The following is a 144,179-nucleotide window of genomic DNA, read 5'->3' as shown; positions in this document are numbered from 1 at the left end:
ATAGGGATATCCCTCCTTGCAGAGCAGACTGGGTTAATGACCAGTAAAAGCAGTAGAATGCATGGACTCCGTGTTATGGATTGATTGAGCAAGCAGCAGGGAGCATTACCCGGGAGCTCGTATGGGAGAATGTGTTATGTGAAGTGAGTTAAGCTACAGCTTATGCCACAGCAACACAGGGATTCTACATTGTGACATGTCCTCAGAAAGTAGATATTCTATGCAGTCTGTGATGTTCATGCGTATCCCATCTCACACAGTCCTCATTTTCCACATGAGGAACTAGGGGAAATTGACTTAGAATTGCTCCATGCAAAGTGGTTGCAATTTACATTTATATGGTTGGGAGCTGGTGTCGTCAGAGTGTGGCACAGGTATGATTTTCAACAACGTTCCAACCAATAATGTAGCCTTTAAAACAGGAGATTGCTGATGCTATGCATTGGCCAATGAGGAGCTTTGAAGCCCCCGGTCGGCCATATTGGTACTCCTCAGAAGAAGCCCTCCTCCATACCCTGGGGCGCAGGGTTGCCTAGTGGTTAGAGCGTTGAACTAGTGACCGGAAGGTTGCAAGTTCTAATCCCAGAGCTGACAAGGTACAAATCTGTCATTCTGCCCCTGACTGACAGTTAACCCACTGTGCCTAGAATTTGTTCTTAACTGACTTGCAGAGTTAAATAAATAAATCAACAGGTTGGTTGTTTAGCAACAGAAGCATGTGCAACAATATGGCAAAACAGACAAGGCTGACTTAGATTGCTGATAACATGTAAACTATATTTAGTCTCCAAATGTTTGATGAAAAGATAAATAAATGTGCACAACGAGCACTTCTTGTCTCAAATACATAATTACAGTTGACATCAGCTAGCTATCTGCCCAATCCAGAATCACAACAGCACACACACCATTGAAGAGTGCACATCTTTTTAGTGACATTGTTAGCTAACCCGTCTATAGGAATGAATGGAATTCTACAGTATTTCAATCACATTTTTCACATAATTACATATATTTAACTAAGGTATGTTTTGCTGTAGTGGGGACAGTAACATCAGTTCTCTCAAAAAAATGTACATGAAGGAACATTTTTATTTATCTATTTTTGTGTTTGTGTGTGTGTTTAGCTCATATAATGTAATGTTAAAGTTTGCATTAGGGTGTCTGCAATAGAATACATGTGGCAAAAACGAATTGTATTAATAAATCTAAAAATGGTGGGGGAGTACTAAAATGGGGGTGCAGTAGCTTCAGTCATCTAGTCGATATACAGTATACACAAAACATTAGGAACACCTGCTCTTTCCATGACATAAATCCTTAGATCCAACTCACAGCACAGGAGTCCCTGCAAATACCAACTACAAAGTCATTAATGGACTGTGCAAATGTCAAAAATTGAAGAGTTGAACAAGGATTTGTTAGGTAGAATACTTTGTGTTTTATGACATCCGTGTTAAGGTAGACCTGTGCCAATATACAGAATCTAGTAAATTCTTACAAGGGAACGAGGCCATAATTTCAAACAAAATAAACATTACATATGGGAATATTTTCACATAGATTACCCATGTACAGTACCTTACATCATAAGAGCGAGCGAGAGAGAGAGTTAGTAGGAGAGAGAGAGAGTTAGTAGGAGAGAGAGAGAGTTAGTAGGAGATAGAGAGAGTTAGTAGGAGAGAGAGAGTTAGTAGGAGAGAGAGAGTTAGTAGGAGAGAGAGAGAGTTAATAGGAGAGGGAGAGAGAGTTAGTAGGAGAGAGAGAGAGTTAATAGGAGAGAGAGAGAGAGAGAGAGAGTTGGTAGGAGAGAGAATTCCAGGAAGAGGAATCACAATCACAATGGATCACAATACCATTTACATATCTTACTGTATATCTGTTTCAAGGACTTGTCATTTGTTGTTTTTTTGTTACCTGCAGAGCATTCTTTAAATGGTAATTCAGAAAAGGTATTTATATAGGTGTAGTCCGAACAGCTCCTAATGAATTATTAATTGGTGGCAGCACAGGTTTGGTGTCATTTACCCCAGCATTTCACCCTGATTCTATTAAACACTCAGGCTGCTGCTGACTGACCAGTCAAGTTGCAGCTCCATACAATATTCATCAGCAGAGATGAATGGTTATACCCTCCAGGATTTAGATGGAACGAACAACACAATAACAACAAATCCTCCCCACTTGTAAAAACACAGCATGCCTCCCCAGGAGGTCAAATGGTTTGAGAGGAGCTGCTCTCATAATGCCCTCCAGAGGATGAAGGGATGAGAGAGCGGAGGAAGATGAGGTGGGGTGGGGGAGAAGGAATGTTGAAATTAAACTACACAGGGGCAATGGGAGAGCTCCTAAACACTTGAAGTCAGAGTAACTCCAGTGGGTGGGTAACTCCAGTGAGTGGGTAACTCCAGTGGGTGGGTAACTCCAGTGGGTGGGTGTCTCCAGTGGGTGGGTGTCTCCAGTGAGTGGGTAACTCCAGTGAGTGGGTATCTCCAGTGGGTGGGTATCTCCAGTGGGTGGGTAACTCCAGTGGGTGGGTAACTCCGGTGGGTGGGTATATCCGGTGGGTGGGTATCTCCAGTGGTGGGTAACTCCAGTGGGTGGGTAACTCCAGTGAGTGGGTATCTCCAGTGGGTGGGTAACTCCAGTGGGTGGGTAACTCCAGTGAGTGGGTAACTCCAATGAGTGGGTATCTCCAGTGGGTGGGTATCTCCAGTGTTTGGGTAACTCCAGTGAGTGGGTGGCTCCAGTGAGTGGGTAACTCCAGTGGGTGGGTAACTCCAGTGGGTGGGTAACTCCAGTGAGTGGGTAACTCCAGTGTTTGGGTAACTCCAGTGAATGGATAACTCTAGTGAGTGGGTAACTCCAGTGCTTGGGTAACTCCAGTGGGTGGGTATCTCCAGTGGGTGGGTAACTCCAGTGAGTGGGTAACTCCAGTGTTTGGGTAACTCCAGTGAGTTGGTAACTCCAGTGAGTGGGTAATTCCAGTGGGTGGGTATCTCCAGTGGGTGGGTATCTCCAGTGGGTGGGTATCTCCAGTGGGTGGGTAACTCCAGTGAGTGGGTAACTCCAGTGTTTGGGTATCTCCAGTGGGTGGGTATCTCCAGTGGGTGGGTAACTCCAGTGAGTGGGTAACTCCAGTGTTTCGGTAACTCCAGTGAGTGGGTAACTCAAGTAAGAGGGTAACTCCAGTGGGTGGGTAACTCCAGTGGGTGGGTAGCTCCAGTGAGTGGGTATCTCCAGTGAGTGGGTAACTCAAGTGGGTGGGTGTCTCCAGTGGGTGGGTGGCTCCAGTGGGAGGGTAACTCCAGTGAGTGGGTAACTCCAGTGGGTGGGTAACTCCAGTGAGTGGGTATCTCCAGTGAGTGGGTAACTCCAGTGAGTGGGTAACTCCAGTGGGTGGGTGGCTCCAGTGGGTGGGTAACTCCAGTGGGTGGGTGGCTCCAGTGAGTGGGTAACTCCAGTGGTTGGGTATCTCCAGTGAGTGGGTAACTCCAGTGAGTGGGTATCTCCAGTGAATGGGTAACTCCAGTGGGTGGGTATCTCCAGTGGGTGGGTAACTCCAGTGAGTGGGTAACTCCAGTGTTTGGGTAACTCCAGTGAGTGGGTAACTCCAGTGTTTGGGTAACTCCAGTGAGTGGGTAACTCTAGTGAGTGGGTAACTCCAGTGTTTGGGTAACTCCAGTGTTTGGGTAACTCCAGTGAGGGGGTAACTCCAGTGAGTGGGTAACTCCAGTGAGTGGGTAACTCCAGTGTTTGGGTAACTCCAGTGAGTGGGTAACTCCAGTGGGTGGGTGGCTCCAGTGGGTGGGTAACTCCAGTGGGTGGGTAACTCCAGTGAGTGGGTAACTCCAGTGAGAGGGTATCTCCAGTGAGTGGGTAACTCCAGTGAGTGGGTAACTCCAGTGGGTGGGTGGCTCCAGTGGGTGGGTAACTCCAGTGGGTGGGTGGCTCCAGTGAGTGGGTAACTCCAGTGGGTGGGTATCTCCAGTGAGTGGGTAACTCCAGTGAGTGGGTATCTCCAGTGAGTGGGTATCTCCAGTGGGTGGGTAACTCCAGTTGGTGGGTAACTCCTGTGAGTGGGTAACTCCAGTGAGTGGGTAACTCCAGTGTTTGGGTAACTCCAGTGAGTGGGTAACTCTAGTGAGTGGGTAACTCCAGTGTTTGGGTAACTCCAGTGTTTGGGTAACTCCAGTGAGGGGGTAACTCCAGTGAGTGGGTAACTCCAGTGAGTGGGTAACTCCAGTGTTTGGGTAACTCCAGTGAGTGGGTAACTCCAGTGGGTGGGTGGCTCCAGTGGGTGGGTAACTCCAGTGGGTGGGTAACTCCAGTGAGTGGGTAACTCCAGTGAGAGGGTATCTCCAGTGAGTGGGTAACTCCAGTGAGTGGGTAACTCCAGTGGGTGGGTGGCTCCAGTGGGTGGGTAACTCCAGTGGGTGGGTGGCTCCAGTGAGTGGGTAACTCCAGTGGGTGGGTATCTCCAGTGAGTGGGTAACTCCAGTGAGTGGGTATCTCCAGTGAGTGGGTATCTCCAGTGGGTGGGTAACTCCAGTTGGTGGGTAACTCCTGTGAGTGGGTAACTCCAGTGAGTGGGTATCTCCAGTGGGTGGGTAACTCCAGTGAGTGGGTAACTCCAGTGTTTGGGTAACTCCAGTGAGTGGGTAACTCCAGTGAATGGGTAACTCTAGTGAGTGGGTAACTCCAGTGTTTGGGTAACTCCAGTGAGCGGGTAACTCCAGTGAGTGGTTTACTCCAGTGAGTGGGTAACTCCAGTGAATGGGTAACTCCAGTAAGAGGGTAACTCCAGTGGGTGGGTAACTCCAGTGGGTGGGTAGCTCCAGTGAGTGGGTATCTCCAGTGAGTGGGTAACTCCAGTGGGTGGGTGTCTCCAGTGGGTGGGTGGCTCCAGTGGGTGGGTAACTCCAGTGGGTGGGTAACTCCAGTGAGTGGGTAACTCCAGTGAGTGGGCATCTCCAGTGAGTGGGTAACTCCAGTGAGTGGGTAACTCCAGTGGGTGGGTGGCTCCAGTGGGTGGGTAACTCCAGTGGGTGGGTGGCTCCAGTGAGTGGGTAACTCCAGTGGGTGGGTATCTCCAGTGAGTGGGTAACTCCAGTGAGTGGGTATCTCCAGTGAGTGGGTAACTCCAGTGTTTGGGTAACTCCAGTGAGTGGGTAACACCAGTGAATGGGTAACTCTAGTGAGTGGGTAACTCCAGTGTTTGGGTAACTCCAGTGAGCGGGTAACTCCAGTGAATGGGTAACTCCAGTAAGAGTGTAACTCCAGTGGGTGGGTAATTCCAGTGGGTGGGTAGCTCCAGTGAGTGGGTATCTCCAGTGAGTGGGTAACTCCAGTGGGTGGGTGTCTCCAGTGGGTGGGTGGCTCCAGTGGGTGGGTAACTCCAGTGAGTGGGTAACTCCAGTGGGTGGGTAACTCCAGTGAGTGGGTAACTCCAGTGAGAGGGTATCTCCAGTGAGTGGGTAACTCCAGTGAGTGGGTAACTCCAGTGGGTGGGTGGCTCCAGTGAGTGGGTAACTCCAGTGGGTGGGTATCTCCAGTGAGTGGGTAACTCCAGTGAGTGGGTATGTCCAGTGAGTGGGTATCTCCAGTGGGTGGGTAACTTCAGTTGGTGGGTAACTCCTGTGAGTGGGTAACTCCAGTGAGTGGGTATCTCCAGTGGGTGGGTAACTCCAGTGAGTGGGTAACTCCAGTGTTTGGGTAACTCCAGTGAACGGGTAACTCTAGTGAGTGGGTAACTCCAGTGTTTGGGTAACTCCAGTGTTTGGGTATCTCCATTGAGCGGGTAACTCCAGTGAGTGGTTTACTCCAGTGAGTGGGTAACTCCAGTGAATGGGTAACTCCAGTAAGAGGGTAACTCCAGTGTGTGGGTAACTCCAGTGGGTGGGTAGCTCCAGTGAGTGGGTATCTCCAGTGAGTGGGTAACTCCAGTGGGTGGGTGTCTCCAGTTGGTGGGTGGCTCCAGTGGGTGGGTAACTCCAGTGAGTGGGTAACTCCAGTGGGTGGGTAACTCCAGTGAGTGGGTATCTCCAGTGAGTGGGTAACTCCAGTGAGTGGGTAACTCCAGTGGGTGGGTGGCTCCAGTGGGTGGGTATCTCCAGTGGGTGGGTGGCTCCAGTGAGTGGGTAACTCCAGTGGGTGGGTATCTCCAGTGAGTGGGTAACTCCAGTGAGTGGGTATCTCCAGTGAATGGGTAACTCCAGTGGGTGGGTATCTCCAGTGGGTGGGTAACTCCAGTGAGTGGGTAACTCCAATGTTTGGGTAACTCCAGTGAGTGGGTAACTCCAGTGAGTGGGTAACTCCAGTGTTTGGGTAACTCCAGTGAGTGGGTAACTCTAGTGAGTGGGTAACTCCAGTGTTTGGGTAACTCCAGTGTTTGGGTAACTCCAGTGAGGGGGTAACTCCAGTGAGTGGGTAACTCCAGTGAGTGGGTAACTCCAGTGAATGGGTAACTCCAGTAAGAGGGTAACTCCAGTGGGTGGGTAACTCCAGTGGGTGGGTAGATCCAGTGAGTGGGTATCTCCAGTGAGTGGGTAACTCCAGTGGGTGGGTGTCTCCAGTGGGTGGGTGGCTCCAGTGGGTGGGTAACTCCAGTGAGTGGGTAACTCCAGTGGGTGGGTAACTCCAGTGAGTGGGTAACTCCAGTGAGTGGGCATCTCCAGTGAGTGGGTAACTCCAGTGAGTGGGTAACTCCAGTGGGTGGGTGGCTCCAGTGGGTGGGTAACTCCAGTGGGTGGGTAGATCCAGTGAGTGGGTATCTCCAGTGAGTGGGTAACTCCAGTGGGTGGGTGTCTCCAGTGGGTGGGTGGCTCCAGTGGGTGGGTAACTCCAGTGAGTGGGTAACTCCAGTGGGTGGGTAACTCCAGTGAGTGGGTAACTCCAGTGAGTGGGCATCTCCAGTGAGTGGGTAACTCCAGTGAGTGGGTAACTCCAGTGGGTGGGTGGCTCCAGTGGGTGGGTAACTCCAGTGGGTGGGTGGCTCCAGTGAGTGGGTAACTCCAGTGAGTGGGTATCTCCAGTGGGGGTATCTCCAGTGGTTGGGTAACTCCAGTGGGTGGGTAACTCCAGTGAGTGGGTAACTCCAGTGAGTGGGTATCTCCAGTGGGTGGGTATCTCCAGTGGGTGGGTAACTCCAGTGAGTGGGTAACTCCAGTGTTTGGGTAACTCCAGTGAGTGGGTAACACCAGTGAATGGGTAACTCTAGTGAGTGGGTAACTCCAGTGTTTGGGTAACTCCAGTGAGTGGGTAACTCCAGTGAATGGGTAACTCCAGTAAGAGGGTAACTCCAGTGGGTGGGTAACTCCAGTGGGTGGGTAGCTCCAGTGAGTGGGTATCTCCAGTGAGTGGGTAACTCCAGTGGGTGGGTGTCTCCAGTGGGTGGGTGGCTCCAGTGGGTGGGTAACTCCAGTGAGTGGGTAACTCCAGTGGCTGGGTAACTCCAGTGAGTGGGTAACTCCAGTGAGTGGGTATCTCCAGTGAGTGGGTAACTCCAGTGAGTGGGTAACTCCAGTGGGTGGGTGGCTCCAGTGGGTGGGTAACTCCAGTGGGTGGGTAACTCCAGTGGGTGGGTAGATCCAGTGAGTGGGTATCTCCAGTGAGTGGGTAACTCCAGTGGGTGGGTGTCTCCAGTGGGTGGGTGGCTCCAGTGGGTGGGTAACTCCAGTGAGTGGGTAACTCCAGTGGGTGGGTAACTCCAGTGAGTGGGTAACTCCAGTGAGTGGGCATCTCCAGTGAGTGGGTAACTCCAGTGAGTGGGTAACTCCAGTGGGTGGGTGGCTCCAGTGGGTGGGTAACTCCAGTGGGTGGGTGGCTCCAGTGAGTGGGTAACTCCAGTGAGTGGGTATCTCCAGTGAGTGGGTATCTCCAGTGGTTGGGTAACTCCAGTGGGTGGGTAACTCCAGTGAGTGGGTAACTCCAGTGAGTGGGTATCTCCAGTGGGTGGGTATCTCCAGTGGGTGGGTAACTCCAGTGAGTGGGTAACTCCAGTGTTTGGGTAACTCCAGTGAGTGGGTAACACCAGTGAATGGGTAACTCTAGTGAGTGGGTAACTCCAGTGTTTGGGTAACTCCAGTGAGTGGGTAACTCCAGTGAATGGGTAACTCCAGTAAGAGGGTAACTCCAGTGGGTGGGTAACTCCAGTGGGTGGGTAGCTCCAGTGAGTGGGTATCTCCAGTGAGTGGGTAACTCCAGTGGGTGGGTGTCTCCAGTGGGTGGGTGGCTCCAGTGGGTGGGTAACTCCAGTGAGTGGGTAACTCCAGTGGCTGGGTAACTCCAGTGAGTGGGTAACTCCAGTGAGTGGGTATCTCCAGTGAGTGGGTAACTCCAGTGAGTGGGTAACTCCAGTGGGTGGGTGGCTCCAGTGGGTGGGTAACTCCAGTGGGTGGGTAACTCCAGTGAGTGGGTAACTCCAGTGAGAGGGTATCTCCAGTGAGTGGGTAACTCCAGTGAGTGGGTAACTCCAGTGGGTGGGTGGCTCCAGTGGGTGGGTAACTCCAATGGGTGGGTGGCTCCAGTGAGTGGGTAACTCCAGTGGGTGGGTATCTCCAGTGAGTGGGTAACTCCAGTGAGTGGGTATCTCCAGTGAGTGGGTATCTCCAGTGGGTGGGTAACTCCAGTTGGTGGGTAACTCCTGTGAGTGGGTAACTCCAGTGAGTGGGTATCTCCAGTGGGTGGGTAACTCCAGTGAGTGGGTAACTCCAGTGTTTGGGTAACTCCAGTGAGCGGGTAACTCCAGTGAATGGGTAACTCTAGTGAGTGGGTAACTCCAGTGTTTGGGTAACTCCAGTGTTTGGGTAACTCCAGTGAGCGGGTAACTCCAGTGAGTGGTTTACTCCAGTGAGTGGGTAACTCCAGTGAATGGGTAACTCCAGTAAGAGGGTAACTCCAGTGGGTGGGTAACTCCAGTTGGTGGGTAGCTCCAGTGAGTGGGTATCTCCAGTGAGTGGGTAACTCCAGTGGGTGGGTGTCTCCAGTGGGTGGGTGGCTCCAGTGGGTGGGTAACTCCAGTGAGTGGGTAACTCCAGTGGGTGGGTAACTCCAGTGAGTGGGTATCTCCAGTGAGTGGGTATCTCCAGTGAGTGGGTAACTCCAGTGGGTGGGTAACTCCAGTGAGTGCGTAACTCCAGTGAGTGGGCATCTCCAGTGAGTGGGTAACTCCAGTGAGTGGGTAACTCCAGTGGGTGGGTAACTCCAGTGGTTGGGTAACTCCAGTGGGTGGGTAACTCCAGTGGGTGGGTAACTCCAGTGAGTGGGCATCTCCAGTGAGTGGGTAACTCCAGTGAGTGGGTAACTCCAGTGGGTGGGTAACTCCAGTGGTTGGGTAACTCCAGTGAGTGGGTAACTCCAGTGGGTGGGTAACTCCAGTGAGTGGGTAACTCCAGTGAGTGGGTAACTCCAGTGAGTGGGTAACTCCAGTGGGTGGGTGGCTCCAGTGGGTGGGTAACTCCAGTGGGTGGGTAACTCCAGTGGGTGGGTAACTCCAGTGAGTGGGTAACTCCAGTGAGTGGGTTTCTCCAGTGGGTGGGTAACTTCAGTTGGTGGGTAACTCCTGTGAGTGGGTAACTCCAGTGAGTGGGTATCTCCAGTGGGTGGGTAACTCCAGTGAGTGGGTAACTCCAGTGTTTGGGTAACTCCAGTGAGTGGGTAACTCCAGTGAATGGGTAACTCTAGTGAGTGTGTAACTCCAGTGTTTGGGTAACTCCAGTGTTTGGGTAACTCCAGTGAGCGGGTAACTCCAGTGAGTGGTTTACTCCAGTGAGTGGGTAACTCCAGTGAATGGGTAACTCCAGTAAGAGGGTAACTCCAGTGGGTGGGTAGCTCCAGTGAGTGGGTATCTCCAGTGAGTGGGTAACTCCAGTGGGTGGGTGTCTCCAGTGGGTGGGTGGCTCCAGTGGGTGGGTAACTCCAGTGAGTGGGTAACTCCAGTGGGTGGGTAACTCCAGTGAGTGGGTATCTCCAGTGAGTGGGTAACTCCAGTGAGCGGGTAACTCCAGTGAATGGGTAACTCCAGTAAGAGGGTAACTCCAGTGGGTGGGTAACTCCAGTGGGTGGGTAGCTCCAGTGAGTGGTTTACTCCAGTGAGTGGGTAACTCCAGTGAATGGGTAACTCTAGTGAGTGGGTAACTCCAGTGTTTGGGTAACTCCAGTGTTTGGGTAACTCCAGTGAGCGGGTAACTCCAGTGAGTGGTTTACTCCAGTGAGTGGGTAACTCCAGTGAATGGGTAACTCCAGTAAGAGGGTAACTCCAGTGGGTGGGTAACTCCAGTTGGTGGGTAGCTCCAGTGAGTGGGTATCTCCAGTGAGTGGGTAACTCCAGTGGGTGGGTGTCTCCAGTGAGTGGGTAACTCCAGTGAATGGGTAACTCCAGTAAGAGGGTAACTCCAGTGGGTGGGTAGCTCCAGTGAGTGGGTATCTCCAGTGAGTGGGTAACTCCAGTGGGTGGGTGTCTCCAGTGGGTGGGTGGCTCCAGTGGGTGGGTAACTCCAGTGAGTGGGTAACTCCAGTGGGTGGGTAACTCCAGTGAGTGGGTATCTCCAGTGAGTGGGTATCTCCAGTGAGTGGGTAACTCCAGTGAGCGGGTAACTCCAGTGAATGGGTAACTCCAGTAAGAGGGTAACTCCAGTGGGTGGGTAACTCCAGTGGGTGGGTAACTCCAGTGGGTGGGTAGCTCCAGTGAGTGGGTATCTCCAGTGAGTGGGTAACTCCAGTGGGTGGGTGTCTCCAGTGGGTGGGTGGCTCCAGTGGGTGGGTAACTCCAGTGAGTGGGTAACTCCAGTGGGTGGGTAACTCCAGTGAGTGGGTAACTCCAGTGAGTGGGTATCTCCAGTGAGTGGGTAACTCCAGTGAGTGGGTAACTCCAGTGGGTGGGTGGCTCCAGTGGGTGGGTAACTCCAGTGGGTGGGTAACTCCAGTGAGTGGGTAACTCCAGTGAGAGGGTATCTCCAGTGAGTGGGTAACTCCAGTGAGTGGGTAACTCCAGTGGGTGGGTGGCTCCAGTGGGTGGGTAACTCCAGTGGGTGGGTGGCTCCAGTGAGTGGGTAACTCCAGTGGGTGGGTATCTCCAGTGAGTGGGTAACTCCAGTGAGTGGGTATCTCCAGTGAGTGGGTATCTCCAGTGGGTGGGTAACTCCAGTTGGTGGGTAACTCCTGTGAGTGGGTAACTCCAGTGAGTGGGTATCTCCAGTGGGTGGGTAACTCCAGTGAGTGGGTAACTCCAGTGTTTGGGTAACTCCAGTGAGTGGGTAACTCCAGTGAATGGGTAACTCTAGTGAGTGGGTAACTCCAGTGTTTGGGTAACTCCAGTGTTTGGGTAACTCCAGTGAGCGGGTAACTCCAGTGAGTGGTTTACTCCAGTGAGTGGGTAACTCCAGTGAATGGGTAACTCCAGTAAGAGGGTAACTCCAGTTGGTGGGTAACTCCAGTGGGTGGGTAGCTCCAGTGAGTGGGTATCTCCAGTGAGTGGGTAACTCCAGTGGGTCGGTGTCTCCAGTGGGTGGGTGGCTCCAGTGGGTGGGTAACTCCAGTGAGTGGGTAACTCCAGTGGGTGGGTAACTCCAGTGAGTGGGTATCTCCAGTGAGTGGGTATCTCCAGTGAGTGGGTAACTCCAGTTGGTGGGTAACTCCAGTGAGTGGGTAACTCCAGTGAGTGGGTAACTCCAGTGGGTGGGTAACTCCAGTGAGTGGGTATCTCCAGTGAGTGGGTATCTCAAGTGAGTGGGTAACTCCAGTGGGTGGGTATCTCCAGTGAGTGGGTAACTCCAGTGAGTGGGTATCTCCAGTGAGTGGGTAACTCCAGTGAGTGGGTATCTCCAGTGGGTGGGTGTCTCCAGTGAGTGGGTAACTCCAGTGAGTGGGTAACTCCAGTGGGTGGGTAGCTCCAGTGAGTGGGTAACTCCAGTGGGTGGGTAGCTCCAGTGAGTGGGTAACTCCAGTGGGTGGGTAGCCCCAGTGAGTGGGTAACTCCAGTGGGTGGGTAGCTCCAGTGGGTGGGTTGCTCCAGTGAGTGGGTAACTCCAGTGGGTGGGTGTCTCCAGTGGGTGGGTAACTCCAGTGAGTGGGTAACTCCAGTGGGTGGGTAGCTCCAGTGAGTGGGTAACTCCAGTGGGTGGGTAGCTCCAGTGGGTGGGTAGCTCCAGTGAGTGGGTAACTCCAGTGGGTGGGTGTCTCCAGTGGGTGGGTAGCTCCAGTGAGTGTGTAACTCCAGTGGGTGGGTATCTCCAGTGAGTGGGTAACTCCAGTGGGTGGGTAGCTCCAGTGGGTGGGTAGCTCCAGTGAGTGGGTAACTCCAGTGGGTGGGTGTCTCCAGTGGGTGGGTAGCTCCAGTGAGTGGGTAACTCCAGTGGGTGGGTAGCTCCAGTGAGTGGGTAACTCCAGTGGGTGGGTGTCACCAGTGGGTGGGTATATTATTTTTGCGCCAGCTGGCTGCACTTGCACCAAAACTTTTCAGCACTTTTATTTCCATGACTGATCAAAACTTTTTTTCTCGTCTCTCTCTTGTCCCTCTGTAGCAGACATATGCTGAGCAATATGTTTGGAACATTGAATTGCAATAAAATCACAGTATTGAATCATAGTACATATCGACACCTAAGTATCGTAATAATATAATTTTTCATTTTACCCCCATTTTACCAGGTAAGTTGACTTAGAACACATTCTCATTTACAGCAACGACCTGGGGAACAGTTACAGGGGAGAGGACAAGTGAGCCAACTGGAAGCTGTGGATGATTAGGTGGCCATATTAGATATATGGCCAGGACACCGGGGTTAACACCCCTACTCTTACAATTAGTGCCACGGGATCTTTATTGACCAAAGAGAGTCAGGACAGCCATTTAACGTCCCATCTGAAAGACGACGTCCTACACAGCGTGACGTCCCCAATCACTGCCCTGGGATATCTCATTTTAGACCAGAGAAAAGAGTGCCTCCTACTGGCCCTCCAACAACACTTCAAACAGCATCTGGTCGCCCATTCAGTGACCGACCAGGACCAACCCTACTCAGCTTCAGAGGCAAGCCAGCAGTGGGATGCAGGGTGGTATGCTGCTGGGTTTGTTAGGTACTTGGCAATCCCAGCCCTATAAGCCATGCCCGTATTGTCATGCCAACAGCCCAAAACATTAGCCAGAACTAGCACCACAGGCACTAGCCACTGCATGAAAGACAAGGGAGGGATTATCTGAATGGACCCAAACGCATATGCTGTACAGGGCTCTGGATGGACATGCTTGCAGGGCTCTGCTCTGGATGGAGGTGATAAAGAGGGGAGAAGAGGTGATAAAACTAAGGCGCTAGAGGGTCAGTGAATGGGGCGGGGCAATAAGTTAGCAATACGTTTATTGATAACATGACTCAACAAATCCTGGGGCTCCTCGACCCTCTTAACAAGTTAATGCCAAACTTGTCTGCCAAACTTGTTACTGTCAAACTTGTCTGCAGTACATAGGGTGCGGTGAAAAACTGTGATGTGATGCTGAATTGGAAAAGCATAGGGAGGCATAGGGAGCACCCCAGCTCCAAGCAAGGAACGGAGACTCATGAGTAAAACTCTGCAAAAGTACGTAGTTAAAATCACAGGGGGTCAGCATGAGGATGGAGACAAAAGGGAGTGTAAGCGACTCTTTTTCAGCACTAGATGCCGTGCTGGGGGAAATGTCATCAATATTTAGCGAAGGATATAGTCAACTGGTGGAAACTCTGTGTACCATGGATCCCGAGAGCCGGAACTGTTTGGATGTGAACAAGGTCAAACCATTGTTGGATTGAACCAACACTGAACCGGTGGAGGTTGAGTTTATTGTGGCTGGTACATTCTTACAAAGTCAAATCACAACCACAGCCAGCAACAACAAATGGACCCCACTCAGTGTTCTTCAACGATACGGTGGGTCCATGTCAACAATACCGACTGTGCTGTTGCCACTGATACGGACTAACATTTGGGGCATCTACAGCAGTAAATTCCTTCTCCACCCTGAAGAACGTATTCGGTGACCACAGACGCATCAACTAAAAGACTAGCTTTTCCAGCTGGCATTTCAAATCAAATCAAATGTTATTTGTCACATACACATGGTTAGCAGATGTTAATGTGAGTGTAGCGAAATGCTTGTGCTTCTAGTTCCAGTTTCGCTACACTCGCATTAACATCTGACAGTGACCCGACAAGTACATTTCGCCAGGAAGGAGAATGGAATCAGAAACTTCTCATGAGGTTCAACACATCATCGAGGAGGCTTCAGCTCGTCTAAATGGTAAGCTACAACCATTATGGCCCTGGCTGCCGTGCAAGAATTATGAATGCATTGTAAACCTGGTTGTTTGGCTCATTTTTTGGGTGTAAAATATAGTTACTTTAGGCCTTTGCTTTTTACTGCAATGCATGTTAAATGTATCAACCATTCTTAATGTCATTGCTTGCATTTGTGGGTCTAATTGCTATTGATAGATATACAGCTTTGTATAATTCTATGAGTATAGGGACCAATGTAACCTATTGGTTGTGCTTTGAGGTGAGCCCTGTGGTGAGGTGTCCTGGCTGTCTTCTTCGCTGTGCTGAAATTGGCAGCTCATCTAAAGTTATCCATTTATTGTGCTGACTGGCGGTAGCCTTCTGTCCATGGTCCTGAATCGATTGTTATGGTGTATGCCGTTTTAAAGAGAGCATCTTGGGCTGCCAGTCTTTGTGGGGCTTCTCTTCAACATTGTGTGCTTTCTTGTGTGCAGAATTACAGTTGTTGTGTATTTGGCTGAGTTTCAGGTAGCCCTACATTATTGTACATTTTGTATGTCTCAGTAGTATAGGACTAATACTGTGTGTAGCCTACTAAATGAAGTAGGCTAATGTTCACTCTGTTATCATTAGTTTGCATTACATGCGGTCATTGTGTTATATTCTACTGTAAAAGTATTGTCAATACTATAAGCAAACGACACACAGACAACTTGTTTTGCACACTCCCTGCTCTCTTGTGTGTGTTGCTCTTTGAATGGACTCTTACCCGTGGCAGTTTCAAATTGGTTACTGTCATGTAGCAAATTTCTCATCAGCTATGAATATAGAATATGCAGTTAGTTTGATTCAGTTAGCTTTTTCTGAAGCTCTCCCACACGGGAAATATTGTGCACCTGGAGAAGTGATCTGCTTGGCTTACTGTAGGTTCTTACTGTAGATGCTTACTGTAGGGTCTTACTGTAGGTTCTAACTGTAGGTTACTCTTACTGTGTAGTGTCACACATTTTACATCGATGTAGCCTATAGTTGTAATGATTGAAGGCTGTAAGAATCTTTGCCAGCACAGTGGTGCTCATCCTGAACATCTGACCTGTGCGTGTTGCTAGGAGTAAATTATATGTAGGCCTACAGCAGCTACGGCTGCATTTCAGATACACTTGTATGTAGTAGTGGGGAGCATCTCTTCTTGTGTTATTCTATAAAACAACGGTTATTGATGTGTATGGCTACATTTCAGTAGTATGAGCAATCTACCTTTTATTAAGGCTCTAAAGCAATACTAGTTGTGTTCCCCATGGATTTAAAATGCCCCCTCGGGTGAGTCTTCCTGGAGCCGGGCATGATTACACATCAGGATCAGCCAGGGATGAAGTGGTATAAACCAGGTTACTGTTTTTTGTGGGATGTTGACAACACAATGACAGCAGTCCATATATATGGTGAGTAGAGTGTTGGCCCCTAGCTACTACCACTGATGCTGCAGTACACCGCACAGCCACACTAAACACCAGCTGTTGTTGTATGCATCACTTGTGCATAAAGTGTTTTCTACTTTGGTGTGTTGTGTTTACATTTAACCATTTCAACTGCTCTTGGCGATAATAGGAATGCATTTGTCAATGTTTGATAGCTTATTGTATGGTTATGCAAAAATGATTTTGTAACATTTGAATCACATGAGGTGGAGATAATAAAGTGATCTGAATGAAAAGCATCAGCTGGAGAACGGCCCCAATTCACAGGTACAGGAGGGAGTGAAGGGCTAGTGGTGTTTTAATGCAGTGAGCATCTGTATGCAGGCAGGGAGGCTCAGCAGCCGGAGGGGGATGAAATATTCATCAAATACTGTCTTTCTGACAATGAAGCAACATGACCATGGTCTCCGTTTCAAACATCCAAGGTGCCCAAAGCAAAGAGGGAACTTACCTGACATCATTTCAGTTTGTTTCATTCTGCACTCGGGTGCCAACGCGACACCAGCCTTCACAACTCAACAGCACAATTAAACAAAGGACTAGTAGTGAGTCACTGTGATAAAAATAAACACTGCCCTCACCTGAGAAACAATAGATGTAGATATAGTGAGGGAATGCATGAATCTTTAATTGTCTGGCTGTGAACCGCAGAGGATAAAAAGAATGCAGCCCTGAAGTGTAGCCCCCTGTAGAAATCCAGGGTTAAACCTAGACTGTGTTATCATATTTTCTATGAAGCACAGCATTTCTCCTGGATTACGTTATCTTCTATTTAAATGTCAGGATCTGTTGTTTGGTCTGTGGTGTGGAGTGGAGGTTCCAGATTCCCAAAGCCTGCTGTCCATGGTCGTAATACCAAGTGGACAGAGAATGGAATCTGATTGGGCTAGAGAACCTGAGAAAAAGGTCATTGCGCAATAACATTGATTTGATGTATTTTATTGTAGATGTTCATATGCCTGACTATTCATAATACTCAGTTTATATGATCCCTGTATTATATGCACATATACTCAGCAAGCCTTCGTAGCCAGTCACTGTGACTAAGGAAGCATGCCACAACAGGATATCCCCTGTTTATTGCCGATATGCACCAAATATGAATCACATGAATTCATGGCGATATCAGTTGGTGTCCTGGCTCCTTGAAAAAGCCATGTTAATCTGACTTCACCTCAGGGAGCATCTCTTACATCTTAGAGAAACAAATGACCATGACGTCTCCTTCAAAACAGTACAGTCAATAAGGTTACCCATATTCACTGATATTTAGCTACGGCATAAAGATAAGACATTTGTCATGAAAATCTGGCAATGGGAAGAAGAAATGTGATAAAGTGGCAAATTATATGTAGGCTACCATGTAATGCTACCATGTAATGCTACCCTGTAAAGCCAATGCACATATAATAATTTTAAAACTTGGACTTTCAGCACGACTTACTGGAAATGTTGTTGTACCCTAATTCATTAACTTCTTTATGTAGTCAACTAGACTTACAAAAGGGCTAATCTTTCAGCCTCAAAACCTTTAGATTAGATAACATTGATTCAGTAACAATTGAATGACAGGTGCGAGCTATTTGACCATCAATTTCTAGCCTTGCCCTACATCGATTTAAGCCTGGAGGGAAACCATCACTTTAGAGATTCCAAGGGTTTCTGCGTTTACATTTTCTGGGTATCCAATTTCTGTAAGCGGGTCAGCTGCTGTGGGTAAAACACAAGGATTGATGGCCATAAATGTGTTGACTAATCTTTGCTCTCTATGCCAAGGCATGGAGTGATTCAGGGTCGTTCTGAGCCTAGTGGAAATGAACTGGCAGTGTGAGGGATACGGGTCCCTGCTGTGAAGATACCAGGGGATGTGGGAGGGATGAGAAATAGATCAGTGGTTCCCAAATGATGGGTTTGGTCCCACTAGTGGTTTGCTGCCAATTCCTACTGGGCCAGAGCTTAAGGGATGGAGATGTATTGTTCTGCTCATCTGGGAGGATGCAGGATATTTACAAAAATGATTTTAGATTTTAAGTCACGGTATATTAAAGTTTTGGATTGTCAGAGACAGTTTGGTAGTTTAAGCAAGTTAGCACACAGCCCAGTAACAAAGACCAGTGACAACAATGATAATCTACAGAGATAGACCTCCTCCTATCTGCTTGTCTACTGTACAACAGGCAGCTTTCAAGATTTTCAAATCAGGAGGGATTAAATAGCCACATGTTCTTCAGCACCAAAAGCAGTCAATAAGTCATCAGCCGATTCAACCCTGAAGAGGATGATAAATCTACGAAGGAGATTATACTGCATTACAAAAATGCATTTCAGCCTCAGTTCTTTTCTCTCAGTGGCGACTCATAGCACACTAACATGTTCTTGTGGACTCTTACGACACACTTTAGACTGTTGACCCTAACATTTCTGTTAAAGAGCCAAGTTAATGAGCCAAAGTGTTTTTTTTTGGGATCAAGAGATAAAATATGAGGAAGGTTAATAGCCATAGTCTGTAGAACCAGAAAGTTCCACAACACAAGATTAGCGTTTGTTTTTTTAGCCCCAGCTGAGCATTATCGTCATCAGAGCAAAATAAGGGTAGCATCCCTGTTAGCATGCTCCAAATAGCTTTAGGTCATACAGCAACTTCCAACCATCTACATTAGCAAAGTAATCTGTTAACCCCCTTAGGTCGAAGTCCGCGCCCCATGGAAATCTAATCATCATAATTTAAAAAAATCTCGATACAAATCTGTCAGTTTAAACTATGTGTTGTTTTGCTTTGGATGTGTCTCAATCTACTGAATTTATGTCACACTTCTGCATCTGCTATGAAAGGTGACAGAGCTAGATGGGTATTTGTCAGAAAAATCTAAAAAATCTAAAAACTAAATGATCCTTGGTATAACCTTCTTAAAACAATTCCATATAGCTAAGCCCCCCCGGCTTAGACAGGTCTTAAACTCTGGCTTAAGAGCAAGAACCTGCATAAAACAGAGAGAATTATGTGACATTTGATTTTCAAATATTTTTACTGACGGAGGTCCTAGCAAGCGGCATGTTATTATTAAAACATTTTCATACAAGAATATTTTGGGAAATTACAATATTACGTTTCAAGGGACACCCCCTTGGGCCAGGCTCATTTGATTGGATTTGATTGAAGAGACACATAATGTTAAGTGACAGCATTATAAGACCATTTTCTAAATATAATTACTCATTTTTACAGCAGGATATCCAGACAAATTAATTTGACCCAGCTCTGTATGGCATACAGATGTAGGATCTTAATTTAAGCCAGTTTTCTACAGCAGGAAATGTAAATTATGAAGTAGATAAAAATTAATGGACCTTTCTTTGTAGGGCAAATGAAGTCTGACATTTCAGACACAATTACAAACTTTAGAAACCTTTTCAAACTTCAAATACACTACAATTTTTTATTTCCAGGAAAATTCTCAACAATTGTCACGCTCTGACCTTAGTTCCTTTGTTATTTATTTGTTTTAGTATGGTCAGGGTGTGAGTTGGCTGGGTTGTCTATGTTGTTTTTTCTATAATTTTGGATTTTCTGTGTTTGGCCTAGTATGGTTCTCAATCAGAGGCAGCTGTCAATCGTTGAGAATTATACTTTGGTAGCCTGGTTTCACTTTTGAGTTGTGCGTGTTTATTTTCCGTGTTAGTGCCACACGGGACTGTTTCCACGCAGACCCAACAAATTCTTCTTTTCAATGACGGCCTAGGAACAGTGGGTTAACTGCCTGTTTAGGGGTAGAACGACAGATTTGTACCTTGTCAGCTCGGGGATTTGAACTTGCAACCTTTCAGTTACTAGTCCAATGCTCTAACCACTAGGCTACCCTATCACCCCATTGAATGGGGCTCTGTTGTTTCATCGCCACCAACCAACGCGTTCAAAGAATCATGGCCGTTTGAGATTGAGCAGCCCTATACAGATTGACTATGCAATGCATGCTTCCAGAAGGATGCACAACCAACAACTATGGTTTACATGCCTTGCCGGAGGACCTTATCACACGGAATAGGTGATTGGGGTTTGTTGGTCCCCAGTGGTGGTGAGTATACCGGTACCTAAATCGTAGACTGCTGGTTATGTGTTTGATCACTCTCCGAGAAGCAACCCATATCTAGGGTACAAATAAATATTGGATGCAGATATGGTGGTACTAACCTACTCATGCCTGACTAAAATAGTGTCCTAAATAGCAGCAACAAACTCAAACCAACCCAGGGCCAGAGAAAAACATGTTACAGCTGTCTTAAAAAATATCTAGATATTTAACTAGGCAAGTCAGTTAAGAACAAATTCTTATTTACAATGACGTCCTACTGCGGCCAAACCATCACGATGCTGGGCCAATTGTGCACCACCCCGTGGGACTTCTGATCACAGATAGTAGTGAGACAGCCCGGGATTGAACCATTGTCTTTAATGCCACCACTAGCACTGAGATGCAGTGCCTTAGACCGCTGCACAACAGCAGTTGTATAGTGTAATGGCATCACTGGCATGAATCTAATCCAATCTGGAGCCAGTCAGTCTACAGCTGTAAAGCATAGAATTACCTTCCAAACCAGATTACATTATTTCTCCAGCTTTATTTATAATTGAGGGATGATGGAAATCGCTGTTTTTCTCTTAGACAAGGAGGAAAGTTGGGTATCATAAAATGTCTAGAAATGTGACTGTAATGTAACGACCTCCAAAAATCATGTAATTCACTGTTCACTTGCTATTTTCACAGCTTGTCAGGCAAGACCTCAGAATAAAAGTGTGTCATGCGACACAAGTACACTTCCTCCGTTGTTGCTAGTATCCCTCGACTCCTATGAAAGGACACGCCAACTTCAGGCTTCTGATAGTGACCCAAGTTACTGCCCTGATGAAACAGACAGGTTAATCAACAATGACAGGCAATGTGTGTTATGTGAAAAGTTGTATTAAAAAATACACGGCTTGATAAAATAGTAGTCTAATTGACAATGAAACATGAAAGGTGCACATTGTTATATTAGCAGAACACTGCTTCTATGGTATTATGCCAAGGGTTGTTAATTCGTTCTGTTACTACATTTGAAAGTTATCAAAACTTACTTTAGAATATCTACATAAATTCTGCATATTGCATTCTTCTGATATTACCCTGTAGGCTACCCATCCCGAAGCCTAGATACACTACCGGTCACAAGTTTTAGAACACCTATTCAAGAGTTGTTCTGTATTTTTACTATATTCAATATTGTAGACTAATAGTGAAGACATCAAAACTATGAAATAACACATATGGAATCACGTAGTAACCAAAAAAGTGTTAAATATATTTTATATTTGAGAATCTTCAAATTGCCACCCTTTGCATTGATGATAGCTTTGCACACTCTTGGCATTATCTCAACCAACTTCACCTGGACTGCTTTCCCAACAGTTTTGAAGGAGTTCCCACATATGCTGAGCACTTGTTGGCTGCTTTTCCTTTACTCTGCGGTCCGACTCACCCCAAACAATCTCAATTTGGTTGAGGTCAGGGGATTGTGGATGCCAAGTCATCTGATGCAACACTCCATCACTCTCCTTCTTGGTAAAATAACCCTCACCACCTGGAGGTGTGTTGAGTCAATGTTCTGTTGAAAAACACAGGATAGTCCCACTAAGCCCAAACCAGATGGTATGGCTTATCGCTGCAGAATGTTGTGGTAGCCATGCTGGTTAATTAAGTGAGCCTTGAATTCTAAATAAATCACAGACAGTATCACCAGCAAAGCACCTCCACACAATCACAACCTCATCCTCCATGCTTAACGGTGGGAAATACACATGCGGAGATCATCCATGCGGTTGGAACCAAAAATTTCCATTTTGGACTCCAGACCAAAGGACAAATTTCCACCGGACAATCGCCATTGCTTGTGTTTCTTGGCCCAAGCAAGTCTTCTTCTTATTGGTGTCCTTTAGTAGTGGTTTCTTTGGAGCAATTCAACCATGAAAGTCTGATTCCCACAGCCTCCTCTGAACAGTTGATCTTGAGATGTGTTACTTGAACTCTGTGTAGCAATTATATGGGATGCAATTCTGAGGCTGGTAACTCTAATGAACTTATCCTCTTCATCAGAGGTAACTCTGGGTCTTCTAGGACCAAAAGGCTCCAAAATTCTAGGACCAAAAGGCTCCTCAACAGCTTCTACCCCCAAGCCATAAGATTGTTGAACAATTAATAAAATCGCAAACGGACAATTTACATTGACCCCTCCCCCTCCCTTTTTGTACAATGCTGCTGTAACGACGTTCTTCGTTTGTCGAAAGAGAGTCGGACCGAAATGCAGCGTGTTTGTTACTCATGTTTATTAGTGAAAACAAATAACGAAACTATACATGAAATAACGAATAAATACAAAACAACAAAACGGAACGTGAAACCTATTACAGCCTGACTGGTGAAACTAACACAGAGACAGGAACAATCACCCACGAAATACAAAGCGAAACCCAGGCTACCTAAATACAGTTCCCAATCAGAGACAACGAGAATCACCTGACTCTGATTGAGAACCGCCTCAGGCAGCCAAACCTATGAAACACACACCCCTAATCAGCTACAATCCCGATAACTAAAAACCCCCACTAAATACAACAAACAATAAACCCATGTCACACCCTGGCCTGACCAACTAATGGACTAAAACACAAAATACTAAGACCAAGGCGTGACAGAACCCCCCCCTAAGGTGCGGACTCCCGAACGCACCTCAAAACCATAGGGAGGGTCCGGGTGGGCGTCTGTCCATGGTGGAGGTTCCGGCTCCGGACGTGGACCCCACTTCATAAATGTCATTGTTCCTCCCCTTCGCGTCCTGGGATGATCCACCCTCACCGCCGACCATGGCCGAATAGTCCTCACCCAGAAACCTACATAACAGAGGAGCAGCTTGGGACTGAGGGTCAGCTTGGGACTGAGGGGCAGCTTGGGACTGAGGGGCAGCTTGGGACTGAGGGGCAGCTTGGGACTGAGGGGCAGCTTGGGACTGAGGGGCAGCTCGGGACTGAGGGGCAGCCCAGCACTGAGAAGAAGCCCAGCACTGAGAAGAAGCCCAGTACCGAGAAGAAGCCCAGTACGGAGATGAAGCCCAGCCAGGCAGTTGAATCCGGCAGATCCTGGTTGACTGGTGGATCCTGGCTGACTATCAGATCTGGCAGATCCTGTCTGACTGGCGGATCCTGGCTGACCGGCTGATCCTGGCTGACCGGCTGATCCTGGCTGACCGGCTGATCCTGGCTGACCGGCGGATCCTGGCTGACTGGCAGATCCTGACCGACTGGCGGGTCCTGGCTGACTAGCAGATCTGGCAGATCCTGGCTGACTGGCGGATCCTGGCTGACTGGCAGATCCTGGCCGACTGGCGGATCCTGGCTGACTAGCAGATCTGGCAGATCCTGGCTGACTGGCGGATCTGGAAGAGTCTGGTTGACTGGCGGATCTGGAAGAGTCTGGTTGACTGGCAGATCTGGAAGAGTCTGGCTGACTGGCAGATCTGGAAGAGTCTGGTTGACTGGCAGATCTGGAAGAGTCTGGCTGACTGGCAGATCTGGAAGAGTCTGGCTGACTGGCAGATCTGGAAGAGTCTGGCTGACTGGCAGATCTGGAAGAGTCTGGCTGACTGGCAGATCTGGAAGAGTCTGGCAGATCTGGAAGAGTCTGGCAGATCTGGAAGAGTCTGGCTGTCTGGCAGATCTGGAAGAGTCTGGCTGTCTGGCAGATCTGGAAGAGTCTGGCTGTCTGGCAGATCTGGAAGAGTCTGGCTGTCTGGCGGATCTGGAAGAGTCTGGCTGTCTGGCGGATCTGGAAGAGTCTGGCTGTCTGGCGGATCTGGAAGAGTCTGGCTGTCTGGCGGATCTGGAAGAGTCTGGCTGACTGGCGGATCTGGAAGAGTCTGGCTGACTGGCAGATCCTGGCAGACTGACGGCTCTGGCTGCTTCATGCTGACAGGCGGCTCTGGCTGCTCCATGCAGACTGGCAGCTCTGGCTGCTCCATGCAGACTGGCAGCTCCTTGCAGACTGGCAGCTCTAGCTGCTCCATGTAGCCTGGCAGCTCCTTGCAGACTGGCAGCTCTAGCTGCTCCAGGCAGACTGGCAGCTCTGGCTGCTCCATGCAGACTGGCAGCTCCTTGCAGACTGGCAGCTCTAGCTGCTCCATGCAGACTGGCAGCTCCTTGCAGATTGGCAGCTCCTTGCAGACTGGCAGCTCTAGCTGCTTCATGCAGACTGGCAGCTCCATGCAGACTGGCAGCTCCATGCAGACTGGCAGCTCCATGCAGACTGGCAACTCCATGCAGACTGGCAACTCTGGCTGCTCCAAGCAGACTGACAGCTCTGGCTGCCCCATGCAGACTGGCAGCTCTAGCTGCTCCATGCAGGCTGGCAACACTGGATGCTCCATGTAGACTGACAGCTCTAGCTGCTCTAAGCAGACTGACAGCTCTGGCTGCCCCATGCAGACTGGCAGCTCTGGCTGCTCTATGCAGACTGACAGCTCTGGCTGCTCTAAGCAGACTGACAACTCTGGCTGCCCCATGCAGACTGGCAGCACTGGCTGCTCTATGCAGACTGACAGCTCTGGCTGCTCCATGCAAACTGGCAGCTCTAGCTGCTCCATACAGGCAGGGAGGCTCCGGCAGCGCTGAACAGGCGGGAGACTCCGACAGCGCAGGAGAGGGAGAAAGCGCTGGCTGCGCTGAACAGGCGAGGCGCACTGAAGGCCTGATGCGTGGTGCTGGCACTGGTGGTATTGGGCCGAGGACACGCACAGGAAGCCTAGTGCGGGGAGCTGCTACCGGAGGGCTGGGGTGTGGAGGTGGTACTGGATAGACCGGACCGTGCAGGCGCACTGGAGCTCTTGAGCACCGAGCCTGCCCAACCTTACCTGGTTGAATACTCTCGGTTGCCCTGCCAGTGCTGTGAAGAGAAATAGCCCGCACTGGGCTATGTAGGCGAACCGGAGACACCGAGCGCAAGGCTGGTGCCATGTAAGCCGGCCCAAGGAGACGCACTGGGGACCAGATGCGTAGAGCCGGCTTCATGGCATTTGGCTCGACGCTCAATTTAGCCCGGCCGATACGCGGAGCTGAAATATACCGCACTGGGCTATGCACCCGCACTGGGGACACCATGCCGCACCACTGCATAACACGGTGCCTGCCCGGTCTCTCTAGCCCCCCGGTAAGCACAGGGAGTTTGCGCAGGTCTCATACCTGACGCAGCCATACTCCCTGATAGCCCCCCCCCAAGAAATTTTTGGGGCTTCGCTCTGCGCCGCCGTGTCTTTTTTCCGACTCCATTCTCCTATAGCCCTCTTCGCACTGCTCCAGCGAATCCCAGGCGGGCTCCGGCACTCTCTCTGGGTCGGCCGCCCACCTGTCTATTTCTTCCCACGTCGTAATATCCATACTGTACTCCATTCTGGGCTGCTCCTGTTTCCATCCAGGTCGCCGTGCTGCCTCCTCATACCAGCGCCTCTCCGCTTCAGCCGCTTCTAATTCCTCCTTAGGGCGGCGATATTCACCAGGCTGAGCCCGGGGTCCTTTTCCTTCCAGCTCCTGATTCCTCTCCGCCTGCTGCACCTTTGGGCGGCTACACTCCCCTGGTTTAGCCCAGGGTCCTCTCCCGTCAAGGATTTCCTCCCATGTCCAGAAATCCTTAATACGCGGCTCCTCTTTGGGCTGCTCCTCTTTGGGCTGCTCCTGCCTGTTGACACGCTGCTCGGTCCGTGTGTGGTGGGTGATTCTGTAACGACGTTCTTCGTTTGTCGAAAGAGAGTTGGACCGAAATGCAGCGTGTTTGTTACTCATGTTTATTAGTGAAAACAAATAACGAAACTATACATGAAATAACGAATAAATACAAAACAACAAAACGGAACGTGAAACCTATTACAGCCTGACTGGTGAAACTAACACAGAGACAGGAACAATCACCCACGAAATACAAAGCGAAACCCAGGCTACCTAAATACAGTTCCCAATCAGAGACAACGAGAATCACCTGACTCTGATTGAGAACCGCCTCAGGCAGCCAAACCTATGAAACACACACCCCTAATCAGCTACAATCCCAATAACTAAAAAACCCCACTAAATACAACAAACAATAAACCCATGTCACACCCTGGCCTGACCAACTAATTAACTAAAACACAAAATACTAAGACCAAGGCATGACAGCTGCTACTCGCTGTTTATTATCTATGCATAGTCACTTCAACCCCACCTACGTGTACAAATGAACACAACTTGTACGCCCGCACACTGACTCGGTACCGGTGCCCCCTGTATATAGCCTCGTTATTGGTATTCTTATTGTGTTACTTTTTATTATTACTTTTATTTTAACCTACCAGGTAACTATTTTCTTAACTCTTCTTGAACTGCACTTTGACTAAGGGCTTGTAAGTAAGCATTTCACAGTAAAGTCTACACGTGTTGTTTGATCTGAAGTTTGATCTGATTTGATTAAGAGGGAAATAAAATTTGAAAAAGTACTTTTAAGGCGGTACACCTGTTAATTGAGATGCATTCCAGGCAACTACCTCATGAAGCTGGTAGAGAGAATGCCATCAAGGTAAAGGGTGGCTATTTAAATCTCAAATATAAAATATATGTTTTGCTTTGTTTAACACTGTTCTGGTTACTACATGATTCCATATGTGTTATTTCACAGTTTTGATGTCTTCATTATTATTCTACAATGTAGAAAATAGTCAAAATAAAGAAAAACCCTTGAATGAGTAGGTGTTCTAAATGTTTGACCGGTAGTGTACATTAAGTGTACAAAACATTAAGAACACCCATCTAATATTAAGTAGAACCCATTCCTCCCCTTCCTTTTTTTCTCTCAGAACAGCCTCACATTGTTGGGGCTGTGACTCTACAAGGTGTCGAAAGCATTCCATAGGGATGCTGGCCCATGATGACTCCAATGCTTCCCAAAGTTGAGTCAAGCTGGCTGGATGTCCTTTGGGTGGTGGACCATTCTTGATACACAAGGAAAACTATTGAGTGTGGAAAACACAGCAGAATTGCAGGTCTTGACACAAACCAGTGTGCCCTTGTTCCTACTACCATACCCCGTTCAAAGGCACTTAAATATTTTGATCTGCCCATTCAACCTCTGAATGGCAGGTTAGGTTATTAAGGTTAGGTTAAGGTTAGGAAAAGGGTTAGGGTAAGGCGTAGCTACGATTCATCTCGACCAAATCAAGTAGACTGATTTAACTGTGTTGTGACAAATGTTCATGAACATCAAATTGATGAGCAAAAAGCAGATTCCTTAAACTCCAGTGTCCATTTTCAGACTCACAAGTTGACAGTTACCCTGATAATGTAGAGACAGAGAGTCAGTGAAACAATTCCACACAAGAAGAAGAATAAATAAGAGGTTAATGTTCGGGAATTAGAAAGCTAAATGATACAAGACTAATTTACATTGTCTGGGGTCTGACCGTAGGCAGTTGAGGCTCGAGACCAGAAGAGGGGTCCTGTGTGGCTCAGTCGGTAGAGCATGGCGCTTGCAACGCCAAGCGTCGTGGGTTCGATTCCCGCTGGGGCCACCCATATGTAAAAGTAGTGGCCCCAGCCGACTTGTAAGTCGCTTTGGACAAAAGCGTCTGCTAAATGGGATATATTTTTATATATTTTTAAGATCCACTGCAGAGAAAAATGTGAATATTTTTAGCTAGGAGTAATCTAGCTAACGAGCTGTGTTAGCTAGCTCATGGTAAACTCTTGCTTGCAAGCAATTGAAGAATATATCTTCTTCCTCTGGCACCAACCAGGTAAAAACATATTCTAAAATCCACAAAAAGAGAATCTGCGCTTATTCCCTCCAGTGGTGTGTTTCCAAACTGACTTGTTGCAGAGAAAAATCAGTGCGTAATGAAGTAGTGCATACAAAATGTAATTCTTTGCTTAGGTTTTCATGTCCCCAATTAAAATGAATGTTTAATGTGTTTCCATCACATTTTCAACTCTGCCGATAGTTTTGTCACAAACTGTTGTATTAAGTTGCAAATCTGTCTACTCTTATTATGGATAAGAGCGAGAATATTTTTATTTGTCAAACGGCAGTCAAGCATCAATCATGTCACCAGAATAAGACCCTCGATATTTATTGGAAAGAGCATCAAGCTCATGGCGTGCACTTTCAACACCCTGTGAAATCCATAATAATTTGCTTAATCTGTAGTCTAATAAACTACATGGTTTCTCAAGTCGAAGTGGGAGGACCACCCACCATTTCATTGTGTGACTTCAAGTTTGCTTTGATATGATGGTTACTTGTATGAGTACTTGAGCATGAAGGCATTTCCACTGCAATTTCTCTCATAATACATTTCACAGATACAAAAGATTCCACTATGTCAAATGAACAATTGTTTATACAATTGCTCCAAAACTTCCTGTTTTCATCACAGCTGTTGTGAAAACTGTCAATGGAAATGTGGCTTGTGTTATGATTATATAATCAAATATAATGCCATTATCCATGAAAAAGATTTTTGGCCCTGACATCTGCTCTTCTCCTTCATCTGAAGAAAATTCTAAATTGCAACAGCTGCTCTGTCAGTTGGAGGCGGGACTGGGGGCGGGGCTCAGGGACATTTCAAATTGTGATTGAGAGCTTGGGAGAAATATGTTCTAGTTTCTAGTCTCTTTTCGAAATAAACACAGCTATTCTTACTGTTTCTTAAGTGGCAGGTAGCCTTAATAGCTGCATGATGTATTTGCAACTTTTACATGCAAATCTCACTTTGGGATGCTAATGCCAAAGGTACCAGAGGTCAATAGACTCAACATTATATTTCAGCATGATACATGTTGAGCAAAAATATATTTAACTAACATATATTTAAAATATACAGTATGTAGACTCATATTCTATAATGTGCTCAAGTTATATATTTTAGAAATATATTCTGGATATACACTACTGTTCAAAAGTTTGGGGTGATTTAGAAATGTCCTTGTTTTTGAAAGAAAATCACATTTTTTTGTCCATTAAAATAACATAAAATTGATCAGAAATACAGTGTAGACATTGTTAATATTGTAAATGACTATTGTAGCTGGAAACGGCAGATGTTTTTATGAAATATCTATATAGGTGTACAGAGGCCCATTATGAGCAACCATCACTCCTGTGTTCCAATGGCACACTGTGTTAGCGAATCCAAGTTTATAATTTTAAAAGGCTAATTGATAATTAGAAAACCCTTTTGCAATTATATTAGCACAGCTGAAAACGGTTGTGCTGATTAAAAAAGCAATAAAACTGGCCTTTAGACTAGTTGAGTAACTGGAGCATCAGCATTTGTGGGATTACAGGATCAAAATGAACAGAAACAAAGCACTTTCTTCTGAAACTCGTCTGTCTATTTTTGTTCTAAGAAATTAAGGCTATTCCATGTGAGAAATTACCAAGAAACTGAAGATCTCGTACAACGTTGTGTACTACTCCCTTCACAGAAAAGCACAAACTGTCTCTAACCAGAATAGAAAGAGGAGTGGGAGGCCCCGGTGCACAACTGAGCAAGAGAACAAGTACATTATAGTGTCTAGTTTGAGAAACAGACGCCTCTCAAGTCCTCAACTGGCAGCTTCATTAAATAGTACCCGCAAAACACCAGTCTCAACATCAACAGTGAAGAGGTGACTCCGGGATGCTGGCTTTCTTGGCAGAGTTGCATAGAAAAAGCGCAACAGAACATTGTACTGTCTACACTCGGTTTGTTGTCTATATTAAAACATTTTCATGAAATCGATTTTAATCCAAACTAAAGTTTTGTTGCTAAGGATTCGGAGATGAGGTTAGCCTTTACGGCTGGGGCTGCAAGTTTGTGTTACTTTTTTTGCGTGGATTCCGCGAGTGCTTGCTGGCTGTACTACAGATACCTGTCGCCATCGTGGAAAGACTCATTGTTATCTTTCCGTAAACAACTGGTTGCAGTAAAGAGCCAACCTGGATACTAAGGAGATCCTGAGGGAAATCAATGAGTACCAACAGCTTTACGCTATCGCGGAACAACATCATCCATCATGGAAAGATCCGACCACCTCACAAAATAACTTTAACCCGACAAAAAAAAAGATTAATCTACAGACATGGATTATTTACTTACTTATTGAGGTAGAGGCTAATGCTCTGGCTGTAATCCATGCAACACTGTAAAAGTTGTGTGAGGAGGTAGCAGGGCTGAGGGAGAGTTTGGAGTTCAGCCAGAGTGAAATTCTCATGCTCCAAAGAGAAAACATAAACACTCAACCATGCAAATTGGCAGAGTTATTATTTATTTGGACATCTCACATTATAATCTTACTGTAACGATATTCATAGGTGGAAGAAGGTGAAGAGGACCATGGTGCAGCGTCGTACATGTTCATTATAAATTTAATAAAGAAACTGAACACTAGAACAAAGAAACAACAAAGCGGAACCAACAAAACAGTTCTGTCTGGTGCAGACACACACAGACAGAAAACAACTACCCACAACGATAGTGGGAAAACAGGCTGCCTAAGTATGGTTCTCAATCAGAGACAACGATAACCAGCTGCATCTGATTGGGAACCATACCAGGCCTAAAAATAGAAACACAACACAGAGACATACCACATAGAATACCCACCCACATCACACCCTGACCAAACGAAAAATAGAAACATACAAAGCAATCTACGGTCAGGGCGTGACAGTAACCCCCCAAAGGTGCGGACTCCGGTCGCAAAACCTAAACCCATAGGGGAGGGTCTGGGTGGGCATCTGTCCGCCGGGGCGGCTCTGACGCGGGACGTGGACCCCACTCCACCTTAGTCTGGGCCCACTTAGGCGGCGCCTTTGGAGCGACGACCCTCGTCGCCGACCCCGGACTGGGGACCTGTTCAGCTGGCCCCGAATAGATGGGAGACTCTGGCAGCGCCGCAGTGAAGGGCGACACTGGCAGCGCTGGAGTGATGGGCAACCCTGGCAGCTCCTGACTGACGGGTGGCTCTGGCAGCTCCTGACTGACGGGCGGCTCTGGCAGCTCCGGACAGGAGGGAGATTCTGGAAGCGCTGGACAGGAGGGAGACTCCGGAAGCGCTGGACAGGAGGGAGAACCTGGAGGGAGGAGATGGAGCGACAGCGTGGTGCGTGGGGCTGCCACCGCAGGCCTGGTGCGTGGAGGAGGCCCCGGATGGACCGGACCGAGAGGTCTCAAGTACCGAGCCTGCACAACCTGTCCTGGCTGGATACTCCCCGTAGACCGGCAAGTGCGGCGGGGTGGAACAGACCGCACTGGGCTGTGCTGGTGAACCAGGGACACCGTGCGTAGGGCTGGTGCCATATAACCCGGGCCGAGGAGGCGCACTGGAGACCAGATGCGCTGAGCTGGCTTTATTGCTCCTGGCTCAATGCCCACTCTAACACGGCCGCTACGAGGAGCTGCGATGTAGCGCACCGGGCTATGGCTGCGCACTGGGGACACCGTGCGCCTCACGTTATAACACGGTGCCTGCCCGGTCCACCTCTCTTCACGGTAAGCACGGGGAGTTGGCTCAGGTCTCCTACCTGACTTAGCCACACTCCCCATGTGCCCCCCAATACATTTTTGGGGATGACTCTCGGGCTTCCTTGCCAGCCATGTTCCCTCAAAGCGCTAGCTCCCTTTACCTGCTGCCTCCGCTCTCCTGGCTGCCTCCACCTGTTCTCATGGGAGGGGATCCCTTCCAGCCAGGATCTCCTCCCATGTGTAGGAACCCTTCCCGTCCAGAATGTCCTCCCATGTCCATGAATCCATTTCACGCTGCTCCTGGTTACCACGCTGCTTGGTCCTTTTTTGGTGGGTAGTTCTATAACGACATTCATAGGTGGAAGAAGGTGAAGAGGACCAAGGTGCAGCGTGGTACGTGTTCATGGTAAATTTAATAAAGAAACTGAACACTAGAACAAAAAAAACAACAAAGCGGAACAAACTAAACAGTTCTGTCTGGTGCAGACACACAAAGACAGAAATCAACTACCCACACCCATAGTGGGAAAACAGGCTGCCTAAGTATGGTTCTCAATCAGAACAGTGAAGCTTGGTGGTGGCAGCATCATGCTGTGGGGATGTTTTTCAGCAGAGGGAAAGATGAAAGTACAGGGATATCCTTGATGAAAACCTGCTCCAGAGTGCTCTGGACCTCAGACGGGGCCTAAGGTTCACACTCCAACAGGACAATGACCCTAAGCACACAGCCAAGACAACGCATAAGTGCCTTCGGGACAAGTCTCTGACTATCCTTGATTAGCCAATCCTGAAGCCGGACTTGAACCTGGTCGAACATCTTTGGAAAGACCTGAAAATAGCTGTGCAGCGATGCTCCCCATCCAACCTGACAGATCTTGGAAGGATCTGCAGAGAAGAATGGGAGAAACTACCAAATACAGATGTGCCAAGCTTATAGCGTCATACCCAAGAAGACTCAAGGATGTAATCGCTGCCAAAGGCACTTTAACAAAGTACTGAGTGAAAGGTCTGAATACTTATGTGAATGTGATATTTCAGTTTTTTATTTTTAATACATTTGCAAACATTTCTAAAAACTTGTTTTGCTTTGTCATTATGGGGTATTGTGTGTACTGTAGATTGATGAGTGATTCTTAAAAAAAAAAAAACGTTTTAGAATAAACTGTGAAAGGAACTGAATACTTTCCGAATGCACTGTATGTGAGGATATAAAACGAACATTTATGTGACAACTTTAAACGATTTATAGTGTATGGATTTAGCATATTTAACCCATAAAGGCAAGGTCAAAAGGCTTTTGTACTTCTTCTTTTTTGTATGCTCTTACTTGTAAAGGACTTTCATCGTTCCATACACATACTGTATGTATCTAGCTATCTGTACCATTAATCACAGCTGTTTCAAACAAGAACACTTTTCACCCCGGTCCTGGAAAAAAGAAAATAATCAAAACTTGATTGATGATTCACTGAGGAGCGGAAATTGTTTGGTATTATACAGTAGTGTATGTGCTGTTTGCTTCTGCAGAACACGTCATCCAATGACTACAGGGGTAGACATGGATGAATATTAAGGGGACATGTGATAGAGCTTCTGAATCGTACCTCTACCTAATGCTTAATTTAAGCTAATGTGTGACAATTAACTCCTTACAAAATTGACTTGAACGGCTGCAGGAGTACCATACAGCAGTGATAAATCAATGTGATTAAACAGTGATTGTCAGATAAAAGCCTATAATATCTCTCTCAGATCTGGTGCAGAAGATGAACACAGCTGGTGCAACTCAAAAGATGTATTGATGTATTTGCACTCTTTCCCTGAGCTACAGTATATTAATGTTCTCCTATCACAACAATTACCAGGTGATTCCATCTGGGTTCAATCAGTCAGCCTACTGGGGTTCTCCTTATACAATTATCCCAGGCTAATTACACATCTACTTATCATCTTCAAAAGCCAATAAATGCCTGATAAAAGAAACACATTTAAATAATCCACTGATCAAATGGTAAGATAATTTAAGTGGTGTTTCTGTGCATGCAAAATGTAGGCGACTGCTCTCCTGACTCCCTGCTTGTCTAAAGTCAAGACTTGACAGTGTGTTGGCTGACAAAGTCTTTGTTAATAAATGATCATGTTGTATGATGTGTCAGAGTAAGCCCCACCTGTGTGGTGGTACAACACATTTAGCCCTGCTGGAAGTGGTTCTGGAACAGAAAACATTTCCCTGATGCAAATGTTTAACTGACATGCTTTGTACAAGCTGTTCTTTTTCTCTGTAAGATCCACTACAGTTCATTATTTATTGGATGGATGGTTGGAGATATTTGTTAAGTTCTATTTGATAGACACTTTAAAAGAATTCAATAAATCCCCTATTCAACTGGATGAGGAGGAAGTTATTACGAGGGACATGGATTTGAACATTCGAGCAGTCCCGGTGCGTTAGTGAGGGATCTCTGTAGTCTGTAGCCTGGTGATGTACATATAGCTTGTACAAATGTCGCTCTATGCATTATGTTTTAATGAGACACCTGACAGATAGGGACACCTGCAGGTTCCTCCGTTGTCTATTAGTCTCCGGCCATGTGACTTCTAGACGGTGGAGGGAGGAGCCATCATAAAGCTCCTCATTACAGAGGGTTGACACCACTGACGTATATACAGTATATACAGCTTTCAAGATGGCCGACCGTTGTTTTCAATGTAATGTACTCACGTTCACACCGTTTCGTGGTGGTTACCATCTGCTTTACAGAGCCCGTAACGCCTGCGCACTAGCACTCAGAGCACACTGGGGTGCCAGAAACATTGGATGAATGAAGAATAAAAATGGCCTCGAAGACAATTACTTGAAATATTCAATGGTTATTTTTGGCACAAAGGTGATGATGAAAGTGTCTTTTTAGGAATTTTCTAATTATATTTCTCTATTAGGCTTTCTAGGAGAATTGTCTTTTTTGCCTTCAGCTAAACTAAAGTACCAAAAGTGTCATCTGAGCTCAGTGGAAGGCGTGCTTCTAGCCCAGAACCCTGGGGCCTTGGTCGACACTGACAAAGGCTATGTGAAAGTGTAACAGATTTTAGGAGGAGTAATTCAGTGTGGATGGTGGTTATCGGGTAAAAGGAAATGCAGGCTGAATTGAATAGTCATCCTTTGAAGGTATCGCAGTGTAGCAGATAGCAGCTGTTGAACTGTGACACATCCCAGGGATGGAGACTATGACTGTAGTCTGCCCAGGTGTGTGATTGTCGCTGGATTTCGGCTTTAGCCACTCATCCCAAATTGCAAAATGTTGATGCAGGACTGAATGTTTGTATCAAACATTTGAAAATGTACATATACAGTTTATATCCAAACCACTTTATACTGTTCTTCTGTGTGACAGTTTCCTGATGCTACAAATATGTTTTTATGTACAAATATATATATATATATATATATATATATGTAACATGGCACAAGATCAACACTGTTCCACAGAATATTGAATATAACGGTGGAGTGCAGTCAATTCAGTTGCTGCACTGTCAATGGCTTGTGGTCTCGATCAAACAGGTAAACAACCACTGTGTTAACCAGGTCTGTATTCTTCATTAGAATATCCAACACCCCAGTAGTTCATGTTAATCTCTACAGCAACAAATTCTTTGCTATTTAAACCACAGCTATTTTTTAGGGCAATTGAACTGACTATCGAACACACTGGAACCATTGGTGCTGAGATAAAGTATAGAGATGCTTTTTCATGGACTGTCACACAGACACACTTTTTTTAAGGGTACCTGTCTGGGTGAGGGGCTGCTCTTATACTCCAGTACCATCCTCAAGCCCATACTGGTGGTCAGTTTATAAGATGTGCTCCCAGATATAGATTGATGATAGTATCTGATGCAATTCACGCCATGGCCACATTTCAGCTTCACAGACTGTGGTTAATGTGAAAGTACAGGGCACCCAGGAATCTCCCCCAGACCTACCGCCTGGAATGGAACTGCAGACTCAAATACACTCAGATAGGCACAAGTAGAGAATTTGATTCACAGATTGGCATTTGGCTGTACTACAGTATCAGGTAGCGAAATAATCATATTATCAGAGCCAAATAAGCCAAATAATTGAAATAGGTGGAGGGTGTCTATCAAACAGCGATACAAACAGTTCATCAGACAAAATTGCTTTACTCGTATAAAAGACAAAAACCTTTTGTTCCAATACATATGATAATGTAGCCTATGGCTCAGTTTCTCATTTCCGTTGCGTTACTCAAACCCCAAAACGGGTGAGCAGTCTGTGGCCAGGGCTTTGTGGAAGACATGGATAGTTATTAGCATGTAAACTGGAATAGGCAAGTACCCAATTTATCAAGTACTCTCTTGACAGACCATTTGAACAGAGTGATGGATTGTGTGCTGTCCCCCATGTGTAAAATGAGCTTGTAATTGATCATTGTAATTATGTAATGGTTATGTTGGGCTGTTGGGTTTTATTTCTGTATTGGTTTTATTTGTACATGTATACAGGGCTCTCTTGTAAAATAGTTTTATCTCAATGTGACTCCATGTTTAAATAAAGGTTAATAAAAATGTTCTTGTCACAGAAAGACATAAGGCAACTCGCCTCCCACATAATTATCTCTGTTGGATTTTGGTGAATTCAGTGAACCCCCCCCAGTCCCCAAACATTTTACATTGGATACTCTGGCACCAATGACTGTGTATAATCAGGTGAGGTGTATGCTTACTGTTATTGATGCTTACTGTAATGCATTTGTTTAAAAGACAGTTGTTGCCACGTCAATGTGTATCCCATACAGATGTAGGATCGTCATTTGATCACCCTGTTGCAGGACATTTAAAGCTGTATTTGTTGTGTAAAAAGGCTTCTGAAGTTTTCCACATTGAAATTTCAGACCTGATTTCCCTTATGAAAAATGCATCAACCCCTACAAAAATGTCCATTAATTATAATCCACAGAATATTTCACATTTCCTGTTGCTTTAGGATTATTAACCTGCTGTAACAAACTGGCTCAAATTAGGATCCTACATCTGTATGCCTATGCTATTTCTGAAATGTCTATTGAGACAAAACCCTGAATATTGTTGTTGTGATAAAACCAGATCTCAAGAGTTAAAATTGGATTAACTTCATTTTGACTGTTTGACAGTAATGCTTGAATATTAAAATGCAATGTCTATCATGGATTGTAAAGTAAGGCTTTGTACTGTAATCTTTGAATGACGAGAAATGAGTTGAATGCTGTTAGATCACAAATACTCTCTCATGGTAGATACACATTTGTTGACATCTGTGTCAGGGAAAGGGTGCTTTGTTTTCTGCCGGAAATATAATTCCAAAGACTGCAGAGCTGACTACAAACATCTTACCAACGATTCGAATGAAAATCTAAGATTATGAGGATGTGTGTGTGCACAGCCGCGTATGTATGTGCAAAAATGTCTTGTCAGTTCTAGTGGTTGAAAAGGTAAATGAATTGTACTGACCTATTTCTAAGTGAGTTAACATGGGTGATCGTGGATGTAATAGCATAATGACCACATCCCAGTGCCTGTACAGAAGCACTGCCAGCGGGAGTCCTACCATCTCAGATGATTAAAGAGCTGGGGGAAGCCTTCTTTTCATCCGGGTCATTCGTTTAATCCACAAACGTTGCTCTGGAATGAATGCACCCTCCTCCATTGTGCTTGAAATCAAAGACAGGTTGGTTCAGTCATGGTCAAATAGAATGTGGCAGAAATAAGGATATTGTAAACAGTTAGGTCATGCAAGTGTCAGTTTAGCTGTTAGGTTCAGACACAACTTGTGCATAATATTTCTTTGAGTAATGAGCAGTAATGATGATTGTTCCTCCCCCATTGGTTAAAAGAACAATTCAATAAACCACACACAGTGGTCTTCAAACTCCCAACACATAAAATTCTTCCGACAACACCATAATGGGAGACACAAACATTTCACTTGTTCCTTAACCTATAGTAACCCTGTTGAGAGCCAACAGCCCACACTTCAATACCACCGTTTTCATATCTCACCCCTCCATCCTTTCTGGGATTGAAATAGGTGACCACGTTTGTTTACTTAAATCAAAATCCAATACTCTATTCTGGCAGTTTTTCGACCAGTTTTGCTTCCCGCAGCACTAAGGCCTGTGACACCACTCTAACAGACGCCCTTGACTTTCCAGTAGCTTATTAACCTTTTGGGAGTGCAGCTGGGTGATTCAGGGGTGGACAGGAGCTGTGGCTGCCCCATCACATGGCTCAGGTTGGAGGGATGGGGTGGCACAGGGTCCCACAAAAAGCCAGGTGCTGCTGACAGCACCAAATGAAACATGATTGATGTTTACCGAAGTCGTCGCAGGTGTCTTTGTTTAAAGGCACAAGCCACAAGCCCATCTTTAGAACAGCCACTTACGAGACAGGAGAGGATAAAAGGCAATTAGCCTGATATACTGTGCTTGGAAGCATGTCAATCTCATGACAATGGTTCATATGGAGTGTACACCACCTCTTCTCTACAGCCTGAGATAAAGATAGATGCTTCCCTTTGGAAATGTTACAGACCCATTATGGTGATGACAAACAGGCTAGTGAAAGCTAGCAGTGACCCATGTAGGAAGGCTATTCAGGCTATATCATTTAACGTTCACACCGACTGTATAGAGTTTGCCTGGTTGTAGTCCTAAAAAGTTAGCGCCTACAAAAATACACCATTACTGTTACTCTCTATACTTGTGTTACGTGCACACAGCTCCTGCGGAGCTTCGGGGAGCAACAAAGGAGAAGTTCCAAATTCAATAAAAAATGAGTAAAGCTAGGGAACTTGCATTATTCATCTCACACCTACATGTCCATCTCTCAGGCTTCCCAAAGGGAATGCTATGAAATTTCCATTGGCATCATTCTATGTGTTGAGTTTTAATGTCAATATTGCAGACAGTCTTCAACGGCCTGGCAGCCTCCCTTCGACTCCAACAAGAAACTTCAAAGGACCACTTCTCTGAATCACTCAGTCTTGCACAAATGTTAACCTTGGAGACATGTTAACTACCTGGCTGTGTATGTTGTGGAATTCTAATGAACATTCTGATCATTCAGGAGAGAGAGAAAAGATAGTGAACAATGCCGTTTGTGCCAAGTTTTGACTAAATCTCGATCTTTCTGGCATTTTGTTGATTTCTCTTTAAATTAGGATTGGCTCAAATAGGGCCCATGGTTTTTGTAAAACATCTTCAAATCAAGGGGAAATATGTAATTGGATGTCTAACTATACTTGTTATGCAACTTAATGCGTTGATCCAATGTCGGCTACCCACAACCCCATCAGCAGAACCCTGCTATGCTTTTTACTTTATGAGATTCATCGTTCAAACTAATAACAGACAAATAAACATACTAGAATGGACTCTACAATACCCAGTGCATAGTGCATACCCAGTATTAACAACAACAACACATTTAGACTACGCTAGTCTGTCTGCTTTTGGGCCTGTGAGATAGTATTCCCTTACCCTCAGGTGTTTCAGTTCTAATGGTTGGCAGCTGGAGCTAGACCCCAGTGCCAATGTGCCATCCACAGTGCCAATGCTTCGGAGGCATTATTAGAGCTCTGGCATGTTTTAGTAGTGCAGGTGCTAGCTACCTGGAGTATGGTTCCATTCCATCTGCCAGCACTCTCCCGCAGCAACACCAAGGGCCATGACAGGACATCATGGAGAATATGGGGATTTATGCTGCTTTTATGAAAAGTATTTTAAATAATGTGCATAAACCCATAGGCTTGTAAGTTCCTAAAATTAAGTAAGTATAATTGTAAAAGGAATAGCCTAGTTTTAGATGAGGTTTAGAAACTCTGTTTACTGTGGTTGTGAACGCTCTATCAGGTTCACTTGAAGATGGGCCCGGTTGTTGTCAGTCACTGGCAGAAAACACTCTGTTTCACCCATGTCTGAGTAAAAGCTGAGCTCAGAGAGGGTATATCTTGCAACCAATGCTATTTATGATGAGAGCTGTCCATCTAATAGACTTGTAAGGAGTGAGGAATTGATGGCCATCATTCCTCCTCCATTTGGAACACTCACATAGTCTCATCTAATTTAGAGGCCATGAATGTGAAGGAAAATGTCATTAGCCAGATAGGTAATCTGTTTCTTTAAAGGAATCAAAGATCATAATTGGATTTTCTTCAAGGCTGCTCCGAGCTTTTCAGTGGCTCAGCCCACTATCATATTAATGATGGTATACCGAGCGAGCGAATGAGAGCTGCAGAAAATGGCCGCCTGCTCTACAGCTACCTGAGATTGAAGTCGGACCTCCTCAGATTGGAACTTGTGATGGATCTTCAGAGTTAGCAGTTCTCTCATGATATTTGATATAATGAGTGAGTGATAAGTAAGCTAGGAGAGGATATTAGGTCATAGACTCGATTGCATAATTTCCATTTTAACAGGGTAGGGCGACATTTCTCTGCACACTGCAGTGGAGTCACCATGAGTGAAAAATGATCTTCATGTGGAATCAGTCACTCCCCATGACAAGTTAAGGTTTCTACATTTACGCACATACAATAGCCATGTTCGCTATTTATGTATTTATAAACTGAGACAAGGAAAACACCATTAGGCACATTCATTTAAATAATAATAAAAGGTCATATGTAATACGATTTGCCAGTGATTTTTAAACACATGCAAACACAGGTCAAAGAAATGGCCGCTTTCAGGTCTGTCACTTTATACAGATGCATGTCATTAAATGTGCAGGTCTTGGAGAAGCTTGAAATAGAGCTACAGAAATAGAGCTACAGAAATAGAGCTACGGAAATAGAGCTACAGAAATAGAGCTACAGAAACAGAGCTACAGAAATAGAGCTACCAAAATAGAGCTACAGAAATAGAGCTAAATAAATAGAGCTACAGAAACAGAGCTACAGAAATAGAGCTACAGAAATAGTGCTAGAGTGGCAGTAAAAACACAGCATATGGAAAGCTGACACTTCCAAATCCCTCCCTCTCCCCAAAAGCGCCACTAATGAGCACTATTTTATTTCTCAAAGGCTTTGAACCGCTCACTGTTGGAGCATTACTCAGTAACAGCATCCCAGTTCTAACAATATCAACTTTCTGACACAGCTGCATACTGACAGTGACAGGCATTTTAAAGTGAGATGGCCTGAAGCTCGAAAAGTATGATCTTAGTAAACAAACTGTTTTTCTTCACAAGGAATGTCTCCCTGCATTGAATTAGGCTAATTGATGGTGGTGTAAGATGAAAAGCGTTGGGATGACGGGCCATTGGGCTTTGACATGCAACATGCTGAAGCCATGGCCCTGATACCATAGAGGATTAATTAAAGGGGATGATAGCTTTGTTATCTACCAGGCCTGAAGTTACCATCTTATGTAGCAATTACAGTCTCATGCAAAAGTATTCAGATTCCTTGCATTTCTCAACATTTTATTGTTACAAAGAGGGATTTAAATTGATTTAATTATCATTTTTTTGTCACCAGCTGTGAGTCTTCTTGGGTATAAGAGCTTTGCATACCTGTACTGTGCAATATTTTTTCATTATTATTTTCAAAATTCTTCTAGCTCTGTCAATATGTTGGGGATCATGGCTAGACAACAATTTTCAAGTCTTGCCATACATTTTCGAGAAGATTTAAATCAAAACTGTAACTTGGAACATTCAAAGTCGTCTTGGAAAGCAACTCCAGTGTATATTTGGCCTTGTGTTGTCGGTGATTGTCCTGCTGAAAGGTGAATTACTCTTCCAGTCTCGGGTGTAAAGTAGACTGAAGCCGATTTTCCTCTAGGATTTTGCCCGTGCTTATCTCCATCCTGTTTTTTTTTATTCTGAAAAACTCCCTAGTATTTGCCAGTGTCAAGCATACCCATAACATGATGCAGCCAAAATAAGGAGGCAGTTACTCAGTGATGTGTTGTGTTGGATTTGCCCCAAACATAAGTGTATTCCTTTGCTCTTTTTTTCCCAGTGTAACTTTAGCACCATGTTGCGTACAAGATATGTGTTTTGGAATATTTTTATTCTCTATATTTGTATTCTTCTTTCCACTCTGTCATTTAGGTCCTTATTGTGAAGTCACTACAATGGCCTCATAGTAACATACCTGAGCAGTTTCATTCCTGTCCTGCAGCTCCTTTCAGAAGGACAATTGTATCTTTGGTGTGTCTGGGTCGTTTAATATATAATCTACAACACAAATATTAACTTGACTATGCTTAAAGAGACATTCAATGTCTGATTTGTTATTGCTACCCATTTACCAATCATGGCCCTTCTTTATGAGGCTTTCAAAATCTCTCCTGTCTTTGTAGTGGAATCTGTGCTTGAAATTCAGTACTTGACTGAGGGACCTTACAGATGTGGTATACGTAACAGGGTTGGAGTCAATTCCAATTAAATTCCAGACGATTCAGGAAGTACACTGAAATTCCAATTCTCTTCAATGCTTTTCATTAAGGAACATTTTGACTGTAATTTAAATGGAATTGACTCCAACCCTGCAGTATATTACACAAATTGGAAACATGTTGGTTGACCAGGACAAGAGAAGATTTCAGTTTATTCTGTAATATAACAATCTGAGTGAAAAAAATATAGCTAGATACAGTAGCTAGCTTCCTTGATTTAATTTGCTATTTGTTTGTTCAGTCAATAGTCAGAGCAGCATCTGTTTGGTTGAGCCCAGCATCTGTTTGGTTGAGCCCAGCATCTGTTTGGTTGAGCCCAGCATCTGTTTGGTTGAGCCCAGCATCTGTTTGTTTGTGTCATTCCCTTCCCAACACTGGGAGGACTTGAGTTGAAGTGTTGTTGTCAGTGACATTACTGTGAACTGTTAATCAGCAGTTCAAATAACTCAGCAACATGTTATCTATTCCCCAACATGGCTCTCAGCGAGATATCCCCTCATCTAATTTCTCCTCTGTAAATGAATGTGCACCTCACGCCCAGTGAAAAATGTGAACCTCACCCCTGGTGAAAACTCATATCAAAGGAAGGTTGTGGAGGTGAAATTAAATAATCGAGCATAGCTTTAAGAGAACAGGTAGATGAGAACAGGGGAATGATATTCATTTCAATGTGATTTATATTTTTGACCATTGAAAGTAGGACTGCTTACTCGATGACATGAATCAAGACTTAAATGAAATCGTACTGTGCCGAGGCCAGAGGGCCTAAGGTTTCACAACACAAGAGGAGGCAGGAAGAAATACAGTGCATTCGGAAAGTATTCCGACCCCGTGACTTTTTACACATTTTGTTACTTTACAGCCTTTGTCTAAAATTGATAAATACATGTTTTCCTCATCAATCCAGACACTGTACCCCATAAAGACTGTACCCCATAAAGACTGTACCCCATAAAGTTTTATTTTAATTTAATTTCACCTTTATTTAACCAGGTGGGCAAGTTCTCATTTGCAACTGCGACCTGGCCAAGATAAAGCAAAGCAGTTTGACACATATAACAACTCAGAGTTACACATGGAATAAATAAACATACAGTCAATAATGCAACAGAAAAGTCTATATACAGTGTGTGCAAATGAGGTAAGATAAGGGAGGTAAGGCAAGATTCTCTGGTCTGATGAAACCAAGATTGAACTCTTTGGCCTGAATGCCAAGCGTCACATCTGGAGGAAACCTGGCGCCATCCCTATGGTGAAGCATGATGCATCATGCTGTGGGCATGTTTTTCAGTGGCAGGGACTGGGAGACTAGTCAGGATTGAGGGAAAGATGAATGGAGAAAAGTACAGAGAGATCCTTGATGAAAACCTGCTCCAGAGGGCTCAGGACCTCAGACTGGGGTGAAGGTTCACCTTCCAACATGACCCTAAGCACATAGCCTAGAAAATGCAGCAGTGGCTTCGGGACAAGTCTCTGAATGTCCTTGAGTGGCCCAGCCAGAGCCCAGACTTGAACCTGATCAAACGTCTCTGGAGATGTGAAAATAGCTGTGCAGCGACTGTCCCATCTAACCTGACAGAACTTGAGAGAATCTGCAGAGAAGAATGGGAGGAGAAACTCCCCAAATACAGGTCTGCCAAGCTTGTAGCATCATACCCAAGAAGACTCCAGACTTTAATCACTGCCAAAGGTGCTTCAACAAAGTACTGAGTAAAGGGTCTAAATGGGATAATTCACTTTTCAATATTTAATAAATTAGCAATAAAATTTAAAAACCTGTTTTTTCTTTGTCCTTATGGGGTATTGTGTGTAGATTGATAAGGGAAAAATACTATTTAATCGATTTTAGAAAAAGGCTGTGACATATCAAGATGTGGAAAAAGTGAAAGGGTCTGAATAATTTCCGAATGCACTGTACATCAAGAAAGACCACTACACGAATGCACTGTACATCAAGAAAGACCACTACACGAATGCACTGTACATCAAGAAAGACCACTACATGAATGCACTGTACATCAAGAAAGACCACTACACAAATGCACAGTACATCAAGAAAGATCACTACACGAATGCACTGTACATCAAGAAAGACCACTACACGAATGCACTGTACATCAAGAAAGACCACTACACGAATGCACTGTACATCAAGAAAGACCACTACACGAATGCACTGTACATCAAGAAAGACCACTACACGAATGCACTGTACATCAAGAAAGACCACTACACGAATGCACTGTACATCAAGAAAGACCACTACACGAATGCACTGTACATCAAGAAAGACCACTACACGAATGCACTGTACATCAAGAAAGACCACTACACGAATGCACTGTACATCAAGAAAGACCACTACACGAATGCACTGTACATCAAGAAAGACCACTACACGAATGCACTGTACATCAAGAAAGACCACTACACGAATGCACTGTACATCAAGAAAGACCACTACACGAATGCTCTGTTTTTCTACACTACATCAATATTAACCCTCTTTAGGAAACTTTTATTCAGAATCATTTAATTTTGCTGTATCAAATTGGTATTATTGTACTGTACTGTGTGTGCCACCCCATAATGCACTGCAATGTAATGGACTTGGATGTATCTCCATTATGAGTGTGGTACTTCAGGGGACTGGCCACAACAGCTGGCCTAAGATGGCAGTGGGGGACAGCAGGAAGACTCATACCACAGAGGGTGCTCCCTGTCAGATTGCATCTTTGTTGCATCATTTCTTCCCTCTTTCTCTCACTGACAATAGGCTTCTATTTGAGGGGACCTCTCCTCCCCCTCTTCTCCACCGACAGCATGACAACTCAATAAAAGAGGTCATTAACAATTTCAAGGCCAATGAATAATGAAGGTTCCTTGAAGATTCACTCACTCGTTTTTACCTTGGTTTGTCAAGTTAATTACCTCAGAAAGGTTGAGTTGAAGGTTTCCTTCATTTTTGTCTGACATTTGAACTGGACGACAGCTTTGGTGAATAAATAACAAATCATGAAGACTGGTAGGTAACATAACCTATGATATTGTAGCTAATATTAGCTAGCGGACAATCTCCATACTGTACACCGGTGTTCTAAAAACTGACAACTTTTAGTTAAAACATCAAAGTAAATTACATTGGATTAATTTGTTTAAATCTTCTTCATTCCACCTGCACTGAGCGACCCTGTGATTCCTCTTCTAGAATCCCTGTGAGAGCAGTGTCGACACAGCCCTTACACCAACCCCTGGGCCTTGGTAGATGGAGTCACCTGTAGCGGCTGATGTGCTTGGGCCATTTATATTCAAGGTTGAATAGTAGCAGAGTGTAATATGCATAACCAGTGTCTCAGCACTAATGAGACTCCTGGTCCTAGACCTTAATTGGATCGCTTCACCACAGTCCCTTATTGATATTTGCATGCCACAGTTCATCATGATAAGTAATGAGAAGATTATTCACTGGTGGTAGCCAATCGCAAACTCCATCTGTGAACTGAGCGAGTCCTGTCCTAGGCTATGGATCCCAAAGGCAATGGAGAGGAATGGTGTAGCTATCACAATGACGAACACACACCCCTAAAATACAATCTGCTTTTAGTGTCCTCTCTCTTTCAGGTGTGTTCACAGATTACAGTAGATTGAACACAGTCTTGAAATAACATTGTAATTCTCTACCCCCTTTCAAAAATTATTACATGGATACATGTTGAAGCAAACATCTACCGCCGCCCCACCCACCACCACCACAACCACCTATATGCACTGTCATCATATTGATGAACGATTACTGCAGGATTGATGACCTATTCATTTTCTACCTATCTAACCTGCTCAAAGCGACCTATTTACAGAACATGCACTGAAGGTGGTTGCTGAGTAAAACGTGTCTTTCAGTGTTCAAGGAGAGGTGTGGATGGAATAGAATCATTAATATACTCTTTAGACTGTTGCCTCCTAGAAAGCCTTGCCACTTGAGTTGACTCTGAATTGATAAATATTTTCCTGTCCTCCTTGCATGCTTCTTAGACTAGTTCTGGTGACTTGAATACAGTTCCATGGCTTAGACTTTTTATCCATTTATAAAGCCACGACAGTCATGCTGATGCCTCCCCTGAGGGGTGTGAACCTGAAACCTGATTCTAGTTTCCTAACTGCTGTGCCACACCACAACACCGTTTCACTAAGCCTCTGAAAGTTTGCTCTGACGACATGTCTCTGCCTAGTGGCTTGGTGTAGAATGAGTCCTAGTTCTGATGCAGCAAAACAGGCTTGATAGTCATCTCCACACACTTTCTTTTAGATTAATGATTGTTATACTCATTATTAAAGATATTAACTACTGATGTGTTTGTTTCTCATGCAGCTACGGAGATACAACGGGCGCCCAACCTGTTAGAGAGCTGCTCTCTGCTGACCTGTACAGCGAGGCGAGGCGGGAAGACGCCCAGAGCAGGATTTGACACCTCACTGAATCTCATTACCATAAAGCAGAGAAAAGAAAAAAGTCAAACACTTCCGCTGCATGAAATCTACAGTAGATCAGAAGCCTAAACAGCCAGCTGGGCTATATGTCTCACTAGAGTCCTGTTGATCTGGTCACAACACATTACATAAACACAAGGCAAACACATTCGCGTCACCAACATCAATATTGATCATATTTATACAATATGAAACACAGAAACATCAATCGTATTGACACTAGTTAGCTGTCTATCCACTCCATGTGGGTCTCCTGTGTGTGACTGAATCTTGAGTGACAACTCTGTCTTTTAAGCCCTCTCCCTGCTGGTGTGCCCTGCATGGTCTCTGGGAGTTGCATAGGGAACTCCTGCTGCCTGGCCTCCACCGTTTTATCTAATCACTCAGACATGGCCCGGCTTCAGGCTCCCTGCCCCAGCGCTACAGTAGCTAACGGCAAGGTGAGACAAGCACAGCCAGAGCCATATCCCATAGAATAGATTATCTAGCTATTGGACATCCAGCTCCTCTCATTCGCTTTCCCCCTCCAACTCTCTCTCGTTTAGTCTTTCCCCAGTTGCCCTCTTATTTATCAGATTAGATTTTGGAGATTTCGTCAACAATTTTAAAAAGGAACCAAACGTTGTGAAATCTAGTATTAGAAAGAATAAAAAATAGTTAACATAGTTTTCTAATTTTCTCACAAACATTTGTCAAAATATGTTTTATTTTATAGTCCAGAATGCATGCATTAGTCCAATTGATCTTACTGTGATTGATGGGTGGTTATCTTTTTACTGCAGTGGGCTAAATATGGGCCATGGTAGTCTTAAACAAATCTACTTTGGAACAAAAGTTTACACCTCACACACATGGTTATGGGCTTAAAATAAAGAAGACACCTGTTCCATGTCAGGTATAGAGTTGAAATGTATTACATTGCATTTGAATCCCAAAATTACACTGTATACACTTCATAGAAGACGGAAATATAACAAAACCATTTGACATAGAAACATCAGATTTTCAGCGGGTTTTTAAAGTAATGTTTATTAATTATGAAATTATGAGAAATATGAATAACATCCCACCCATAAAGGCCACTAGGTCATTTGACTGCAGGAAAGGGATTTCCAGTATGATGTGCACAGAGATCAACAGAAAGAGCACCAATGTGCAGGTTAAGAACTGCAGCAATAACTAATATACTAGCTACCTACCTAACCTACTAAGTGAGGAGAGATACAAGGTCACGGTAAAAGTTTGAGTTTTTGCTCTCAAGCCCTACAGTACATCTTCTCTTACCTCAGTGGCTAAGAGCCCTTCATCTCACTCTACTGTATAGTGTGATATGTTGCATCAGTAATCTCTTCACCTCTCTTTGTGTCTTATTGGCCCGGGGTAGGTAGGCTTCAAAGCAGGGCTCTCAGAGACGAGAGCAGGAGGAGGAGGCCTTCCTGGCATGTTTCCTTCTGATGGTCTGGCAGGCACTAGACTTTCAAAGCAAAGAGAGGTGGGCATGGATGAACGGCTGTTCAACTCTCTTTCCCTCCTCAGTAGTGCACTCGGATGGAAGTTGGAATAACGGACCACAGGTTACTACTGATAAGTTGGGAAAACTTTTCGGAGAGTGGTGATATTTTTACCTATGACATAGGAAGTGTGACTTGATCTGTGTTTATTTCTTAAGTAATTATTGTGTTTTTGTTGAAGACATAAAGTGATCTGCATTGAAGAGCAGAATCACTGAAAAACGACATGAAGCGGTTAATTAATGATGTTGTTGTTGTTCCAGGTTTAGGACCGTAGCAGAGTAAGGAGCACCAAAACTGTCCCAGATGATGGAGCACCTGATGCTCCATAAACTACAACAAAATGTTTTTTTTGGCACACTTGAATCTGAGCCATGATGCTCTTGCCTTTTAACAATCAGTACTAGGTTGAGATATGACAGTTTCTGAGAGTACCGCATAGTTGGTTGAATACAAACAGTGTAGTTATTCCCTCTGTAAGGTAATCAAACAGGCAAAAATGTCAGTACAGAGACAGTGGAGTCACAATTCAACAGCTCAGACACGAGACGTACGTGGCAGGGTCTACAGACAATCACGGATTACAAAGGGAAAACCAGCCACATTGCGGACACCGACGTCTTGCTCCCGGACAAGCTAAACACCTTCTTTGCCAGCTTTGAGGATAAAACATTGCAATCAATGCGGCCCGCTTGGGCTCTCCTTCTCCGTGGCTGATGTGAGTATGACATTTAAGTGTGTTAACCCTCGCAAGGCTGCCAGTCCAGATGCCATCCCAAGTCGCGTCCTCAAAGCGTGCACAGCAAGCTGGCTGGAGTGTTTACAGACATATTCAATTTCTCCTTATCCCAGTCTGCAGTCCCCACTTGCTTTAAGATGTCCACCACTGTTCCTGTACCCAAGAAAGCAAAGGTAACTGAACTAAATAACTATCACTGCACTCATGAATTGCTTTGAGAGGCTAGTTAAGGATCATATCACCTCTACCTTACCTGACACCCAAAAGATCCACAGACAATGCTATTGCCATTGCACTGCACACTGCTCTATCCCATCTGGATAAGAGGAATTCCTATGTAAGAATGCTGTTCATTGACTATAGCTCAGCATTCAACACCATAGTACCCCCAAGCTCATCATCAAGCTCGAGGTCCTGGGTCTGAACCCCGCCCTGAGCAACTGGGTCCTGGACTTCCTGACGGGCCGCCCCCAGATGGTCAAGGTAGGAAACAACACCTTCACTTCACTGATCCTCAACCCAGGGGCCCCACAAGGGTGCATACTCAGCCCCCTCCTGTACTCCTTGTTCACCTATGACTGCGTGGCTACACTCATCTCCAACTTAATTATCAAGTTTGCAGACGACACAACCATAGTAGGCCTGATTACCAACAATGACGAGACAGCCTACAGGGAGGAGGTGAGGGCACTGGCAGATTGGTGCCGGGAAAATAACCTCTCCCTCAACATCAACAAAACGAAGGAGCTGATTGTGGACTTCAGGAAACAGCGGAGGGAGCACGCCCCTAACCACATCACAGGGGCTGCAGTAGAGAAGGTGGAAAGCTTCAAGTTCCTCGGCGTAGACATCACTGACAATCTGAATTGGTCCACCCACACAGACAGTGTGGTGAAGAAGGTGCAACAACAACATTTTACAGATGCACAATTGAGAGCATCCAGTCGGGATGTATCAGCGCCTGGTACGGCAACTGCAAAATCCAAAACCGCAGGGCTCTCTAACACATCACCGTGGGCACACCGCCTGCCCTCCAGGACACCTACAGTACCCAATGTCACAGGAAGGCCAAAAAGATAATCAAGGACATCAACCGCCCAAGCCACGACCTGTTCACCCAGCTTTCATCTAGAAAGCGAGGTCAGTATAGATGCATCAAAGCTGGAACAGAGAGACTGAAAAACATCTTCTATCTCAAGGCCATCAGAATGTTAAATAGCCATCACTAGCCAGCTACCACCTGGTTACTAAACCCTGCACCTTAGAGGCTGCTGCCCTCTACTGTATATATAGACATGGAATCACTGGTCACTTTAATAATGGAATCACTAGTCACTTTAATAATGTTTACATACTGCTTTACTCATTTCATATCTACATACTGTATTCTATTCTACTGTATTTTAGTCAATGCCACTCCAACATTGCTCGTCCTAATATTTATAAATGTCTTAATTCCATTGTTTTACATTTAGATGTGTGTGTATTGTTGTGAACTGTTAGATATTACTGCACCGTTGGACCTAGGAACACAAGCATTTTGCCACCCCCCAGGGCGGTTTGGTAGCCTAGTGGTTAGAGTGTTGGGCAAGTAACCGAAAGGTTGCAAGTTCAAATCCCTGAGCTGACAAGATACAAATCAGTCGTTCTGCCCCTGAACGACATCAAAAATAAGAATGTGTTCTTAACTGATTTGCCTAGTTAAATAAAGATAAAATAAAAAATAAAACACCTGCAATATCCACAATTAGATTTGATTTGATCAAGTGGTCATCCCTACACCCTCAGATCTGGTGAACTCAAAAAACACAATTGCACCATTTGTAAATGATGTTGGAGTGCTATCCATATATGTAAAAAAATGGTGGCTTCTGCTTTATATGGAATTTCAAGTGATTTATACATTTACTACTTTTGTAGTTAAGTATATTTTAGCAATTACATTTACTTTTGATACTTAAGTATATTTAGAACCAAGTACTTTTAGACTTCTACTCAAGAGGAATTTACTGAGTTACTTTCACTTTTACTTGAGTCATTTTCTATTACGGTATCTTTACTTTTACTCAAGTATGACAATTGGGTACTTTTTCCACCACCGGCTGTGTTCAGTGGGACAGCCAGCCTTATCTCCTTATTGTTCTCCTTCATGAGAATAGATGAAACAGTGCAGTGATGTGCAGACAATGCTACTGAACAGAACTAGGTCTTGTCTCCTTTTCTCTCCTTTCCTGAGTGAGGAGCTGGGTCTTCAGGCCTTGTCTCCTTTTCTCTCCTTTCCTGAGTGAGGAGCTGGGTCTTCAGGCCTTGTCTCCTTTTCTCTCCTTTCCTGAGTGAGGAGCTGGGTCTTCAGGCCTTGCCAGCATGCTTGAATTTGAGCCCGTAACCATGGCCGATCTCTAAGAGCCAGTGAGAACATTTCAGCATGGCACCGCTGTGGAATGGCAATAGGATGCAGCAAGGATATGTATGAGGATTACTAATGTAGAATGTCTAACACCCATTCCAATACCCTTATGACTACTGTATAAAAGACAGACAACATATTCTGGGACTACTCTCTGGAGTAGAAAACGTTTCATATCTGTCTCGAAAGTTGACGTGTTATAAATGCAGGGTATAGAAAAGGAATTGGCGTGCTAAACTCAAATGTTTTTAGTGAAGAAAAGTATTTGCGTGCCTGGTTCAAAAGGTATATATTTTATGAAAAGAAAAACCCACACTCACTGGAATATTCTATTAAGTTTTAATGTGTTTTTTTTGCAGCAGAAGAGGTAAACGGACGTGTTTCGGCCACAGCCTTCATCAGCATTAAAAAATACATTAAATATTCCAGTGAGTGCAGGTTTTTCCTGTCTTAAAATAAATTCAAGTAATAAAATATACACTACTCTCAGCTTATCAGAGCTAATTGTGACATCTGATGAGACAAGAACACAGTAAGCTGTATTTGTGCTGTAAATCTTACTGACAGGTAAAAAAATAAATAAATATATATATATACAGTTGAAGTCAGAAGATTACATACACCATAGCCAAATACATTTAAACTGAGTTTTTCACAATTCCTGACATTTAATCCCACTAACAAAATCCCTTTTAGGTCAGTTAGGATCACCACTTTATTTTAAGAATGTGAAATGTTATTTCAACTTTTATTTCTTTCATCACATTCCCAGTGGGTCACAAGTTTACATACACTCAATTAGAACTTGGTAGCATTGCCTTTAAAAGGTTTAACTTGGGTCAAATGTTTCGGGTAGCCTTTCACAAGCTTCCCACAATCAATTGGGTGAATTTTGGCCTATTCCTCCTGACAGAGCTGGTGTAACTGAGTCAGCTCATTAGGCTTCCTTGCTCGCACAAGTTTTTTCAGTTCTACCCACAAATTTTCTATGGGATTGAGGTCAGGGCTTTGTGATGACCACTTCAATACCTTGACTTTGATGCTGCCACCCCCGTGCTTCACGGTTTGGATGGTGTTCTTTGGCTTGCAAGCCTCCCCCTTTTCCTCCAAATATAACGATGGTCATTATGGCCAAACAGTTCTATTTTTGTTTCATCAGACCAGAGGACATTTCTCCAAAAAGTATGATCTTTGTCCCCATGTGCAGTTGCAAACCATAGTCTTGCTTTTTTATGGTGGTTTTGGAGCACTTCCTTGCTGAGCGGCCTTTCAGGTTATGTCCATATAGGATTTTACTGTGGATGTAAATACTTTTGTACCTGTTTCCTCATCTTCACAAGGTCCGTTGCTGTTGTTCTAGGATTGATTTGCACTTTTTGCACCAAAGTATGTTCATCTCTAGGAGACCGAACGCGTCTCCTTCCTGAGCGATATGACGGCTGCGTGGTCCCATGGTTTTTATACCTGTGCACTATTGTTTGTACAGATGAACGTGGTACCTTCAGGCATTTGGAAATTGCTCCCAAGGATGAACCAGACTTGTTGAGGTCTACACATTTTTTTCTGCGGTCTTGGCTGATTTCATTTGATTTTCCCATGATGTCAAGCAAAGAGGCACTGAGTTTGAAGGTAGGCTTTGAAATACATCCACAGGTACACCTCCAATTGACTCAAATGATGTCAATTAGCCTATCATAAGCTTCTAAAGCCATGACATCATTTTCTGGAATTTTCCAAGGTGTTTAAAGACACAGTCAACTTAGTGTATGTAAAATTCTGACCCATTGGAATTGTGATACAGTGAATTATAAGTGAAATAATCTGTCTGTAAACAATTGTTGGAAAAATTACTTGTGTCATGCACAAAGTAGATGTAGACCGACTTACCAAAACTATAGTTTGTTAAGAAGAAATTTGTGGTGGTTGAAAAACGAGTTTTTATGACTCCAACCTAAGTGTATGTAAACTTCCGACTTCAACTCTACATATACAGTGGGGAGAACAAGTATTTTATACACTGACAATTTTGCAGGTTTTCCTACTTACAAAGCAATTTTTATCAACTGTTTATCAACTTTTTCATTTTTATCAACTGTGAGAGACGGAATCTAAAACAAAAATCCAGAAAATCACATTGTATGATTTTTAAGTAATTAATTTGCATTCAATTGCATGACGTAAGTATTTGATAACCTACCAACCAGGAAGAATTCCGGCTCTCACAGACCTGTTAGTTTTTCTTTAAGAAGCCCTCCTGTTCTCCACTCATTACCTGTATTAACTGCACCTGTTTGAACTCATTACCTGTATAAAAGACACCTGTCCACACACTCAATCAAACAGTCTCCAACCTCTCCACAATGGCCTAGACCAGAGAGCCATGTAAGGACATCAGGGATACAATTGTAGACCTGCACAAGGATGGGATGGACTACAGGACAAAAGGCAAGCAGCTTGGTGAGAAGGCAAAAACTGTTGCAAATACTAGAAAATGGAAGAAGTTCAAGATGACGGTCAATCACCCTCGGTCTGGGGCTCCATGCAAGATCTCACCTCGTGGGGCATCACTGATCATGAGGAAGGTGAGGGATCAGCCCAGAACTACACGGCAGGACCTGGTCAATGACCTGAAGAGAGCTGGGACCACAGTCTCAAAGAAAACCATTAGTAACACACTACGCCGTCATGGATTAAAATCCTGCAGCGTACGCAAGGTTCCCCTGCTCAAGCCAATGCATGTCCAGGCCAGTCTGAGTTTGCCAAAGACCATCTGGATGATTCAGAGGAGGAATGGGAGAAGGTCATGTGGTCTGATAAGACAAAAATATAGCCTTTTGGTCCAAACTCCACTCACCGTGTTTGGAGGAAGAAGAAGGATGAGTACAACCCCAAGCACACCATCCCAACCGTGAAGCATGGAGATGGAAACATCACTCAAACAAGTATCAAATACTTGTTCTCCCCACTGTAGATATAGATATATATGTAACGTAGTAAAATTCAAGTAAAACATGTACATTCTGAATGATTATGTCAAGCCACCAGGAAAATGCAATATAGAGGGAGTACCATCCAAAGATTAAACTCTAGTCAGATAACAATGAGGAGTTTGTAGGGTTGCTCTCGATTTAAATGTGAACAGCCAGTTAGCCAGAGGAGAAAGTTTCCAGGAGTTTGTGGGTGTCTTAGTTCAACCTTCTTATACTGATTTATTTGCGCAAAGGCTGGGAGTTAGAGGGCTGAGGAACCAGCCCAGGGGAGAGCAGGCGGGTCTTAGTGATGTTACGTAACTTCCCAGCCCTGCACAGCCTCTGGTGTAGCACCAGGCCCAGGTTGGGAGGATTTAGCTCTAATCCACAGATTGGAGGAGATTTGCAGGTAGACAGGATGGAATTCTTATTTGATGTCTTTCTCTTTCAGAATATCACACACCCTCACAGCGACAGCTGGCTGGGCTGGCACCCTCACAGCGACAGCTTGCTGGGCTGGCACCCTCACAGCGACAGCTTGCTGGGCTGGCACCCTCACAGCGACAGCTGGCTGGGCTGGCACCATCAGAGCGACAGCTGGCTGGGCTGGCACCATCACAGCGACAGCTGGCTGGGCTGGCACCATCAGAGCGACAGCTGGCTGGGCTGGCACCATCACAGCGACAGCTGGCTGGGCTGGCACCCTCACAGCGACAGCTGGCTGGGCTGGCACCCTCACAGCGACAGCTGGCTGGGCTGGCACCATCCCAGCGATAGCTAGCTGGGCTGACACCCTCACAGCGACAGTTGTTACACCCTGAGACCAACACTTGTTGGGTGGGGGGTGGGTGAGTGGGTTGGCAGGTGTTCTGTAAATAATGTGAAAATATTTAAGTTAACTAACACAATTGCGCAACAACAGTGAATGCTGTCCTGAAAACCCATCATAAAACACAGGCAGGATGTGTGTTTTTTTCTCCCTCAGAACAGTCTCCATTCCTCAGGGCATGGACTCTACAAGGTGCCCAAAGCATTCCACACGGATGCTGGCCCATGTTGATTCCACCAATGCTTCCCACAGTGGTGAGCTCAATGTTTTTATGTGTTGGACCATTCTTATTACACAATGGAAAACTATTGAGCATGGAATAACCCTGCACAGTTGCAGCTCTTGACACAGACCGGCAGTGGTGGAAAAAGTACCCAATAGTCATACTTGAGTAAAAGTAAAGATACTTGAAAGGAAAATTACTCAAGTAAAAGTGAAAGTTGCCTAGTAAAATACTACTTAAGTAAAAGTCTAAAAGTATTTGGTTTTAAATATACTTAAGTATCAAAAGTAAATGTAATTGCTAAAATTAACTTTTTCTTTTGAAACTTAAGTATAAGTATAAATCATTTGAAATTCCTTAGATGAAGCAAGCATGACAGAACGATTTTCTTGATTTTTTAATTTACGGATAGCCAGGGGCACACTTCAACACTCAAACATCCTTTACAAATGAAACATTTGTGTTTAGTAAGTCTGCCAGATCAGAGGCAGTAGGGATGACTGGGGATGTTTTCTTGATAAGTGCGTGAATTAGACAATTTTCCTGTCCTGCTAAGCATTCAAAATGTAACTTGTACTTTTGGGTGTCAGGGAAAATGTAATGAATAAAACGTACATTATTTTCTTTAGGAATGTGGTGGAGTAAAAGAATCAAAAAAAAAAATCAAAAATTCCCCAAAAAACGACATAAGTTGTACTTTAAAGTATTTTGTCTTGACCATTCAACCCCTTTCTCGAGGCTTAAAAATCACCTTTCAACTGCCCTTCATCTACACTGATTGAATTGGATGTAACAAATTAAAACAATAAGGGATCACACCTTCCACCTGTATTCACCTGGTCAGTCTATGTCATGGAAAGAGCAGGCGTTCCTAATGTTTTGTACACTCAGTGTATATTCAAGTAGGAAACACATGGGAAATGTCAAATTTGGAAGTAATTGCTAATTCATTTAGTAATTAAGGTGTCAGATGATATGAGTTGGGATCACCCCAATCCCAGTGGATGCAGATAAAGCTGTTGCTGAGGATACTGAAAATAAAATAGACTCCTGAACAACAGCAGGTGTGGGGATGGATAGAGTTTACACTTTGTGATTGCTTAATTCTGTGATTCTTTGTAGCTCGGTAGTTGGTTCTAGCTTGGTAGAGCATGGTGCTTCTACTGAATCAAATCAATGACATCAGCTGATATCTCAAAGTGCTCTACAGAAACCCAGACTAAAACCCCAAACAACAAGCAATGCAGGTGTAGAAGCAAGTACTGCCAGGATACTGTGTTCAATTCCCAGGACCAGCCAGATATAAAATCTATGCACGCCCGACTAAGTTGCTCTGTGTAAATGCATTGGCTGCATGGCTTACATATTATTTGTGCCCCAGTAAAAAAACAACTGTATGCATGTAATGAAATATGCAAACTATGAGTAAAGGGTGCATGAAGCTCATAACCATGTAAAGCTTTTTCAAAGTTGTTAATGTTTCAGAGTGTCAGCTCAATAACGTGGTGTAAAGTGCTTGGAATTTTTCTTTCAACCTTTGTCACTTTTACCGAAAGGTGTTTCTTTTTTCTTTTTTTCTTTATTTCCCTCACAAAGGTGTTGCATCCTCTCAGGCACAGGTATTAATAAACCAGCATCTTTGGGATTATTCATGTATTTTTATGCCTTCCCCTCTCTCTGTCGTTCTCTCCAGTGCTGACGGAGGTGACAATGAGGAAGTCATCTGAGCAGTGGCCCGCTTTGGGACGGTCAGGCCACTGTAATGGGGCATGCACTGCACGTTGGGCCTGCCATGGAAAATAAAGTGAACCAAATCACAGTTCACTCTGGCCCTGCATGCAATCAGTCAGTGGTGTCTCTCTGTCTGGACCCCTGCCTGCCTGTCTGTCTATCTGTCTGACTGACTGTCTGTCAGGCCCTGACAGCTGCCTGGGTGGTTAAATGTGCAGAGATCAGTGGTTGTCAGAGCACATTGTGTGACAGCCTTTAAACAAGCTCTTTAAATTAGTTCCATGGGTGGCAGAGCATTTGTGTTGAGTCCTTAGATGCACGCACGCACGCAAGCAAGCAAGCACACAAGCAATCACACACACGCATGCATGCGCACGCGTACACACACCGCCAACCACTATTTCCACCTTGCACTCACTGCCACCATCACCCAGACTCAGTGATTACATATCATTAGTGTCTCTCTTGAGTGACACTCAGGTCTGTCTGTCATCCAGGCTCTCCTCTATCTCACTCTGGAGGAATAGAGGACCCTAGGTCTCAGACCACTTTACATCAAACTTCAATAGAAATGGATTGACCTGGTGGTACAACATCATACATATCATATATTATCAGGAAATTGTTTTAATTTAAAGTCTAACCCTTAAAGTCTAACCCATCGTAACTTTAGTTATCTTTCTCCACAGATGATGATGAAAGACAGTGATGGCAGAGATAAAATAGAAGCAGCTGATGACCAAGCAAATCCGCTTGCATCGTAACTAGCCAACAAGGCAATCTCAGAATGAATCTGCCGTCATTAAGCCTGTTCAAATGTCCTTAAATTCTAACTCCAAGTGGTCTCCATAATCTAGGATTACAGCTGGTGGAAAAAAGGGAAGAGGCAATCAATCTTGTTTAAGGCGTTTAATCTTTTATGAAATAGACTGGATTATTTCCTTGGGTTAGGTTTTCATGGCCAGGCTTAATTCCCCAAGAGTTTCAGTGCCAGCTAGCCCTGAGCAGCACAGCACTCCTCCCTCCAGCTCCTCAACTCCTTCTTATTCTACACCAGGGGCTGCTTGATTTATAGATATCATTTGACCCGTTAAGGCAACAGTCTACCAAAAGTCCAAGATTAAGTGCCAATGTCTGGGCTGACAGGGGTTGGGTTCCTGCTGCTAATTTTACATGATCTATGGTGATAATACTGCTTCTCCATCCACTGCTGTACATAGAGGGTCAACCAAGCACTGCCTCTACCTTTACTATGAACCTTCCAACGATCATTACGGCCCTGCTTGGCACACATTTCCAACGATCATTACGGCCGTGCTTGGCACACATCTCCAACGATCATTACGGCCCTGCTTGGCACACATCTCCAACGATCATTACGGCCGTGCTTGGCACACATCTCCAACGATCATTACGGCCGTGCTTGGCACACATTTCCAGCAATCATTACGGCCCGGCTTGGCACACATCTCCAACGATCATTACGGCCGTGCTTGGCACACATTTCCAGCGATCATTACGGCCCTGCTTGGCACACATTTCCAGCGATCATTACGGCCCTGCTTGGCACACATTTCCAACGATCATTACGGCCGTGCTTGGCACACATTTCTAGCGATCATTACGGCCGTGCTTGGCACACATTTCCAGCGATCATTACGGCCGTGCTTGGCACACATTTCCAGCGATCATTACGGCCGTGCTTGGCACACATTTCCAACGATCATTACGGCCGTGCTTGGCACACATTTCCAGCGATCATTACGGCCGTGCTTGGCACACATTTCCAACGATCATTACGGCCGTGCTTGGCACACATTTCCAACGGTCATTACGGCCGTGCTTGGCACACATTTCCAATGATCATTACGGCCGTGCTTGGCACACATTTCCAACGATCATTACGGCCGTACTGGACACACTTCAAACCTGGAAGGAGAATAATAGTGTCTCATACACATGCGGTGAATCTCAAAGCAGCACCTCGCCACTAACAACTCAGTCTAAGGGCCAGTTATGGCAAGGGGATCAAATAAATCCATCAAGCTAGGACACATTTGTGACTTGAATGATGCAATTCATGTTCAACATTTAAATAATAAAACAAACATGAAATTCCAATGAGAAAATTCCCCCTGTCATTTTACAAGATATAACATTTAATTTGCGGTTTTGGGGAAGCTACTCTAAATATAGTTTACCAAGCGACCAATTCCTTCACACTAGAAGAAGTTTAGGTAGTACATGAAAGCTACCAAAATTGAAAATTAAGTTAACTTAACTAAAGTTACTTTGAAAAAGTACTACATTCGAACAATGTTTAGAAAAATAATCATATGTAAATCATCATCATATGGAAATGTCATAGACTACAATTGCAAGAACAGATCACTTTTGGGGTCATATGTTAACAGAATGTGTAATTTAGCTTATTAAACACAAAACAATGTTTAAAGTCTGATGGGGGGGGGACTGTTGCCTATTTCACCCATATTTTATTTTAGCAAATAAGTTGTGTGCAGCTCCAACAGTTAACTACATCGCATAAGTAATTATTAACTGAAAACACTACCTATATTTCAATTTAGTTCAACTGCCATCAAGCCACTGCTACATTTTTATTAAATTGCTAGTTAAACTACATGTAGTTCACTACTCCATAACACTTCATTTATATTTTACACGAGTTGTACTTTGAAATCAGACAAACAAATAAAGGATGTCAAATTGATTGCGTAAACTCACTTCTGCTGTGAAGCCTGCAGTGTAGCTGGCTTGGTCCAAGTGGCTATCGGAGGGTCTAATTAGCCCCTACATCCTCCATCATTTTCACTCCCTCAACTTTGTGACACCTGTGCATATGGCGGGGGCGCGCGTTAAGAAGAACAATTGACGACAGAGGGGAAGATTTGGGATTCAACTATGCTGTCGTAGGGATTGATTGTGGATGTCTGTCATGTCTGTGCAGAGCCTATACCTTGGCGATACCGTAGGGATTGATTGTGGATGTCTGTCATGTCTGTGCATAGCCTATACCTTGGCGATACCGTAGGGATTGATTGTGCATGTCTGTCATGTCTGTGCATAGCCTATACCTTGGCGATACCGTAGGGATTGATTGTGGATGTCTGTCATGTCTGTGCAGAGCCTATACCTTGGTGATACCGTAGGGATTGATTGTGCATGTCTGTCATGTCTGTGCAGAGCCTATACCTTGGCGATACCTTAGGGATTGATTGTGGATGTTATGGTTTTCCTGTTCATGTTGATATGCTGTGACACATCTTTCCACCTCATTTCAAAGTGCATTTAGATACAAATTTTGTACAGTAAAACATCACTTCATTTTAAAGTGCTACACATGCTCTGAAGTCCAGTGTGTGTGTGTGTGTGTGTGTGTGTGTGGGGGGGTGGGTGTGTGTGACTTGTCTGTCAGTGTGTGAACGTGCATTTGTGAGCATGCTTGAGCGCATGGCTGTCTGTATGTTTATGTGTGCCTGCGTGTGTTTACAGGGTTAAGAAATAAGTAAGAGAGAGAGAGAGAGAGAGAGAGAGAGAAGGATGGAGGAGACAGAAGTGGGGGATGGATGGAGGCAGTGCCTTGAAGTTGATGTGGCACACAAGGATGTCATTAAGATGCATGGTGTGTCAGAGACTAGAGCCTCCTCCTGGTCAAACCCATCTGTTATTGTCCACTCTCCTAACTGCTCACAATAACCATCGTGGCAGCACTACACCAAAGACACCCTCTTCATTAAACTGCTAAGCCAAATCACCTTTTACCTAATGAGACTTTTAACTCCGGTCTTATTGTCCACAGTATCTCTTTTCATTTCACTCATCCTCTTTTTTGACAAATCTTGATCCTAAATATCGTAAATGTTAATCTAAAATGATTTACAGACATTCTTACAGTTAAGGATGTGTTGAATCATTTGTTGCTGTTTGAATAGCAAAACTTAGACCTGAGATCAGTGATCAGTGAGAGAAGTCTTTCCACTGGGGAGATCTACAGTGAGACTTAATCTAACACACTGTTACCTTGCACCTTGAATGAGATTTAATCTAATACACTATTACCTTGTGCCTTGTATGAGATCCATTACTTGAGGACTATTGAGAAGTGTGATGATTAAGTATAAATACATGCATATGCAGTGGAGAACAGGAAAATATACATTGCTTTCAGTTGTTGGCCACTGGATGTTGTTAGCATGACATTCTGGAGTCTCTGTTTTGGAACTGGTACCTGACATTCTGGAGTCTCTGTTGTGGAACTGCTACCTGACATTCTGGAGTCTCTGTTGTGGAACTGGTACCTGACATTCTGGAGTCTCTGTTGTGGAACTGCTACCTGACATTCTGGAGTCTCTGTTTTGGAACTGCTACCTGACATTCTGGAGTCTCTGTTGTGGAACTGGTACCAGACATTCTGGAGTCTCTGTTGTGGAACTGGTACCTGACATTCTGGAGTCTCTGTTGTGGTACTAGTACCTGACATTCTGGAGTCTCTGTTGTGGAACTGGTACCTGACATTCTAGTGTCTCTGTTGTGGAACTGGTACCTGACATTCTGGAGTCTCTGTTGTTGTACTAGTACCTGACATTCTGGAGTCTCTGTTGTGGAACTGGTACCTGACATTCTGGAGTCTCTGTTGTGGTACTAGTACCTGACATCTGGAGTCTCTGTTGTGGAACTGGTACCTGACATTCTGGTGTCTCTGTTGTGGAACTGGTGCCTGACATTCTGGAGTCTCTGTTGTGGTACTAGTACCTGACATTCTGGAGTCTCTGTTGTGGAACTGGTACCTGACATTCTAGTGTCTCTGTTGTGGAACTGCTACCTGACATTCTGGTGTCTCTGTTGTGGAACTGGTACCTGACATTCTGGAGTCTCTGTTGTGGTACTAGTACCTGACATTCTGGAGTCTCTGTTGTGGAACTGGTACCTGACATTCTAGTGTCTCTGTTGTGGAACTGCTACCTGACATTCTGGAGTCTCTGTTGTGGAACTGGTACCTGACATTCTGGAGTCTCTGTTGTGGAACTGGTACCAGACATTCTGGAGTCTCTGTTGTGGAACTGGTACCTGACATTCTGGTGTCTCTGTTGTGGAACTAGTACCTGACATTCTGGTGTCTCTGTTGTGGAACTGCTACCTGACATTCTGGAGTCTCTGTTGTGGTACTAGTACCTGACATTCTGGAGTCTCTGTTGTGGAACTGGTACCTGACATTCTAGTGTCTCTGTTGTGGAACTGCTACCTGACATTCTGGAGTCTCTGTTGTGGAACTGGTACCTGACATTCTGGAGTCTCTGTTGTGGAACTGCTACCTGACATTCTGGAGTCTCTGTTGTGGAACTGGTACCTGACATTCTGGAGTCTCTGTTGTGGAACTGCTACCTGACATTCTGGAGTCTCTGTTGTGGTACTGGTACCTGACATTCTGGAGTCTCTGTTGTGGAACTGGTACCTGACATTCTGGAGTCTCTGTTGTGGAACCGCTACCTGACATTCTGGAGTCTATGTTGTGGAACTGCTACCTGACATTCTGGAGTCTCTGTTGTGGAACTAGTTCCTGACATTCTGGAGTCTCTGTTGTGGAACTGCTACCTGACATTCTGGAGTCTTTATTGTGGAACTAGTTCCTGACATTCTGGAGTCTCTGTTGTGGAACTGGTACCTGACAATCTGGAGTCTCTTTAGTTGAACTGCTACCTGACATTCTGGAGTCTCTGTTGTGGAACTGCTACCTGACATTCTGGAGTCTCTGTTGTGGAACTGGTACCTGACATTCTGGAGTCTCTGTTTTGGAACTGCTACCTGACATTCTGGAGTCTCTGTTGTGGAACTGCTACCTGACATTCTGGAGTCTATGTTGTGGAACTGCTACCTGACATTCTGGAGTCTCTGTTGTGGAACTGCTACCTGACATTCTGGAGTCTCTGTTGTGGAACTGGTACCTGACATTCTGGAGTCTCTGTTGTGGAACTGCTACCTGACATTCTGGAGTCTCTGTTGTGGTACTGGTACCAGACATTCTGGAGTCTCTGTTGTGGAACTGGTACCTGACATTCTGGAGTCTCTGTTGTGGTACTAGTACCTGACATTCTGGAGTCTCTGTTGTGGAACTGGTACCTGACATTCTAGTGTCTCTGTTGTGGAACTGGTACCTGACATTCTGGAGTCTCTGTTGTTGTACTAGTACCTGACATTCTGGAGTCTCTGTTGTGGAACTGGTACCTGACATTCTGGAGTCTCTGTTGTGGTACTAGTACCTGACATTCTGGAGTCTCTGTTGTGGATCTGGTACCTGACATTCTGGTGTCTCTGTTGTGGAACTGGTGCCTGACATTCTGGAGTCTCTGTTGTGGTACTAGTACCTGACATTCTGGAGTCTCTGTTGTGGAACTGGTACCTGACATTCTAGTGTCTCTGTTGTGGAACTGCTACCTGACATTCTGGTGTCTCTGTTGTGGAACTGGTACCTGACATTCTGGAGTCTCTGTTGTGGTACTAGTACCTGACATTCTGGAGTCTCTGTTGTGGAACTGGTACCTGACATTCTAGTGTCTCTGTTGTGGAACTGCTACCTGACATTCTGGAGTCTCTGTTGTGGAACTGGTACCTGACATTCTGGAGTCTCTGTTGTGGAACTGGTACCAGACATTCTGGAGTCTCTGTTGTGGAACTGCTACCTGACATTCTGGTGTCTCTGTTGTGGAACTGCTACTTGACATTCTGGAGTCTATGTTGTGTAACTGCTACCTGACATTCTGGAGTCTCTGTTGTGGAACTGCTACCTGACATTCTGGAGTCTCTGTTGTGGAACTGGTACCTGACATTCTGGAGTCTCTGTTGTGGTACTACTATCTGACATTCTGGATTCTCTGTTGTGGAACTAGTTCCTGACATTCTGGAGTCTCTGTTTTGGAACTGGTACCTGACATTCTGGAGTCTCTGTTGTGGAACTGGTACCTGACATTCTGGAGTCTCTGTTTTGGAACTGCTACCTGACATTCTGGAGTCTCTGTTGTGGAACTGGTACCTGACATTCTGGAGTCTCTGTTGAGGAACTGCTACCTGACATTCTGGAGTCTCTGTTGTGGAACTAGTTCCTGACATTCTGGAGTCTCTGTTGTGGTACTGGTACCTGACATTCTGGAGTCTCTGCTGTGGAACTGGTACCTGACATTTTGGAGTCTCTGTTGTGGAACTGGTACCTGACATTCTGGAGTCTCTGTTGTGGAACTGGTACCTGACATTCTGGAGTCTCTGTTGTGGTACTGGTACCTGACATTCTGGAGTCTCTGTTGTGGAACTGGTACCTGACATTCTGGAGTCTCTGTTATGGTACTAGTACCTGACATTCTGGAGTCTCTGTTGTGGAACTAGTTCCTGACATTCTGGAGTCTCTGTTTTGGAACTGGGACCTGACATTCTGGAGTCTCTGTTGTGGAACTGGTACCTGACATTCTGGAGTCTCTGTTTTGGAACTGCTACCTGACATTCTGGAGTCTCTGTTGTGGAACTGGTACCTGACATTCTGGAGTCTCTGTTGTGGAACTGGTACCTGACATTCTGGAGTCTCTGTTGTGGTACTAGTACCTGACATTCTGGAGTCTCTGTTGTGGAACTAGTTCCTGACATTCTGGAGTCTCTGTTTTGGAACTGGTACCTGACATTCTGGAGTCTCTGTTGTGGAACTGGTACCTGACATTCTGGAGTCTCTGTTTTGGAACTGGTACCTGACATTTTGGAGTCTCTGTTGTGTAACTGGTACCTGACATTCTGGAGTCTCTGTTGTGGAACTGGTACCTGACATTCTGGAGTCTCTGTTGTGGTACTGGTACCTGACATTCTGGAGTCTCTGCTGTGGAACTGGTACCTGACATTCTGGAGTCTCTGTTGTGGAACTGGTACCTGACATTCTGGAGTCTCTGTTGTGGAACTGGTACCTGACATTCTGGTGTCTCTGTTGTGGAACTGGTACCTGACATTCTGGTGTCTCTGTTGTGGAACTGCTACCTGACATTCTGGAGTCTCTGTTGTGGTACTAGTACCTGACATTCTGGAGTCTCTGTTGTGGAACTGGTACCTGACATTCTAGTGTCTCTGTTGTGGAACTGCTACCTGACATTCTGGAGTCTCTGTTGTGGAACTGGTACCTGACATTCTGGAGTCTCTGTTGTGGAACTGCTACCTGACATTCTGGAGTCTCTGTTGTGGAACTGGTACCTGACATTCTGGAGTCTCTGTTGTGGAACTGCTACCTGACATTCTGGAGTCTCTGTTGTGGAACTGCTACCTGACATTCTGGAGTCTCTGTTGTGGAACTGGTACCTGACATTCTAGTGTCTCTGTTGTGGAACTGGTACCTGACATTCTGGAGTCTCTGTTGTGGAACTGGTACCTGACATTCTGGAGTCTCTGTTGTGGAACTGCTACCTGACATTCTGGAGTCTCTGTTGTGGAACTGCTACCTGACATTCTGGAGTCTCTGTTGTGGAACTAGTTCCTGACATTCTGGAGTCTCTGTTGTGGAACTGCTACCTGACATTCTGGAGTCTTTGTTGTGGAACTAGTTCCTGACATTCTGGAGTCTCTGTTGTGGAACTGGTACCTGACAATCTGGAGTCTCTGTTGTGGAACTGCTACCTGACATTCTGGAGTCTCTGTTGTGGAACTGCTACCTGACATTCTGGAGTCTCTGTTGTGGAACTGCTACCTGACATTCTGGAGTCTCTGTTGTGGAACTGCTACCTGACATTCTGGAGTCTCTGTTGTGGAACTGGTACCTGACATTCTGGAGTCTCTGTTGTGGAACTGCTACCTGACATTCTGGAGTCTCTGTTGTGGAACTGCTACCTGACATTCTGGAGTCTCTGTTGTGGAACTGGTACCTGACATTCTGGAGTCTCTGTTGTGGAACTGCTACCTGACATTCTGGAGTCTCTGTTGTGGAACTGCTACCTGACATTCTGGAGTCTCTGTTGTGGAACTGGTACCTGACATTCTGGAGTCTCTGTTGTGGAACTGCTACCTGACATTCTGGAGTCTCTGTTGTGGTACTGGTACCTGACATTCTGGAGTCTCTGTTGTGGAACTGGTACCTGACATTCTGGAGTCTCTGTTGTGGAACCGCTACCTGACATTCTGGAGTCTCTGTTTTGGAACCGCTACCTGACATTCTGGAGTCTATGTTGTGGAACTGCTACCTGACATTCTGGAGTCTCTGTTGTGGAACTGCTACCTGACATTCTGGAGTCTCTGTTTTGGAACTGCTACCTGACATTATGGAGTCTCTGTTGTGGAACTGCTACCTGACACTCTGGAGTTTCTGTTGTGGAACTGCTACCTAACATTCTGGAGTCTCTGTTGTGGAACTGCTACCTGACATTCTGGAGTCTCTGTTGTGGAACTGCTACCTGACATTCTGGAGTCTGTTGTGGAACTGGTACCTGACATTCTGGAGTCTCTGTTTTGGAACTGGTACCTGACATTCTGGAGTCTCTGTTGTGGAACTGGTACCTGACATTCTGGAGTCTCTGTTGTGGAACTGGTACCAGACATTCTGGAGTCTCTGTTGTGGAACTGCTACCTGACATTCTGGTGTCTCTGTTGTGGAACTGCTACTTGACATTCTGGAGTCTATGTTGTGTAACTGCTACCTGACATTCTGGAGTCTCTGTTGTGGAACTGCTACCTGACATTCTGGAGTCTCTGTTGTGGAACTGGTACCTGACATTCTGGAGTCTCTGTTGTGGTACTACTATCTGACATTCTGGATTCTCTGTTGTGGAACTAGTTCCTGACATTCTGGAGTCTCTGTTTTGGAACTGGTACCTGACATTCTGGAGTCTCTGTTGTGGAACTGGTACCTGACATTCTGGAGTCTCTGTTTTGGAACTGCTACCTGACATTCTGGAGTCTCTGTTGTGGAACTGGTACCTGACATTCTGGAGTCTCTGTTGAGGAACTGCTACCTGACATTCTGGAGTCTCTGTTGTGGAACTGGTTCCTGACATTCTGGAGTCTCTGTTGTGGTACTGGTACCTGACATTCTGGAGTCTCTGCTGTGGAACTGGTACCTGACATTTTGGAGTCTCTGTTGTGGAACTGGTACCTGACATTCTGGAGTCTCTGTTGTGGAACTGGTACCTGACATTCTGGAGTCTCTGTTGTGGTACTGGTACCTGACATTCTGGAGTCTCTGTTGTGGAACTGGTACCTGACATTCTGGAGTCTCTGTTATGGTACTAGTACCTGACATTCTGGAGTCTCTGTTGTGGAACTAGTTCCTGACATTCTGGAGTCTCTGTTTTGGAACTGGGACCTGACATTCTGGAGTCTCTGTTGTGGAACTGGTACCTGACATTCTGGAGTCTCTGTTTTGGAACTGCTACCTGACATTCTGGAGTCTCTGTTGTGGAACTGGTACCTGACATTCTGGAGTCTCTGTTGTGGAACTGGTACCTGACATTCTGGAGTCTCTGTTGTGGTACTAGTACCTGACATTCTGGAGTCTCTGTTGTGGAACTAGTTCCTGACATTCTGGAGTCTCTGTTTTGGAACTGGTACCTGACATTCTGGAGTCTCTGTTGTGGAACTGGTACCTGACATTCTGGAGTCTCTGTTTTGGAACTGGTACCTGACATTTTGGAGTCTCTGTTGTGTAACTGGTACCTGACATTCTGGAGTCTCTGTTGTGGAACTGGTACCTGACATTCTGGAGTCTCTGTTGTGGTACTGGTACCTGACATTCTGGAGTCTCTGCTGTGGAACTGGTACCTGACATTCTGGAGTCTCTGTTGTGGAACTGGTACCTGACATTCTGGAGTCTCTGTTGTGGAACTGGTACCTGACATTCTGGAGTCTCTGTTGTGGAACTGGTACCTGACATTCTGGTGTCTCTGTTGTGGAACTGCTACCTGACATTCTGGAGTCTCTGTTGTGGTACTAGTACCTGACATTCTGGAGTCTCTGTTGTGGAACTGGTACCTGACATTCTAGTGTCTCTGTTGTGGAACTGCTACCTGACATTCTGGAGTCTCTGTTGTGGAACTGGTACCTGACATTCTGGAGTCTCTGTTGTGGAACTGCTACCTGACATTCTGGAGTCTCTGTTGTGGAACTGGTACCTGACATTCTGGAGTCTCTGTTGTGGAACTGCTACCTGACATTCTGGAGTCTCTGTTGTGGAACTGCTACCTGACATTCTGGAGTCTCTGTTGTGGAACTGCTACCTGACATTCTGGAGTCTCTGTTGTGGAACTGGTACCTGACATTCTGGAGTCTCTGTTGTGGAACTGGTACCTGACATTCTGGAGTCTCTGTTGTGGAACTGCTACCTGACATTCTGGAGTCTCTGTTGTGGAACTGCTACCTGACATTCTGGAGTCTCTGTTGTGGAACTAGTTCCTGACATTCTGGAGTCTCTGTTGTGGAACTGCTACCTGACATTCTGGAGTCTTTGTTGTGGAACTAGTTCCTGACATTCTGGAGTCTCTGTTGTGGAACTGGTACCTGACAATCTGGAGTCTCTTTAGTGGAACTGCTACCTGACATTCTGGAGTCTCTGTTGTGGAACTGCTACCTGACATTCTGGAGTCTCTGTTGTGGAACTGCTACCTGACATTCTGGAGTCTCTGTTGTGGAACTGCTACCTGACATTCTGGAGTCTCTGTTGTGGAACTGGTACCTGACATTCTGGAGTCTCTGTTGTGGAACTGCTACCTGACATTCTGGAGTCTCTGTTGTGGAACTGCTACCTGACATTCTGGAGTCTCTGTTGTGGAACTGGTACCTGACATTCTGGAGTCTCTGTTGTGGAACTGCTACCTGACATTCTGGAGTCTCTGTTGTGGTACTGGTACCTGACATTCTGGAGTCTCTGTTGTGGAACTGGTACCTGACATTCTGGAGTCTCTGTTGTGGAACCGCTACCTGACATTCTGGAGTCTCTGTTTTGGAACCGCTACCTGACATTCTGGAGTCTATGTTGTGGAACTGCTACCTGACATTCTGGAGTCTCTGTTGTGGAACTGCTACCTGACATTCTGGAGTCTCTGTTTTGGAACTGCTACCTGACATTATGGAGTCTCTGTTGTGGAACTGCTACCTGACACTCTGGAGTTTCTGTTGTGGAACTGCTACCTAACATTCTGGAGTCTCTGTTGTGGAACTGCTACCTGACATTCTGGAGTCTCTGTTGTGGAACTGCTACCTGACATTCTGGAGTCTGTTGTGGAACTGGTACCTGACATTCTGGAGTCTCTGTTTTGGAACTGGTACCTGACATTCTGGAGTCTCTGTTGTGGAACTGGTACCTGACATTCTGGAGTCTCTGTTGTGGTACTACTATCTGACATTCTGGATTCTCTGTTGTGGAACTAGTTCCTGACATTCTGGAGTCTCTGTTTTGGAACTGGTACCTGACATTCTGGAGTCTCTGTTGTGGAACTGGTACCTGACATTCTGGAGTCTCTGTTTTGGAACTGCTACCTGACATTCTGGAGTCTCTGTTGTGGAACTGGTACCTGACATTCTGGAGTCTCTGTTGTGGAACTGGTACCTGACATTCTGGAGTCTCTGTTGAGGAACTGCTACCTGACATTCTGGAGTCTCTGTTGTGGAACTAGTTCCTGACATTCTGGAGTCTCTGTTGTGGAACTGGTACCTGACATTCTGGAGTCTCTGTTGTGGTACTGGTACCTGACATTCTGGAGTCTCTGTTGTGGAACTGGTACCTGACATTCTGGAGTCTCTGTTGTGGTACTGGTACCTGACATTCTGGAGTCTCTGTTGTGGAACTGGTACCTGACATTCTGGAGTCTCTGTTGTGGTACTGGTACCTGACATTCTGGAGTCTCTGTTGTGGAACTGGTACCTGACATTCTGGAGTTTCTGTTTTGGAACTGCTACCTGACATTCTGGAGTCTCTGTTGTGGAACTGGTACCTGACATTCTGGAGTCTCTGTTGTGGAACTGGTACCTGACATTCTGGAGTCTCTGTTGAGGAACTGCTACCTGACATTCTGGAGTCTCTGTTGTGGAACTAGTTCCTGACATTCTGGAGTCTCTGTTGTGGAACTGGTACCTGACATTCTGGAGTCTCTGTTGTGGTACTGGTACCTGACATTCTGGAGTCTCTGTTGTGGAACTGGTACCTGACATTCTGGAGTCTCTGTTGTGGTACTGGTACCTGACATTCTGGAGTCTCTGCTCTGGAACTGGTACCTGACATTTTGGAGTCTCTGTTGTGGAACTGGTACCTGACATTCTGGAGTCTCTGTTGTGGAACTGGTACCTGACATTCTGGAGTCTCTGTTGTGGTACTGGTACCTGACATTCTGCAGTCTCTGTTGTGGAACTGGTACCTGACATTCTGGAGTCTCTGTTGTGGTACTAGTACCTGACATTCTGGAGTCTCTGTTGTGGAACTAGTTCCTGACATCTGGAGTCTCTGTTTTGGAACTGGTACCTGACATTCTGGAGTCTCTGTTGTGGAACTGGTACCTGACATTCTGGAGTCTCTGTTTTGGAACTGCTACCTGACATTCTGGAGTCTCTGTTGTGGAACTGGTACCTGACATTCTGGAGTCTCTGTTTTGGAACTGCTACCTGACATTCTGGAGTCTCTGTTGTGGAACTGGTACCTGACATTCTGGAGTCTCTGTTGTGGAACTGGTACCTGGCATTCTGGAGTCTCTGTTGTGGTACTAGTACCTGACATTCTGGAGTCTCTGTTGTGGTACTAGTACCTGACATTCTGGAGTCTCTGTTGTGGAACTAGTTCCTGACATTCTGGAGTCTCTGTTTTGGAACTGGTACCTGACATTCTGGAGTCTCTGTTGTGGAACTGGTACCTGACATTCTGGAGTCTCTGTTTTGGAACTGGTACCTGACATTTTGGAGTCTCTGTTGTGGAACTGGTACCTGACATTCTGGAGTCTCTGTTGTGGTACTGGTACCTGACATTCTGGAGTCTCTGTTGTGGAACTGGTACCTGACATTCTGGAGTCTCTGTTGTGGTACTGGTACCTGACATTCTGGAGTCTCTGTTGTGGAACTGGTACCTGACATTCTGGAGTTTCTGTTTTGGAACTGCTACCTGACATTCTGGAGTCTCTGTTGTGGAACTGGTACCTGACATTCTGGAGTCTCTGTTGTGGAACTGGTACCTGACATTCTGGAGTCTCTGTTGAGGAACTGCTACCTGACATTCTGGAGTCTCTGTTGTGGAACTAGTTCCTGACATTCTGGAGTCTCTGTTGTGGAACTGGTACCTGACATTCTGGAGTCTCTGTTGTGGTACTGGTACCTGACATTCTGGAGTCTCTGTTGTGGAACTGGTACCTGACATTCTGGAGTCTCTGTTGTGGTACTGGTACCTGACATTCTGGAGTCTCTGTTGTGGAACTGGTACCTGACATTCTGGAGTCTCTGTTGTGGTACTGGTACCTGACATTCTGGAGTCTCTGCTCTGGAACTGGTACCTGACATTTTGGAGTCTCTGTTGTGGAACTGGTACCTGACATTCTGGAGTCTCTGTTGTGGAACTGGTACCTGACATTCTGGAGTCTCTGTTGTGGTACTGGTACCTGACATTCTGGAGTCTCTGTTGTGGAACTGGTACCTGACATTCTGGAGTCTCTGTTGTGGTACTAGTACCTGACATTCTGGAGTCTCTGTTGTGGAACTAGTTCCTGACATTCTGGAGTCTCTGTTTTGGAACTGGTACCTGACATTCTGGAGTCTCTGTTGTGGAACTGGTACCTGACATTCTGGAGTCTCTGTTTTGGAACTGCTACCTGACATTCTGGAGTCTCTGTTGTGGAACTGGTACCTGACATTCTGGAGTCTCTGTTTTGGAACTGCTACCTGACATTCTGGAGTCTCTGTTGTGGAACTGGTACCTGACATTCTGGAGTCTCTGTTGTGGAACTGGTACCTGACATTCTGGAGTCTCTGTTGTGGTACTAGTACCTGACATTCTGGAGTCTCTGTTGTGGAACTAGTTCCTGACATTCTGGAGTCTCTGTTTTGGAACTGGTACCTGACATTCTGGAGTCTCTGTTGTGGAACTGGTACCTGACATTCTGGAGTCTCTGTTTTGGAACTGGTACCTGACATTTTGGAGTCTCTGTTGTGTAACTGGTACCTGACATTCTGGAGTCTCTGTTGTGGAACTGGTACCTGACATTCTGGAGTCTCTGTTGTGGTACTGGTACCTGACATTCTGGAGTCTCTGCTGTGGAACTGGTACCTGACATTCTGGAGTCTCTGTTGTGGAACTGCTACCTGACATTCTGGAGTCTCTGTTGTGGAAGTAGTACCTGACATTCTGGAGTCTCTGTTGTGGTACTGGCACCTGACATTCTGGAGTCTCTGTTGTGGAACTGGTACCTGACATTCTGGAGTCTCTGTTGTGGAACTGGCACCTGACATTCTGGAGTCTCTGTTTTGGAACTGCTACCTGACATTCTGGAGTCTCTGTTGTGGAACTGCTACCTGACATTCTGGAGTCTCTGTTGTGGAACTGCTACCTGACATTCTGGAGTCTCTGTTGTGGAACTGCTACCTGACATTCTGGAGTCTCTGTTGTGGAACTGCTACCTGACATTCTGGAGTCTCTGTTGTGGAACTCGTACCTGACATTCTGGAGTCTCTGTTGTGGAACTGGTACCTGACATTCTGGAGTCTCTGTTGTGGTACTGGCACCTGACATTCTGGAGTCTCTGTTTTGGAACTGGCACCTGACATTCTGGAGTCTCTGTTGTGGAACTGGCACCTGACATTCTGGAGTCTCTGTTTTGGAACTGCTACCTGACATTCTGGAGTCTCTGTTGTGGAACTGCTACCTGACATTCTGGAGTCTCTGTTGTGGAACTGCTACCTGACATTCTGGAGTCTCTGTTGTGGAACTGCTACCTGACATTCTGGAGTCTCTGTTGTGGAACTGCTACCTGACATTCTGGAGTCTCTGTTGTGGAACTGCTACCTGACATTCTGGAGTCTCTGTTGTGGAACTGCTACCTGACATTCTGGAGTCTCTGTTGTGGAACTGGCACCTGACATTCTGGAGTCTCTGTTGTGGAACTGCTACCTGACATTCTGGATTCTCTGTTGTGGAACTGGCACCTGACATTCTGGAGTCTCTGTTGTGGAACTGCTACCTGACATTCTGGAGTCTCTGTTGTGGAACTGGTACCTGACATTCTGGAGTCTCTGTTGAGGAACTGCTACCTGACATTCTGGAGTCTCTGTTGTGGAACTAGTTCCTGACATTCTGGAGTCTCTGTTGTGGAACTGGTACCTGACATTCTGGAGTCTCTGTTGTGGTACTGGTACCTGACATTCTGGAGTCTCTGTTGTGGAACTGGTACCTGACATTCTGGAGTCTCTGTTGTGGTACTGGTACCTGACATTCTGGAGTCTCTGCTGTGGAACTGGTACCTGACATTTTGGAGTCTCTGTTGTGGAACTGGTACCTGACATTCTGGAGTCTCTGTTGTGGAACTGGTACCTGACATTCTGGAGTCTCTGTTGTGGTACTGGTACCTGACATTCTGGAGTCTCTGTTGTGGAACTGGTGCCTGACATTCTGGAGTCTCTGTTGTGGAACTGCTACCTGACATTCTGGAGTCTCTGTTGTGGAACTGGCACCTGACATTCTGGAGTCTCTGTTGTGGAACTGCTACCTGACATTCTGGATTCTCTGTTGTGGAACTGGCACCTGACATTCTGGAGTCTCTGTTGTGGAACTGCTACCTGACATTCTGGAGTCTCTGTTGTGGAACTGGTACCTGACATTCTGGAGTCTCTGTTGAGGAACTGCTACCTGACATTCTGGAGTCTCTGTTGTGGAACTAGTTCCTGACATTCTGGAGTCTCTGTTGTGGAACTGGTACCTGACATTCTGGAGTCTCTGTTGTGGTACTGGTACCTGACATTCTGGAGTCTCTGTTGTGGAACTGGTACCTGACATTCTGGAGTCTCTGTTGTGGTACTGGTACCTGACATTCTGGAGTCTCTGTTGTGGAACTGGTACCTGACATTCTGGAGTCTCTGTTGTGGTACTAGTACCTGACATTCTGGAGTCTCTGTTGTGGAACTAGTTCCTGACATTCTGGAGTCTCTGTTTTGGAACTGGTACCTGACATTCTGGAGTCTCTGTTGTGGAACTGGTACCTGACATTCTGGAGTCTCTGTTTTGGAACTGGTACCTGACATTTTGGAGTCTCTGTTGTGTAACTGGTACCTGACATTCTGGAGTCTCTGTTGTGGAACTGGTACCTGACATTCTGGAGTCTCTGTTGTGGTACTGGTACCTGACATTCTGGAGTCTCTGCTGTGGAACTGGTACCTGACATTCTGGAGTCTCTGTTGTGGAACTGGTACCTGACATTCTGGAGTCTCTGTTGTGGAACTGGTACCTGACATTCTGGAGTCTCTGTTGTGGTACTGGCACCTGACATTCTGGAGTCTCTGTTGTGGAACTGGTACCTGACATTCTGGAGTCTCTGTTGTGGAACTAGTTCCTGACATTCTGGAGTCTCTGTTGTGGAACTGGCACCTGACATTCTGGAGTCTCTGTTGTGGAACTGCTACCTGACATTCTGGAGTCTCTGTTGTGGAACTGCTACCTGACATTCTGGAGTCTCTGTTGTGGAACTGCTACCTGACATTCTGGAGTCTCTGTTGTGGAACTGCTACCTGACATTCTGGAGTCTCTGTTGTGGAACTGCTACCTGACATTCTGGATTCTCTGTTGTGGAACTGGCACCTGACATTCTGGAGTCTCTGTTGTGGAACTGCTACCTGACATTCTGGAGTCTCTGTTGTGGAACTGCTAACTGATATTCTGGAGTCTCTGTTGTGGAACTGGCACCTGACATTCTGGAGTCTCTGTTTTGGAACTGCTACCTGACATTCTGGTGTCTCTGTTGTGGAACTGCTACCTGACATTCTGGAGTCTCTGTTGTGGAACTGCTACCTGACATTCTGGAGTCTCTGTTTTGGAACTGCTACCTGACATTCTGGAGTCTCTGTTGTGGAACTGCTACCTGACATTCTGGAGTCTCTGTTGTGGAACTGCTACCTGACATTCTGGAGTCTCTGTTGTGGAACTGCTACCTGACATTCTGGAGTCTCTGTTGTGGAACTGCAACCTGACATTCTGGAGTCTCTGTTGTGGAACTGCTACCTGACATTCTGGAGTCTCTGTTTTGGAACTGCTACCTGACATTCTGGAGTCTCTGTTTTGGAACTGCTACCTGACATTCTGGAGTCTCTGTTTTGGAACTGCTACCTGACATTCTGGAGTCTCTGTTGTGGAACTGCTACCTGACATTCTGGAGTCTCTGTTTTGGAACTGCTACCTGACATTCTGGAGTCTCTGTTGTGGAACTGCTACCTGACATTCTGGAGTCTCTGTTGTGGAACTGCTACCTGACATTCTGGAGTCTCTGTTGTGGAACTGCTACCTGACATTCTGGAGTCTCTGTTGTGGAACTGCTACCTGACATTCTGGAGTCTCTGTTGTGGAACTGCTACCTGACATTCTGGAGTCTCTGTTTTGGAACTGCTACCTGACATTCTGGAGTCTCTGTTGTGGAACTGCTACCTGACATTCTGGAGTCTCTGTTTTGGAACTGCTACCTGACATTCTGGAGTCTCTGTTGTGGAACTGCTACCTGACATTCTGGAGTCTCTGTTTTGGAACTGGTACCTGACATTCTGGAGTCTCTGTTGTGGAACTGGTACCTGACATTCTGGAGTCTCTGTTTTGGAACTGGTACCTGACATTCTGGAGTCTCTGTTGTGGAACTGGTACCTGACACTCTGGAGTCTCTGTTGTGGAACTGGTACCTGACATTCTGGAGTCTCTGTTGAGGAACTGCTACATGACATTCTGGAGTCTCTGTTGTGGAACTAGTTCCTGACATTCTGGAGTCTCTGTTGTGGAACTGGTACCTGACATTCTGGAGTCTCTGTTGTGGTACTGGTACCTGACATTCTGGAGTCTCTGTTGTGGAACTGGTACCTGACATTCTGGAGTCTCTGTTGTGGAACTGGCACCTGACATTCTGGAGTCTCTGTTGTGGAACTGCTACTTGACATTCTGGAGTCTCTGTTGAGGAACTGCTACCTGACATTCTGGAGTCTCTGTTGTGGAACTGCTACCTGACATTCTGGAGTCTCTGTTGTGGAACTGGTACCTGACATTCTGGAGTCTCTGTTGTGGAACTGCTACCTGACATTCTGGAGTCTCTGTTGTGGAACTGGTACCTGACATTCTGGAGTCTCTGTTTTGGAACTGGTACCTGACATTCTGGAGTCTCTGTTGTGGAACTGCTACCTGACATTCTGGAGTCTCTGTTGTGGAACTGGTACCTGACATTCTGGAGTCTCTGTTGTGGAACTGCTACCTGACATTCTGGAGTCTCTGTTTTGGAACTGGTACCTGACATTCTGGAGTCTCTGTTGTGGAACTGCTACCTGACATTCTGGAGTCTCTGTTTTGGAACTGGTACCTGACATTCTGGAGTCTCTGTTGTGGAACTGGTACCTGAAATTCTGGAGTCTCTGTTGTGGAACTGGTACCTGACATTCTGGAGTCTCTGTTGTGGAACTGGTACCTGACATTCTGGAGTCTCTGTTGTGGAACTGCTACCTGACATTCTGGAGTCTCTGTTGTGGAACTAGTTCCTGACATTCTGGAGTCTCTGTTGTGGAACTAGTTCCTGACATTCTGGAGTCTCTGTTTTGGAACTGGTACCTGACATTCTGGAGTCTCTGTTGTGGTACTGGCACCTGACATTCTGGAGTCTCTGTTTTGGAACTGGCACCTGACATTCTGGAGTCTCTGTTGTGGAACTGGCACCTGACATTCTGGAGTCTCTGTTTTGGAACTGCTACCTGACATTCTGGAGTCTCTGTTGTGGAACTGCTACCTGACATTCTGGAGTCTCTGTTGTGGAACTGCTACCTGACATTCTGGAGTCTCTGTTGTGGAACTGCTACCTGACATTCTGGAGTCTCTGTTGTGGAACTGCTACCTGACATTCTGGAGTCTCTGTTGTGGAACTGCTACCTGACATTCTGGAGTCTCTGTTGTGGAACTGCTACCTGACATTCTGGAGTCTCTGTTGTGGAACTGGCACCTGACATTCTGGAGTCTCTGTTGTGGAACTGCTACCTGACATTCTGGATTCTCTGTTGTGGAACTGGCACCTGACATTCTGGAGTCTCTGTTGTGGAACTGCTACCTGACATTCTGGAGTCTCTGTTGTGGAACTGGTACCTGACATTCTGGAGTCTCTGTTGAGGAACTGCTACCTGACATTCTGGAGTCTCTGTTGTGGAACTAGTTCCTGACATTCTGGAGTCTCTGTTGTGGAACTGGTACCTGACATTCTGGAGTCTCTGTTGTGGTACTGGTACCTGACATTCTGGAGTCTCTGTTGTGGAACTGGTACCTGACATTCTGGAGTCTCTGTTGTGGTACTGGTACCTGACATTCTGGAGTCTCTGCTGTGGAACTGGTACCTGACATTTTGGAGTCTCTGTTGTGGAACTGGTACCTGACATTCTGGAGTCTCTGTTGTGGAACTGGTACCTGACATTCTGGAGTCTCTGTTGTGGTACTGGTACCTGACATTCTGGAGTCTCTGTTGTGGAACTGGTGCCTGACATTCTGGAGTCTCTGTTGTGGAACTGCTACCTGACATTCTGGAGTCTCTGTTGTGGAACTGGCACCTGACATTCTGGAGTCTCTGTTGTGGAACTGCTACCTGACATTCTGGATTCTCTGTTGTGGAACTGGCACCTGACATTCTGGAGTCTCTGTTGTGGAACTGCTACCTGACATTCTGGAGTCTCTGTTGTGGAACTGGTACCTGACATTCTGGAGTCTCTGTTGAGGAACTGCTACCTGACATTCTGGAGTCTCTGTTTTGGAACTGCTACCTGACATTCTGGAGTCTCTGTTGTGGAACTGCTACCTGACATTCTGGAGTCTCTGTTGTGGAACTGCTACCTGACATTCTGGAGTCTCTGTTGTGGAACTGCTACCTGACATTCTGGAGTCTCTGTTGTGGAACTGCTACCTGACATTCTGGAGTCTCTGTTGTGGAACTGCTACCTGACATTCTGGAGTCTCTGTTGTGGAACTGCTACCTGACATTCTGGAGTCTCTGTTGTGGAACTGCTACCTGACATTCTGGAGTCTCTGTTGTGGAACTGCTACCTGACATTCTGGAGTCTCTGTTGTGGAACTGCAACCTGACATTCTGGAGTCTCTGTTGTGGAACTGCTACCTGACATTCTGGAGTCTCTGTTTTGGAACTGCTACCTGACATTCTGGAGTCTCTGTTGTGGAACTGCTACCTGACATTCTGGAGTCTCTGTTTTGGAACTGCTACCTGACATTCTGGAGTCTCTGTTGTGGAACTGCTACCTGACATTCTGGAGTCTCTGTTTTGGAACTGCTACCTGACATTCTGGAGTCTCTGTTGTGGAACTGCTACCTGACATTCTGGAGTCTCTGTTGTGGAACTGCTACCTGACATTCTGGAGTCTCTGTTGTGGAACTGCTACCTGACATTCTGGAGTCTCTGTTGTGGAACTGCTACCTGACATTCTGGAGTCTCTGTTGTGGAACTGCTACCTGACATTCTGGAGTCTCTGTTTTGGAACTGCTACCTGACATTCTGGAGTCTCTGTTGTGGAACTGCTACCTGACATTCTGGAGTCTCTGTTTTGGAACTGCTACCTGACATTCTGGAGTCTCTGTTGTGGAACTGCTACCTGACATTCTGGAGTCTCTGTTTTGGAACTGGTACCTGACATTCTGGAGTCTCTGTTGTGGAACTGGTACCTGACATTCTGGAGTCTCTGTTTTGGAACTGGTACCTGACATTCTGGAGTCTCTGTTGTGGAACTGGTACCTGACATTCTGGAGTCTCTGTTGTGGAACTGGTACCTGACATTCTGGAGTCTCTGTTGAGGAACTGCTACATGACATTCTGGAGTCTCTGTTGTGGAACTAGTTCCTGACATTCTGGAGTCTCTGTTGTGGAACTGGTACCTGACATTCTGGAGTCTCTGTTGTGGTACTGGTACCTGACATTCTGGAGTCTCTGTTGTGGAACTGGTACCTGACATTCTGGAGTCTCTGTTGTGGAACTGGCACCTGACATTCTGGAGTCTCTGTTGTGGAACTGCTACTTGACATTCTGGAGTCTCTGTTGAGGAACTGCTACCTGACATTCTGGAGTCTCTGTTGTGGAACTGCTACCTGACATTCTGGAGTCTCTGTTGTGGAACTGGTACCTGACATTCTGGAGTCTCTGTTGTGGAACTGCTACCTGACATTCTGGAGTCTCTGTTGTGGAACTGGTACCTGACATTCTGGAGTCTCTGTTTTGGAACTGGTACCTGACATTCTGGAGTCTCTGTTGTGGAACTGCTACCTGACATTCTGGAGTCTCTGTTGTGGAACTGGTACCTGACATTCTGGAGTCTCTGTTGTGGAACTGCTACCTGACATTCTGGAGTCTCTGTTTTGGAACTGGTACCTGACATTCTGGAGTCTCTGTTGTGGAACTGCTACCTGACATTCTGGAGTCTCTGTTTTGGAACTGGTACCTGACATTCTGGAGTCTCTGTTGTGGAACTGGTACCTGACATTCTGGAGTCTCTGTTGTGGAACTGCTACCTGAAATTCTGGAGTCTCTGTTGTGGAACTGGTACCTGACATTCTGGAGTCTCTGTTGTGGAACTGCTACCTGACATTCTGGAGTCTCTGTTGTGGAACTAGTTCCTGACATTCTGGAGTCTCTGTTGTGGAACTAGTTCCTGACATTCTGGAGTCTCTGTTGTGGAACTGGTACCTGACATTCTGGAGTCTCTGTTGTGGAACTGCTACCTGACATTCAGGAGTCTCTGTTGTGGAACTGGTACCTGACATTCTGGAGCCTCCGTTGTGGATCTGGTACCTTACACTCTGGCTCCTCTGTTGGTTCTGGTTCCTGAGATTCTGGATCCTCCGTTGTGACTGGTGCTGGCACCTGCAAGGCCTTTGATTTACTAGCTGCAGTACACGAAAACAGATCAAAAGGCCTCTATTAAAAATTATTATTTAACAAGGCAAGTCAGTTAAGAACAAATTCTTATTTACAATGACAATCTACCCCAGCCAAGCCCTAACCAAATTATGTGCCACCCTATGGGACTCCCAATCACAACCTGTTGTGATACAACCTGGAATTGAACCAGGGTCTGAAGTGACACCTCTAGCACTGAGATGCCTTAGACTGCTGCGCCACTCGGGAGCCCCCTCTTACATAGGACCAATCAGATGAGGTTCCTATAGCTAGGACCAGGAATCACATAAAGTGACAGGAAATGTGTTACCATCAGTGAGGCACAGCCACAAAGGCATTCAGGAGAGGATAACTTGGTTTGGTAATTTTGCCAAAAGAGGGTAGAGGGATATTTAACATGAGTGCTTTGAAGAACAGAGAGGATTTTCTCCTGTGAGACTTCTGAAGCATATTACTTTGTGACTTGATTAGCATCCTGTTTCATTATAAATGCATGCTAGGACCTCTTTGAAACTCCGGATAAAACATGATCACATTTATGATATTTCAAGGGGAAGAGATTAAAGGTCTGGTCACATATAAAAGAGGCGTATAGGACACGTTCTTAACATCACTTTAAAGACATCGCACACCTACGTACGTCTGGAAGAAACGAGTGCTGTTATAATCTGCAATTAGCAAATGAATGCTTACGTGGTGAAAAAGGCTTGCAAATGGGGAAAAGAAACTCTGAAAATAATTTGTGAAGTTTGCAGAGTCCTTTAAAAAACACCTCCGTTGCCATGGGTGTCTTGCGACCCTCCTGATGGCGTGTGTGGGTAGGCTCACAGAACTGATGTCACCGGATGTGCCCAATATCTCTGCCAAGCTCCACTCTCCACACAGTCTGGGGAGAGGGGGAAATGACCTCCCTTGGCTGCGACTGAATTAAAAACAAGCCTCTGTGTTATCAGACCATCTGTCATCGGCTCACTGTGCTCACACAGCAGACTGTTAACTGTAAACGTGAGATTTACTCAGAATTGCTGTGGAAGGTAATGAGAATACATCTAGACCCACTGTAGGCTACTCATGAGAATACACAGTTTGAAAATCCTGTTATCATGATTTAATAATGAATCTAGTTTGTGTTAGAAGAGAAGTATGTGGCAAGCTGTGCTACTGTTCTGTAGATACTCTCCAATGAGCTTGTGATCGATAACAGGGAATAAGACATTTATGAATGATTAAGGCCATATGCATCCTGGTGTAAAGTAAAAGTTAACGAGCTAGATGGTTAGGTGTAATACCATGTACAGCGCATTCAGAAAGAGCCCATGACTTTTGACATTTTGTTACGTTACAGCATTGCTCTAAAATGGATTTAATTGTTTTTGTCCCCATCATCTATCTTCCCACAATACCCCATAATGACAAAGCAAAAACAGGTTTTTAGACATTTTTATTCACACACTTTATTCAGACCCCTTACTCAGTACTTTGATAAAGCACCTTTGGCAGCGATTACAGCCTCGAGTCTTCTTGGGTATGACGCTACAAGCTTGGCACACCTGTATTCGGGAGTTTCTCCCCGGCAAGTCAGTTAAAAACATTTTTTTACAATGACGGACTACCCCAGTCAAACCCTAACCCAGAAGGCGATGGGACAATTGTGCGCCACCCTTTGGGGCTCCCAATCACGGTTGGTTGTGATACAGCCTGGAATCAAACCAAGGTCTATACTGATGCCTCTAGCGCTGAGAAGCACTGCCTTAGTCCGCACCGCAACTCAGGAGCCCCTTCCGCTCTGCAGATGCTCTCAAGCTCTGTCAGGTTGGATGGGGAGCGTGGCTGCACAGCTATTTTCAGGTCTCTCCAGAGATGTTTGATCGGATTCTAGTCCAGACTCTGGCTGGGCCACTCAAGGACATCCATAGACTTATTTATTTTATTTTACCTTTATTTTACTAGGCAAGTCGGTTAAGAACAAATTCTTATTTTCAATGACGGCCTAGGAACAGTGGGTTAACTGCCTGTTCAGGGGCAGAACGACAGATTTGTACCTTGTCAGCTCGGAGATTCAAACTTGCAACCTTTCAGTTACTAGTCCAACGCTCTAACCACTAGGCTACCCTGCCGCCCCTTATCTAGAAGCCACTCCTGCTTTGCCGTTGCTGTGTGCTTAGGGCCGTTGTCCTGTTGGAAGGTGAAACTTTGCCCCTGTCTGAGGTCCTTCCTGAGTGTTCTGGAGTGGGTTTTCATTAAGGATCTCTCTGTACTTTGCTCTGTTCATCTTTCCCTCAATCCTGACTAGTCTCCCAGTCCCTGCCACTGAAAAACATCCCCACAGCATGATGCTGCCACCACCATGCTTCACCGTAGGGATGGTGCCATGTTTCCTCCAGACATGACGCTTGGCATTCAGGCCAAAGACTACAATCTTGTTTTCATCAGACCAGAGAATCTTGTTTAGGTGCCTTTTGGCAAACTCGAAGCGGGCTGTCATGTGCCTTTTACTGAGATGTGGCTTCCATCTGACCACTCTACCATAAAAAACCTGGTTGCTGGAGTTCTGCAAAGATGGTTATCCTTCTGGAAGGTTATCCTATCTCCACAGAGGAACTCTGGAGCTCTGCCAGAGTGACCATCGGGTTCTTTGTCACCTCCCTGACCAAGGCCCTTCTCCTTCGATTGCTCAGTTTGGCCAGCTCTAGGAAGAGTCTTGTTGGTTCCAAACTACTTACATTTAAGAATGATAGACACCACTGTGTCCTTGGGGACCTTCAATGCTGTCAACATTTTTTGGAACCCTTCCCAAGATCTGTGCCTCTAAAAATCTTGTTTTGGAGCTCTACGGACAATTCCGTCGACCTTGGTTTTTGCTCTGACATGCACTGTCAACTTTGGGACCTTATATATACATGTGTGTGCCTTTCTAAATCATGTCCAATCAATTTAATTTACCGCAGGTGGACTCCAATCAAGTTGTGGAAACATACATCATAAATGGAAACAGTCTCATACCAAAGTGTCTGAATACTAATGTTAATTTCTGTAATATTTTGATATCAATTTGCAAAAATTTCTAAAACCTGTTTTCACATTGTCCTTATGGGATATTGTGTGTAGATTGATGAGGATTTTAATTTTATTTAATCCATTTTAGACTATAATGTAAAAAAAATGTGGAAAAACGGAAGGGGTCTGAATACATTCCTAATGCACTGTATATCCCTTAATGCCTGGGCAAAGTACAATGGACATCTTCTGATTATTCTAACTTTCTAAGAAGGCTGTCTACTGTGGGTCTCTAGAGGTGAAATGCTCTCCATACGTTGAATATGATTTATGAATGTATTGTATATGCAGTAGATGCAGGAATAGCATGAATAACAACAGGGTGTGTTGGAAGTGGAAGGTTTACGGTAATTAAATCTTGTCAGCCAGGTGATTGTCAAGCAAATAACTGTCGGTCTCACAGTAATTGACCGTTAATTAACATGAACACATTTAGCATCTCCTGGCTTCCACACATCCTACAAGCCACTGATGCAGACCTTTGGAACATCTACATTTTAAAAAGTGTAATAAATCCATATAATATAGCCTACACCATCACAATAAATTCATGTTTGATTTTAGACAGGTCCAAAGGAACATTACATGAAGAAGATATCTCAGAAGAACGGAATAGCATACTCTAAGTTGTGCACATCTTAGGCCCTGATCTGGACATGCCATATGGCTGTGGGCTACACTAGTTAATTTAGCAGACAAGATTTGCTTAGAATCCCTATGGCATTATTTGATATTATTTTATAGTATGAAGAATACAATTGAACACAGCTGAATAAAACGGAATAGAACTGCGACTGTTCGGAGGTTAATAACAAAGAAACTGGTCCTCCTATATGCTTAATGTAGGGTTATTTATGAAACCTTTTGGATACAAACGGTGGGCTACATGTTCAGATTTTTAATACATTCAATGGCTGCATGATGCAACTCTCATGATGATTTGAAAAAAGTCTTTTGAAAGGCATGAGCTCTGCTTTGTTTTTTTTTGCGCAGGCTGTAAACATTACATCAGTCACTCATTCACAATTTGACAAGCACTTGATAATGCCTCAACTTGCCGCGGTATCCCCTTTGTGTGGCCGGAATTCCCCCTAAAAAAATCCATGCCTTTGGAAGCCAGTGGCCTTTGTTCCCTTGGGCTGAATATAATCATTATAATTCCATTCCCCAGGCTGCGTGCTCCAAAGCAACTCTCATTTACAGTTGAAGTCGGATGTTTACATACACTTAGGTCGGAGTCATTAAAACTCATTTTTCAACCATTCCACAAATGTATTGTGAACAGACTATAGTTTTAGCAAGTCGGTTAGGACATCTACCTAGTGCACGACACAAGTGATTTTTACAACAGTCGTTTACAGATAGATTATTTCACTTATAATTCACTGTATCACAATTCCAGTGGGGCAGAAGTTTACATACACTAAGTTGACTGTGCCTTTAAACAGCTTGGAAAATTCCAGAAAATGATTTCATGGCTTTAAAAGCTTCTGATAGGCTAATTGACATACTTTGAGTCAATTGGAGGTGTACCTGTGGATGTATTTCAAGGCCTACCTTCAAACTCAGTGCCTCCTTGCTTGGCATCATGGGAAAATCAAATGAAATCAGCCTCAGAAACAAAATTGTAGACCTCAACAAGTCTGGTTCATCCTTGGGAGCAATTTCCAAATGCCTGAAGGTACCACGTTCATCTGTATAAACTATATTAACCAAGTATAAACACCATGGGACCATTCAGCCGTCATACTGCTCAGAAAGGAGACGTGTTCTCTCTCCTAGATATGAACGTACTTTGGTGCAAAAAATGAAAGTCAATCCCAGAACAATAACAAAGGACCTTGTGAAGATGCTGGAGGAAACAGGTACAAAAGTATATATATCCACAGCAAAACGAGTCCTATATCGACATAACCTGAAAGGCCGCTCAGCAAGGAAGAAGCCACTGCTCCAAAACCGCCATAAAAAAAGCCAGACTGTGGTTTGCAACCGCACATGGGGACAAAGATCATACTTTTTGGAGAAATGTTCCTCTGGTCTGATGAAATAACATTTTTACTCTTTGGCCATAATGACTATCGTAATGTTTGGAGGAAAAAGTGGGACGCTTGCAAGCCGAAGAACACCATTATGTGTATATATTGAAGCAACATCTCAAGACATCAGTCAGGAAGTTAAAGCTTGGTCGCAAATGGGTCTTCCAAATCGACAATGACCCCAAGCATAATACCGAAGTTGTGGCAAAATGGGACAACATTTTTTTAAGGACAACAATGTTAAGGTATTAGAGTGGCCATCACAAAGCCCTGACCTCAATCCTATTGAACATTTGGGGGCAGAACTGAACAAGTGTGTGCGAGAAAGGAGGCCTACAAACCTGACTCAGTTACACCAGCTCTGTCAGGTTACACCAGCTCTGAATGCGCCAACATTCACCCAACTTATTGTGGGAAGCTTGTGGAAGGCTCCCCAAAACATTTGACTCAAGTTAAACAATTTAAAGGAAATGCTGCCAAATACTAATTAAATGTATTTAACTTCTGACCCACTGGGAATGTGATGGAAGAAATAAAAGCTGAAATAAATCCTTCTCTCTACTATTATTCTGACATTTCACATTCTTAAAATAAAGTGGGGGTCCTAACTGACATTTGAAAGGGAATTTTTACATGGATTAAATGTCAGCAATTGTGAAAAACTGAGTTTCAATGTATTTGGCTAAGGTGTATGTAAACTTACGACTTCAACTGTACATGGATCTCTCAGTTAGCTCAATTATCATTAGCCTTGAAGCCTTTCTCAAAGGCTACATGTGAAGACAGACCTTTCGGACAACTGCACATGTCCTTATTCAATTCCGTCTTTATTCAATTATTGTCCTTATTCAATTGAAGATATTGGAAGAACTGTCCACTTTTCATCAGCCAACAAGATAAATAGGCCTAACGAACAGCAAAAGCATTAACCCATGTCAATCTACTACCCCACATAGTACAAAAGTTGACTTATTCTATTCTTTGCCAGAAATAAATATTCCAAACATCGTCTGTGTCAAGTGTCAATGTGCAGTGGATAGGACGGAGTCAAGCGCTGGACACAGAACTGAGTAAAATACGTACTTTACTCCAAAAGAAACAACAAATATTTCCATGCAGGGAAAACACACTGGCTCACAGAAGTCTTGAACACCAACAAAGAACAAACACGCAAAAAACCATGTGTTATAACGTAATGGGAACCAGGTGTGTAGAATCAAAACAAAACAAATGGGAAAAGAAATGTAGATCAGTGGCAGCTAGAAAGCCGGTGACGACGACGGCCGAACGCCGCCCAAACAAGGAGATGCACCAACTTCGGAGGAAGTCGTGACATTCTGGGACAGTTGTGCGATACGAAATGACAAATTAATACAACCATTAGTATCAAAAAAATATTTTTAAGCAATTTGGCTGATGCAACAGATCAGAACATTTTTCTACAAAGAACAGCATACAAACAAATGGATAGCATACGATCATAGATTAATTTGACTATACAAGTTTACACACAATTACAATGGCAAAGTCACAATAATCACAAAAATGGCTTCAGATCAAAGTCTATGTTGAGACCGAAGGGCGCAAGGGTCTTAATTAAAACTCAGAACACTAAACAATAAATGACAACGTGAATTTACCAAAACAGAAACAGTACCGTGTGGCCCAAACACTCACATGGAAACAAACACCCCAAAACCAAAAGTGAAACCCAGGCTACCTAAGTATGATTCTCAATCAGAGACAACTAACGACACCTGCCTCTGATTGAGAACCATACTAGGCCGAACACAAAAACCAACATAGAAAAACTAACATAGACTGCCCACCCCAACTCCCGCCCTGACCATACTAAAACAAAGAATAAAATAACAGAACTATGGTCAGAACGTGACAGTACCCCCCCCCCCCCCCCAAAGGTGCGGACTCCGGCTGCAAAACCTGAACCTATAGGGGAGGGTCTGGGTGGGCGTCTGTCCGCGGTGGCGGCACTGGCGCGGGACGTGGACCCTTCTTCACCATAGTTTTTGTCCGCCTCCTCAAACGCCCCCGTGGCCTCTTATGAATGGCGACCCTCGCCGCCGACCTCGGACTGGGGACCCTCGCCACGAGTCCCGAATAGACGGGGGATTCCGCCAGCTGACTGGCGGCTCTGGCGGCTCCCGGCTGATTGGCGGCTCTGGCGGCTCAGGAGAGACTGGCGGCTCTGTTGTCTCAGGACAGACTGGCGGCTCTGTTGTCTCAGGACAGACTGGCGGCTCTGGCATCTCAGGACAGACTGGCGGCTCTGGCATCTCAGGACAGACTGGCGGCTCTGTTGTCTCAGGACAGACTGGCGGCTCTGTTGTCTCAGGACAGACTGGCGGCTCTGGCGTCTCAGGACAGACTGGCGGCTCTGGCGTCTCAGGACAGACTGGCGGCTCTGTTGTCTCAGGACAGACTGGCGGCTCTGGCGTCTCAGGACAGTCTGGCGGCTCTGTTGTCTCAGGACAGACTGGCGGCTCTGGCGTCTCAGGACAGACTGGCGGCTCTGGCATCTCAGGACAGACTGGCGGCTCTGGAGGCTCAGGACAGACTGGCGGCTCTGGCGGCTCAGGACAGACTGGCGGCTCTGGCATCTCAGGACAGACTGGCGGCTCTGGAGGCTCAGGACAGACTGGCGGCTCTGGCGGCTCAGGACAGACTGGCTGCTCAGGACAAACTGGCGGCTCTGGCGGCTCAGGAAAGACTGGAGACTCTGGCGGCTCAGGACAGACGGGAGACTCTGGCGGCTCAGGACAGACGGGAGGCGTGCAGGCGCACTGGAGCTCTTGAGCACCGAGCCTGCCCAACCTTACCTGGTTGAATGCTCCGCGTAGCCAGGCCAGTGCGGCAAGGTGGAATAGCCCGCACTGGGCTGTGCTGGTGAACACAAAAACCAACATAGAAAAACTAACATAGACTGCCCACCCCAACTCACGCCCTGACCATACTAAAACACAGAATAAAATAACAGAACTTTTTCAGAACGTGACAATGTGCTGGGCTAATATATAATGATGATATATAATTCACAAGTGGTAGGCTAATATTGTCACCCATTAGATTATTATTGATTTAATCTTGTCATTACATTATTAAATAAAATGTGTGACATTTGTTTTGATTTAGAATGGACCATTATCATGCACCTGCCACAAAACAGAGGCAGGGGGGAAAAATACACGTCATCTATGCACTTAAATAGCAGAGGACACTTTACCCGTGGTTAATGTTCATGCCAGCCAGGTAGGCTATACTCCTGTTGTAAAGAGAAAGAAAGTTGAGAAATAATTGCATTGATGTCAGAGTGATTAGAGGGACAATAGAGTGCTGAGTACCAGGTAGTTAGCAAGTTTGGTAGGCTGCTAATGACCATCGGCAGCATCAGAGCTTAGAGAAGCCTAATTATTTTGGATTTGACTGCCGTCATGACTCATGACCACCAGTGTGGTGGTAATACGGTTACCGTAACAGCCCTAGGTTAACCTATAGAGTTGCTATAACAGAGCAGGTATTCAAATACTTTCAGCACTGAACCAACATTACTGTAGCAGGGTTGTTGTTTTTTTTGTATTGTTTGTAGAGATAAAATAGCAAGTCTGTTTTATTCCAATTGATAGCTAGTTTCGGTGAGAATTGTTTCTGCTTGATCACCAGTGTTGAACTTCTAAATACGAGTCTACAACTGTGTGATGGCATATATCATTATATACTGTAAGATTATATTTTATTATAGGATTATATTATTATAATGATATATTATTTTTGAGTGGCCAATATCTCCAAAGAGGACATTCCTGGGGAAATGCTTTCACAGAGTGGGTCCACAGGGATTTACTGTGAAGTGTTTAAGCAGCCCAGGTTTATGCTGCCGTGTCCAATTTATAGGGACCACTATAGAGCACCAGATCCATCTCTGCCAGAACAATTCCCTTCAGTGAGAACACACAACACAGCTCTGCACAACTCCAGTTGGGGTTGACCCTGATACGAATGAATGCCTGATGAACTCCTAGCCATCAAGACAGCCTGATGAACTCCTAGCCATCAAGACAGCCTGATTAACTCCTAGCCATCAAGACAGCCTGATGAACTCCTAGCCATCAAGACAGCCTGATGAACTCCTAGCCATCAAGACAGCCTGATGAACTCCTAGCCATCAAGACAGCCTGATGAACTCCTAGCCATCAAGACAGCCTGATGAACTCCTAGCCATCAAGACAGCCTGATGAACTCCTAGCCATCAAGACAGCCTGATTAACTCCAAGCCATCAAGACAGCCTGATGAACTCCTAGCCATCAAGACAGCCTGATGAACTCCAAGCCATCAAGACAGCCTGATGAACTCCTAGCCATCAAGACAGCCTGATGAACTCCTAGCCATCAAGACAGCCTGATGAACTCCTAGCCATCAAGACAGCCTGATGAAGCTGCAGCTTATGTGTCGAAAGAGGGGACATTAATGGTAAAGCATGCAACATCTAGAGTACTTGAGGAGTTTTGTGTCTATGTGTGGTGGTAGGCGGCTTCCTGTAGATTCAGTGACTTAACTCATCCATCACAACAGTGCACTGAACGCATTAAGTGAGACAAAATGATTCTGTTGTGAGCCAACACTGACACAACACCAGAGCACATTAGGCAAAGTGAAGATGAGTGACGTTCTTTGAAGAATACAATATTTGACTATTATATAATTATGTGGGTGTGATGCAGTGGTGGCATTTGAGGGGAGGATGGCTCATAATAATGGTTGAAATGGAGCAAATGGAATGGCATCAAATCATGTTTTTGATTTATTTCATACCATTCCACTTATTCTGCTCCAGTCATTACCACAGGCCCGTTCTCCCCAATTAAGGTGCCACCAACCTCCTGTGGTGTGATGAAAAATGCCTGACCTTGATGATGAACGACTGAGCCAAAATCTAAAATTAAACAGATTGCATCCCTATTCTCCATTCCCCACTGTTTTATTTCACCTTCCGTCTACAGCGAGTAAATTCTCAGGCCCATCAACTGGGGCAAGTAGGAGTAGCCTATTTGAGCTAGGGCTGGGACAGCCAAGCCAGAAGAAGTGGCTACATTATGTAATAGTGTGTTGTACTGTGCAGCACCTTGAGAGACCAGTGTGAGAAACAGGGCAGCTGCTACTAGCTGAAGTAGCGATCTGGGATAAGCCAATTTAATACCAGCTTCTTCAAACACGGTGCCAGTTCTAGTCAAAGGTTAATGAAAGGGCACCTGGTTGTGAGAATGAAGACATGACAGCAGAGAGAAGACTGGGATTAGCCCTCTCTCATATCAAAGAATCCCTCGCCAGCAAGGCTCACTGGCGGCTTTGTGTGGAAATCTGACTCCACCGTATAGCTGGGACTCGGAGGAGACACTGGGTTCTCCACCTCACTCTCTCCTTGTCATCCTGTAAATGTTATTACCCCTGCAGTGTCTGATAAAAAGTAGGTTCGTTGTTGTATAATACAGTACATTCGGGAAAAGTATTCAGACCCCTTGAATTTTCCACATTTTGTTACGTTACAGCCTTATTCTAAAATGGATTAAATTGTTCTGTTGGAAGGTGTACATTCGCCCCAGTCTGAGGTCCTGAGCGCTCTGGAGAAGGTTTTCATCAAGGATCTCTGTACTTTGCTCTGTTCATCTTTCCCTTGATCTTGACTAGATTCCCAGTACCTGCCACTGAAAAACATCCCCACAGCATGATGCTGCCATGATTCACCTTAGGGATGGTGCCAGGTTTCCACAGACGTGGCTCAGGCTTTTTTATGCTGAGAGAATCCTTAAGGTCACTTTTGGCAAAGTCCATGCGAGCTGTTATGTGCCTTTTACTGAGGAGAGGCTTCGGTCTGGCCACTATACCATAAAGGCCTGATTGGTGGAGTGATAAAGAGATGTTTGTCCTTCTGGAAGGTTCTCCAATCTCCACGGAATAACTCTGTCAGATTGACCATCGGGATCTTGGTCACCTCCCCGACCAAGGCCCTTCTCCCCCGATTGCTCAGTTTGGGCAGCCCTAGGAGGAGTCTTGGTGGTTCTAATCTTCTTCCATTTCAGAATGATGGAGGCCACTGTGTTCTTGGGGACCTTCAATGATGCAGAAATGTTTTGGTACGGACAATTCCAATGACCTCATGGCTTGTTTTTTGCTTTGACATTCAGTGTCAACTGTGGGACCGAATATAGACAGGTGTGTACCTTTCCAAATCATGTCAAATCAATTGAATGTACCGCAGGTGGACTCCAATCAAGTTGTAGAAACATCTAAAAAATGATCAATACAAACAGGATGTACCTGAGCTCAAGTTTGAGTCTCATAGCAAAGGGTCTGAATACATATGTAAATAAGATACTCCTGTTGGGTTTTTAAAATTATTTTGCAAACATTTCTAAAAAAACTTTTTGATTTGTCATTATGAGTCGGGAAGCTGGTGAAACGTTTAACAAAACAAAACCAGGAACGAGACAATTCCATGTGGCTACAAAGGAATAATACCAACTGGTGAATGAACATCAGAGAGTGACAAAAGGAGAGGAAATTATGAAGGTAATGAAGTCCAGGTGTGAATCATAACGATGAACAGGTCTGCGTAATGATGAATCCCAGAACCGGTGGTTAGTATTCCCACAATGTCGTACACCGGAGGGGAGGAGCAGGAGAAGATGTGACAGTACCCCCCATCTGATGCGCGACTCCAGTCGCAGGATGACTCCGACCAGAGGGACGACCCCAAGGATGAGGAGCGGGTCAGTCCAGGCGGAGAAGGTTGAAATCATGGATGATGTCGGGGGTCCAGAATGTCCTCCAACGGAACCCAACATCGCCCCCCTGGGCCATACCACTCCCAGTCCACCAAATACTGGAGCTGACCCCCACAACATCAAGAGTCCAGTAGGGATCTGACAGCGTATGCCTGGCTCCCCTCGATGTCCAGGGGGGGTGGAGGTGTATCGTGGGGCACAGTACCAGCTAGGTGACTAGGAAACACAGGCCTGAGAAGGGAAACATTAAAAGAGGGGGATATACGATAGTGAATGGGTAGCTGTAACCTGTTCGTCACCTTGTTGACCCTCCGGAGAACCTTGAACGGCCCCACAAACTGGGTTCTCAGTTTTTTGCAGGGTAGGCGGAGTGGGAGGTTCCTGGTAGAGCCAGATGCGGTCCCTAGGATGGAGCACACGGGTCTCACTGCGGCGGCGGTCTGCCTGTTCTTTCTGACGATGGACGGCGCATTGGAATCTCCACACCTCCTCTGAGCACCAGAACCACCATCTACAGCAGGGGCCGTGGTCTGGCTCGGGGTCCACAGGGCCAGGGCCGGCTGGAAACCCAAAACACACTAGAAGGGGGTCAACCCAATGGAGGAGTGATGTAGGGAGTTCTGGGCGTACTCTCTCCAGGGAATCAATCATGCCCACTCACCCTGCCAGTCCTGACAGTGATTCCTCAGTAACTTACCCAGCTCCCGGTTCATCCTCTCCACCTGCCATTTGGACTGAGGCCGATATACCCAGAAGTGAGGTTGACCGTGACCCCGAGCTTCTCCAAGAAGGCCCTCCATACTCGTGATGTGAATTGGGGGCCACGGTCGGAGATGATGTTCTCCGGAAGGCCATAATGCTGGAAGACCTGCTGAAGAGTGCCTCGGTGACCTGGAGAGCAGTGCGGAGACCAGGAAGAGGGATTAATCGTCATGTCTTGGAAAATCTATTCAATACCACCAGAACGGTGGTGAAAACATCAGAGGGGAGAAGATCGTATGCAAAGTCAATGGATAGATGTGACCAAGGTCGCTGAGGCATGGGAAGCGGCAGGAGCCTCCCTGCTGGAGCATTCCGGGAGGGACTTGGTTTGAGAACATATGGAACAGGAGTTGACAAACCGAGTGACATCCTGCACCAAGGTGGGCCACCAGTACTTCTCGGCGATGGAGTCTATGGTGTGAGAAATACCTGGATGTCCAGCTACAACAGCTGTGTCAGCAGCCGGTCAGCAGCCGGTCCCTTATCCCTTTGGGAATGTAGATGCGCTCGGGAGGACAATTCCGGGGTGCGGGCTCCCCCTCTAGAGCCTGGCGGATGTCCGCATCTACGACCCAAACCACTGGACCTACGACTTGGGAGGATTGAATTATGGGTGCCCTCTGGACAGGAACCTCTCCTGAATCGTAGATACGGGACAGGGCATCGGCCTTGATGTTCTTAGAAACTGGGCGATGGGTCAGCGTGAAGTCGATCCTGGTGAAGATAAGTTCCCCATTGGCTTGGCGTAGATTCATTATCCTCGCTGTCCGTGTGTACTCTAGGTTCCGATGGTCGGTCAGGATGACGATTGGTTCCTTGGCACCCTCCAGCCAGTGTCTCCACTCTTCTAATGCCAACTTCACCGCCAGGAGCTCCGGATTGCCGATGTCGTAATTCCTCTCTGCGGAGGACAGTTTCTTGGAGAAAAAAGCACAAGGGTACAATGTCAATGGGTTACCCTGTCTTTGTGAAAAAACTACCCCCACTCCCACCTCAGATGCGTCTACCTCAACCACAAAAGATAGCGTGGGATCTGGGTGTTTTAGATCTGGGTGTTGGGATCTGGGCGGCGGTGAAACGCCCCTTGAGGAGACGAAATGTCTCGTTGGCTGCTGAAGACCATGCGAACCTACAAGGCCCACCCTTGAGGAGGGAGGTGAGAGGGGCGGCGACGGCGCTGAAGTTCCTGATGAAGCAGGGGTGGAAGTTGGCAAACCCCAAAAACTGTTGTAACCCTTTGATGGTGGTTGGGAGTGGCCTAGACCTTACTGCATCTACCTTCTTGTCCTCCATCTTCACTCCCTGCGGGTTGATTTGGTAACCCAAGAAGGATACAACCCTCTGATGGAATTGGCACTTCTCTGCCTTGACGAACAGTTGATTGGCCAAGAGGAGTTCCAGGACTGCTCAAACCTGGGTGATGTGATCTTCCAGGTTGGTCGAGAAGATCAGTAGGTCATCGATGTGTACAGTCACCTGGCGGCCGAGCATGTCTCTGAACCCCTCTTATGACAAATGCTTGGAACACTGATGGAGCATTGGCTAAGCCAAAGGGCATAACCAAGCACTCGTTATGGCCAGACATTGTGCTTAACGCCATCTTCCACTCATCCCCCTCCCGGATGCGGATTGTAGATTGTAGCCACTCCGCAGGTCCATTTTGGTGAAGAACTGGGCCCCGCGGAGATGCTCGATTGCTGAAGGCACCAGCGGGAGAGGATACCGATACTTCATTGTGATGTCATTGACGCCACGGTAATCGATACATGGGCGTAATCCTCCCTCTTTCTTGGCCACGAAGAAGAAACCCGCCAACGTCGATGTAAAGATGAAACCCTGTTCGAGTGCCTCTTGAATATAATCCTCCATGGCCTGAGTCTCAGCCACAGACAGAGGGTAGATGCGTCTGTGCGGAGGTGTAGCACCGGAAAACAAGTTGATTGCACAGTCCCAGGGGCTCTGAGGAGGGAGACAGTTAGCATGGGTCTTGGAGACTACCTCCCTTAGGTCCTGGTATTCCTTTGAGATGTTGGGCTAAAGGGCATCACAGGACTCTCAACCAACATAGAACCACAGGGTACAGGGAAGCAGGTCCTCTGGCATTCAAGTGAGCAGTCTGTGATTCTCATCCTTGACCATGAGATGGTAGGGTCATGGCGTTGGAGCCAAGGGAGGCTGAGGATGATTTTGGTAACTGGTGCACTGGTGATGAAGAAGGGCATGTTCTCCTGGTGATTGGATTCCACAATGAGGATGAGTGGTTGAGTGATGTATGTGATGGTTCCAGATCCTAATGGCCGACAGTGGAGACCTTGAACCAGAAAAGGAGAGGAGAGCGTATCGATGGTAATGTTGAGGGAGGAGGCAAGGGTCTGATAAATAAAGTTCCCCACGGTGCCAGAATCCACTAAAGCTGTGGACACAGTACATGGGGGATAGTCAGCCCGAGTGATGGACACCATAAAGAGTCTAGCAGGAAAAGCAGAATCTGGAATGGAGGGAACATCACGTGACCGTCCCTCTGCTCTCGTGGATCCCAGATTCTGAAGTACCAGACATGGCTGGAGCTTCTGCCCTCCTTGCCCACAGTACAGACATAGCCCCAACTGTATCTGTCTGCATCGTTCTGCCGCGGAAAGGTGTGTGACCCCTACCTCCATGTGTTCAGGCTCTGATCCCGAGTGCTCACCGAAGGAGGGATTGAAGCGATGAGAATGCCGACGCTCCCAGAGAAGGTTATCCAGAAAGATGGCCATCGCAATGAGTGCGTCCTCCTCGCATAGGCCTCTTCTAAATAGTGTGTGAGGCGCTGGCTCATTTCATCCACTGGAAGCTGCTACTGTCTGGAAGATGAGAGCATACTCAGGAGCCATCAGATTCCCCTGCTGTAGCTGAAGCTCACCTCCCTCTCTGCCCTTCACGGGATGAGCCATGCTCTAGCTCCTCCTCTCCTCTCTCCCAGATGGCCGTAGCCCATTCCAATGCCCGCACGGTCAGCAGAGAAATAACCATGGCAAACTTAGACCTCTCGGTGGTGGGGGCTTGCTGGGTAGACTGGCTCTAGAGTATCCTCTGCTGCTGGGCTACAACGTCTCTTGGGAGTTTTCAAGACGCTGCAGACTGTGGAGAACCTCTACCATGGCCGTCCCCAGTTGAGCCAGCTGGTCATGGTGTTGACGCAGAAGGTACCCTTGTTCGTCGACCTTCTGAGAGATATCCGATTTTCCTGCTATTTCCATAGTTTGAGTTGGTATTCTGTAATAATGGAGCTGTGAGTCGGGAAGCAGGTGCAGGTGAAACTTTTTTTTATTTTTTATTTTTTTTTATTTCACCTTTATTTAACCAGGTAGGCTAGTTGAGAACAAGTTCTCATTTACAACTGCGCCCTGGCCAAGATAAAGCATAGCAGTGTGAATCGACAACAACACAGAGTTACACATGGAGTAAACAATAAACAAGTTATTAACACAGTAGAAAAAAAATAGTCTATATACATTGTGTGCAAAAGGCATGAGGAGGTAGGTGAATAATTACAATTTAGCAGATTAACACTGGAGTGATAAATTATCAGGATGATCATGTGCAAGTAGAGATACTGGTGTGCAAAAGAGCAGAAAAGTAAATAAATAAAAACAGTATGGGGATGAGGTAGGTAAATTGGGTGGGCTATTTACAGATGGACTATGTATAGCTGCAGCGATCGGTTAGCTGCTCAGATAGCAGATGTTTAAAGTTGGTGAGGGAAATAAAAGTCTCCAACTTCAGCGATTTTTGCAATTCGTTCCAGTCACAGGCAGCAGAGAACTGGAAGGAAAGGCTGCCAAATGAGGTGTTGGCTTTAGGGATGATCAGTGAGATACACCTGCTGGTGTTGCAGCCTATCATAGGGCTGTAACGTAACAAAATGTGGAAAAAGATAAGTGGTCTGAATACTTTCAAAATACACTGTATGTATTATTGGCAATGATATCTGCCTCATTGCATTTAGCCGTGTTTATGAAGTGCTATGACCAGAGAGTGTGTATCTTAATGTTGCATCACAAGTGTACAGGACAGGATGGACATTGAGCACTTGTTCCTGAAATTACAATTTTGTTGTTCAGTTATCCATGATGCAACACAATGGTCCATGCCATCTAAAACAGTAGCCTGATCGTTGCTCCATCGGTCTGTCCAAAAATGGACTTCAAACATTATTCCTCAAGAGAAAAATGTAATAGTAATGGCCGTACTGCTTAGGTGAAGAAAGAACCAATGGGGAATGCTTTATTGCCTCTTTGTCTCTTTGTCAACAGGGTTTTGGAAAAGATCAGAGACCCATGTTGGTTATTCCATAAAGGTGATGTATTTTCACATTTATACTGTAAATAACATTACAATCAGCAGCGTTGTCAGGAACACACTGCCAGTCTGCCAGCACGCCTGCAGTAGCACCATGCTGAGGGATCAGCTCATCTGGCAGCACCAAAATCATTGTAGCGTCTCCCTCCAGTTGCTCTACTTTGGAACGAAAACTCAAGTATGTTTTTCTCTAACTACAGGTATGTGTTAGATTCCACTTGTTAAAAAGTTACTGCAAATATTCTGGTCTGGTTTGAGGAGTTTGCTAACCTCTCTAGGGTATGTGGGACGCTAGCGACACGCTAGGACACTGGCCAACATCCAGTGAGGTTGCAGAGCACCAAATTCATTTACAGAAATGCTCATTATAAAAATTCAGAAAACAAAACATATTTTACATAGTTTTAAAGATTAACCTCTTGTTAAACCAACCACAGTGTCATATTTATAAAATGCTTTTTGGTGAAAGCATACCTAGCCCAGAACATAGCCCAGTTGACAAATTATTACAAACAGTAACCAGTCAAGCAGAAGCATTACAAAACTCAGAAATAGAGATAAAATGAAATGAATGAGTTCATAGAAACATATCAAACGATGTTTATATTCAAACCTCAGGTTGTTTTTTAGCCTAAATGATCTATAATATTTCAACCGGACAATAACTTTGTCAATATAAAAGGTAAACAAGAAATGCACATGTGCCTGAAAAAACTCTGCATCACGTGAGGGTCCACTCGTTCAGACTGGTCTTACTCCCTCATTTATAAGAATACAAGCCTAAAACGATTTTTAAAGACTGTTGACATCTAGTGGAAGGCAAAGGAACTGCAAATGAAGTCCTATGTCAATGGATACTGTAATGGCATTGAATAGAAAACTACAAAACCAACAAAAAAAACAACTTCCAGAATGGATTTCAGTTCTGTTATACTCACATACACTATTTTAACAATTTTGGAAACTTTAGTGTGTTTTCTATCCCAATCTACCAGTTATATGCATATCATATCTTCTGGGCCTGAGTAGCAGGCCGTTAAATTTGGGCATGCTTTTCATCCAAAATTCCGAATGCTGCCCCCTACCCTAGAGAGGCTAAGAGTGCTGTTGCTTCCTGTAATTCACTTCAGTGACAACAGGGATGCTAATCTCCGATATAGCCTGTGTGGAGTCATCACACTTACTCAAAATAATGGGAAATGTTTTCGAGTGATTCATAATAGGTTGTACCATTACTAAAAACTAAATTGGTGGCCAGCTGTGCATGAAATTATGCCCATTAGGATAATAACGTAATTTATTAGGGTAGTTAAGACAAGCACACGACAGTTATAGTTGTATCACTTGAAAAGGATCTCAAGTGTCCCTATTGATACAATGGTTAGTGGTTTCACACTGCGCTGTAGACTTCTGCAGGGCTCTAATTAGCACAAGTTTAAAATAGATCACCACATGGTCAGATGAGATTACCCTATTATGAGTGATTGTTAAAAACCTGATCAACAATATACTTATATTTCTATGATTTGATCATATCTGAGCTTGGCGGTAATGGCTCAGTGCAGCTCCAACCCTGGTAGCATTGTAAGTTTCTATAGTTGGTGTTATTATGGGTCAGATGTAACGCTGACCTGCAGTATACGTGTGAAACGAAGCTGCTTATGGTCCTTAGGCTAGATGTAAAAAGGTGAAATGTCTTCCAGAATATCAGACAGAGGATACCAGCCCCTGGGATGTTTGAGGGGGTGAGGCGTGCTGCCGAGTCCTTACACTCTTAATTAACTTCAAGGTTGAATGTGTGAAATTTAATATAAGAAATTAAAAGATGTTAATTTCCAAACTAAGCTGCCTTGGCGGTGCCATGAATAAATTAAATTAGAAGTCTCATGGGTTAACATTCTCTCTTCCACTGTTATGTTCCTGACTAAATATTCAGGACAACATTTTAACTGAATGACTAGTGATCATGATTTAGCTAATTGAAGTTTACATGGACCAAAACATGGTATATGTATCTAATTACATGGCCAGGAAAGCTATATGGGCAATACCTACAGTATAACTGATTACATGTAACACTTCTGACCTCAACATTAACCTCAACATTAACCTATCTGTTGTTTTCTATTATGTCACGGAACAAATGGTTGACATTAGAATGAAATCATTCCACTGACGTCAAAAGTCCCTGAAGTGGTATAATAATGTCCCTGAACATGTGTAGTGTCCGTGGCCGGGTAGAGTGCCCGTGGCCGGGTATAGTGTTTGTGGCCGGGTAGAGTGCCCGTGGCCGGGTAGAGTGTCCGTGGCCGGGTAGAGTGCCCGTGGCCGGGTAGAGTGCCCGTGGCCGGGTAGAGTGCCCGTGGCCGGGTAGAGTGCCCGTGGCCGGGTAGAGTGCCCGTGGCCGGGTAGAGTGCCCGTGGCCGGGTAGAGTGCCCGTGGCCGGGTAGAGTGCCCGTGGCCGGGTAGAGAGTCCGTGGCCGGGTAGAGTGCCCGTGGCCGGGTAGAGTGCCCGTGGCCGGGTAGAGTGCCCGTGGCCGGGTAGAGTGCCCGTGGCCGGGTAGAGTGCCCGTGGCCGGGTAGAGTGCCCGTGGCCGGGTAGAGTGTCCGTGGCCGGGTAGAGTGCCCGTGGCCGGGTAGAGTGTCAATGGGCCGCTGTGGTGATCATGGCCTGTATAATGTCCATGTCCGGGTGTAGCGACCATGGCTGGGTGTTCAGGCAACATGTTGTAGACTAGAGCACTTCCCTCAATGACTTGATTAACTACAGTGAACATATGTATTAGAGCTCAAAACTTCCCAAGACTCCATTTTACTTCCCAAAGTACATAATGCAGCTTTAAGTTTCCTTGAAAAAACAAATATTTTCTGAAGAATCTGTAGCAATCACACGGGACATAATCTGACAATATCTGAGTTGTACAATATAATCTATTTCTATTCTATTCTATTACAAGATTAAACATTTTTAAAAACATTATTGCAAATGAAACATCCCGGATAACAAGATGTAATTGAATTGCAGATGGTGCTTGTTACCAATTGTGTTGTGTGCGACTGTGGGAGAAAAGCCCATTCTAAAAATAATCTCAAGGTATGATTTGTTTTGGCATTGTTGCATGAGTGAATAATTGATGCCAAATTGAAAACAAAAACAGGGGAACTGTGTAAAGGCAATAATTTAAGAGCAGAGCTCTGAAGCTGAAAATATTCAGTGAGGTATCTGAAACGCTGCATGAAAGCATCCGCTCAGTACTCCACTTGAAATTCTCATCACTGTGCAGGGGTTAGTTGTGAATATTAATATTTCAATGAGCCAAACATCAATAGATTCTCTTCGTTTCAAATAGAATACTGGCACTTGAGAGCAGGTTAGCTTTTGCATACATGTACTGTAGCAGGCCTTTTTGCAATGCCCTTGGCTGAACCGTTCTAGTCAACAATACCAGAAAATGAGAAAATATCTTTCAACAGAAAGGTTCCAAGATGCTGTTAATGGAACACAAACACACATGGTGTTTGTCATTATGACGTGGTGTTTTTCATTATGACGTGGTGTTTTTCATTATGATGTGGTGTTTTTCATTATGACGTGGTGTTTTTCATTATGACGTGGTGTTTTTCATTATGATGTGGTGTTTGTCATTATGACGTGGTGTTTTTCATTATGACGTGGTGTTTTTCATTACGATGTGGTGTTTGTCATTATGATGTTGTGTTTTTCATTACGATGTGTGTTTTTCATTACGATGTGTTTTGTCATTACGATGTGGTGTTTGTCATTATGACGTGGTGTTTTTCATTATGACGTGGTGTTTTTCATTACGATGTTGTGTTTTTCATTACGATGTGGTGTTTGTCATTACGATGTGGTGTTTTTCATTACGATGTTGTGTTTGTCATTACGATGTGGTGTTTTTCATTATGACGTGGTGTTTTTCATTACGATGTGGTGTTTGTCATTATGACGTGGTGTTTGTCATTATGATGTGGTGTTTTTCATTATGACGTGGTGTTTTTCATTACGATGTTGTGTTTGTCATTACGATGTGGTGTTTGTCATTATGACGTGGTGTTTGTCATTATGATGTGGTGTTTTCATTATGACGATGTTGTGTTTTCATTATGTGTTTTTCATTACGATGTTGTGTTTGTCATTATGATGTGGTGTTTGTCATTATGACGTGGTGTTTGTCATTATGACGTGTTTTTCATTACGATGTTGTGTCATTACGATGTTGTGTTTTTGGTGTTTGTCATTACGTGGTGTTTTTCATTACGTTTGTGTTTGTCATTACGATGTGGTGTTTGTCATTACGATGTGGTGTTTGTCATTATGACGTGGTGTTTGTCATTATGACGTGGTGTTTTTCATTATGACGTGGTGTTTGTCATTATGACGTGGTGTTTTTCATTATGACGTGGTGTTAGTCATTATGACGTGGTGTTTTTCATTATGATGTGGTGTTAGTCATTATGACGTGGTGTTTTTTATTACAAAGTGGTGTTTTTCATTATGACGTGGTGTTAGTCATTATGACGTGGTGTTAGTCATTATAACGTGGTGTTTTTTATTACAACGTGGTGTTTTTCATTATGACGTGGTGTTTTTCATTATGACGTGGTGTTAGTCATTATAACGTGGTGTTTTTCAATATGACGTGGTGTTAGTCATTATAACGTGGTGTTAGTCATTATGACGTGGTGTTTTTCATTATGACGTGGTGTTTTTTATTACAATGTGGTGTTTTTCATTATGACGTGGTGTTTTTTATTACAATGTGGTGTTTTTCATTATGACGTGGTGTGTTTCATTATGACGTGGTGTTTTTCATTATGACGTGGTGTTTTTCATTATGACGTGGTGTTTGTCATTATGACGTGGTGTTTTTCATTATGACGTGGTGTTTTTCATTATGACGTGGTGTTTTTCATTATGATGTGGTGTTTGTCATTATGACGTGGTGTTTTTCATTACGATGTTGTGTTTTTCATTACGATGTGGTGTTTGTCATTACGATGTGGTGTTTTTCATTATGACGTGGTGTTTTTCATTATGACGTGGTGTTTTTCATTACGATGTTGTGTTTTTCATTACGATGTGGTGTTTGTCATTACGATGTGGTGTTTTTCATTACGATGTTGTGTTTGTCATTACGATGTGGTGTTTTTTATTACGATGTGGTGTTTGTCATTACGATGTGGTGTTTTTCATTACGATGTTGTGTTTGTCATTACGATGTGGTGTTTTTCATTATGACGTGGTGTTTTTCATTATGATGTGGTGTTTGTCATTATGACGTGGTGTTTGTCATTATGACGTGGTGTTTTTCATTATGACGTGGTGTTTTTCATTACGATGTTGTGTTTGTCATTACGATGTGGTGTTTGTCATTATGACGTGGTGTTTGTCATTATGAAGTGGTGTTTTTCATTACGATGTTGTGTTTGTCATTATGAAGTGGTGTTTGTCATTACGATGTGGTGTTTTTCATTATGACGTGGTGTTTGTCATTATGACGTGGTGTTTTTCATTACGATGTGGTGTTTTTCATTACGATGTTGTGTTTTTCATTACGATGTGGTGTTTGTCATTATGACGTGGTGTTTGTCATTATGACGTGGTGTTTTTCATTACGATGTTGTGTTTTTCATTACGATGTTGTGTTTGTCATTACGATGTGGTGTTTTTCATTATGACGTGGTGTTTGTCATTACGATGTGGTGTTTTTCATTACGATGTTGTGTTTTTCATTACGATGTTGTGTTTGTCATTACGATGTGGTGTTTGTCATTATGACGTGGTGTTTGTCATTATGACGTGGTGTTTTTCATTATGACGTGGTGTTTGTCATTATGACGTGGTGTTTTTCATTATGACGTGGTGTTAGTCATTATGACGTGGTGTTTTTCATTATGATGTGGTGTTAGTCATTATGACGTGGTGTTAGTCATTATAACGTGGTGTTAGTCATTATAACGTGGTGTTTTTTATTACAACGTGGTGTTTTTCATTATGACGTGGTGTTTTTCATTATGACGTGGTGTTAGTCATTATAACGTGGTGTTTTTCATTATGACGTGTTGTTTTTTATTACAATGTGGTGTTTTTCATTATGACGTGGTGTTTTTTATTACAATGTGGTGTTTTTCATTATGACGTGGTGTGTTTCATTATGACGTGGTGTGTTTCATTATGACGTGGTGTGTTTCATTATGATGTGGTGTGTTTCATTATGACGTGGTGTGTTTCATTATGACGTGGTGTTTTTCATTATGACGTGGTGTTTTTTATTACAATGTGGTGTTTTTCATTTTGACGTGGTGTTTTTCATTACGACGTGGTGTTTGTCATTACGATGTGGTGTTTGTCATTATGACGTGGTGTTTTTCATTATGACGTGGTGTTAGTCATTATGACGTGGTGTTTTTCATTATGACGTGGTGTTAGTCATTATGACGTAGTGTTTTTTATTACAAAGTGGTGTTTTTCATTATGACGTGGTGTTAGTCATTATGACGTGGTGTTAGTCATTATAACGTGGTGTTTTTTATTACAACGTGGTGTTTTTCATTATGACGTGGTGTTAGTCATTATAACGTGGTGTTTTTCAATATGACGTGGTGTTAGTCATTATAACGTGGTGTTAGTCATTATGACGTGGTGTTTTTCATTATGACGTGGTGTTTTTTATTACAATGTGGTGTTTTTCATTATGACGTGGTGTTTTTTATTACAATGTGGTGTTTTTCATTATGACGTGGTGTTTTTCATTATGACGTGGTGTTTTTCATTATGACGTGGTGTTTTTCATTATGACATGGTGTCATATGCAGACGATGCAGACGACACACAATTAATCTTCTCCTTTCCCCCTTCTGATGACCAGGTGGCGAATCGCATCTCTGCATGTCTGGCAGACATATCAGTGTGGATGACGGATCACCACCTCAAGCTGAACCTCGGCAAGACGGAGCTGCTCTTCCTCCCGGGGAAGGACTGCCCGTTCCATGATCTCGCCATCACGGTTGACAACTCCATTGTGTCCTCCTCCCAGAGCGCTAAGAACCTTGGCGTGATCCTGGACAACACCCTGTCGTTCTCAACCAACATCATGGCGGTGGCCCGTTCCTGTAGGTTCATGCTCTACAACATCCGCAGAGTACGACCCTGCCTCACACAGGAAGCGGCGCAGGTCCTAATCCAGGCACTTGTCATCTCCCGTCTGGATTACTGCAACTCGCTGTTGGCTGGGCTCCCTGCCTGTGCCATTAAACCCCTACAACTCATCCAGAACGCCGCAGCCCGTCTGGTGTTCAACCTTCCGAAGTTCTCTCACGTCACCCCGCTCCTCCGCTCTCTCCACTGGCTTCCAGTTGAAGCTCGCATCCGCTACAAGACCATGGTGCTTGCCTACGGAGCTGTGAGGGGAACGGCACCGCAGTACCTCCAGGCTCTGATCAGGCCCTACACCCAAGCAAGGGCACTGCGTTCATCCACCTCTGGCCTGCTCGCCTCCCTACCATTGAGGAAGTACAGTTCCCGCTCAGCCCAGTCAAAACTGTTCGCTGCTCTGGCCCCCCAATGGTGGAACAAACTCCCTCACGACGCCAGGACAGCGGAGTCAATCACCACCTTCCGGAGACACCTGAAACCCCACCTCTTCAAGGAATACCTAGGATAGGATAAGTAATCCTTCTCACCCCCCCCCTTAATGATTTAGATGCACTATTGTAAAGTGGCTGTTCCACTGGATGTCAGAAGGTGAATTCACCAATTTGTAAGTCGCTCTGGATAAGAGCGTCTGCTAAATGACTTAAATGTAAATGTAAATGTGTTTTTCATTATGACGTGGTGTTAGTCATTATGACGTGGTGTTAGTCATTATGACGTGGTGTTTTTCATTATGACGTGGTGTTAGTCATTATGACGTGGTGTTTTTCATTATGACGTGGTGTTAGTCATTATGACGTGGTGTTAGTCATTATGACGTGGTGTGTTTCATTATGATGTGGTGTTTTTCATTATGACGTGGTGTTTTTCATTACGACGTGGTGTTTTTCATTATGACGTGGTGTTTTTCATTATGACGTGGTGTTTTTCATTATGACGTGGTGTTTTTCATTATGACGTGGTGTTAGTCATTATGACGTGGTGTGTTTCATTATGACGTGGTGTTAGTCATTACGACGTGGTGTTTTTCATATTGCCACAGCAATAACATGCTGCTGGATTCATGTTAGAACTGTAACTTCTTTTGAAAACATACATGAGGTTTTGGTCCAAAAGGAAGATAGCCAATACAAATGTATTTTTCCAGAAGAAATTAGCAATGTAGTTCTTCAATATCCCTTCAAGGATAAGATCCCTATATTGACAGTATCTATCTATAAATGGTTATTTTTTTAATCGTATAGTACAGGTATACATTTCTGATTTGTGCAAATATCCAGGGAGGATCACAATGCTACCTCAAAACACTATAGGGAAGAATAGAAGCAGTGTCCATTTATCTCATCCAGCTGCCAACACAGTAACAGAACAACTCTAGGGTACCCAGAATATACTGTATTGCTACTATAAGAAGTGTGTGGTGATGCTAATTTGCTGAAGACATGCACAACAGATAGCACATGGAAATGCTGGACCAAGATTACTTGCACAACAATATTTGTCTGTGCAGAGAGATGTGTTTGATATGATGGATGAATTGTTTGATAAAGTTTGTCCATTGAGTAACTTGACATTTCGAGAAAAGACCAAAGTGTGCCTACGACTCCCTCCGGGACAATTTGAAAGCACTGGAGGGTTGCTATGTGCCATGTTGACATGCTTTATTTGTCTGGAAAGTGACAAGCAATACACAAAGAGGTGCTCAGGGGGACTCACACAGATTGAGAGGCTGACATTTCCCCCGCTATCTAATTGATTAGCATTGGGGTAAGGTATGTAGAGGGCTACCCTCATTCTGCTGACATCTTTACACTCTTAGAAAAAAGGTTATTCGGCTGTCCCCATGGGAGAACCCTTTTTGATTGCAAGTAGAACACTTTTGGGTTCCATGTCGAACCCCTGGTGGAAAGGGTGCAATATAGAACACAAATGGGTTCTACCTAGAAAAAAAAAGGTTCTACCTGGAACCAAAAAGGGTTCTTCCAACGGTTCCACCATGGGGACAGTCGAAGAACCCTTTTAGGTTCTAGACAGCATTTCTTTTCTAAGAGTGTGGCATTCCCTCATCCTGCTGCTGTCTATAGCAGCAGAATAAGGAAGGCAATGCCAATGTACACTAAAGTGTTACATATATTGCATTTCCTATATGTCCAATACAATGTACTGTGGTAAACCATGGGGTGCTGTGTTGAGCGTGCAGAGATTAACACAGAGACAGAGAGGTTCTAATTAGAAAACACGACTTTACTAGGCAACAAAATAAACATAACAAAAGAATAACTTAGATTTGGCTCGGTCCTTCTTCTCATATTCTGCTCCGCGTCTGTCTCTCCTCATGGTGTGCCACGGTGTTCCCTTTATGTGGCCTGCACAGCTGGTTGGCACTCTCCCCTAATTACCTCTACTTGAGGCCATCAGCATTGTTGTCCCCATCCTGTGTACTCCCAGCAGAGAGAACCAATGTCGCGGCACGTACCTCCCCTCTATCACCAACCCTCGGGGTAGACCTCCCGGGATGCCAACCCCCACTCCCCCCGATTGGGAGGGAGGCGTGCTCAGGGCTAGGTTTGCATCCCTCCTGGAGAGGGTGTCCGCCGTGCTTGGGCCTCCAACCTGTGGATGGCAGAGAAAGATAATTGCTGTAAGGACTGGAAACAGCGGGTGAGATGATTATTTGAGTCCTTACCTCTTGCCATCAACACAAGGGAGACATGATCAGGGTGAACTTCCTCCCGTGGAGGTAATACATGAGGGTGTCCAACGCTCTCTTCACTGTGAGGAACTTCTTCTCAACAATTGAGTATTTCTTCTCCCTCTGGAGGAGCTTCCTGCTGACATACATGATGGGTGCTCCTCGCCTTAATGCACTTCGGACAAGACGGCCCATACCCCTGTGTCAGACATGTCTGTCTGGAGCAGGAGGTTTTTTGAGAAGTCCGGGTTGACGAGTACCGGGTGTGCGAACATAGCTGTTCCTTCAGGGCCTGGAACGCCGCCTCTGTGTCCTCCATCCATCACACAGTCTGTGGTAGGCGTGCCATCGTTATGTCTGTGAGGAGAGAAGCTATTGCGGTAAAGTTAGGTACAAATCGACTGTAGTAGCCTGCTAACCCCAGGAAAGTCTTCAGCTGCCTCTTGGTTCGGGGGACCAACCATTTCCTAATGGCGGTGATTTCTATTCCTTGGGGCTTCACATATCCCCACCCAATTTGATATCCCAGGTTCTCCTCCTTGACGTAGCCCAGCTTGCACTTGTGTGGGTTTGCGGTCAGCCCCGCATCCATTAGCACATCCACCACCACCTGTAACCTACAGAGATGGGACTCCCCACTGTCACTGTGCACAATTATGTAATCCAAATAAGCAACGGCTTACTCACAGTGCGGGCGCAGGACACGGTCTATGAGTTGCTGAAAGTTCGCTGAGGCCCTGTGGGGCCCGAAAGGAAGAACCCGGTAGCTGTATAGCTCCCCCTGGGGTGGAGAAGGACGTCTTCTCCCGGGAGGCTACTGCCAGGGGCACCTGCCGGTACAGGTTCATAAGGTCCAGTGTGCTTAAATCAGTTTTAACTCATTTCAATCAGCAAGTTAAATGGTCAAAAAATCTAGACTACCTTTACTCCACACACGGAGACGCTTACAAAGCTCTCCCTCACCCTCCATTTGGCAAATCTGACCATAACTGAATCCTCCTGATTCCTGTTTACAAGCAAAAATTAAAGTAGGAAGCACCAGCAACTCAGTCTATAAAAATGTGATCAGATGAAGCAGATGCTAAACTACAGGACTGTTTTTCAAGCACATACTGGAATATGTTCTGGGATTCTTCAGATGGAATTGAGGAGTACACCACATCAGTCACTGGATTTATCAATAAACGCATCGAAGACGTCGTCTCCCACAGAGACGTATGTACGTACATACCCCAATCAGAAGCCATGGATTACAGGCAACATTCGCACTGAGCTTAAGGGTAGAGCTGCCGCTTTCAAGTAACGACAAAACATCAAACAGGCAAAGCGTCAATACAGGATTAACTTCTTGGAACTCTAGGGGCGCAATTTCATTTTTGGATGAAAAACGTTCCCGTTTTAAACAAGATATTTTGACACAAAAAGATGCTCGACTATGCATATAATTGCTACTGTTCGAAAGAAAACACTCTGACGTGTCCAGAAATACAAAGATCTTCTCTGTGCGTGTCCTTTAACGTGAGCTTCAGGCAAAACCAAGATGAGATGGCATCCAGGAAATGACAAGGATTTTTGAGGCTCTGTTTGTCATGATCTCCTTATATGGCTGTGAACGCAAGAGGAATGAATCAACCCTCTCTGTCGTTTCCCCAAGGTGTCTGCAGCATTGTGACGTATTTGTAGGCAGATCATTGGAAGATTGACCATAAGAGACCACATTTACCACGTGTCCGCCCGGTGTCCTGCGCCGAAATTGGTGCGCAAAAGTCACCTGCCAGTATTTTTCCAAGGGATACAGAGAGGAAAGCAAGCTTCCACGAACTGCATGTCAATGAAGAGATATGTGAAAAAACACCTTGAGGACTGATTCCAAACAACGTTTGCCATGTTTCGGTCGATATTATGTAGTTAATCCGGAAAAAGTTTTACGTTGTAGGTGACTGCATTTTCGGTTCGTTTCAGTAGCCAGGCGCAATGTAGAAAACGGAATGATTTCTCCTACACACAGACGCTTTCAGGAAACACTGCGCATTTGGCATGTGACTGAGAGTCTCCTCATTGAAAACATCAGAAGCTCTTCAAAGGTAAATGATTTTATTTATTTGGTTATCTGGCTTTTGTGAAAATGTTGCGTGCTACATGCTACACAAAATGCTATGCTAGCTTTGCATACTCTTACACAAATTAGTCAATTTCTATGGTTCAAAAGCATATTTTGAAAATCTGAGATGACAGTGTTGTTAAGAAAAGGCTAAGCTTGAGAGCAAACACATTATTTTAATTTTATTTGCGATTTTCAGAAATCGTTAACGTTGCGTTATGCTAATGAGCCTGAGGCTTTAGTCACGATCCCGGATCCGGGATGGGGAGTTTCAAGAGGTTTTAAGATCAAATCGTACTACACAAGCTCCGATGCTCGTCGGATGTTTATTTTATTTTTATTTCACCTTTATTTAACCAGGTAGGCAAGTTGAGAACAAGTTCTCATTTACAATTGCGACCTGGCCAAGATAAAGCAAAGCAGTTCGACACACACAACGACACAGAGTTTCACATGGAATAAACAAACATACAGTCAATAATACAGTAGAAACAAGTCTATATACGATGTGAGCAAATGAGGTGAGATAAGGGAGGTAAAGGCAAAAAAGGCAATGGTGGCAAAGTAAATACAATATAGCAAGTAAAACACTGGAATGGTAGATTTGCAGTGGAATAATGTGGAAAGTAGAAATAAAAATAATGTGGTGCAAAGGAGCAAAATAAATAAATAAATAAATAAAATAAAATAAATACAGTAGGGAAAGAGGTAGTTGTTTGGGCTAAATTACAGGTGGGCTTTGTACAGGTGCAGTAATCTGTGAGCTGCTCTGACAGCTGGTGCTTAAAGCTAGTGAGGGAGATAAGTGTTTCCAGTTTCAGAGATTTTTGTAGTTCGTTCCAGTCATTGGCAGCAGAGAACTGGAAGGAGAGGCGGCCAAAGAAAGAATTGGTTTTTGGGGGTGACCAGAGAGATATACCTTCTGGAGCGTGTGCTACAGGTGGGTGATGCTATGGTGACCAGCGAGCTGAGATAAGGGGGGACTTTACCTAGCAGGGTCTTGTAGATGACATGGAGCCAGTGGGTTTGGCGACGAGTATGAAGCAGGGGCCAGCCAACGAGAGTGTACAGGTCGCAATGGTGGGTAGTATATGGGGCTTTGGTGACAAAACAAATGGCACTGTGATCGACTGCATCCAATTTGTTGAGTAGGGTATTGGAGGTTATTTTGTAAATGATTGGTAGGATGGTCAGTTTTACAAAGGTATGTTTGGCAGCATGAGTGAAGGATGCTTTGTTGCGAAATAGGAAGCCAATTCTAGATTTAACTTTAGATTGGAGATGTTTGATGTGGGTCTGGAAGGAGAGTTTATAGTCTTACCAGACACCGAGGTGTTTGTAGTTGTCTACGTATTCTAAGTCAGAGCCGTCCAGAGTACTGATGTTGGACAGGCAGGCAGGTGCAGTCAGCGATCGGTTGAAGATTATGCATTTAGTTTTACTTGTATTTAAGAGCAATTGGAGGTCACGGAAGGAGAGTTGTATGGCATTGAAGCTTGCCTGGAGGGTTGTTCAAACCTCTTGATACTCCCCATCACGGATCCGGGATCGTGAATAAAGCCTCAGGCTCATTAGCATAACGCAACGTTAACGATTTCTGAAAATCGCAAATAAAATGAAAATAATGCGCCTGCTCTCAGGCTTAGCCTTTTCTTAACAACACTGTCATCTCAGATTTTCAAAATATGCTTTTGAACCATAGCAAATCACTAATTTGTGTAAGAGTATGCTAAGCTAGCTTAGCATTTTGAGTAGCATTTAGCACTCAACATTTTCACAAAAACCAGATAACCAAATAAAGAAAAGAATTTACCTTTGAAGAGATTCGGATGTTTTCAATGAGGAGACTCTCAGTTACACAGCAAATGTTCAGTTTTTCCTGAAAGAATCTTTGTGTAGGAGAAATCGCTCCGTTTTGTACATCACATTTGGCTACCGAAACGAACCGAAAATTCAGTCACCAAAACGTCAAACTTTTTCCGAATTAACTCCATAATATCGACCGAAACATGGCAAACGTTGTTTGGAATCAATCCTCAAGGTGTTTTTTCACATATCTCTTCATTGATATGCAGTTCGTGGAAGCCTGCTTTCTCCTCAGAATCGCATGGAAAAATACCAGCAGCTGAAAAAGACGCACCAATTTCGACGGAGGACACCGGGCGGACACCTGGAAAATGTAGTCTCTTATGGTCAATCTTCCAATGATATGCCTACAAATACCTCACAATGCTGCACCTTGGGGAAACGACAGAAAGGGCAGGCTCATTCCTCTCGCATTCACAGCCATATAAGGAGACAATGGAAAACGGAGCCTCAAAAATCCTGCTGGTTTCCTGGTTGCCGTTTCATCTTGGTTTTGCCTGTAGCTCCCGTTCTAGGGCACCCACAGACAATATCTTTGCAGTTCTGGAAAATTCAGAGTGGTTTCTTTCCAAAGCTATCAATTATATGCATAGTCGAGCATCTTTTTGTGACAAAATATCTTGTTTAAAACGGGAACGTTTTTCATCCAAAAATGAAATTGCGCCCCTAGAGTTTCAAGAGGTTAACACAGTGTCCAAAGAATGGCCAGAAGTATACAGAATGGTGTCGTCTGCGTAGAGGTGGATCAGAGACTCACCAGCAGCAAGAGCGACACCACTGATGTATACAGAGAAGAGAGTCGGTCCAAGAATTGAAACCTGTGGCACCCCCACGGCCCCAAGGGTGTCGAGTCTGCCGATGAGGATGTGGTGATTGTGTTGAAAGCCTTGGCCAGATAAATGAATATGGCTGTAATGTTTCTTATCGATGGCGGTTAAGGTATCGTTTAGGACCTTGAGCGTGGCTGAGGTGCACCCATGACCAGCTCTGAAGCCAGATTGCATAGCAGAGAGGGTATGGTGAGATTCGAAATGGTCGGTAATCTGTTTGTTGACTTGGCTTTCGAAGACCTTAGAAAGGCAGGGTAGGGTAGATATAGGTCTGTAGCAGTTTGGGTCACGAGTTTTCCCCCCTTTGAAGAGGGGGATGACCGCAGCTGCTTTCCAATCTTTGGGAATTTCAGACGACACAAAAGAGAGGTTGAACAGGCTAGTAATAGGGGTAGCAACAATTTTGGCAGATCATTTTAGAACGAAAGGGTCCAGATTGTCTAGCTCGGCTGATTTGTAGGGGTCCAGATTTTGCAGCTCTTTCAGAACATCAGCAGACTGGATTTGGGAGAAGGAGAAATGGGGCTTGGGTGAGTTGCTGTGGGGTGTGCAGTGCTGTTGACCGGGGTAGGGGTAGCCAGGTGGAAAACATGGCCAGCCGTAGAAAAATGCTTATTGAAATTCTCAATTATAGTGGATATATCAGTGGTGACAGTGTTTCCTATCTTCAGTGCAGTGGGCAGCTGGGAGGAGGTGTTTACAGTGTCCCAGAACTGTTTGAGTTAGTTTTGCAGGAAGCAAATTTCTGCTTGAAAACGCTAGCCTTGGATTTTCTAACTGCCTGTGTATAATGGTTTCTAGCTTCCCTGAAAAGCTGCATATCACGAGGGCTGTTCGATGCTAATGCAGAACCTCATAGGATGTTTTTGTGTTGGTTAAGGGCAGTCAGGTCTGGGGAGAACCAAGGGCTATATCTGTTATATCTATATCTGGATGTGGCAGGGCTTGCAAACTATTAGAGACTACAAAGGTAAGCACAGCAGAGAGCTGCCTAGTAACTCGAGCCTACCAGATGAGCTAAATAACTTCTATGCTCACTTTGATGCAAGTAACATTGAAACATGCATGAGGGCATCAGCTGTTCGAGACGACTGTGTGATCACGCTCTCTGCAGCCAATGTGAGTAAGACCTTTAAATGGGGCAACATTCACAAGATCGCTGGGCCAGACAGATTACCAGGACTTGTACTCCGAGCATGTGCTGACCAACTGGCAAGAGTCTTTCTTCACTGACATTTTCAACCTCTCCCTGTCTGAGTCTGTAATACCAACATGTTTCAAGCAGACCACCATAGTCCCTGTGCCCAAGAACAAAAAGGTAACCTGCCTAAATGACTACTGACCCATAACACTCATGTCTGTAGCCATGAAGTGCTTTGAATAGCAAGTCATGGCTCACATCAACACCATTACACCAGAAACCCTATACCAACTCCAATTTGCATACCGCCCAAACGGATCCACAGACGATGCAATCTCCATTGCTCTCCACACTGCCCTTTCCAACCTTGAAAAAAGGAACACCTATGTGAGAATGCTATTCATTGACTACAGCTCAGCGTTCAACACCATAGTGCCCTCAAAGCTCATCACGAAACTAAGGACACTGGGATTAAACACCTCCCTCTGCAACTGAATTCTGGACTTCCTGACAGGCCCCCCATGTGGTAAGGGTAGGTAACAACACATCCGCCACACTGATCCTCAACACGGGGGGCGTTCTCAGTCCCCTCCTTTACTCCCTATTCACTCATGCATGTACAGCCAGGCACGACTCCAACACCATCATTAAGTTTGCTGATGACACAACATTGGTAGACCTAATCACCAACAACAATGAAACAGCGTATAGGGAGGAGGCCAGAGACTGACTGTGTGGTGCAAGGAATACAACCTCTCTCTCAATGTGATCAAGACAAAGGAGATGATTGTGGACTACAGGAAAAAGAGGACTGAGCACTCCCCCATTCTCATTGACGGGGCTGTAGTGGAGCAGGTCGAGAGCTTCGAGTTCCTTGGAGTCCACATCACCAACAAACAAACAAAGTCCAAGCCCACCAAGACAGTTGTGAAGAGGGCACGACAAAACCTATTCCCCCTCAAGAGACTGAAAAGATTTGGCATGCGTCCTCAGATTCTCAACAGGTTTTACAGCTGCACCATCGAAAGCATCCTGACAGGTTGCTATGGAAACTGCTTGGCCTCCAACCACAAGGCACTACAAAGAGTAGTGCGTACGGCCCAGTACATCACCGGGGCAAAGCTTCCTGCCATCCAGGACCTCTATACCAGGCGGTGTCAGATGAAGGCCCCAAAAAATGTCGAAGACTCCAGCCATTCTAGTCAAAAGACTGTTCTTTCTGCTACCGCACAGCACGCAGTACCGGAGAGCTAAGTCTAGGTCCAAGAGGCTTCTAAACAGCTTCTACCCCAAGCCATAAGACGTCTGTACAGTTAATCAAAAGGCAACCCAGACTATTCGCATTGCCCCCCCCCCCACACTGCTGCTACACTCTGTTATTATTTATGCATAGTCACTTTAATAACTCTACTTACACGAACATAATTACCTCAATTACCTCGACACCGGTGCCCCCCTACACATTGACACTTTGACTCTGTACCGATACCCCCTTTATATATCCCCGCTATTGTTATTTACTTCTGCTCTTTAATTATTTGTTATTCTAATCTCTTACTTTTAGGGATTTTCTTAAAACTGCATTGTTGGTTAAAGGGTTAAGGGCTTATAAGTAAGCATTTCACTGTAAGGTTGTACTCAGTTGTACCTGTTGTACTCAGCACGTGACAAATAACATTTGATTTGATTTGACTTGACTTATCTTGCATTCCCCAAGCGGTCGATCAGATCGTCCACCCGGGGCATAGGGTAGGCGTTGAATTTGCTGACCTCGTTCGGGCCCTGTTAGTCATTGAGACGGTTTTGGTACCTGCACTATACGACTAGACCACTCATTGTGGGTGTCCCATCTCTAGCATTGTCATCACTTCCAGCTGGACCGCCGCCCTCCGGGCTTCTGTTATCCGGTATGGCCGTTTCCGCACTTTTTCTTCCGGAAGGTGTGGATATGATGTTCCACGAGATCCGTGCACCCCGGCCCCTTGGAGAACACGGCAGTAGTCCGCAAATTCTCTGAGCGCTTACCGTTGGGTCGGGCTGAAGTGTTCCCCAATGGCAACTTCGACAGAGGGCGGGTCCTGCTGCAGCCGTGTCCCCATTGCACACAGCGCCTCTCGTGCATGTCACTTCTTCAGTAGGTTCACATATCCGGTATGGCCGTTTACGCACTTTTTCTTCCGGAAGGTGTGGATATGATGTTCCACGAGATCCGTGCACCCCGGCCCCTTGGAGAACACGGCAGTAGTCCGCAAATTCTCTGAGCGCTTACCGTTGGGTCGGGCTGAGGTGTTCCCCAATGGCAACTTCGACAGAGGGCGGGTCCTGCTGCAGCCGTGTCCCGATTGCACACAGCGCCTCTCGTGCATGTCACTTCTTAGTAGGTTCACATGGTAAAGCAGGAGGGGTTTTCTCCGCCCCGGTTGGGGGACCTTATGATTTATGTCGCCTAGACGCTCGACAATGTCAAAGGGCCCCATGCTATGCACATAGCCGGAAATGTGCTTTCCGTTGTGGGGATCAACACCAAGACCTTCTCACCCGGGTGGAACTCTCTTGGTTGGACCCCCAAGGTTGTATAGGCGCTCCTGGGAACGTTTCACCTGGGCCATGTGCTCCCACACCACTGACTAAATCTCCGCCATCCTCTCCCTCTCTCCTCCATGTGTTCCACCACACTGCAAAGGGTGGCCGGTTGCTCCTCCCAGACCCCCTTGGCTATGTCCATCAGGATTTCCCGCAGTATACCCACCCGGCTGAATAAATGGAAGAGCTCCCGTGAGATACCTTTCGCTGCCACCTTGCGTGATGGGATTGCCTACGGATACCGGGTGGCATAATCCACTGTTACTAGGATGTGTTGGTGTCACCATGCGCTCTTTAATTAACAATGGACCCACCAGATCCATCGTCACCCACTCAAACGGCACCCCTGTCACAGGCAAGGGAACCAAAGGGTATATATATGTTAACAACAGTGGCTCAACCGAGAGGGAAAGATGAACCTGGGGATAAAGAGGATACAGTGTACACGGGGACACGAAGAGGTACCCAACCATGTTACATATATATGCCTGAGGCACCTACCCAGGTCCCTACTCCACAGTGCCTGGAAAATAGGGGAAAAGAGGAGAATGGGCACAGGCAGGTTAGGAACAGCCCCCATGTGGTTATCTGCACAGGCACGGTTGGGTACCTCTTCGTGTCCCCGTGTACACTGTATCCTCCTCATCTCCAGGTTCGTCTTTCCCCTCGCGTGTGAGCCACTGTGGTTGGGCCAGGGTCACCTTGCTGCCGGAGTCAAGGAGAGCGCTGGTGTTGACGCCATCGATTCAAACTGGAACCATCATAGGGTCCATCTCGGTGTGCATCCAATAGGAGGTGACATTAATCACCATCCGGTTTACCCCGGAGCTGGTGGATGCGGAGGGCATGGACTCCTCCCGACCGGGGCAGCTCCATGCGAGGTGTCCCGGCTCATCGCACTCATAGCAGGGCCTCTGATCTTAGTCCAGCAGCAGATGTCGTCATGTGTTTGGGTCGCCCCCAATTCACGGACACAGCTGGTTCCGTCCGGGCCCCCTTGAGTCCCTTACCTCTCTCAGTGCTTTTCTGGATGTTCTGGTGGATTTCCGACACGGTCAGCAATTTGTCCGTGCTCTGGGGGTTCTGCATGCTCGCCGCCTTCCTCATCTCATATGGAAGGGCCTGAAGGTACTGTTTATCAGTAGCCAGCCCTAGGTCAGGCGCACCAGGTTGCTCATCTGGGGCGAGATGGTGGAGTCAAAGGCACAGTCGTGGACCAGTTGTGCTCCGAGTGCGAGGCTGAATCCACAACGACTCATGATCTCACATTTGTGTCCCCTATAATTAGCTGCCTGGTCGGCATTCAAGCAGAAGTAGGCCTTCTGGGCTTCCCCGGAAAGATAGGGTGCCAAAAGCCTGGCCCACTTGGACATCCTTCTCTCTGCGCCGTCCCCTCGAAGGTGCACAAATATGTCTCCACATCATCTTCCTCCTTTAGCTTGACCAGGAACTGATTCGGGCTAGACTCCTGAACCATCCTACACTTCACCTGGGATACCTCCTCTACCAGTTTTGTTAGCCCTGCTCCGCCAGCACTTGTTTCTGTAGAGCCTGTTGCTTCTGCTGACAGGATAAACTGAGCCACCAGTTCCTCCGTGGTAATCTCTGTACACCCGACCCCACGGCACTGAAAGCTACTGAGATGCCTTCATACTCCACCCAATGTGGTAAAACGTGAGGAGTTGAGTTGAGCATGCAGAGGTTAACACAAATACAGGGAGGTTCTATTCAGTTATGACTTTACTAGGCAACAAAATAAACATAAGAACAAAATTTAAGTTTGGCTCTGTCCTTCTTCTCAGATTCTGCTCATTGTCTATTTCTCTGTCTCTCCTTGAGGGGTGCCACGGTGCTCCATTTATGTGGCATGCACGGCTGGTTGACACTCTCCCCTAATTACCTCTACTTGGGCCATCGGCGTCAGGGTGCCAGCCTGTGTAATCCCAGCAGAGGGAGCCAATGTCGAGGCACGTACCTCCCCTCTATCACCAACCCCCGGGGTAGACCTCCCGGGATACCACAGCACATTTATTGAAACGTGCTACCCACATCCTGGCCAGCAACATTGTAATGGCAACTGTCATAATGGTAGTTATGGTCGGCATGTAGCCTAGCGGTTATTAACGTTAGGCCAGTAACCAAAGGTCGCTGGTTTAAATCCGTAAACTGGCAAGGAAGAGTAACGCAGTTAAGCCCCAACAACAACTGCTCCCTGGGTGCCGATGACGTCGATAAAGGCAGCCCATCACACTTCTCTGATTCAGAGGGGCTGGGTTAAGTGCGGAAGAAACATTTTGGTTGAACACATTCAATTGTGCAAATGATTAGCTATCCCCCTTGCCAGTTGCAACATTGTTAGGGGGAAAAATTGTGTTAGATAATAATATAGTTGTGCTGATTCAGACAGATTTTAAAAAAGGTCATATGAATTACCAGAGACTATGCAATTACAAATGCATTACACAACAATAGAGACAAAGACTAGAGTCCCAGTCAGGACACCCAAACAAGCATGGGCTAAAATATATACATGACAAAGAAGAAGCCTCTTTTTAAAAAGTGAGCTTTATTTTAATCCCCTTTTCAAAAACTTTCCATCTGGCACATAAAGCCTCTCCATGCTCTTTTCCACCATCCCTGCTTCACTGGGGCATATGATGGGAGAGGTTTCAGCACTGTCCCAAGGTAGGAGATCTGTGGGAGATGACAGGTTCCATTTTTATTATGATTTATTCCGGCCAGCCAGTTTTCTGTAATGGAAATTCATTTGAATCAACGCCTCTCTCTCTTTCTCTGCAGAGCCACAGACAGTCTAAAACCATACTCGACATCTCTGAGCTAAGAGACATGGAAACTGCCCCTGTTTGAGCCAAAATGAAGAAAACCTTTTGTTTTCTTCAATACAAAGGTACAGAGCTCTAAAACCAGGCTTCAAGCGCAATTTCTGTTTTTCTGTTGGCTGATATAGTCATAATAAAATCTGCAGTCGAGTTGTGGCTGGTTCCATTATCCTGCATCTCTGTTTTGTTGATTCAACAAAACCTGCATGTGTAGAAACAGACACTTGAGTTTATAAAACATTATGAACACCTGCTGTTTCCATGACATAGACTGACCAGGTGACCTCCTGGAGCAACTCAATATTAGGAAGTTGTTGTTAATGTTTTGTACACTCAGTGTATATCTACCAACATAATGAATTTTTTAAATATTTGTACTAATATTTGCCCACTGATAGCAATAACAAAGATAAAAGACTTGTGATAATCAACAGCTTGAGTGCCGCTTTCAAATGTAGACTAAAAGATCAAGCCCATTTCTCCATGTTAAGTCTATGGGAATTATGTGATACATTTCTTACTACAGTAGGATTTCCCTTTATACTGCATGCATATATTGCAACAGGGCATTAGCGGTTGACAGAATGACATATTAAACATCATCTCTGGAAAGCAGATTCAACAGGTCTTCTCTCAGCAAGCCTGCGGGAGGTCTCAGATTTGTATTCAGAATGAACATGAAAACCACCACTGGAAGTGCGTGTGTATCTATCTATCTTGACATGTATGTTTCTCCTTAATTCACTAGCAGCTGTAATTATTTATTAAAGATAGAGTGGTATGCTGCTATGGTATGCATTTTCAGTGAGGGATCTTTTCGTTCTTGCCTGAGCGTTATACATTTCTCAACAATCTTTGGGGGAAAAAATCAGCTATCACAATATTCCAATTAAGAATCATCCAAGGTTTTCATCCTTGGAACTACAGTGAACGATTTGCTGAATCATTACATGTATTTCAGCAAAATCAGATTGATCTAGGAAATCTTATTAAGTCATGTGTGAGTGTGGCCATTTGTCTTACAAAGTATTTGGGAAGACATGATTTTGTTTTTGTAAGAAGTATAAAGACTGTTAATATGACCAAAACAGTTTCTGCAAAATCTGACAATTAATCTGTTTTAAAATTGTAATGGTTTTCTTCTGTGGACGAAGGATCGGACCAAAGCGCAGCGTTCAACATGTTTAATAAAGACCATAAACGTGAACATTACAAAATACCAAAACAACAAATGTGAAAAACCAAAACAGTCCTATCTGGTGCATAGACACAAAGACAGAAGACAACCACCCACAAAACCCAACACAAAACAGGCTACCTAAATATGGTTCCCAATCAGAGACAATGACTAACACCTGCATCTGATTGAGAACCATATCAGGACACACATAGAAACAGGAAAACTAGACACAACATAGAATGCCCACTCAGCTCATGTCCTGACCAACATTAAAACAAAGAAAACACAAAAGAACTATGGTCAGAATGTGACAGTAAACCCCCCCCCCCAAGGTGCGGACTCCGGAAGCAAAACCTGAACCTATAGGGGAGGGTCTGGGTGGGCATCTGTCCGTGGTGGCGGCTCTGGCGCAGGACGTGGACCCCACTCCTGCGCCAGACCACACCATAGTCTTTGTCCGCTTTAGTGTCCACCTAGGTACGGCGACCCTCGCAGCCAACCTAGGATTGGCAACCCTACTAAAGGGCCCCACTGGACTAAACAAACTCCTCCGGACTGAGGGGCAGCTCAGGACTGAGGGGTAGCTCAGGCCTGAGGGTAGCTCAGGACCGAGAGGTAGCTCAGGACCGAGGGGTAGCTCAGGACCGAGGGGTAGCTCAGGACCGAAGGGTAGCTCAGGACTGAGAGATAGCTAGGGCTGGTTGACAGCTCTGGCAGCTTCTGGCTGACTGACGGCTCTGGACAGGCGGGAGACTCTGGCGGCTCTGGACAGGCGGGAGACTCTGGCGGCTCTGGACAGGCGGGAGACTCTGGCGGCTCTGGACAGGCGGGCGGCTCTGGACAGGCGGGAGACTCTGGCGGCTCTGGACAGGCGGGCGGCTCTGGACAGGCGGGAGACTCTGGCGGCTCTGGACAGGCGGGAGACTCTGGCGGCTCTGGACAGGCGGGAGACTCTGGCGGCTCTGGACAGGCGGGAGACTCTGGCGGCTCTGGACAGGCGGGAGACTCTGGCGGCTCTGGACAGGCGGGAGACTCTGGCGGCTCTGGGCAGGCGGGAGACTCTGGTGGCTCTGAACAGGCGGGAGACTCTGGCGGCTCTGGACAGGCGGGAGACTCTGGCGGCTCAGGACAGGCGGGAGACTCTGGCGGCTCTGGACAGGCGGGAGACTCTGGCGGCTCTGGACAGGCGGGAGACTCTGGCGGCTCTGGACAGGTGGGAGACTCTGGCGGCTCTGGACAGACGCTGAGACTCTGGCGGCTCAGGACAGACGGGAGACTCTGGCGGCTCAAGACAGACGGGAGACTCTGGCGGCTCAAGACAGACGGGAACCTCTGGCGGCTCAAGACAGACTGGCGGCTCTGACAGTGCTGAGCAGGAGGAAGGCTCTGGCAGCGCTTGACAGGCGGGAGCACCTGTAGGGAGAGGAGGGAGAGACAGCCTGGTGCGGGGGGCTGCCACCGGAGGGCTGGTACATGGAGGTGGCACCGGACAGTCTGGACCGTGAAGGCGCACTGGAGCTCTTGAACACCGAGCCTGCCCAACCTTACCTGGTTGAATGCTCCCCGTAACCAGGCCAGTGCGGCGAGGTGGAATAGCCCGCACTGAGCTGTGCTGGCAAACCGGGGACACCATGCTTAAGGCTGGTGCCATGTACACCGGCCCGAGTAGACGCACTGGAGACCAGATGCGCTGAGCCGGCTTCATGGCACCTGGCTCGATGCCCGCTCTGGCCCGGCCGATACGAGGCGCTGCAATGTACCGCACCAGGCTATGCACACGCACTGGGGACACCGTGCGCTCCACCGCATAACATGGTGCCTAATTTGCAAATAAATTCATTCAAAATCCTACAATGTGATTTTCTGGATTTTTTTTCTTCTCATTATGTCTGTCATAGTTGAAGTGTACCTATGATGAAAATTACAGGCCTCTCTTATATTTTTAAGTGGGAGAACTTGCACAATTGGTGGCTGACTAAATACTTTTTTGCCCCACTGTATATATATATATATATATATATTTTAATATACATATATTAGTTGGTTCTGTTTTGCAGCAGTGTGACTGGACGTCCTGGATAGTTTTTATTATTAACCTTTATTTAAACAGGGCAAACAGGCTGAGTCTCTTTTACAGTGGTGCCCTGTTATACAACAATAAACACAACACAGCTAATCATAATCAAACAACCAAACAAAATTAAAACATATAAAAAGTACAAGATAGAGATTAAAAATATTAAAATAAATAGATTCTATAAGAAAAACACACATTACAAAAATCAATCACAGTTTATAATAAAGTAAATGTAACATTTAAACTGTGCATTTCAACTGTCTTACAGGCACCAAAACATCTAACTGGAGTTCTCTCTGCAATTCATTCCATTACCAAACATGCGATCTTTAAACCCACCTCTCAGCCACTCTCAGCTCATCCCATCTATCACCATAGTCCACCCTCGTTTGGTTTCCATGTGTCATATACTGTTCCTAGGCCGTCATTGAAAATAAGAATTTGTTCTTAACTGACTTTCCTAGTTAAAAATACAGGTAAAATAAAAAAACATAGCGCATGATATTCAAATGCTGTTTTGCCTAACTTTTATTTAACTAGGCTAAGAACAAATTCTCATTTTCAATGAAAGCCTAGGAACAGTGGGTTAACTGCCTGTTCAGGGGCAAAATGACAGATTTGTATCTTGTCAGCTCAGGGATTTGAACTTGCAACCTTCTGGTTTCTAGTCCAACGCTCTAACCACTAGGATACCCTGCCACCCCTGAAGTTCAGTTCCACTCAGAGTGATTCCAGGGTATCTCTAGCACTAGCATGTCCTGTGACCAAGTCTGATAAATACTGTTTGACCACTGGATTTTTGAGTTAAGATAATTAGGATGTTTCTGTAAGACAGCTTTATAAACAAATATCAACCAGAGTTCATAACAGCCCCTGCATGTAGTACACTCTGTCTCCGTCTTGAGAATGAGATTACAGTGGTATAGACAAAGGCGAGAATGTTAAAGATTACTGCAGTAGCTCACAGATGGATGCTTCCCATGTGTGAGGCCTGAATCAGTTAGCATGGATGAACCCATTAACACTGTATAGGCAGTGGATGTGGTTGACAGGGTTGTCAATATAAGATCAAATTGATGACTGGTGATGGTCAGCATCTCAATGGTTCTTTTTGGGGTTTTATGGTTCCTATGTTTTTTTAACACAACCATAGTGGGCTATACCGTTTCTGGTTCCCTGTTTCCCTGATGACTGTATATCTTCAGGGCAGCCAGGGTAAAGACTTCATTAAAGCAGTGATATTGTACTGTATGAAAAGGAGAGGAAAGCCTTGTGAAGAATATTGACTTGAATTAATTGTATTAGACTTTTGTAAAGCACTTACCCCAGGTACTTTTTAAATCGTTTTGTTTTCACAAATAACTACCATAATTAGTGGTTATGATTGCAGTCTTTTTATTCAAATGTAAATATTTTTATGCTACACAAAGGCCAAATTGGATTAGAGGAATAATATTACCTATGAAAACAAATCACTCTTTTTGACAGTTTATGCAGTTTAACTGTTGGAAGGATATGAAAAGCAAATGATAGAGAAGATATGAATAAAACATTGACATTTAGAAACATATATAAATGGGCTGGGTATGTTTTATGTAAATATGCTAAACAAATATCATTCCCGGATATACATAAATGTGATCTTCCTACGCATGGAAATCAAAGGAAACGTGGTAGGAATGAAATGTCAGTTTGATATAAAATAAAAGCACTCATCATGAAGGAATGACAATGACAGTGCCATGAAGGAGAGGAGCTATTGCACAGAGAGAGAGGGGAGAGAAAACATGCTCTTTGTTTGGATTCAATGGGGTTTACTCCTGAGGTAGAAAACAGTATCCACGAGTTCATCTGACTCTGGGGAAGTAGATAAAGGGCCTCATTACCAAAATCCAGAAGTATCCCTTTAAGAGCACATCTCTCTCTCTCTCTCTCTCTCTCAAAAATAATATCTCACTGTGGTTTGAAAGTGGTTTGCATCAAACAGTCTGCATTAAGGTAAAAATAATTATGAACCCATCCACATTACCAAACATACGATCTTTAAACCTATCCCTCAGCCACTCTCAGCTCATCCCACCTATCACCATAGACCTCAGCTCTTTAAACCCATCCCTCAGCCACTCTCAGCCCATCCCACCTATCACCATAGACCACCCTTGTTTGGTTTCCATGTGTCATATATTTTTCAATTGTACTGTGATGTTTTACATGAACTTCTAACCAAATAGTATCCACAGGTTGTGAGCTAAAGATGAAAACCTTTCCTATGAGTATTATTATATTATTGATTGACTGACTATGGCTTTCCAAATCACCCAACACTGATATTTATAAGATACATTTTAAGGGGATGTTATGATTTGATTACCAATACTGAACCTGTGACCAGTGACCACATTAGCCAAATAGATTTACACTCAGTTTTTCACAAGTCCTGACATTTAATCCTAGTACAAATTCCTTGTCTTATGTCAGTTAGGATCACCACTTTATTTTAAGAATGTGAAATGTCAGAATAATATTAGAGAGAATGATTTATTTCAGCTTTTATTTCCTTCATCACATTCCCAGTGGGTCAGAAGTTTACATACAGTCAATTAGTATTTTGTAGCATTGCCTTTAACTTGGGTCAAACATTTTGGGTAGCCTTCCACAAGCTTCCCACAATAAATTGAGTGAATTTTGGCCCCTTCCTCCTAACAGAGTTGGTGTAACTGAGTCAGGTTTGTAGGCCTCCTTGCTCACGTACACTTTTTTTAGTTCTGCCCACACATTTTCTATAGGATTGAGGTCAGGGCTTTGTGATGGCCACTCCAATACCTTGACATTGTTGTCCTTAAGCCATTTTGCCACAACTGGAAGTATGCTTGAGGTCATTGTCCACTTGGAAGACCCATTTGCGACCAAGCTTTAACTTTAACTGATGTCTTGAGATGTTGCTTCAATATATCCACATCACCCCCACAACATGATGCTGCCACCCCCATGCTTCATGGCTGGGATGGTGTTCTTCGGGCTAGCAAGCCTCCCCCTTTTTCCTCCAAAACATAACGATGGCCATTACAACAGTTATATTTTTCTTTCATCAGACCAGAGGACATTTCTCCAAAAAGTACGATCTTTGAACTAAAAGTACGATCTGCAGTTGCAAACCGCAGTCTGGCTTTTTTATGGCGGTTTTGGAGCAGTGGCTTCTTCCTTGCTGAGAGGACTTTCAGGTTATGTCGATATAGGACTCGTTTTACTATGGATATAGATACTTCTGTACCTGTTTCCTCCAGCATCTTCACAAGGTCCTTTGCTGTTGTTCTGGGATTGATTTGCACTTTTTGCACCAAATTACGTTCATCTCTAGGAGACAGAACACGTCTCATTCCTGAGTGGTATGACGGCTGCGTGGTCCCATGGTGTTTATACTTGCGCAAAATTGTTTGTACAGATGAATGTGGTACCTTCAGGCATTTGGAAATTGCTCTCAAGGATGAATCAGAATTCTGGAGGTCTACAATTTTTTTCTGAGGTCTTTGCTGATTTCATTTGATTTTCCCATGATGTCAAGCAGAGGCACTGAGTTTGAGGGTATGCCTTGAATTACATCCACAGGTACACCTCCAATTGACTCAAATTATGTCAATTAGCCTATCAGAAGCTTCTTTTATATATAGCATCCTGTTGGTGCCAATAATTTTTAATAATAATTTAATTGAAAACCTCGAAGTGTTGAATAAAGTGTTGTTATTTGTATCAGTTCATATACCATGTGCCATGGAATCGATACATGGAAGATCTCTTCCCATGTATTTTGCACCCTGTATGGCACAGCTGTAAACATTTCTGTCCTCAAATGAAACTCGTATTTTTTTCTACTTATGCCAAACCTTTTCAGCCAATTTGTATCTTTAATATTTGTCAGCAGTTGCAATTTCTGCATGTAAATCTTGCTGAGGCAATTGCCATTAAAGCCACTACACAACACAACACTAAACAATACATTAATTGCACTATAACGTTGACAAAACGGTGCCCACAAACTGTTAGGACTACATAAAGCTGTCCCAACAGCAGAGCTTTCTTTTCAGCACCATGGAGTGAATCCTTATCACTGCCACACCTGGTTATCAGCGGACCCTTGTCAAAACAGTTAATTCAGCCTCTTTTACTGTCTTTAAAACAAACATAGCTGATATGGCTAACTTGCAAATGTGGTTTCTTCTGACAATTGAGATGTACATAAGGGGACGATGAGCGGATAAGAGGCAATCCGTAATTTTGATTAAGACATTAATGAGCGAGCTAGTACGGATGTAGTCAATATAACTATTTGTTCAGCACTTTTGAAAATGTACAGTGACAGAATTCAGAACATGAGCCGTTATTACAGTATTGTCCCTGTACACCATGTTAGAACCGTAGGATAAATAAAGGGGGCATATAAGCCAACAATAAATGATTACATTTCTATAAAACAGGCTATAGGCTACATGTACACCACTAAGAACAGTAGGCTATGTTATGAGGTGGAACGGGACCAAATTATTAGGGTGAGGCACAAGGGCTACAACATACACTTAGTATTACTTTCTTAGCTACAGTATACACTACCTGGCATATTACATAATTTATGCAGCAGCATACAAGACATTTTTTGGACTCAACATGTTGTGCTGTGCTCACTTGAACAGGAAGGTTGCACTGCAGTCCTTGTGGACACATTTTGTCATCAAAGTCTAGCATTCTCTCGATTTATGGTGCTTTTAAGACAACTGGGAACTCGAAAAAAAAGGTTGAATCATAACGTCCGTGATCTTCAGGTCAGAGCTCCAGAAAGAGGCCCGAGTTCCCGACTTGGAATTCCGAGTTGGATGACCATTCAAAATGCATTTTCCCAGTCAGAGGTAATTTTTTCCCAGTTGTCTTGAACTCACTGAAGTCTGAGATTTCCAAGTTCCGAGTTTCCAGTTGTTTTGAACATGGCAGAGGTCAAATGAGTGTTATGTGAATGTGTATCCTTTAAAGCTTGGAAGAGAGACAATTAAACCCAGACTTGGACCACACTGAATAGCAGGCTAGTGTTTGCTTTGCAACTCTTGCAGTTAGTCACTGATTCCTTCAAACCACTCATTATTGAATTTGCAATTTCCAACTGTGTAATCTTCATGTCCAATGGTTGATGAGCACCAAATACTTACATTTTTATTTATTTAACCATTATTTAACTAGGTAAGTCAGTTAAGAACAAATTCTTATTTACAATGACAGCCTAGGGACAATGGGTTAACTGCCTTCTTCAGGGGCAGAACGACAGATTTTACCTTGTCATTTTGGGAATTCGATGAAGCAACCTTTCAGTTACTGGCCCAACGCTCTAACCACTAGACTACCTGCCGCCCCATTATAGATACGTTTTTTCTATAATTTCATATGACAAGGGTTGAAAAGGATTTGTCAATAGATTGTCGATGTGATTCATGATCATGACTGCATGCTAGCTAAGGTTTCAACAGTATGACGTTGACACGATCATGACTGCATGCTAGCTAAGGTTTCAACAGTATGACGTTGACACGATCATGACTGCATGCTAGCTAAGGTTTCGACAGTATGACGTTGACACGATTATGACTGCATGCTAGCTAAGGTTTCAACAGTATGACGTTGACACGATCATGACTGCATGCTAGCTAAGGTTTCATGACGTTGACACGATCATGACTGCATGCTAGCTAAGGTTTCGACAGTATGACATTGACACGATCATGACTGCATGCTAGCTAAGGTTTCAACAGTATGACGTTGACACGATCATGACTGCATGCTAGCTAAGGTTTCGACAGTATGACATTGACACGATCATGACTGCATGCTAGCTAAAGTTTCGACAGTATGACGTTGACACGATCATGACTGCATGCTAGCTAAGGTTTCAACAGTATGACGTTGACACGATCATGACTGCATGCTAGCTAAGGTTTCAACAGTATGACGTTGACACGATCATGACTGCATGCTAGCTAAGGTTTTGACAGTATGACATTGACACGATCAGTCCAATCAAATATACGGTAGATATAACGTGATTTGACGTCTGCGGCCATTGACATTGAACCATCTTGGATGGGCACTTTGAATGTAACTATGGTAGCACCTAAGTGACTTGAATATTCGAGCTCTCCCCCTAGATTTTGCTGTGACATAGTGTCCCCATGAGTGACAGAACACTGAGCCAATCACGGCGTGAATTGAGAACATTTCCCAATCCCCACAGAAAGGACTGAGCTAGGCTGAAACACCTGCATTTTGGAGCTGCCTTACTCAAGAAAGCAAAAAAGAAACCATGTTTGTATTAATTATTATTATTTTTTACATTGTTTGCAAACTGATATGTGACATGCATTAATGCCAAAATAACATGCAAAACAGGCAACAACAAGGCTCTGCCCTACCTGTCCTGAATGACGGGTCTCCATTGTATGGCAGACAAACAGGTTCCCTACCTTCCACTAATGCTGCAATCAGTTATATTTTCAATAGCTGCATACATGACATACCTCCACCATTTCTACTCACAATATAATTCATAAATACAATACAATTTGTTAATTAAGAGAGATTCAGTCTACATAAAGTTAATATGCATTCTCTTCTCTGTGCATTGTCAGAGGAAAGTGATCATTAGCTAAACATTATTGCAAATCAGTGTTTGACTAATGCTGGTGCTAATGTATCAGCAGTCAAGTCTACACTATTTGTTTACCATCTATAGTGATCAGTGGGTGTGGTGACCAAAACAGATATGCAGAATGCTGTTTGACAAGCAATTTAAATTGCATTAATACCATCTTTATTTACAGTGGTCCTCACTATCAATCTCATCCCCTGAATAGCTATTTGATATGGTGGGCTGAATGAAGCAAACCAATTGACTTAATCTGTACAACAGTGTAATAACCCAACAACGGGATTATGGAAATGGATTGATTATACACACAACTGATGATTATGTCAGATCACAGACATTTGAAGCTGTAATTGGAAATGATAATTAAAAGTAGCATATGTTTGGATATCAACACATTTCTGAATTGTTACAACATTGGCAGTGTATCAGTGTTATTTCTGTCACTCTCCTCGCCCCAATCTGGGCTTGAACCAGGGACCCTTTGCACACATGGAGAACAGTGACCCCCGAAGCATCGTTACCTATCGCTCCACAAAAGCCACAGCCATTGCAGAACAAGGGAAACAACTACTTCAAGGTCTCAGAGCGAATGATGTCACCGATTGAACCGCTACTAACTAGCTAGTCATTTCATATTGGTTACAGTAGCATAAAAAGCCAAATGAATTCTCATGAAATCTGAGCCATATCCAAAAAGCCTCTCAGAGTAGGATTGCTGATCTAGGATCAGTTAAGACTTTAGATTTTAATGAAGAGAATTATATGGACAAATCTAAATCAAATCAAATATTATTTGTCACATGCACCATGTAGACTTTACTGTCAAATGCTTACTTACAAGCCCTTTCCCAGCAATGCAGTTAAAAATAAAATACAATTTACAAAAAATGTAATAATAATAGTAACACAAAATAACGAAGCTATATACAAGGAGTACTGGTACCGAGTCGGTTGTACTGGGGTACAAGGAAATATGTACATGTATGTTTTGGTAGGTGATTTATTGAAGTACTACAGTATGTACATGGAACTTGCCGAGCTGTTTAATTAACTGTTCAACAGTCTTATGGCTTTGGGATAGAAGTTTTTCAGGAGCCTGTTGGTACCAGTTGTCATGTGGGGGAGCTGAGAGAAGAGACTGTGACTTGGTTGGCTGGCTGGAGTCTTTGACAATTTCTTGGGCCTTCCCCTGGTATAGAGGTGGGGACTTGATCCTAGATCAGCACTCCTACTCTGAGACGCTTTGTGGATATGGGTCCTGGTCTATCTTGTGAACGTAGAAACAGAATATCACAATATATCCGCTCTCTTTGATTAATGCATTATTATGTAGGAACAGATACAAAATATAGCCTCAATTGCGTGCTAAAAAGTTTGTTGTCTGGTATAAGGACTCATATTGGACCTGGCAGGATATTGCCTCGTCTTGTATAAGCATGATTTGTGAATACAACATCAGCGAAACAATGTCTTAGTATACAGTTGCGGCCAGATACATTGGCAGCCTTGCAGGACCAGTTTGATTTTTGCAAACTTTTTTTTACAATTTTTATTTAGAAAAAAAAGACAAATGGCATGGACAAAATGATTGGCACCCCAGAGCTAGTATTTGGTTGCACAGCCTTTGGCCAAGATACCTGCCAACAAATGCTTATTTTAGCCACCAATCAACAGCACACCTATAATACTTCAGTGTTTGAGGTGCCCTCTACTAACTGCTGTTTTCAGCTCTCATCATAGGCTATGGATGGGATTCAGATCTGGACTCTTCGCTGACCACTCCAGAACAGTGCAGGGTTTCTTCTTGAGCCATTTCAGGGTGATTTTGATGTGTGTTTGGGGTTGCTGTCCTGCTGGAAGACCCACAACCTTTGAATGTAGGGTGTGTGTTCTTTTCTTTGAATAGTTTCTCACTCACTGTTAACCAACTGTATACTGGAATGGTAAGGTTATAGATACATTTCATAATTTGAATACCAAGGGGGTTATTTGAGACACCATATCAATATGCAATGCAATATAGGGTAACCTAAATCTACCTACAGTTGAAGTCAGAAGTTTACATACACTCAGGTTGGAGTCATTAAAACTTGTTTTTCAACCACTACACAAATTTATTTTTAACAAATTATAGTTTTGGCAAGTCGGGTAGGACATCTACTTTGTGCATGACACAAGTAGGTTTTCCAACAATTGTTTACAGACAGATTATTTCACTTATAATTCACTGTCTTACAATTCCAGTGGTTCAGAAGTTTACATACACTAAGTTAACTGTGCCTTTAAACAGCTTGGAAAATTCCAGAAAATGATGTCATGGCTTTATAAGCTTCTGATAGGCTAATTGACATCATTTGAGTCAATTGGAGGTGTACCTGTGTATGTATTTCAAGGCCTACATTCAAACTCAGTGCCTATTTGCTTGACATCATGGGGAAATCAAATGAAATCAGCAAAGACCTCAGAAAAAAATTGTAGACCTCAACAAGTCTGGTTCATCCTTGGGAGCAATTTCCAAATGCCTGAAGGTCCATTGTTGATCTGTACAAACAATAGTACGCAAGTATAAACACCATGGGACCACGCAGCCGTCATACCGCTCAAGAAGATGAACGTATTTTGGTGCCAAAAGTGCGAAACAATCCAACAACAACAGCAAAGGACCTTGTGAAGATGTTGGAGGAAACAGGTACAAACATATCTATATCCACAGTAAAACGAGTCCTATATCGACATAACCTGAAAGGCCACTCAGCAAGGAAGAAGCCACTGTTCCAAAACCGCCATAAAAAAATCTAGACTATGGTTTGCAACTGCACATGGGGACAAAGATCGTACCTTTTGGAGAAATGTTCTTTGGCCTGATGAAACAAATAGAACTGTTTGGCCATAATGACCATCTTTATGTTTGGAGGAAAATGGGGGAGGCTTGCAAGCCGAAGATCACCATCCCAGCGGTGAAGCATGGGGGTGGCAGCATCATGTAGTGGGGGTGCTTTGCTGCAGGAGGGACTGGTGCACTTCCCAAAATAGATGGCATCATGAGGAAAGAAAATGATGTGGATATATTGAAGCAACATCTCAAGACATCAGTCAGGAAGTTGAAGCTTGGTCGCAAATGGGTCTTCCAAATGGACAATGACCCCAAGCATACTTCCAAAGTTGTGGCAAAATGGCTTAAGGACAACAATGTCAAGGTATTGGAGTGGCCATCACAAAGCCCTGACCTCAATAATATTGAACATTTGTGGGCAGAACTTGTGTGAGCAAGGAGGCCTACAAACCTGACTCAGTTACACCAGCTCTGTCAGGAGGAATGGGCCAAAATGTACCCAACTTATTGTGGGAAGCTTGTGGAAGGCTACCCAAAACATTTGACCCAAGTTAAGCTATTTAAAGGCAATGCTACCAAATACTAATTGAGTGTATGTAAACTTCTGACACACTGGGAATGTGATGAAAAAATTAAAGCTGAAATAAATCACTCTCTAATATTATTATGACATTTCACATTCTTAAAATAAAGTGGTGATCCTAACTGACCTAAAACCGGGCATTTTATTCGGATTAAATGTCAGGAATTGTGAAAAACTGAGTTTCAATGTATTTGGCTAAGGTGTATGTAAACTTCCCACTTCAACTGTACATTGCACTAACCTGTGTTTCCAAATCATTATTCAGATGACGCCAGGAAGATAAGGTCTGTTGGGTTCACAGACATTGCATCTGGAACAAAGTCACTGTATTAATCAGTGTCAAATGTTTATTTATTATTTAGGGTCAGGTAAAATGTGAAATGTTGAGATGTAAAATGTCACGTTATGTCAATTGTGTGTCTCAAGTATGTCTACCTAAAGAAAAATATACAATCAACTGTTACAAGGAATTCTATTCCTGGGAAGTAATTTGCGGTGTTACTATGACAATCGCTCATTTCTAGTAATCTGCAGCTAGATAATTATCTTACTTACATGCTGTGCAACCAACCACTATCGCTTAGCATGCATTTTTTAAGAGCCTTATTTATAATTCAGTCTCTGAAACTATTATTTTCAGGTAAGTGCACATTTACCATTCAGGGTCTATAACCTACACATTTTACCTTCACATTACATAGTTGGATCAATGCAGTGCTGGAAAAAGAACCCAATTGTCATACTTGAGAAAAAGTCAAGATAACTTGAGTCATTTTCTATTAAGGTAAAGTGAAAGTCACCAGTAAAATACTACTTGAGTAAAAGTCTAAAAGTATTTGGTGTTAAATATACATAAGTATCAAAAGTAAATGCAATTGCTAGAATATACTTAAGTATCAAAAGTAAAAGTATAAATAATTTAAAATTCCTTATATTAAGCAACCAAGATGGCACCAAGTTACAGATAGACAGGGGCAAGCTCCAACACTCAGACATCATTTACAAACAAAAAGTGTTTAGTGAGTCCCCCAGATCAGAGGCAGTAGGGATGTTCTCTTGATAAGTGCTGTCAAGGCTCAGGAGAAGATCCAGATGCATACAGTATCGAAGTAACAAAAGTTTATTACAAAAACAGTGTGGCAGGCGAATGACAGTTCAATGGCAGAAAGAGGTCAGTAGTCCAGAGCCAATAGGTACAGAACAGCAGGCAGGCTCAGGGCAGGCAGAGGTCAGTAGTCCAGAGCCAATAGGTACAGAACAGCAGGCAGGGTCAGGGCAGGCAGAGGTCAGTAGTCCAGGGTGGTATAACAAGGTACAGAATGGCAGGCAGGGACAGGGCAGGCAGAGGTCAGTAGTCCAGAGCCAATAGGTACAGAACGGCAGGCAGGGTCAGGGCAGGCAGAGGTCAGTAGTCCAGAGCCAATAGGTACAGAATGGCAGGCAGGGACAGGGCAGGCAGAGGTCAGTGGTCCAGAGCCAATAGGTACAGAACAGCAGGCAGGGTCAGGGCAGGCAGAGGTCAGTAATCCAAGGTGGTATAACAAGGTACAGAATGGCAGGCAGGGACAGGGCAGGCAGAGGTCAGTAGTCCAGAGCCAATAGGTACAGAACAGCAGGCAGGGTCAGGGCAGGCAGAGGTCAGTAATCCAAGGTGGTATAACAAGGTACAGAATGGTAGGCAGGGACAGGGCAGGCAGAGGTCAGTAGTCCAGAGCCAAAAGGTACAGAAGGGCAGGCAGGGTCAGGGCAGGCAGAGGTCAGTAATCCAGAGCCAATAGGTACAGAACGGCAGGCAGGGACAGGGCAGGCAGAGGTCAGTAGTCCAGAGCCAAAAGGTACAGAACGGCAGGCAGGGTCAGGGCAGGCAGAGGTCAGTAGTCCAGAGCCAATAGGTACAGAACGGCAGGCAGGGACAGGGCAGGCAGAGGTCAGTAATCCAGAGTCAATAGGTACAGAACGGCAGGCAGGGACAGGGCAGGCAGAGGTCAGTAGTCCAGAGCCAATAGGTACAGAACGGCAGGCAGGGTCAGGGCAGGCAGAGGTCAGTAATCCAGGGTGGTATAACAAGGTACAGAACGACAGCCAGGCTCAGGGACAGGGCAGGCAGAGGTCAGTAATCCAGGGTGGTATAACAAGGTACAGAACGACAGCCAGGCTCAGGGACAGGGCAGGCAGAGGTCAGTAATCCAGGGTGGTATAACAAGGTACAGAACGGCAGGCAGGGACAGGGACAGGGCAGGCAGAGGTCAGTAATCCAGGGTGGTATAACAAGGTACAGAACGACAGCCAGGCTCAGGGACAGGGCAGGCAGAGGTCAGTAATCCAGAGCCAATAGGTACAGAACAGCAGGCAGGGTCAGGGCAGGCAGAGGTCAGTAGTCCAGGGTGGTATAACAAGGTACAGAATGGCAGGCAGGGTCAGGGCAGGCAGAGGTCAGAAGTCCAGGGTGGTATAACAAGGTACAGAACGACAGCCAGGCTCAGGTTCAGGGCAAGCAGAGGTCAGTAGTCCAGAGCCAATAGGTACAGAACGACAGCCAGGCTCAGGTTTAGGGCAGGCAGAATGGTCAAAAACCAGGAAAGCTAGAAAACAGGAACTAGAGACAGACAGGAGCATGGGAAAAACGTTATTAGGCTTGACAAAACAAAATGAACTGGCAACAGCCAAACAGAGAACACAGGTATAAGTACACTGGGGATAATGGGGAAGATGGGCAACACCTGGACGGGGTGGAGACACGCACAAAGACAGGTGAAAACAGATCAGGGTGTGACAAGTGTCTGAATTAGAAAATGTTCCTGTCCTGCTAAGCATTCAAAATGTATCAAGTACTTTTGGGTGTCATAGAATATGTATGGAGTAAAATGTACATAATTTTCTTCAGGAATGTAGTGAAGTAAAAGTTGTCAAAAATATGAATAGTATAGTAGAGTACAGAAACCAAAAAAACTACTTGAGTAAAAATACTTGAAAGTAATACTTAAGTACTTTACATCAATGGATCAATGCACAACTTGATCTGGTCTCTTAACTACTCTCTTGTTTTTGGCATCTTTATAATTCAAACCATCTAATGATGGATAACTGTTGTAGGAGGGTTGAAAACAGTTTTGATATATCTTGCAATGGTCAAATGTAAATAACATATTTCTCAGACTTTGTTCTGTATTGTCTTTTCTGAGATGGTTCTGTATTTAAAATAGTTGCATACTGGTCAATTAGACAAACAACTAATGATGGTGGTATAATCATTATCACCACCAGCAGCATCATTTAGTAGGCCTAGCTACATGAAATGCTTCAAAAGGGACGTGTCACCCATGTAATGGATACAGGACGAACTGCTGAATGTTGATCAATGTGACGGAGGGAGGAGGCTCAGCTTGTCAGGGAAACAGCAGCCTCCCCAGGCAATCTCTACAGTCAGGAGATGGAATGAACACAGCCCTGAAATCCATCATATGCCACATTCGTATGAAGCGTCGTTTGATAGAGAGAAGCCACCGTCACAGTCCCTTGGGTTACACTACATGACTGATTTGGGATTTCAGCGCTCCTGGCACAATTTTCTGGGAGAATAATTAACTAATGCCACCCATTTCCTCCTAATGCCCAATGACTTGCTTTTTTATCCCCCCCCCCAAACAAAACATACAAAAAATGGAGCTGATAAATGTCTGCGTTGAATAACTAGTCAAATGAAATTACATGGAGGAACATTTTAATAATTGTCACCATAGTCACCATAGTCGCTCACATTAGATAGTTTAGTTGGATTTATTTGTTGTGTTTTGCGAGAACAATGGCATGTCTAATCTTGTGTGGCTGAACCTACTGTAGATATTGTAGTTTACATAAAATACAGATGAAATATCAATCACCTTTGATAGCGGCTGTGCTATAGAGTTACAGTAGAAGGTAAAGGGAAACGCTAGAGCAGTATTTATCAACTGTTTGTACGAGGGATCGACATGCTTTGGTCCTTCCTCCTTGGAGGATTGGTCCATTAAAACAAACACTTGAGGACTGACTAAATCTGTGTCAGCTATGAATCTGAGTGAGCGGTCAGCAACATCCCAGGGTTGTACCAGGGGGCTGAGAAACTGTGCAAGACAAGGAATATTATAATATACTGTATATAATGTATAATATATGCCATTTAGCAGACGCTTTTATCCAAAGCGACTTAGTCATGCGTGCATATATTTTACATATGAGTGACCCCAGCGGGAATCGAACCCAGCTCTACCGACTAATCCACACAGGACCTAGTAGGATTATTAGAAGGAATATATATATGGTGTTTCTCTACCATCTCTTTGCAAATCCTCTGGAGCACATTTCTTTAGCTATGTACCGCAGATATGATTAGCCACATTTCTCAGCTCCTCACGGCAGAGTTATTTCCAGTCGCATCACTGATGTACTAACATGCTCTGCAGGGGAAAACAGATACTTATTACTGAGTATCTGACCCCAGTGAGAGATTACGTCATTATTTCATCAAAACAGCGTTCCTTGCATTCTGAAGCTCTGTATTTTGATACTCTTGCATTTGGGCCTTTCACCTGCATGTGACGGCACTCCGCAGGTTACCATAAATAATGAATAAAAACAAAAACAGCTACTCAAAAATGGGTGAAAAAAGACGACTGTGGCCTTCAGTCCTCAACATACTTTGTCATGTCTGAGACGCACTCAGCAGCTGTTTAAACCAGTGGAGGCTGCAGAGGGGATGACTGCTCATACAAATGGTTGGAACAGAGCAAATGGAATGGCATCAAACACATAGAAACCATGTGTTTGGTGCATTTGATACAATTCCACTTATTCCGCTCCAGCCAGTATCACGAGCCCGTACTCCCCAATTAAGGTGACAACAACCTCCTTCGGTTTATATAATCCTCATAGGTACTGTAGGTTCACTGAGAATACACTCCCATTTATGGCAGCATGATCCACATCCTCTAACTACCATCCTCGTTGGTATTCTGGCCCTGTTGGTAACAGGATACATGCCTGATTGTTGACACTCTTTCTCCATTGTCGTTTTCATGTCAGCCCTCCTCCCTTGTCAGCAGAGAACAGATATCTGCTACCTTCAGCAGTCCAGCCACAAGTATAACCACCAAGGAGTCCATTAAGCCTCAAGTGACTCCTACTGCCCAACCTCATTCTTCATACAATGGACACTCGTTTCAATAGGGATCAGTTCCAGACAGTTTGGCCTGACATCAACAATGGTGTTGGCTGGAGCCCAACCACCAAGGAGACCACCAAGCCTCAAGTGACTCCTACTGCCCAACCTCATTCTTCATACAATGGACACTCGTTTCAATAGGGACCAGTTCCAGACAGTTTGGCCTGACATCAACGATGGGGTTGGCTGGAGCAGAAAGACTGGCACCCAGGTCCGTGTTCCTGCAGTCAGTAAGGGTTTGATTCAATCCATCCCCTCTCATCTCCACTCCAGAGATGCAGATGTGTCCTTGGGCTTCAGTGAAGTACTGTATATCTGAGAGCTCTCTAACGTTAATTACATGAGCCTCTGGTTCTTCTCCAGTGTTCCCCTTGAGAGGTCTCAATAGAAGATTTCTGGAGGGGAACATTGGAATCGCCAGACATATTAAATTTGATTGACTGTGTGACTATGGAACATTCTGATCCTGCTGTCTGTTACAAAATGGTCAAGGATTGTTCGGGAACAGACGAAACGACAGTAACAGACCACTGAGGTTTGAAACCAAAGCATTCAATCACACTCACACTCCCAGTTCCGCCCTACCTGATCTGCCCACACAGATCACTATCGCTACAGTATGACTCTGCAAGTCTGCAGGAGGTGCCGTGGCTAGTGAATATTCAGCGTGATCACAGTATGTTAAATATTATACAGATGGAACAAACACAGATCAAAGCCTGTAATTAGCCATCAGAGAAGGGTTGGCAGAGAGGAAGGAGAGGTTGGGATTAACAGTAACCTAGCAGGGGTAGAATGGCGCCTGGGCAGAGTTTCCACTTGCGTTTTTCAGAAGAAACGGAAGCTTGGTTGAAAATACTGTGTCCCTAAAAACTGGATGTGAGCATTTTCTGGTGACTCCACTTAGGCTAGCACTAACAGAGACAGAGAGGAAAGCTCCAGTCATCTCAAACCCAGGCCTTCTTTTTCCCTGTGTCTGTCAACCAAACTTTTTCAGTGGCTGCCAGCCCAGCCAGTTGCTCAAAACTATTTAGACTATTTCTATTGATACCTCAGAGAAGGTGGAGACAGATTAATCTGATGTGTTTCTCTGTGATTCAGAGCAGCGCAAATATTACACAAGTAATATGATAAAACATGTACCTTCCTGATTAGATAGCACTACTACGCTATCATAGTGCTCCTATCCCTGCATGAGGAAAAACACTCCTCGTGTCATTGATATGTTCTCAGAAAAAAAACAGGAGGGTGAGAAACTACTAAAAAGAGACAGGCCCTGGAACACTTGTAGTCAAGGTCACAGCCATCAGTAGAGTCACAGCATTGGTAGGAAAGGGGAGGCTGGACAGAAATAGCTTGGATTCCAAGCCCATTGTCATGGGAGGCGTCTCCATTTCCCAATGGGTCACAGAGCGATAGAGATCTAAGGGCCAGGGTTGTGATAAAGATCACAGATTGACTGGGAAGCCTCCCTCAGGATTTAATTGAAGTCAAACCAAGTCACATCATCTAAGATGTAAAAGATGACCTAAGTAACAGTCCATTTTTCATTCAGGCTTTTTTTAATCAACATGGCCCCTCCTATCCTTTATCTAAAATAGACGACGGCCATGAAATGTGGCTGAATGTAATGCGACTTTGAGTATCCTTGACTAGTCTTTATCCTGGGTTTGTTATCAGTTGGGGTAATCTTCTCAATATTTAGTTTCATGCTTGCTGCATATTTGTGTACTGCATACAATTAAGTGGAGGTTCCCATTATTTTCTCTTAAAGTACATTGTACGGCAATTACTCTTTGGCCCATTATGCTATTGTATTATGAGGTGGACTGAGCCATCCATTGCTTGACTTTTTTCCATCTCCATAGTTTAAGGTCGCAACACACCTGTCTTCATTCGAACTGTGGTATGACAACAATACCAATATCATCACACAATTATCAACTTCAGCCTGACAGTCATTCAGACTGCCATCGCACTAATGTATTCACTATTCAATGCACAATCTTAATTACCTACCAGACTCACTGAGTCTGCTCTCTCCTTTCCACCATGGTTCAGATACATCCTAACGGTCGTGTGTCATGCACAGGGCTGTTATTACTGTAGCACGCCTGTCATTGTAGGACAAGGAGTGTGTGATTGATGAATTTCCCAGAGTGGAGGAATGTTCCGCTGAGTTGCCTCATGCACCAATAATGACACATGATGGAAACCCCTGTCAGGCCGTCAAGATGGGGAATGAAGATGGATAGTGTCCAGGATACAAGCTCATCTGGTCGACGCAGGAAGTTAAGGAACGTTTTGGTTGCGATAATCTCACGCAATTAGGCAACCTCTCGCCTGCTGTGCTACAGTGTTGCAGGAGACCTAATGGAGACCATTGTTTCTGTGCAGGTTACATGATATCAGTGGCTGTCCAATTGTATGGACTCTCTTGTCATAGAAGACTAGGGATGGGCATTTTACATTATTTCAAATCAAATGTATTTATATAGCCCTTCGTACATCAGCTGATATCTCAAAGTGCTGGACAGAAACCCGGCCTAAAACCCCAAACAGCAAGCAATGCAGGTGTAGAAGCACGGTGGATAGGAAAAACTCCCTGGAAAGGCCAAAACCTAGGAAGAAACCTAGAGAGGAACCAGGCTATGTGGGGTGGCCAGTCCTCTTCTGGCTGTGCCGGTGGAGATTAAAACAGAACATGGCCAAGATGTTCAAATATTCATAAATGACCAGCATGGTCAAATAATAATAATCACAGGCAGAGCAGTTGAAACTGGAGGTGGACTGGGGACAGCAAGGAGTCATCATGTCAGGTAGTCCTGACAAGTTCTCATTTACAGCTGCGACCTGGCCAAGATAATGCAAAGCAGTGCGACAAACAACAACACAACAACAAGTCTATATACAGTGTGTGCAAATGGTGTGAGGAGGTAAGGCAATAACTAGGCCATAGTAGAAAAGTAATTACAATTTTGCAAATTAACACTGGAGTGATAGATGAGCAGATGGTGATATGCAAGTAGAAATACTGGTGTGCAAAAGAACAGAAAAGTAAATAAAAACAATATGGGGATGAGGTAAGTAGATTGGGTGGGCTATTTACAGATGGTCTATGTACAGCTGCAGCGATCGATTATGACTTTCGCGAAGCGGATCCTGTGTTCTGCCTTTCACCCAGGACAACGGAATGGATCCCAGCCGGCGACCCAAAAAAACGACTCCAAAAAGAGGGAAATGAGGCAGTCTTCTGGTCAGACTCCGGAGACGGGCACATCGTGCACCACTCCCTAGCATTCTTCTCGCCAATGTCCAGTCTCTTGACAACAACGTTGATGAAATCCGAGCAAGGGTAGAATTCCAGAGGGACATCAGAGACTGTAGCGTTCTTTGGTTGACGGAAACATGGCTCACTGGAGAGACGCTATCGGAGTCGGTGCAGCCAGTTGGTTTCTCCACGCATCGCGCCGACAGAAACAAACATCTTTCTGGTAAGAAGAGGGGCGGGGGCGTATGCCTTATGGCTATCGAGACGTGGTGTCATCACAGAAACATACAGGAACTCAAATCCTTCTGTTCACCTGATTTAGAATTCCTCACATTCAAATGTCGACCGCATTATCTACCAAGAGAATTATCTTCGATTAAAATCGCAGCCGTATATATTCCCCCCCAAGCAGACACATCGACGGCTCTGAACAAACTTTATTTGACTTTTTGCAAACTGGAATCCATACATCCTTAGGCTGCATTCATTGTAGCTGGGGATTTTAACAAGGCTAATCTGAAAACAAGACTCCCTAAATTGTATCAGCATATTGATTGCGCAACCAGGGCTGGCAAAACCTTGGATCATTGTTATTCTGACTTCCGCGACACATATAAGGCCCTGCCCGCCCTCCTTTCGGAAAAGCTGACCACGACTCCATTTTGTTGATCCCTGCCTACAGACAGAAACTAAAACAAGAAGCTCCCACGCTGAGGTCTGTCCAACGCTGGTCCGACCAAGCTGATTCTACACTCCAAGACTGCTTCCATCACGTGGACTGGGATATGTTTCATATTGCGTCAGACAACAACATTGACGAATACGCTGATTCGGTGTGCGAGTTCATTAGAACGTGCGTTGAAGATGTCGTTCCCATAGCAATGATTAAAACGTTCCCAAACCAGAAACCGTGGATTGATGGCAGCATTCGCGTGAAACTGAAAGCGCGAACCACTGCTTTTAATCAGGGCAAGGTGACTGGAAACATGACCGAATACAAACAGTGCAGATATTCCCTCTGCAAGGCAATCAAACAAGCTAAGCGTCAGTATAGAGACAAAGTAGAATCTCAATTCAACGGCTCAGACACAAGAGGTATGTGGCAGGGTCTACAGTCAATCACGGACTACAAAAAGAAAACCAGCCCAATCACGGACCAGGATGTCTTGCTCCCAGGCAGACTAAATAACTTTTTTGCCCGCTTTGATGACAATACAGTGCCACTGACACGTCCTGCAACGAAAACATGCGGACTCTCCTTCACTGCAGCCGAGGTGAGTAAAACATTTAAACGTGTTAACCCTCACAAGGCTGCAGGCCCAGATGGCATCCCCAGCCGCGCCCCCAGAGCATGCTCAGACCAGCTGGCTGGTGTGTTTACGGACATATTCAATCAATCCCTATCTCAGTCTGCTGTTCCCACATGCTTCAAGAGGGCCAACATTGTTCCTGTTCCCAAGAAAGCTAAGGTAACTGAGCTAAACGACTACCGCCCCGTAGCACTCACTTCCGTCATCATGAAGTGCTTTGAGAGACTAGTCAGGGACCGTATCACCTCCACCCTACCTGACACCCTAGACCCACTCCAATTTGCTTACCGCCCAAATAGGTCCACAGACGATGCAATCTCAACCACACTGCACACTGCCCTAACCCATCTGGACAAGAGGAATACCTATGTGATAATGCTGTTCATCGACTACAGCTCAGCATTTAACACCATAGTACCCTCCAAGCTCGAGACCCTGGGTCTTGACCCCGCCCTGTGCAACTGGGTACTGGACTTCCTGACGGGCCGCCCCCAGGTGGTGAGGGTAGGCAACAACATCTGATCCTCAACACTGGGGCCCCACAAGGGTGCGTTCTGAGCCCTCTCCTGTACTCCCTGTTCACCCACGACTGCGTGGCCACGCACGCCTCCAACTCAATCATCAAGTTTGCGGACGACACAACAGTGGTAGGCTTGATTACCAACAACGACGAGACGGCCTACAGGGAGGAGGTGAGGGCCCTCGGGGTGTGGTGTCAGGAAAATAACCTCACACTCAACGTCAACAAAACTAAGGAGATGATTGTGGACTTCAGGAAACAGCAGAGGGAACACCCCCCTATCCACATTGATGGAACAGTAGTGGAGAGGGTAGCAAGTTTTAAGTTCCTCGGCATACACATCACAGACAAACTGAATTGGTCCACCCACACAGACAGCATCGTGAAGAAGGCGCAGCAACGCCTCTTCAACCTCAGGAGGCTGAAGAAATTCGGATTGTCACCAAAAGCACTCACAAACTTCTACAGATGCACAATCGAGCGCATCCTGGCGGGCTGTATCACTGCCTGGTACGGCAACTGCTCCGCCCACAATCGTAAGGCTCTCCAGAGGGTAGTGAGGTCTGCACAACGCATCACCGGGGGCAAACTACCTGCCCTCCAGGACACCTACACCACCCGATGTTACAGGAAGGCCATAAAGATCATCAAGGACAACAACCACACGAGCCACTGCCTGTTCACCCCGTTATCATCCAGAAGGTGAGGTCAGTACAGGTGCATCAAAGCTGGGACCGAGAGACTGAAAAACAGCTTCTATCTCAATGCCATCAGACTGTTAAACAGCAACCACTAACATTGAGTGGCTGCTGCCAACACACTGACTCAACTCCAGCCACTTTAATAATGTGAATTGATGGGAAATGATGTAAAATATATCACTAGCCACTTTAAACAATGCTACCTAATATAATGTTTACATACCCTACATTATTCATCTCATATGTATACGTATATACTGTACTCTATATCATCTACTGCATCTTTATGTAATACATGTATCACTAGCCACTTTATCTATGCCACTTTGTTTACATACTCATCTCATATGTATATACTGTACTCGATACCATCTACTGTATCTTGACAATGCTGCTCTGTACCATCACTCATTCATATATCTTTATGTACATATTCTTTATCCCCTTACACTTGTGTGTATAAGACAGAAGTTTTGGAATTGTTAGTTAGATTACTTGTTGGCTATTACTGCATTGTCAGAACTGGAAGCACAAGCATTTCGCTACACTCACATTAACATCTGCTAACCATGTGTATGTGACAAATAAAATTTGATTTGAAAAGCTCTTAGAGACTTACCCAGAAAGCTGTAATTGCTGCCAAAGATCCTTCTACAGGGGTATGAATACTTATGTAAATGAGATATTTCTGTATTTCATGTTCGATAATAAAACAAGTATAATCTAAAAACAGGTTTTCACTTTCATTATGGGGTATTGTGTGTAGATTGGGGATAAAATAAATAAATAAGCCATTTTGAATTCAGGCTGTAACAGGGTCAAGGGGTAGGAATACTTTCTGAAGTTGTGCCAAGGTTGATGTATTTATTCCAGACCCTGCCCATTTCAATTCCATCCAACTTTTTAAAATAAAATAAACGGCCTGCTCTCCAACTTTATTTGGAATGGAAAAACCTTAAGAATCAAATGGACTATTTTACAATTACCCAACAAAGCTGGAGGTCTTGGACTACCTCAAATGAAGATGTATTACAGGGCTGCACAAATGCCTTCACTTAAACAGCAGACTATCCTTGTCACGTCTGCTCCTGCTACTCCCATAGGGTATACGACATCGCCAGAGAACTCACCTCTGGTCCAAGGATTCATCCTTACGCACACCTGGCACTCATCATTACGCGCACCTGTTAATCATTATGATTCACACCTGGACTCCATTACCTTAATAATTTCCTCCCCTTTATATGTCACTCTCCCAGGTTCACTCACCAGTTGGTATTATTCCTGTGTATCGGCGGTCTGCCTTATGTTAGTGTCGTTTTATTAAAACATTTCACCTGCACCTGCTTCCAACTCACCGCCCCATCAGTACAATCCTTGTGCAGGGAGGACTATCAAATCAAGTTTTAATTGTCTATCACATGCTTCGTAAACAACAGCTGTAGACTAACAGTGAAATGATTAGTTATGGGCCCTTCCCAACAATGCAGAAAACAATAAAATAACAACGATACAAAAATCTGTAATATACAATAAGCAACAGTACTAATAATAAATACACAATAAATAATGATATCTTGGCTATATACACAGGGTACCAGTACCGAGTCCATGTGCAGGGGTATGAGGTAATTGAGGTAGATATGTACACACAGGTAGGGACAACGTGACTAGACAGCAGGATAGATAATAGACAGTAGCAGCAGTGTATGTCATGGGTGTGGAAGTGTGTATGTGTGTGTATGTGTTGGAGTGTCAGTGTACGTATGTGTGTGTGTGGGTAGTCAAGTGTGTGTGCATAGAGAAAAGAGTGCAAAAAGGGTCAATGCAGATAGTCTGGGTAGCTATTT

This window comes from Oncorhynchus masou, chromosome 5, assembly GCF_036934945.1.
Source record: "Oncorhynchus masou masou isolate Uvic2021 chromosome 5, UVic_Omas_1.1, whole genome shotgun sequence".
Classification (NCBI taxonomy): Eukaryota; Metazoa; Chordata; class Actinopteri; order Salmoniformes; family Salmonidae; genus Oncorhynchus; species Oncorhynchus masou.
This window is presented reverse-complemented; position numbering follows the sequence as displayed.